At 43.8% G+C, this 112,627-nt stretch overlaps 1 protein-coding gene and 1 pseudogene across 3 annotated transcripts; both read left to right on the forward strand.

Annotated features, from left to right (window-relative positions):
* Positions 1–639: 639 nt before the first annotated feature.
* On the forward strand, positions 640–105,128 carry CRTC3 (CREB regulated transcription coactivator 3). 3 transcript variants are annotated; one of them, XR_009562868.2, is made up of 18 exons: positions 640–850; positions 8,336–8,434; positions 60,332–60,451; positions 67,963–68,024; positions 69,353–69,415; positions 71,527–71,627; positions 79,012–79,047; positions 81,953–82,038; positions 83,945–83,994; positions 89,425–89,642; positions 90,108–90,418; positions 94,347–94,547; positions 94,635–94,715; positions 96,155–96,257; positions 96,697–100,383; positions 101,524–101,846; positions 102,392–102,639; positions 103,479–105,128. XR_009562868.2 is itself a non-coding variant. In XM_030878565.3 (15 exons), exons 1-15 carry the CDS (start codon positions 719–721, stop codon positions 96,903–96,905), a joined length of 1,872 nt encoding a protein of 623 aa, XP_030734425.2. In that variant the 5' UTR covers positions 640–718; the 3' UTR covers positions 96,906–102,185. The 3 variants fall into 3 exon arrangements, 1 of the variants encoding a protein (XP_030734425.2); XR_009562869.2 differs by lacking the exons at positions 640–850; positions 102,392–102,639; positions 103,479–105,128 and adding an exon at positions 1,235–1,406 and having other exon boundaries at positions 101,524–102,182; XM_030878565.3 differs by lacking the exons at positions 102,392–102,639; positions 103,479–105,128 and having other exon boundaries at positions 96,697–102,185.
* On the forward strand, positions 50,174–50,570 carry LOC132596801 (cytochrome c oxidase subunit 7C, mitochondrial pseudogene; annotated as a pseudogene).
* Positions 105,129–112,627: the final 7,499 nt, after the last annotated feature.

Raw genomic sequence — 112,627 nt, forward strand, 5'->3', positions numbered from 1 at the left:
GGAGCGAGGAGGGTGCCCACGGCTCAAGTTCGGCCAACTCGGGAGATGGTTTTAGAAACTGAGATCCAGATTTAGTAACTTTTTTCTTGGGTGGGCCTGAGCGGACTGTCAACGACACAAATCGAGGGAGGAAGCGGGCTGGGAGGCGGAGGACGGAGGGCAGACGTTAGGCCCCAGAGTGTGGGAACTGAGGGAGAGGATTGCTCAAGCGTAGGTCGCCCCGTTTTCACCCCCTGAAGGAAATCAGCATAACTGGAGGGAAGCCGGGCGAGAAGGATGTTAAAACTGTTCTAAAGTTGTAACCTAAATCCAAAGGCCAGGACGTCCCTACGAGGGAGCGTTTTGGAAAAATGGTACCCTAGCTGCTCCCTCACGTCGGATGCGTTTTGCTCTGCTGACGGGGTTTCCTCAGTGTCTGCGTGGCGGGTCGCGAGCCCGGCTCGGGACGCCGGGGAAAGCCCTCCGGTGGCTGGCGCCGAGCCGGGTCGGGGCCGGGCGGCGGGCGGGCCGCGCCGAGGGCGGGGCCGGGCGCGCGGGGGCGGACCTCGGCGCGCTCCCGGCCGCTCGCTGGCGGTGGGGCAGCGGTGGCTCCTCTGCCGGGTCGCGCCGGAGGACGGGCTTCGGGCGGCGGCCGGGGCGGCCTGCGGACGGACGGGTGGGCCGAGGCGCAGGGCCCGCGCCCGCCGTCTCCCCCTCCTGCCGGCGCCGGGCCCGCGCCATGGCCGCCTCGCCGGGCTCGGGCAGCGCCAACCCGCGGAAGTTCAGTGAGAAGATCGCGCTGCACACGCAGCGGCAGGCCGAGGAGACGCGGGCCTTCGAGCAGCTCATGACCGACCTCACCCTGTCGCGGGTGAGGGCCCGGGCCGGCGCGGGCGGGCGGCCACGGCCGCGGGCGGGCCCCGCGCGGCGGGTGAGAGGTCGCGGGGCCGAGGCGATGGCGGGGCCGGGCGGGGTCGCGCCCGCGGAGTGGAACCCGGGAGCGGGACCGGCGCGGCCGCGGCCTCGGCGCTTGCCTGCCTTCCGACACCCGCTGGAGGTTTGCTGTCGCCGCGGAGGTGGGAGGGTCGCGGGGCAGTGTGTACTGGGAGATGGGAAGGGACCGAGCCCGGGAAGGCGGGCCGCCGAGTGAGGGCGGCCTAAGGGGGAGGGTGACCGGGAGCGCGGGGAGGAAATCACAAACAGCTCGGAGGCGGGCGGTGCGGCTTCTCACTGCTCCGAACATCCACCGCCCGCGAGTCCTCCCGGACTGCTCGGCGTGGAGGGCCCGAGGCACCCACCCGCTCCTTCGGGAGAGCTCCGCGCACCAGTGAATCCAGGGTCGGCCCCGGGCTGGTTTGGGGTCTGTCTGGGTATCGAGATGTGATTCCATGTCGAGTGTGGGACTTCGCTACTCTTCCTCCATGGAGGTGCTGTATCGGTCCGGTTTACTGACTTCAGCCCCGATGGTTCATGAGAACTGGGAAGGTGTACAGCGTTGCTGGTGACGGAGGAGGGTCCGGGAGGAATAAGGCGCCAGCCTGGACAAACACTCGGCGAGGTTAGGTAACTGTCGAGGGAGGCAGTGGAGGATGGAGAGCCAACAGGAGTGTCCGCGCAGAACTGCAGAGAACGAGGGTCAGCGTGAGCGGGGCAGGCAGGCCTTGAGGATCCTGAATGCTGACCTTGAAGGACCATCAGGAGGATGGGGGAGGATGTACAGAAGCGGGGGCGGGGTTGTGGGCAGCCTGAAGGAGAATTGAGAGCAGAGTCGCAAACTGGTGGTCCCTGGCTCGCTGAGCTGCAGACGCGGTATTTTTTGGCCTTTGGTGCTTGGGAAAACTTATGGAATCTGTCGCCAGAATTGGGAGATTTTTCATAGAAATCAAAGTTGGAGATTTTAATGTACAGTCAAATTTTCGTTCTTTCTCTCTATTTTAAATATATATATTTATATACATTTAAAATTGGGAGACCCGATAACACTCATCCTGATTTCCCATGTGACACCTAAGCTGGCTGGAGCTGGGTGATGGCTGCCCCCTCAAATGGAGCATGTATTCTCTGGTTGGCCACAGTTCACCCCACAGCCTGTCATGTCCCCCACTCCTGAGGCTAGGTGTCACTTGCCATTTATCATATTTTTGATGGTGTTTTCTTTTAGCGAGGTTAAGGAGAAAGTGAAATATCTCTTGTACTTACATTTCTATCATGATGAGAAGAAATATATATAGATAGTGCTAAACCCTGTAGCTCAGATTCTCTTGAGTTTAGCAAGCCTGACCAACTCTGCCCCATATGATAACTCAATTCAGCCACCACTTTTCTCTATTCTAATTGCTATAAAATTATGATGTCATTTTGTCCTTCACCTTGTACAGGGCATTATTTACATGTTAATTCTGCCTGTGTTCTTTTCTACTCTCTACCAATTGCAAGTAAAATAATAAATACTGCTTGGCTCCACTGTGTTCATACACACAAAGGCAAACGATAACACTGAATTTGCCTAGTAATCTTTGCTTATTTAAAATTTTAAGGGTAACTTTCATAATGAAATTATAAAACTGAAACACTTCTTGTAGAGAACTCGTAGATCCCCAAGCATATGTTCCAAGGGTCCAAAGATCTCAGATGGAGAAGAATCTATCCAGTTCATTATTGATAACCAGATGGCAGACATACTGATTTTCCATTACTAGCCCATGGTGGGCATGCTTATAAATGGAACAGACATCGCTAATCAATCTAGGTACTCTTTCCTTTCTGAGTCTGTTGGGCTTCGACTTTTTCTCCATATAATCAGAGTCAGTCCTTCAGAGTTGGAGTTAAATCCTATTTGTTTAGTTGGTGGGATAGATTAGATTATGGAGAATTTTTCACTCTAGCTTTAGGGGTGCAGCCTTACCTGGAAGCAATGGAAATTTTTTGAGAAGAGAATGCTAGGAGGATCAGTTCAATGGTGGTACCTGGGATGATAAGGAGAGGGAAAAAAATGGAGGCAGATATGCCTGGAAAGAGGCTGTTCCTTTGTTCATTCATTAATTTGTTGGTACTTGAGTCCCCAGTGAGGGTGTAGGGGTGGGGGGAGGTGAAGATGTGGTACCTTGCTTCAAAGATCTTATTAATTTGTTTAGCAAATACTTTTTGAGTCTCTAGTGCGTGCTGGGGGTTCGGATGGACACTGGGGATATAGTAGTGTCTCGTCGTAGATTTTAGGGTTTAATGGGGAAGACATTCATTTGACAAGTCAGGACATATTTTGATGACTAATACGAAAGGGAAACAGTTGGGAGTGTATGGTAGGGAATCCTCACCTCTTCTAGTGGCGTAAAGGGTTAGTAGGAGTGGGGAAGGCATGTGAGGGTATATGCTCGTGTGTTGAGGGAGGGGAGAGTGTTTTAGGCACAGGGGACAGAGGTTCAGCAAGGGGATGAGGAGGGTAATTTGAGATGAGGCATTCATGGGGATTTGGGACTTGATCCTAAGGACAATGGAAAGTCATTGAAGGGGTTGAACCAGGGGAGATTTGCATTTTGAAAGAATGCCTCTAGCTCCAGAAGGTAGGATAGATGGGAGGAAGAGGTAGCAGGGAAATGCTTTGGAGTCTAGGAGATGTGATGGTGGTGACATTGGCAAGGGTGGTAGCCACAGGGAGGCAGAGAGGTGAACAGATTGATACTTAGGAAGTAGAAAGGACCAGACTTGGTGAATGGATGAGGGAGGTGAGGGAGAGGGAGGACTCAAGGATGATCCGCAGCTTTCAGACTTGAGCCATTCCAGGGTATCCTCTGCTAAGAGAGGGAGCGCTGGCAGGAGCAAGGCGGGAGCTGACTCAGTGTCAGGAGATGCTGAGTTTGAGGTGCCTGTGAGGCATTTAAGTAGAGATGGGCCAGCAGATAGTTGTATATGTGGTCCTGGAGCTCAGGAGAGAAGTCTAGGCTAGTGGGAATCTTTGGTGTGTAGCAGCAGGAATAGATTCTGCTGCCTAGGAAGAATTTCTAGAAAAGATCTTAGAAATTGGTGGCCTAAATTCTAATTTGGCCCTCTGATTTTTTTTTTTCTTCAGTTAGGGCCAACAGTGAATATTGTGATTTTACATTAAAATCTGGACTCTGGCTTCTTTTGAAAAAAGAGATCATCTAACAACACTTACCCTACATTTCCGCATGGCAGCGATTGCCTGGAGTTGAATAGCTGCTGCCCCCCTTAGACAGGGCACGGTGTGTCCTTCAGTTTGCCACAGTCCCCGTCACTCCCTATGGTTTCCTCACAGTGATTCTAGGCTGCTTCGCTTACTTATCTTCCATACCTGGCACCCGTAGGCTTTTGAGTTTGTAACCCCTGCTATACATAGAGTGAAACATGGAAAGGGCCTAGGAGAAGCCCAAGGAGCTGTACCATTTAAAGGGGAGGTAGAGGAGGAGGAGCCAGCAAAGAAGACTGAAGAGCAACCAGAGAGGTAGGAGGAGAGCCAGGAGGATTATGGTTAAGAGAAGGGGATGTGGACCAGCAGCCGAACCCCGTGCTGCTGACTTGGTCTGATGTGATAAGGACTCGTTCTTTGGTCCAGTCATGTGGAGGTCATTGGTAACCTTGGTGGGAGCCACCACGTCCACAGTGTGCTGGGTGGAAGGGAGGTTGTGAGGCACTGAGGCCTTGAATGGAGGAAGTGGGACAGGGTTGGGAACTTGTTCAAGAAGTTTGGCTTTGAAGGACAACTGGTAGTGTGGAGAAACCACACGATCAATAGCACATCAACCTGGAGTGTTAATTTTGCTGGAATATTTGGGAAAAACTATTACTTTTATAGTAAAACAAACAATAGATATGTTATGGCATAGTGAGGCCTCAGAGAGGAATAGAGGAGACTAGAAAGATTAGATTTGGGCTGAATATGGAGCGTTCCCTCTTTGCCAGCCACTGTGCTGATCACTTTACGTTCATTATCTCATGTAGTTCTCACAGTAACCCTGTGGACTGTGTATCTGGAGCGATCCTCACTTTGCGGGAGAGCAAACAGACTTGAGACATAAGGTTGCGTGGCTGGTAAGAGGAAGAGCTGGGGTTTGATTATGGTTGTCACACTGAATGTCTATATGCTGAACTCCTTTTTCTCCCCCATTAGGATATCTAATTGTACCAGCGGCATTTGTTGAAAACGTTTTTCTTTCTCCATTGAATTGCTCTGACACTTTTGTCAAAAATCAACTGGCCATGTATACATCGGTCTATTTTTGGACTCTCTCCTGTTCTATTGATCTGTTCATCTCTCTTTTGAACAACAGCACATTGCCTGGATTACGATAGCTTTATAGTCAGTCTTGAAACAAGGTAACTTAAGTCTTCCACCTTTACCGTTCTTAAAAATTGCTTTGGCGACTCTAGGTCATTCGCACAGCTACAGATTTTAGAATTATCAATTTCTGTGAAAAGGGCTGCTGGGATTGTGTTGACTACTACAACACTTTTTCAAAAAGGAATTAGTGAGACTTAGATCTCATTTCATATAGACATTGGAGAAAATTCCACTAAAAGTGTGTGGCTATAGGCTAAAAGTTGCTAACTCAAGGTACTGGGTGAGGCAGGTCAGGAAAATGAGTGGAGGGGCGCGGAATGAGATGGTAAATGGTAGCTGATCTTGGGCCATAGTGGAGGAGTAACAGGATACAGTGAGGACACGGGCAAACTGGAGAACCCAAGCCCTATCTAAGGGGGCAGGCATTTCTCAGCTCCACGCACTTTTGCCATGAAGAATATGGGTTCAGTGTCATTAGATCTTTCAGTCAAGACAAGATGGAAATCCAGATGTTTGTGGCTTCTTGCAATTTAAAAATTTAAAACATTGAGTGGGTCAGACAGAACTCTGTAGGCTAACCATGTCCTGTCGCCTGCCAGTCCATGACCTCTGCCTCAGGCTAATCAGCCTTTTGTCCTCATTTTCCTCATCAGTAAGCATGACGGTATTGAAGACAGTCTCTAAGGTTCTTTCTAGCTCAATGGCTCTAAATTTCAAAAGAGAAAAGTGTCAGAATTACTCAAGGGTTTAGGAGGTAGTTGAGGTTATCAACAATAATGATAATATTTTGAGCAGTTGTCCAGACCTGTACACTTTACATGCCACTGTCATGTCTGTTCTCTGTTTTAATCCTTCCACCGTCTTTGTGAAGTAGGCAGCAGAATAATCTGTGCAACCACATGGGAGCTCCGGTTTACAAAGTCAGGTCTTCCTGTTCCAAATCCATTGCTCTTTTTACTGTAGCACAACCGTCTCTGAAGACTCTAGAAATGGGCAGTTTGGTAGGGACAGCAGATATGGACGACCGCTAAGAGAGCCTCAAGCTCAGTTGAAGGCAAATCTCTAGCTAGATTTAGAACTTAGCTTGGTTGAAGTGTCAAGGCTTTTGGGTAAGAGTTGAAGCCTTTGTGAGAACTCCCTGCAGGTAGGAACTTTGGCACGTATTCATCTTAGTAAGCTAGCGTCTGGCACAGTACCTGACACAGAGTTAAACGTTTTTATGTAAGTGACTGAGTGGATGGATTGATGCAAGAAGGAATCAAAGGCTTTAGATCAAGGGGGCTGAGAATTTTGTCGAGAGACTTTCAAGGATAGAGAGTCAAATGCTTCTGGTTGAGAATGTCAAGATCAAAAGCTGAGACTTTATAACTTAGCTGATAGATGGGAAAAGCTCATCATGGCTTCCGTCTCATATTTGGCTCTCAGATCTGGGTTTTGATTAATAGAGTTGTACTGTGCAGTATGTTTGAGAAATCAAGTACAGTGGATATAAGGAAGTTAAGGCTGCCAAAGGGTTTTATATGCCTTTAAAACTTCCAAACAGATACAAGTCCTTATCTTTGGAGATGCATATTGAAATATGGAATGCTAGGATGCCTGGATTTCTTTCAGTGGAGTGCAGTGGGTGATGGAGGAGGTAAAGATGAATCAAGATTGGATGTAAGTTGATCATTGTTGGAGCTGGAAGATGAAGAGATGGGGTTTCATTTTACTTGTCTCTATTTTGTACGTATTTGAAAATTTTCATAATAAATGTAAAAACAAAAAATCAGAGCACTTCATAGGTGCAGCGATGCTTTTGGTCAACCAAACTTCACTTTTCTCTGAGCTTGTGAATAGTATGATCATTGAGGGAGAAATGGAACAAAGGAAAGGTACATGGCAGAAATAAGAATGTGGGTTTTGAGTTAGCCATAGCTCAGCCTCCTCTAGCTGTGTGACCTTGGGCAGGTGTCTGAACTTCCCTGAGTCTGGGTCTCCACGTTCGTAAAAGCAGGATCATGTGGTCTCCCTTGGTGATTGCTGAGAGGGTTAGGGATAAAGTGGGCAGAGCGTCTGAGGACAGCATCTGGCTCATCTTAGGGGCTCATATCTGGTAGTTTTTATTATTATTAGACAAAGACAGAGAGTAATGAAAGGGTAAAAACCTGCCTCGGAGTTCCTATCTACCCTTTCTTCCCTACATGAATTACAAGTGCCAAGGGTTACATAACCACAGAGGTAATTTATTATTTTAGAAACAGAACTCTTAAAGACCAAATTGGACCACTCTGGGGTTTACAAGAACTGTAACCAGTTTACTGCCTTTTGAAAAATGAAGCAAGGAAGAACTTACAGAAGAAAAGCATATTAAAACAGTGGGATACCATTTTATACCTGTTCAGTTGACCTCCTTCTTTTCCCCAATTAATGATAATTTCCAGTGTTAGTGAGTTTTTGGTCAAACTGTTTTCTCATATATACATTGGTATACCCTCTGGGAAAACATCTTGGCAGTGTGTATGGAGAGCCATCAAAAGGCCCAAACCCAGAGACTTAGGAATCACTCTTTGCAGTGTGTTCTAAGGAAATAATTCAGAAGAAGAAATGTCATATAGCCATTAAAAATGCTTATGTAATATCATAGAAAAGAGTTATGATGTAAGCATGCAAGATTGTACCTATGTTGTGGTCACCACTGTGCAGTTATTACACATAAATGTAAAAGGAGACTGGAAAAGAGCATGGAGAAGGGAAGATAGTGTGTTAGAGTCATGGACAGTGGCTTAGTTTTTTTTAAGAAATTCTTTTGTTGCTGTGCCTCCACACACATACACTCAAAGACCGTGCAAGAGTACCTCACTGTCATGGCTGAGACATTTAGCACAGGGGTAAATTCTTTCCAAAAATAGACTAATCAAAACCCAGAAAGCACTGGAAACCTGAAGGTTTTAAGTAGAGAAGAAACTGAAGCCAAGACTTTCACTCTTGAACCATTTCGCTACACAACACCATACTTTGATGCTTCTTTCAGATCTTTGCTGTCATCTCTCAACAACTTTGAAATGTCTTTGTTCCCAGGTTCAATTTCAGAAGCTTCAGCAACTGCGCCTTACACAGTACCATGGAGGATCCTTACCCAATGTGAGCCAGCTGCGGAGCAGTGCCTCCGAGTTTCAGGTACCTGAGATACTTACTTTCTTTGAGCTGAGTGGAGTGTAAAAAGAGAAGCAAAAATTTTCCTTGAAAAGATTAGATCTTGGCTTCCCTGGTGGCGCAGTGGTCGGGAGTCCCCCTGCCAGTGCAGGGGACATGGGTTCGAGCCCTGGTCCGGGAGGATCCCGCATGCCACGGAGCAGCTGAGTCCATGCGCCACAGCTGCTGAGCCTGTGCTGTGGATCCCACGAGCCACAACTACTGAAGCCCGCGTGCTTAGAGCCTGTGCTCCGCGGCAAGAGAGACCAGCACCATGAGGGGCCCTTGCACTCGCCACAACTAGAGAAAAGCCTGCGTGTAGCAACGAAGACCCAACGCAGCCAAAAATAAAAGAAAAAGAAAAAAAGATTAGATCTTGAAGATAAACTGGGCTTAGATACAGTTCAGTGTTCTTCTGGGAAGTCCATTGTTATTCTTTTTCCTAGTTACTGCAGCATAAGATAGTGTTATTTCACAAATGATCTAAGGCCGCACTGTCCATTGGAAATATAATGTGAGTCACATATGTCATTTAAACATTTCTAGTAGCCACATTAAAGAAAAAGAAACCAGTATAATTAATTTTAATATTATTTAAATGATTTAAATAATTATTTGACCCAATCTATCCAAAATATTATTGTTTAAACATAGAATCAATATTAAAAAACATTAATGAGATATTTCACATTCTTTTTTTTCTTTTTTTTAAATTAAGTCTTTGAAATCTGGTGTGTATTTTGCACTTAAAGCACATCTTAATTTGTACCAGCCATGTTTCACTACCTTCATGTGGCTAGTTTCTACCATGCTGGACAGGACAAATCTACAGCATAGATAAGTGGTCTGTACTGCACTTATTTTTAAATTTTTTTTAATTTTTTTTTTGGCTGTGTTGGGTCTTCGTTGCTGCGCGTGGGCTTTCTCTAGCTGCGGTGAGCAGGGGCTGCTCTTTGTCGAGGTGCGTGGTCTTCTCATTGCAGCAGCTTCTCTTGTTGTGGAGCACAGGCTCTAGATGCATGACCTTCAGTAGTTGCAGTATGTGGGCTCAGTAGTTGTGGTGCGTGGGCTCAGTAGTTGTGGCTTGCAGGCTCTAGAGCACAGGGTCAGTAGTTGTGGCGCACGGGCTTAGTTGCTCCGTGGCGTGTGGGATCTTCCCAGACCAGGGATCCCTGTCCCCTACATTGGCAGGCAGATTCTTAACCATTGCACCACCAGGGAAGTCCCTATATTGCATTTAGATTAGTGCAGTGTCATAGGGTGCTTTAATCATTCATATTAGTGAAGAGCCTTGTTCAAAACAATGTGGAATTGGTGATTTAGACAGTGGTATATGGTACTGTTTTTAAGATCTGAATTAGATTTAGATATCCTAGTCTTTGAATAATTAGGAGGCTGACATTCTAATTATACAATTTAAGATTCAGTGTTAAATTTCTTTGTTGTGAAATCTGGTTCACTTGTTTGATGATGTCCCATAAAGCAGAAATATTATTTAAATGGATACTTCCATTTGGGAGTGCTAATAGGAACTCTTAAATGTAATGTGATTAGAAAAAGTACTATATGAACATATTTGTACCTTAGTACACTGGACTCTTATCTTTAATGAGTTTGGAATCTCACTATAATACTGCCTATATTAGAAACCTACCTCTATAGATCAAACTATCTTACATGTTGGCCATTGGGTCATTCAGTATCCAAATAAAGTAGATCTCTGCTTTATGCTGGATTTCATGCTTCAGAAGATAGAACTTTGTCAAGATATGCTGTGTTTGAAATCCCGATTTTGTGGTACTTTCCTGTCAACTTTAGAGGAATATAGAATGTATTGTAGTGTCCTTTTCCTTGTGTATTGGGGGATGGGATGAAGTGACAGACCCAGGGCTTCCCGGGATTCTTTCTCTGAGTAATTTTTAAACTTTGAAACAATCACAAACTTACAGAAAAGTTGGATGTACAGTAAAAATAACTGTATTTTTACCCTTGAGAATAAGTTGCTGACCTAATGCCCTATCAACCCAAAATACTTCACCGTGTATTTCCTACAAGCAAGGCCGTTGTTCTACATAACCTGAATAGAACCATCAAAGTCAGGAAATTAACAGTGATGCATTATTACCATTTGATCCTGAGACCCCATTCAGGTTTCACCAGATGTCCCATTACTGTCCTGTACAGCAAAAGGATCCAGTTCAGAGCACATACATTGTCTTTAGTCTCCTTCAGTCTAGAACAATTTTTCAATCTTTTATTTTTGACATTAAAGAAATTATTTTTGACTTTTGTGACCTTGCCACTTCTGAAGATCACAGGCCAGTTCTTTTTTAGAATATCTCTCTGTTGGGGTTTGTCTGATGTTTCTTCATGATTGGATTCAGATTACGCATCTTTGGCAGGAATAGCCAAAGGTGGTTCTGTTATTGTATCCCATTAAGTGGGTGATTTTTCATTTTCATGATGTTCACTTTTATCACGTAGTTAAGGTGGTGTCTGTCAGTCTTCTCCACTCTGAAGTTACTCTTCTCCTTTGTAATTAATAGGTATTTTGTGAGGAGATACTTTATCCTGATTCTCATCAAACTTTCAATTTATACATTTATTTATTTATTTCTATATTTGTGGTTTTGTGATTTCTTATTTTTTTCCATGGTTTATAATCTATAACTATTATTGTTATTTTGGTCCTCACATTATCCCTGATTAGGCCAATAGGAGCTCCTTCCCAGGATTCTTGTCAAACAGAAAAAAAGGGAATCCCAGAAGCATAAATTTTTTTTAAGCAAACATTTTTGAAGTGTAATTTATATGCAATACAATTGACCTTCTTTAGATTTACAGGTTATGTTGTATAATTACCACCACAATCAAGATACAGAACAGTTTCATCATCCCCCAGAAGTTCCCTTAATATCCCTTTGTAATCTATTCCCATCCCCTACCTCCAGCCTCTGGAACCACTGATATGTAGTTTTGCCTTTTCCAATGTATCCTATAAACAGAATCAGAAGTAGAGTTCTTCTTTCACTTAGCAATTGCATTTGAGACTCATCCATGTTGTGGCATGTATGAGTTTCCTAGAGCTGCCATAACAAAGTACCACAAACTGGGTGGTGTACATTTTGAACAGCAGAAATTTATTCTCTCACAGTTCTGAGGCTGGAATTGTGAAATCAAGGTGTCCGTAGGGCCATGCTCTCTGGGAAGAATCCTTCCTCGTCTCTTCCTAGCTTCTCTTGGTTGCCTCCAGTCCTTGGTGTCCCTTGGCTTGTAGCTCCATCATTCTGCTCTCTGCCTCCATTCCATATGACCTTCTTCCCTGTTTGTCTGTGTCCAAATCTCCCCCTTCCTTCTCTTATAAAGACGCCAGTCATTGGATTTAGGGCCCACCCTAATCCAGTATGACCTCATCTTAACTTGTTTACATCTGCAAAGATTCTCTTCCCAAATAAAGTCACATTCATGGGTACTTGGGGTTAGGACTTGAACAAATCTTTTTTGGGGAACATGATTCAACCCACTACGTTGCAGTTATCAGTAGTTGACTCTCTTTATTGCTGAGTAGTATTCCATTGTATGGAGGTACTATAATTGGTTTATTCATTCATCACTTGATGAGCATTTGGATTGTTTCCACCTTTTGACAATTGTGAGTAAAGATATTCACATTCAGTTTTTGTGTAAACACCTAGTAGTGGAACTGCTGGATCAAATGTAAGTGTATATTTAACTTTGTAAGAGACTGCCAAACTGTTTTACAAAGTGGCTATACCATTTCACATTCCAGCAATGTTCCAGTGACTCTGCATTCTCTCCAGCCCTTGGTATTTCATTTCTTTTTTTTAAAATTGTGGTTAAAAAAACACAACATAAAATTTATCATCTTAACCATTTTTTTGGACTTTTTATTTTATTTTGTTTTTTTCACACACACACACACTGTATTTTATTTTTATAAGAGATAAATAAACTGACACCAAGCATTGTAAATGGATGACCACAACAAAAACAACAATGATTGCAATTACCAAACACGAAACACACTCATACTATGTCATAATATTGACATTCAGTCCAGTAATCCTCCACTGTAACAGCGCCTTTACTTTGCAGTGAAAATTGATTTGTATATTTTTTGCCTCTGAGTCCTTGTGGGATTATTATTTTTTTTATTCAAACAGAAAGTCACAAATATTATAATCATCCTCATCAGTTCACTCAGTCCCATGTAATTAATTTTCTTTTTCATCTTGATCTTGTGTTAGCACTTTTATGAATTCATCAGTTTTCCATTAGAGTTCTGAAAATGCTTATTCATTCAGTTCAGCAATATAGTCAGTTACCAGAAACCTGTACTTGTCAGAGTCTTTTCCATGAATTCCTTGAAGATGAAACCCTTTTATAGAAACATTTTTGCGAAAGCTTCAGAGTACACCCAGAACTGTCTGTAAATGACAAAAGACTTAAAAATGACCACGGTTAAAGATTTGGTGAAAGTTCATAATAATGCAATTGACAAGGAAATTTAGTTATTTCTGAGATATACATTTTAAAGTAATAACTAGAATTATGACTTATTATACCAGAACATATAAGATTTTTAGAAAGTTCATGTAATGTCTGAAACATTTACATTAACATATTTCCATATAAATAACCCAAAGAAAGTTTAGCATTAGTTGTTTTTTTTGTTTGTTTTTTTATACTGCAGGTTCTTATTAGTCATCAATTTTATACACATCAGTGTATACATGTCAATCCCAATCGCCCAATTCAGCACACCACCATCCCCACCCCACTGCGGTTTTCCCCCCTTGGTGTGCATACGTTTGTTCTCTACATCTGTGTCTCAACTTCTGCCCTGCAAACCAGTTCATCCGTACCATTTTTCTAGGTTCCACATACATGCGTTAATATACGATATTTGTTTTTCTCTTTCTGACTTACTCCATATGACAGTCTCTAGATCCATCCACATCTCAACAAATGACTCAATTTCGTTCCTTTTTATGGCTGAGTGATATTCCATTGTGTATATGTACCACATATTCTTTATTCATTCATCTGTCGATGGGCATTTAGGTTGCTTCCATGACCTGGCTATTGTAAATAGTGCTGCAATGAACATTGGGGTGCATGTGTCTTTTTGAATTATGGTTTTCTCTGGGTATATGCCCAGTAGTGGGATTGCTGGGTCATGTGGTAATTCTATTTTTAGTTTTTTAAGGAACCTCCATACTGTTCTCCATAGTGGCTGTATCAATTTACATTCCCACCAACAGTGCAAGAGGGTTCCCTTTTCTTCACACCCTCTCCAGCATTTGTTGTTTGTAGATTTTCTGATGATGCCCATTCTAACTGGTGTGAGGTGATACCTCATTGTAGTTTTGATTTGAATTTCTCTAATAATTAGCGATGTTGAGCGTCTTTTCATGTGTTTGTTGGCAATCTGTATATCTTCTTTGGAGAAATGTCTATTTAGGTCTTCTGCCCATTTTTGGATTGGGTTGTTTGTTTCTTTAATATTGAACTACATGAGCTGTTTATATATTTTGGAGATTAATCCATTGTCCGTGGATTCATTTGTGAATATTTTCTCCCATTCTGAGGGTTGTCTTTTCGTCTTATTTATGGTTTCCTTTGCTTTGCAAAAGCTTTTAAGTTTCATTAGGTCCCATTTGTTTATTTTTGTTTTTATTTCCCTTACTCTAGGAGGTGGATCAAAAAAGATCGTGCTGTGATTTATGTCAAAGAGTGTTCTTCCTATGTTTTCCTCTAAGAGTTTTAGAGTGTCTGGTCTTACATTTAGGTCTCTAATCCATTTTGAGTTTATTTTTGTGTATGGTGTTAGGGAGTGTTCTAATTTCATTCTTTTACATGTAGCTGTCCAGTTTTCCCAGCACCACTTATTGAAGAGACTGTCTTTTCTCCATTGTATATCTTTGCCTCCTTTGTCATAGATTAGTTGACCATAGGTGTGTGGGTTTATCTCTGGGCTTTCAATCTTGTTCCATTCATCTATGTTTCTGTTTTTGTGCCAGTACCATATTGTCTTGATTACTGTAGCTCTGTAGTATAGTCCGAAGTCAGGGAGTCTGATTCCTCCTGCTCCGTTTTTTTCCCTCAAGACTGCTTTGGCTATTGGGGGTCTTTTGGGTCTCCATACAAATTTTAAGATGATTTGTTCTAGTTCCGTAAAAAATGCCATTGGTAATTTGATAGGGATTGCATTGAATCTGTAGATTGCTTTGGGTAGTATAGTCATTTTCACAATATTGAGTCTTCCAATCCAAGAACATGGTATATCTCTCCATCTGTTGGTATCATCTTTAATTTCTTTCATCAGTGTCTTATAGTTTTCTGCATACAGGTCTTTTGTTTCCCTAGGTAGGTTTATTCCTAGGTATTTTATTCTTTTTGTTGCAGTGGTAAATGGGAGTGTTTCCTTAATTTCTCTTCAGATTTTTCATCATTAGTGTGTAGGAATGCAAGAGATTTCTGTGCATTAATTTTGTATCCTGCAACTTTACCAAATTCATTGATTAGCTCTAGTAGTTTTCTGGTGGCATTTTTATGATTCTCTATGTATAGTATCATGTCATCTGCAAAAAGTGACAGTTTGACTTCTTCTTTTCCAATTTGTATTCCTTTTATTTCTTTTTCTTCTTTGATTGCTGTGGCTAGGACTTCCAAAACTATGTTGAATAATAGTGGTGAGAGTGGACATCCTTGTGTCGTTCCTGATCTTAGAGGAAATGCTTTCAGTTTTTCACCATTGAGAATGATGTTTGCTGTGGGTTGGGCGTATATGGCCTTTATTATGTTGAGGTAGATTCCCTCTATGCCCACTTTCTGGAGACCTTTTATCATAAATGGGTATTGAATTTTGTCAGATGCTTTTTCTGCATCGATTGAGATGATCATATGGTTTTTATTCTTCACTTTGTTAACATGGTGTATCACACTGATTGATTTGCATATATTGAAGAATCCTTGCATCCCTGGGATAAATCCCACTTGATCATGGTGTATGATCCTTTTAATGTTTTGCTGGATTCTATTTGCTAGTATTTTGTTGAGGATTTTTGCATCTATATTCATCAGTGATATTGGTCTGTAATTTTCTTTTTTTCTAGTATCTTTGTGTGGTTTTGGTATCAGGGTGATGGTGGCCTCATAGAATGAGTTTGGGAGTGTTCCTTCCTCTGCAATTTTTGGGGAGAGTTTGAGAAGGATGGATGTTAGCTCTTCTCTAAATGTTTGATAGAATTCACCTGTGAAGCCATCCGGTCCTGTGCTTTTGTTTGTTGGAAGATTTTTAATCACAGTTTCAGTTTCATTACTTGTGATTGGTCTGTCCATATTTTCTGTTTCTTCCTGGTTCAGTCTTGGAAGGTTATACCTTTCTAAGAATTTGTCCATTTCTTCCAGGCTGTCCATTTTATTGGCATAGAGTTACTTGTGGTAGCCTCTTAGGATGCTTTGTATTTCTGTGGTGTCTGTTGTAACTTCTCCTTTTTCATTTCTAATCTTATTGATTTTAGTCCTCTCCCTCTTTTTCTTGATGAGTCTGGCTAATGGTTTATCAATTTTGTTTATTTTCTCAAAGAACCAGCTTTTAGTTTTATTGATCTTTGCTATTGTTTTCTTTGTTTCTATTTCATTTATTTCTGCTCTGATCTTTATGATTTCTTTCCTTCTGCTAACTTTGGGTTTTGTTTCTTCTTCTTTCTGTAGTTCTTTTAGGTGTAAGGTTAGATTGTTTACTTGAGATTTTTCTTGTTTCTTGAGGTAGGCTTGTAAACCTCCCTCTTAGAACTGCTTTTGCTGCATCCCATAGGTTTTGTTTTTATTTTGTTTATTTATTTTTTTTTTGCGGTACGTGGGCGTCTCACTGTTGTGGCCTCTCCCGTTGCGGAGCACAGGCTCTGGACACGCAAGCTCAGTGGCCATGGCTTACGGGCCTAGCCACTCCGCGGCATGTGGGATCTTCCTGGACCGGGGCACGAACCCGTGTCCCCTGCATCGGCAGGCGGACTCTCAACCACTGCCCCACCAGGGAAGCCCAGAAGGCAGGTTCTTTACCACTGGACCACCAGGGAAGTCCCCTCCATAGATTTTTAGACTCAGCTTTTTGACTTCTACAAAAAGTCGTGTTGGGATTTTAAGTGGGATTTCACTGAATCTGTAATCAGGTTGGGGAGAACTGATGTTTTAATACTGAGTTTTCTAATCCATGAACATGGAACAGAAGCAGAGATTTTTGATTCAAGTTAAGTTGCTTATAATTAGTTATTTAAACACAGTCCACTTCCTTTTATGTTTATAGATCATTTTGGAGTTTACAGAATGTTTTCACAACTCTTATTCTACTTGATCCTTAATACATTAGTTGGTAAGCATAGCACTATATTAATATTGGTTAAAGACCAATTTTCTATCCTAATGGAGGATCTAAAAGTACATTCTTTTCACCTAACCCATTGGGCCCTTATTCAGAGAACACAAACTTACCAGATGAGTAAACCAAAGTAAGCTTTTTAGGCAAACTTCTGATAATCCTTAGCAACGGACAGGTCATTGGTCAGGGGTGGCTAAGGTTACAGCCCTCCTATTTCTAGGCAGGGCCTGGCCTGTGTACACTGAAGGCAGAGAGAGGAAGTGGCATTATCTTCTTCTCTGAGGGCTAGGGCTGTCTCTTCTGGTTAGGGGAGGGCCTGCTGTTCTCCAGTGCGTTGCAGCCTGCGTAACAGCGAGGGCGCCTGTTGGCTGTGCAGCCTGATTGTCAGGCAGCTACAGAGAGAGGGACAGAGGGCATCTCTTGTATAGTGCTGTCTGGGTACAGTTGTAGCCTTTCACATCCTTCACATAACCTTCCTAGTTCTTTCAAATTATATCACTAAAAACTAAACACACTTTTTTACATTTCTGACTACTACATTTTTTAAAAATTGGGTCATCTTGTTTATAACTGAGAGTTTATAATTTAGGGAGCAATCTGGGGGCCAAAGGGAGAAAGCCCTATTGCAAGCAGAAGGGCTTGGCCAGATGCAAAATGGTGATTTTTCTGAGACCCACCACCAATACAAGTGGGTATAGTGAGGCCCAGAGTTTGCATTGCAAGTATTGTTGGAGAAGCAGAACTTAAAAATCGAGTCTTTGACTCCTAGTTCAATTTTAGTGGCTTTCCTTTGCTGAATTTCCTTTAAAAGTTTTATAAGATTCTTTAAAAAATGACTGGCAGGGAATTCCCTGAGGTCCAGTGGTTAGGACTCCACGCTTTCACTGCCGAGGGTGCGGGTTCTATCTCTGGTCAGGGAACTAAGATCCCGCAAGCTTCACAGTGCAGCCAAAAAAAAAAAAAAGATTGGCAAGGTACATTGGTTAAATTCAAACAAATGGAAAACAGAAGTAGCAATATTAACCTCAAAATACTGCTGCTAATAATAGCCAACATTTGTTGAGTATGAGCTATGTGTCAGACACTGCATTAAGCTCACTACATAGATTATTTAATTTTCACAAAAACCCATTGGGTATATGTATTTGGTAATTGTCATAGCATTATTTGAGTTGTATGTGATATAATAACATAGCAACAAATTGCAAAAAGCAAAAACTAGTAAAATTAGGAGAATGTGACAGCACAATTGTAGATTTTTAATTCACTATAACAGTTGAGTCAGTACCCAAAATATAGAGTGATATCATTAGCAAATGAGGATTACTATATACAAAATGATTTTTGATAAAAGTCCCTTTTATTTTCTACTCAATATAAAATATGTAAAATCATATATCATTTCTTCAGCCTTCTGCCAGTGAAGCCCTGGTCCTTGAAATACTTTTTTATAATTTTTGTTGAAATATAGTTGATTTACAATGTTATGTTACTTTCAGGTATACAGCAAAGTGATTCATTTACCCATATATAAATAAATATAAATATATATATATATATATATATATTCTGTTTTTACATTCTCTTCCCTTATAGGTTATTACAAGATATTGAGTATAGTTCCCTGTGCTCAAAAATTTATTCCTATAATTTTTTTCTCTAAAAAGGTAAGATAACCTTTTTTACATATTCATAGACAAATTTTAAAAACAACATTTTTTTTCCTGATTGTAAAAGTGATGCTTATTATAGAAAACAGGTAACATTCCTGTTCACATTTTGGCTGTTTTCTTTCAGTAGTTTTGTTGTGACTGTAAATATTTTTAACAAAATCAACATCATACTGCATGTATAGTTTTGTATCTTTTTGACGTCATGAACACTTTCTTATGTTTAAATGGTCTTCAAAAACATTATTTCTAGTGATTTATGATATTCTATCACATGGATGCACCACAATTTATTGAACTGCTCCCTTGTTGTTGGACATTTGGGTTGTTTTCACTATTCATAGGATGTGTGTGTGTGTGTGTGTGTGTGTGTGTGTGTGTGTGCGTGTGTGTGTTGTATGTATAAATCGATCATAATACTAGGCCAAAGAATTTCTCAGTAAGTTAAAAAGTGTTCCACCGTGATAATCCCAAACTCCTCCAATTTCTGTAGTCGAAGTGCATCTCTCAGAGCTCCTCCAGGCCCTTGTCCTCCTCACTGTGGGCTATGGGGCCTGACAAGGGGGAAAGGGCAGCAGAAGCAGGTTTGGATGAAGGGTGGAGATCTGTGCACCCACCACACAGCACAGGGAACACTCTGAACTTCGAGGAACTGAATTCCACGGTGGTGAGAAACTTATGTAGTGAAACAAGAGAGGCTGATTCTCACTGAATATCCTTGCAGATTGTGCAGGGCAGAAAGATGAGATGACAGGGATCTGTCCATCTTGTACTTCTTTTTTTCTGAAGGAAGAGCTGAGGTTCCTGGATGCTACCTTGTCAGCTTGGAGTTAAATGACCGGCGGGCCTGCAGCCCATCCTCCTACTGAGCCTCCTCAGGCAAACCATGGAATTCTCTAAACCTCATCTGTGAATCATGATAATGACAGTCACTTGATGGGGTTGTTATGAGCATCTAGTGAATGCAGAATAAAATGCAGAAGAGCTTTGGAAACTGTCAAGTGTGAAACAACCATCAGTTATTAACACAAATAGTGCTCAGGAACAATTTTGAAGTCGGAAGTTTGTATTTATCACTTTCTACCTCTATTTTTCCTCTGCTCTTCCCATTCTCCCGACCCCACCGAAACCTGTGCTGTCCAGTATGGTAGTCATGAGCCAGATTTACATCTTTAATTAAGATGAAATAAAATTAGAGGTTCAGTTTCTCACTCACACTAGCCACACTTCAGGTCTCAGTAGGCGCCACGTGGTGGGTGGCTGCTCCTGCGGTTGGCCCTCTTTATGCTGTGCCCGAGTCCCCATTTCAGCCCTGGGTTAAGGCTTCACCTGGCCCTAAAAACCAGGTGCTTTCAGCTGATCCTTCCCCTCCTTTCCTTCATCAGTCAGTGAGATTTTTGTGTCTTGGCTAAAGTGCTTGTTTGGATTACAAGAACAGTTTTCTGGGGGAATTCCCTGGCAGTCCAGTGGTTAGGACTCGATGCTTTCACTGCTGAGGGCCCGGGTTCAATCCCTGGTCTGGGAACTAAGATCCTACGAGCCACGCAGTGCGGCCAAAAAAAAAAAAAGAAAGAAAAGTATTCTGATTAAATTTCATATAAAAAATTTAAGGATGGACCTAGAGATTATCATATTAAGTGAAGTAAGTCAGACGGAGAAAGAAAAATACCATATGATATCACTTACATGTAGAATCGAAACTATGATACAAATGAACTATTTACAAAACAGAAACAGACTCACAGACTTAGAAAACAAACTTATGGTTACCAAAGGGGAGAGGGAGTAGGGAGGGATAAATTAGGAGTTTGGGATTAGCAGATACAAACTACTATATATAAAATACATAGGGACTTCCCTGGTGGCGCAGTGGTTAAGAATCCGCCTGCCAATGCAGGGGACATGGGTTTGAGCCCTGGTCTGGGAAGGTCCCACATGCCTCGGAGCAACTAAGCCCGTGTACCACAACTCCTGAGCCTGTGCCCTAGAGCTTGTAAGCTACAACTACTGAGCCAATGTGCCACAACTAAGGAAGCCCGTGTGCCTAGAGCCCATGCTCCGCAACAAGAGAAGCTGCTGCAACTAGAGAAAGCCCATGCGCAGCAACAAAGACCCAACGCAGCCAAAAATAAAAAGATAAATAAATAAATTTATTTTAAAAATAATAAATAAAATAAAATAGATAAACAACAAGGTCCTACTGTATAGCACAGGGAACTATATTCAGTATCCTGTAATAACCATAATGGAAAAGAATATGAAAAAAATATATATGTGCACATATGTATAACTGAATCACTTTGCTGTATACCAGAAACTAACACAAAATTGTAAATCACTATATTTCAATAAAAAAAATAAAAAATTTTAGCTTCCACTTCACTACTCTGAAGCACATTTATCAATATTTCAAAAGAGGATGCCTGCAAAATCACATGTCTCCAGTTGGCAGAATTCCACACCATAAATGATGGAAGTTAATCTGAAAGGCTGTGAGGAAGGGCTTATCCTTAAATAACTGGATGCACACACACACCACACACACACACACACACACACACACACAAACACACGTGTGTGTGCACACGCAGGTGGACATCTGAATCAGCATACTGACCCTGGGAGGGCTTTGTGTTCTCCTGTTCCTTACTTCATCTAAGAGAGGATTAACTACTCTTCTTTTTCACTTCTCATTAATTGATAGATAATCAATAAATAAATTCAAAAATTTCTTGAGCACCTACTGTGGTGGCAGAAACATATTTCTGTGTGAAGCAGAAGAAAGATGGAAATGAGTAAGTTGGCCCCTCCACAGAAGAAGATTGTGGCCCGGTTAGTCCTTGTTGAACACCCCTCAGCTGTGGTCCTGAAGTCTGGGCAGACTGCATTTGGCCACTGCCCCCATGGAAGTAGGGCTGCTCTGCCTTAAGCCAAGAGTGATCATCATGAAGAAAAAGAAATAAAAGGAATACAAATTGGAAAAGAAGAAGTCAAACTGTCACTTTTTGCAGATGACATGATACTATACATAGAGAATCCTAAAAATGCCACCAGAAAACTACTAGAGCTAATCAGTGAATTTGGTAAAGTTGCAGGATACAAAATTAATGCACAGAAATCTCTTGCATTCCTATGCACTAACAATGGAAGATCAGAAAGAGAAATTAAGGAAACACTCCCATTCACTACTGCAACAAAAAGAATAAAATACCTAGGAATAAACCTACCTAAGGAGGTAAAAGACCTGTACTCAGAAAACTATGAGACACTGATGAAAGAAATTAAAGATGATACAAACAGTTGGAGCAATATACCATGTTCTTGGATTAGAAGAATCAGTATTGTGAAAATGACTATACTACCCAAAGCAATCTACAGATTCAATGCAATCCCTATCAAATTACCAGTGGCATTTTTTACAGAACTAGAACAAAAATTCTTAAAGTTTGTATGGAGACCCAAAAGACCCCAAATAGCCAAAGCAGTCTTGAGGGTAAAAAACAGCGCTGGAGGAATCAGACTCCCTGACTTCAGACTATCCTACAAAGCTACAGTAATCAAGACAATATGATACTGGCATGAAAACACAGATATAGATCAATGGAATAGGATAGAAAGCCCAGAGATAAACCCACGCACCTATGGTCAACTAATCTATGACAAAGGAGGCAAGGATATACAATGGAGAAAAGACAGTCTCTTCAATAAGTGGTGCTGGGAAAACTGGACAGCTACATGTAAAAGAATGAAATTAGAACACTTCCTAACACCATACACAAAAATAAACTCAAAATGGATTAGAGACCTAAATGTAAGACCAGACACTCTAAAACTCTTAGAGGAAAACATAAGAAGAACACTCTTTGACATAAATCACAGCAAGATCTTTTTTTGACTCACCTCCTAGAGTAAGGGAAATTAAAACAAAAATAAACAAATGGGACCTAATGAAACTTAAAAGCTTTTGCAAAGCAAAGGAAACTACAATCAAGATGAAAAGACAACCCTCAGAATGGGAGAAAATATTTGCAAATGAATCAATGGACAAAGGATTAATCTCCAAAATATATAAACAGCTCATACAGCTCAATATTAAAAAAACAAGCAACGCAATCCCAAAATGGGCAGAAGACCTAAATAGACATTTCTCCAAAGAAGACATACAGATGGCCAAGAAGCACATGAAAAGCTGCTCAACATCACTAATTATTGGAGAAATGCAAATCAAAACTACAATGAGGTATCACCTCACACCAGTTAGAACGGGCATCATCAGAAAATCTACAAACAACAAATGCTGGAGAGGGTGTGGAGGGAAGGGAAGCCTCTTGCACTGTTGGTGGGAATGTAAATTGATACAGCCACTATGGAGAACAGTATGGAGGTTCCTTAAAAAAACTAAAAATAGAATTACCATATGACCCAGCAATCCCACTACTGGGCATATACCCAGAGAAAACCATAATTCAGAAAGACACATGCACCCCAATGTTCATTGCAGCACTATTTACAATAGCCAGGTCATGGAAGCAACCTAAATGCCCATCGACAGATGAACGGATAAAGAATATGTGGTACATATACACAATGGAATATTACTCAGCCATAAAAATAGAATGAAATTGGGTCATTTGTTGAGATGTGGATGGATCTAGAGACTGTCATACAGAGTGAAGTAAGTCAGAAAGAGAAAAACAAATATTGTATATTAACGCATATATGTGGAACCTAGGAAAATGGTACAGATGAATCAGTTTGCAGGGGAGAAATGGACACACAGATGTAGAGAACAGACATATGGACACCAAGGAGGGAAAGTGGGGTGGTGGTGGTGATGGGGTGAATTGGGAGATTGGAATTGACCTATACACACTAATATGTATAAAATAGATAACTAATAAGAACCTGCTGTATAAAAAGTAAATAAAATTCCAAAAAAAAAAAAAGAGTGATCCTGGAATCTCAGAGACCATCCCAAAATGGTTATGGCTTGGGTCACAGTTGAAAGAGTCTCTGCAGAGACCTCAGAACAGCCTCTTGTGCCATCTGTTGGTCTTCAGAAATTCCATCTATCTCTACCTTCAGCTCCCTCCCAGCTCCTCATATTTCCTGACCATCTCTCCTCTAGTTCTCTCTCCTGGAATTTTGGCAGTGACTTGCAAGGTGAACTTGCCCTAAGCCTCTGCTTCCTCTGGGTACCACGCAGGAGGAGGCTGTGGTGTGATGAGGAGTATGGCTTGGGTGTCCGGCTGACCTAGGCTTGAGTCCTGGCTCTATCACTCTTTTGATCTGTGATCCTGGGCTTTCCCTCAACCTCTCTAAGCGTTTTTTTGTTTGTTTTTTTGGTATATAAAATAGGGATAATAATAATTATCCATAAGATAAACTGAGATAATGGGAGGTATGGAAGCACTGACCAAGGGATTTGGGAGCTGGAGTGAGTTAAGAGAACTAGGGTGTAAAGATAACTGACTCCTTCCCAAGCCACTAACTAAATTCTGTTTATGTATGCTCCTTCATCAGAGTTTGTGGCATAGTCATCTGCTCAAAACTTAAAAGTGAGAGGGAATTTTGTTCCCAAGGTCATAAATCTTAGCCAGCCCTGCTCTTTGATACAGCATGGTCTCTGTCAGCCCCAAAACAATACCCTTTTATCCAAATACTATTAGGTAAAATGAGATAGGGCCGTGACCTTGGGCTTCTGCGTGAGATGTAGAAGACCACATTTACTAGTTATTTTAGCGTACGTTATTTCCAGGAAAGATTTTCACTGATTACCAATATCTATTTTATGTTATGTCTTAGTTTCTTTTTCAGCGAATGTTATTTTTCTGAATTTGTCCCTAAACTCTATTTAGGAGTCTGTACCTCCCAAACTATGTGCACTTTACAACTGTGATTTTTTTTTTTTTTTTTTTACTATCTATCTCTGTGCTTGATTTGCTCCCTGGTTTACCTTTGGTTTTGACTTCCAATGAGATGTTCTTCTCTTCTGCCTAAGGAAACAGTGAGAAGCACAGAAAGTTAGGGGCTTACTTAATAGTTTTGGAATGTGCATCTGTCCCAAAATAGGAACTGTGACCAAGAATATGGTTGTCGTATTTTTAATACAGATTTGCGTAGTCCTTTTTTCCCCTTTTTATCTAACCATACGTGTTGAGTAGAAAACTTAAGAGTGAACGAGTAAAGTAGACAACTCATGAATCTCTAGTCATCTAGAATAAAGGCCTTTGATATTATATAAGGGGCAAGGGAACATTGGCTCCACACACTGAATTAGGAACATCTGCATCCATGAGAACTTGAACAAGAGACCTGGAATATTGCCACTTTCATTCTGCCTTTCACGTGCTCCTAAGTGTTCACGTAATGGAGGGTCAGAAATAGCGTGGATACTCCAAATAGTGCTTTAAAGACTGAACTGTATTACATCAATTTAAATTTTTTATGCCGGAAAAGTAGGAAAAGATGGGAATTTCTCCTGAGAAGTCCATCTATTGGATAAAATCAGAGGTCTGTTGGAAAAGAAATACCACGAGGACTGAAGTGCCAATGGACATTTTGCTTTAGAGTAAAAGCTTTAGCGCAACACAGAGGCTGCATGGTATGATGGCCGAAAGGTAGGACTCTGATTTCAAATCCAGCCTCTGCCACTTTCCAGCCTGGTGACCTGCGACAAGTCACTTACCATCTCAGCCTCAGTTTCCTCACCTGTAAAGTGAGGATGGCAGTAATGCTGATATCAGAGTTTTGTCGTGAGGAATAAGTGAGTTAATATATATAACACTCTTAGAGCAGTGTCTGGCACAAGGTGAGCACGTTGCACGTCTTTCCTCTTGTTATTGGTTTTGTTCCTACCCCACCCCCATCGGGCCGCTACCACCACTCTAATTACTTCTACCAACTCGTCTATGGCTACCTTACGGCCATACTACCTCTCGGGTTTTGGCATCGGCTTGGGTTGAGTTCTAGCTCTGACTATTTAAGTCTAAAAGTCTCCGTGTCTGTATTTGTAAAATAGCAGTGTTAATAGTGTGCTTCCCAGGGTCCTGGTGAAGGTGACACCAGGATAGTGCGTGTGGGGCACTGTGCCCGTGCCTGGAGCCATCGGTGCTTGTTGCTGTCTTATCGTTACTGCGGTGTCTCGCAGCCAAGGTGTCACCCACAGAGCACTGGGCTCCGTGGTGAGTTGTGTCAAAAGCAATTTGTTCTTATTAATAAGCTGTCAGTGCTTGAGTATTATTTTTAAAAGGTAATTGGAACTAAGTCAAGGTTATCCCGACATAGCGTTGCTGTTGGCTTCTGTATTGAGAAGTGGGCAAGCGCTTGGAGGGTGGGAACACCCCGGGTATAACTGCTGGAACACGGGTCCTGCATTTGAAAGTTGAGTGCTTTGTGTGAGGCAGAAAGCAAGCGTGAGAACCACTGGCCCGGGGGTGCTGGCCTTTCTGCCATAGAGGGTACTGTTCACAGTCTTCCATGTTCATGGCAAACTTCTGTTCCTGTGCTTGTCAGACCAAAGCGCCACCCTCCCCAAACCCAACCATTTTTATCCTGTCCAAGCATATGTAGGTACCAAAGAAATACTTGTTTTTACTCTTAAAATCACTTTCCTTATACATTAAACAGCTACTGTGACTTGCCCTGACTTTACCCATTAATAAATATCTACTGAGTGCCTGTTAAGAGAAAGCTATTATTGGGCTTATGAAGATAACTCAGAGAATGTCCGTTTAAGAAGATTATAATCAAGTTTGAGAGACAGGTTGTGTACACAGAACTGTAGCAGAAAAACATTGGTTCTAGTGTTCTTTTTCTTTTTTAGCTTCCATTTTTAAACTTTTACATTCAGGAAAAGTAATACATTGTTTATAGCTTGGTCCTTAATTCTTTGTTGTTCAGTGTAAAAGTAATACATACTCATTGTATAAAATTTAGAAAATATATAAAAATGAAAAAGGAACAGAAAACATTATCTATTCATCAACTAGAAATAACCATTTGAATGTTTTTAGTTATTTTTCATCTTTTATGTGGGTGAAATCATTATCTGTATTTATATCCTTTAAAAAAAATTTAGCCATTATATAATCATTATTTCCCTAAGTTAAGATACTTTATAAGTATAATTTTAATAGTTTAATAATATTTCTTCACATATGACTTATAATTCATAACCACTCTCACTATATGTTGGATATTTTGGTTGATTCTGATTTTTCTTTATTATACATAATATAGTAATAAAATCTTGGTGTGTGAGTCATCTGTATTTCTGAAACATAGATTCCCATAGGTAGAATTATTCAAAGAGTAGAAATATTTGTAATGTTATTAATACATGTGGCTTTGTTGCTTTTTGGCAAAGATATTTAACCTAACAAAGATTTTGACTCTGATTTGAATATTTATTGCCTTAGCCTGAATGTTTATTACCTTAGGTCCTTAGCCTTTGCAGATCTAACATCCCAAGTATTGACTATTCAAGAATGACTCCAAAGGAGAGGGGGGAAATATACACGTGTGTGTGTGTGTGTGTGTGTGTGTGTGTGTGTGTGTATCTGAATCACTTTGCTGTACACCAGAAACTAGCACAACATTGTAAATCAGCTATACTTTGGTTAAAAAAAAAACTAAAAAAAAAAAGAATGACTCCAAAGTTCATGACATAAGTAGTTTGCATATTTACTGAAGCACAAAATTTAATCACAGGGGCCTTGAGGCTGGTGTACACAGTTGAGTCCCTTGACTAGTGAGTGACCAAGGCTGCCTAGCACATTTCGCTGGGGCTTCATGGTTCTTTCTGCAATACCTCTCATATATTGCTTTAAAAATTAATTTTTTTAAACGTAGAGAACTTTTGTGAACACTGAAAAAGCCATTAATTTATAGTATACAAACATGCATAGAAAATCTGTGACTGTCAGAGAAATGTGACTCAAGAAAAAACAAGTGTGTACAGATATTTTCATATTAGAAAATTGAAGATTTACTATCTAATTGTTTGATAGCTTGTATTAACCTGTCACTTCTAGAAAATAAATACAATTTCATTTTTAGTGCCAGCTGAAGAAATTATTGTCTTTATAATAAGTCATGTGAGGGTTATATATATCTTTATAATAAAATATGAAAATAAGTACATTAATGAAGTCATCAGACAATGAGCTGCAACAGATATTTCCCCACTTGCATTAATTTTAAAAGAAGCTCTTTGTATTTTGGTGGGAATGTCTTACTCTAGCTAGGAAGGAAAGTGTGTGGAAAACAGTTTAACCAGTGTCTAGGAAGGAGTCAGAGAACACACGAGACATTGCTTAGACCACTCACAAGTTAGTCTCTGTTTCATCTTGTACTTCTAAGTGGAACCACCCACCCTGCCAGCCCCCAGCATCACAGTCTAGAGCAGCCTCCCGCCTACCCACTTTGTTTGAACTATTCCCCTTGAGGTTCCTTTTTCTTCTTTCGGTGACAGGGAGGTGGTGGTAGCTACAGTTGCTTCCTATCTGGCCCCCCAAATGTTTCTTGCTTTTATTTCACAGTCCCTTGGCAAACTGTCACCCCCAACTTTTCCGATCCTAGGACCTGCCTTTTCTTCCCTCCCCTGATAGGGTCTCAGACATATGTGAAATGGGGCCCCCTCTTTGTTGGGACTCATGTTTCTGCACCTTTCATATAGTGATCTGGCCTTGTGGCCCTGCACAGTATGTTAAAGGACTGGAATCAGTCTGTAACGTGCCGACATCTCCCTAATGATACAGCTGTGGACAGAGATGGAGTCACATCTGTCCGGTTTCTGGCTTCTGGTGTAGCCTTCTTCCCCAGGCTCTGGGGGCCACGTGACCTCTAGCTAGCCAGCCTCTTGCCGTCTCTAAGACACAGCCGGAGCTGAGCAGAGGGACTGAGGCTGCCTCACACTCTGTAATTTGGCTTCAAGTCACCATTGTTGGCCTTGTGCCTCGGTTCTGATAACTGGACTCTTGTCTGGTTCCTGAGTGCCAGAATCCCATGGTAACCTGCCTTGTATCCCTGTGCCTTGTTTTTATCAGCCTCTCTCCCAGGGACTGAAGTCCTGCCCTGAAACAGTGACCGATGCACTTTCCTGATGTCAGCCACCCATTCTGCCTTTCTGGTTGGATTCCAGAGCGCCCTAGATTTCTCACTGTTCTACAGTGCCTACAGTCAGGAAGCCTCTGTTCTGGACACTTATCTCAGCAAACGGCAACTGTGTTCTTCCAGTCACTCAGGCCAAAACCTTGGACTCATCCTTAGCTCCTCCCGTTCTCTCACATCCCACATCTGAACCATCAGCAAATTCTTGGTTCTACATTAAAAATATAGCCAGACTCTGACTGCCCTGGTCTGAACCAGTGTCTTCTCTGCCCTGCATTCTTACAAAGAGCCTCCTGACTGGTGTGCTGGCTTCTGCCTGATCCCCTTTCAGTTATTCTCAACACTGCCATCTGAGTGATCCTTTAAAAAGATGAGCCAGATTATATCACTTCTCTTTTCAGAATCCTCCCGTGGCTTCCCATCTCACAGTGTAAAACCAAAGTGCAAAGTGCAGTCACTGCCCCATAAGGCCCATTACCTCTCTGCTCTTACCTGCTGCACATCTGTCCAGCACCCTTTCTCGTTCGCTCTGCTCTGGCCTTTTCCTCTGCTCCTTGGACCCTCCCTAGCATCTCGCTGCCAGGAATGCTCTCCCCCCAGAAATCTGAATGGCTTACTTCCTCACTTCTCTTAGCTCTTTATTCAAATATCTCCCTTCAGTGAGGCCTTCCCTCTTTAAAATCATAACCCCTCACCCTCTTTCCTGTTTTATTTTTTTCTCCTTCTCATTATCCAACATACTGTATATTTCTATTTATTTATCTTACTTGTATTCTGTTTCCTCCATTGGAATGTAAGCTCCATGAGGTCAAGGGCACTTTGGTTCACTGCTGTAATTCTAAAGTCTGGAACAGTGCCTGGCCATGGTATGAGTTCATTAAATATTTACTGAATGAATGAATCAGGTAGTTGAATATTTGCCGTGTGTAAGCGCTGTTCCAAGCATTTTATAAGCAGTATCTCATTTAATTCTCACAATAACCTTATGTGATGGTACTTTTGTGAATCCCATTTTGCTGATGAGAGAAGTGAGTCTAATTAGAGAGGTTAAGTGACTTGACCAAGAGGATGTGAGCACACACAAATAATTGGATAGGGCAGCATGTTAGAACAAACATAGACTTTTTTTTACTTGACAAATCTGCATTCAAGTCCCAGCTCTGCCAATTATTGGTTGAGTTAAAACCTCTTCAAGCTTTTTTTCTCAGTTATAAAAAATGGACAATGATTCTACTTCTCAGGTAGAAGGACTGTATGAGATCATGGGTATGTTATTTTCAAACATATTTTCTTGATTGCTGGTAAGGTTGACACTTTTTTCATATATTTATTGGCCATTCAGATGTCTTCTGGGAATTTCCTGTTTATAACCTTTGCCCAGTTTTCCTTCTTTTCCCCTTATCAAGTTGCAGGAGTTCTTTGAATATTAGATATACACATTGTCCTATGTGTTACAAATAATTTTGCTCACACTGTCATTTGTCTTTTGATAATGTTTTTGGAATACTCTTTTATTCATATATAGGAATACGTCAGAGATATTGCAGGTTCAGTTCCAGACCACTGCAATAAAGCAAATATTAATAAAGCACTCACACAAATTGTTTGGTTTCCCAGTGCGTATACAAGTTATGTTTACACTATATTGTAGCCTATTAAGTATAATAGCGTTATGTCTAAAAAAACAATGTACATACCTTCGTTAAAAATACTTTATTGCTAAAAAATGCTAACCATCATCTGAGCCTTCAGCAAGTGGTGATCTTTTTGCTGGTGGAGGGTCTCCGTATTGATGGCTGCTGACTGATCAGGGTGGTGGCTGCTGAAGGCTGGGAGGCTGTGACAACTTCTAAGAGAAGACAGCAGTGAAGTTTGCTGCATCAGTTGACTATTCCTTTCCCGAATGATTTCTCTGTAGCAGGCAATGCTGTTTGATAGCGTTTTACCCACAGCAGAACTTTCAGAATTGGAGTCCATCCTCTCAAACTCTGCTGCTGTTTTATTAACTAAGTTTATGTAATATTCCAGATCCTTCATGGTTATTTCAATAATCTTCATAGCATCTTCACCAGGAGTAGATTCCACCTCAAGAAATCCCTTTCTTTGCACATCCATAAGAAGCAACTTATGTTAAAATTTTATCATGAGGTTGCAGCAATTCAGTTACATCTTCAAGCTCCACTTCTAATTCTGGTTCTCTTGCTATTTCCACCATATCTGCAGTTACTTCCTCCACTGAAGTCTTGAATCTCCCAAAGGCATCCATGAGGGTTGGAATCAACTTCTTTTAACATTGATATTTTGACCTCTTCCCATGAATCATGAATATTCTTAATGGCATCTAGAATAGTGAATCCTTTCCAAAAGGTTTTCAATTGACTTTTGTCCAGATCCATTAGAGGAATCACTATCTATGGCAGCTATAGCCTTATGAAGTGTATTTCTTTCTGTTTTTTTCTTTCTTTTGGCCGCACCATGTGCACCATGCGAGATCTTAGTTCCCCAACCAGGGATTGAACCTGTGCCCCCTGCAGTGGAAGCACGGAGTCTTAACCACTGGACCACCAGGGAAGTCCCTGAAGTGCATTTCTTTTTTTCTTTTTTTTTTTTTTTTTTTTGCGGTATGTGGGCCTCTCACTGTTGTGGCCTCTCCCGTTGCGGAGCACAGGCTCTGGACCCGCAGGCTCAACGGCCATGGCTCATGGGCCCAGCCGCTCTGCGGCACATGGGATCGTCCCGGACCGGGGCACAAACCCATGTCCCCTGCATCAGCACGCAGACTCTCATCCACTGTGCCACCAGGGAAGCCCTGAAGTGTATTTCTTAAATAATAAGACTTGAAAATTGAAATTCCTCCTTAATCTATGGGCTGCAGAATGGATGTTGTGTTAGCACGTTCATACCTGCAAACACAACATTAATCTCATTGTACATCTCCATCAAAGCTCTTGGGTGACCATTTACCTTGTCAATGAGCAGTAATATTTTGAATGGAATCTTTTATTTTTTTTTTTCTGAGTAGTAGGTCTCAACAGTGGGCTTAAAATATTCAGCAAACATGTTGCCAACAGATGTGATGTCATCCAGGCTTTGTTGTTCCATTTATAGACCACAGGCAGAGTAAATTTAGCATAATTCTTAAGGGCCCTAGGATTTCGAGAATGGTAAATGAACATTGGCTTCAACTTCAAGTCACCAGCAGCATTAGCCCCTAACAAGAAAGTCAGCCTGTCCTTTGAAGCCAAGCATTGATTTCTCTCTAGCTATGAAAGTCCTAGATGGCATCGTCTTCCGATAGAAGGCTGTCCCATCTACACTGAAGATCTGTTGTTTGGTGTAGCCACCTTCATTAATGATCTTAGCTTGATCTTCTGGGTAACCTGCTGCAGCTTCTCCATCAACACTTGCTGGCTGCTTCACCTTGCACTTTTATGTTATGGAGGTGGCTTCTTTCTTTAAATCTCATGAACTAACCTCGGCTGGCTTCAAAAGTTTCTTCTGCAGCTTCCTTACCTCTCTCAGCCTTCATAGAATTGAAGAGAGTTAGGGCCTTGCTCTGGTTTAGGCTTCGGCCTAAGGGAATGTTGGGAATGGTTTGATATTCTGTCTAGACCACTGAAACTTTCTCCATATCACATAAGGCTATTTCGTTTTTTATCATCCATGTGTTCACAGGAGTCGCACCTTTAATTTCCTTCAAGAACTTTTCTTTTGCAGTCACAACTTGGCTAACTGGTGCAAGAAACCAAGCTTTTTGCCTTTTCCGGCCTTCATCATGCGTTCCTCACTAAGCTTAAGCATTTCTAGCTCTTGATTTAAAGTGAGAGACATGAGACTCTTCCTTTCACTTGAACACTTAGAGGCCATTGTAGGGTTATTAATTGGCCTAATTTCAATGTTGCTGTGTATCAGGGAATGGGGAGGCTGAGGAGAGGGAGCGAGATGGGGGAACGGCTGGTCAGTGGAGCAGTCAGAACACGCACAACATTTACTGTTTAAGCTTACTGTCTTATATGTGCACGGTCCATGGTACCCCAAAATAATTACAATAGTGACGTCAAAGATCACTGATCACAGATCACTGCAACCCATATAATCATAATGAAAAAGTTTGAAATTGCGAGAATTACCAAAATGTAACACAAAGACACAAGCGAGCAAACGCTGTTGGAAAAATGGCACCAGTAGACTTGCTCAATGCAGGGTTGCCACAAACCTTCAATTTGTAAAAAATGCAATATCCGCGAAGCACAATAAAAGCACGGTGTACCTGTAGTTAGCGGTCAAGTGTTAGTGATTGATCAAGCTAACGAGAATACAGATTTATTCATTCAACAAGTGCTGACTGAGTGCTAGGACTTTGTGGGATTCAGTTAGGACGGCTCTAAATCCTGCCTTTCAATTTGTATCACTGGTGGTGGCTCTCAGCTTTGGTTTTAGCAGGTTCTTGAAAGAGAATGTGTTTTCTCAGAGTCAAGTAGACCCAAACATTTCCCAGACTTTGGCCACATAATCAGAAATTTCAAGAGTCTTGAAATTTGTGGGTGTGGCTCCAAATGATCAGGTCTACACTGTCTTCTCCGTGGGCAGAGTCTTCTTTCCCCCTGCAACTCCGCGGCATGAATAGAGCAGATAACGAGGACTTCAGACTTGCCCTGTGGGGTGAGCTCAGGGCAGCGTCAGAAACTAGATGCATAGTTCATATGGTCAAAACCTGGGAGGCTCTTCTGAAATCGTGTGACATAGTATCAGGCCGCCAGCTCTGCAGGTCCTCGAAGGTCAGCATGGTGCAGCAGTGGGGACTGAGGGCAGCAGCCACATACCGCCCACCCCAGCTGCAGGTCTAGGTACGTCTGAATAGTAAATGTCCCGTGAATGAGTCACCAATGCTCCTGGTTTCACCCTCTAGTCCAGGTTTAGTTTGTGGAGACGTCTCATACAAGAACTGTCTTGTGAGCCTCTTGAGGGTTAAACAAATGGGTCTCTCAGAAACCTTTAATAATACAAAAGTCCTTTTTTTGAAAAAAAGCATCTTCAGTAAATCTCTTCCATAAATCTCTACAACCTGCCATCCAGTGCATCAAAATAAACACAATTTTCACGCTCTGTCTTGGTATCTCAGCGTGCGGTCAAGAGTGCAGTCCTTGGAGTCAGTCTGGGAATCTGATTACCAGTTTCCCCACTAACTGTCACTGGGACTTTAGACAAGATCCCTAACCTCTCTGTGCCTCAGTTCACTAGTCTGTGATGTGGCTACTAAGTAGTACCTAAGGGACTTCCCTGGTAGCTCAGTGGTTCAGACTCCGCGCTCCCAGTGCAGGGGCCCGGGTTCGATCCCTGGTCAGGGAACTAGATCCCACGTGCATGCTGCAACTAAGGAGCTGGTGAGCCACAACTAAGGAGCACGGCTGCCGCAACTAAGGAGCCAGCCTGCCACAACCAAGACCTGGCACAACCAAATAAATAAAATAAATATTAAAAAATAACAATAAAATAAAAAAATAGTACCTACTATAACATCGTTGTGAGGATTAAATTAGTTAGTACACGGGTGTCTTTAGAACAATGCCCAACACATAGTTATTGCTCAAGAAATGTTGCAAAGTTCCTGGTACAAACTCTCCTGTTGAGTGAAATACTAGAAGCTAGGCATACCAGCCTTCTAATTTAACTTCAATAAATTGTTGGTATCATTTTTCCCTCTTTCATTGCAAGTACCCTTTCAAGGGCTAGAGAACTAAGAATTTTTGCTGTTTATATAAAGCTGCTTAAATTCTGGACAGGCTAGTTACGTCTTACTCGTTCTTCACTGACTAGATGAAAACACTTTTGTGGAAAGTCTTCATTGGCTTCTCGTGGGGTCAGCTAGGCTATGTGCTGATCCCCTGACCCAGTGCAGCTTCTAGGAAAGGTAGAGGGAATATCCACGTAAAGAAGACAGACTTGGGTGGTGTCAGAGCCAGCACCAGGACAGAGCCCAGGTCTCTGGATTTCCTTGCATTTTGATTTCATGTTAAGTTCATACCGTATTAATATGAAATAATCTTCTTACCTTTGTCCTTGTTCCAGCCTCTGACTGCTGAATCATAAAAGAGAGTGAGAAGAGGCACTACATTTAAAGCAGTGATTGTCTCTAACTAAACTTAAATTCTCACACTTTTTGGCAGTAGGAACAACCAAAGTTTTGTTCTGATTTCCTGCAAAGTTTCACAATAGTCAGGAGTCAGAATTGGTCCCTATGTTATGAAACAGCCAGTTTTTATACTTTAGACTTTAAAAATGAAGCTTTAGTTGTTTATGATTACTTTGGATGTTTTCCAGGAGTCAGGATAACATCTGTAGAAGATTCTACACAGGCCTTGATGTCAGGTACCAAGGTGGTTTTCCCATTCAAAGGCAATAGTCTGTGCTTCAAGGAACTCCCTGGGTATAGAAATTGGCTGCCTCAGCAACAGCTAGCTAACTAACAAATTAGCCCTCTTCTGTCTTTACCCCCAGCCTCTTGGGGACGTGACCTCAGAAAGCTCTCCCCTATCCATGTTCTCCTGGAACCTTGGCAGAGACAGTCACCGTGGTAACTACCTTCTTTTATGCTAGTTTGCCTGAGTACAAGGGAAAACACTTCCCCACAGGCGTTAATTAGATAGAAGTTTAGCGGTGGTGAGGAGAAGAGTACAGTTACTGAGTACCTGACTATGCTTTGTGAACCCCGTATCATTTAATCCTCTCATTAGCCCTCTGAGATAAGCATTATTATCCCCATCTTACTGACATTTAAACAGTAACCGTACCCAAGGTCACCAAAGTGTTAAGTGTTGGAGTCCGGACTCAAACCCAGGTTTATCTGTCCCAGGCTTTTGCTTTTATTTTGCAAATTAAACAAGTATGGACACACTAAATCAATTCATTTTCAGTTAGGAAAGTGGTTTTTTGTGGTTTTTTTTGCGGTACGCGGGCCTCTCATTGTTGTGGCCTCTCCCGTTGCGGAGCACAGGCTGAGCAGCCATGGCTCACGGGCCCAGCCGCTCCGCAGCATGTTGGATCTTCCTGGACCGGGTCACGAACCCGCATCCGCTGCATCGGCAGGCGGACCCTCAACCACTGCGCCACCAGGGAAGCCCAGGAAAGTGTTTTATTCTTTCTTTTTCTCATCTGGGTAGATGCCTTTTTCTAGTCCCCGGGGGCCAACAGACGCCCATTTCAATGTGACTTTTGCTTGGTTCCTTCTCTTAGGTTACATCTGTTTGTTCACCTGTCAGCCACCTGAGAAGTCTTTTGCCTAGTTTAATCCTACTTTCCGCCCTTCCCTTGACTATCTAGGAAATCTCTCATTGGGTTAGTCTTAAGTCTCCCCTGAACTGAGATTTTCATACTGGAACTTGGTCAGGAAAAGCTAAAACTGGGATGCTAGAGCCACAAAGAAAAAGGCGGCTCAGATAACAAAAAAAAAGCACAAGACCAAAGGCAAGCAGGGTCCGAAAGATCAGGGAGCTAGTGAGGAAGGGGGCAGGGGTGGTCAACAAAAGCAGATACGGCCACACAGGTCGTAACTCTTCCCCAGCTGCCGTGGCTGCCACATCTGCCAGGATGCCTATGACCTAAAGAGCTCAGGGACTTGCTGTTGCATTAGAGGCTGTGCTTATCTCTTCTCAGTATCTCTCACCCACCATCTTGTCGTTCATGAAATTGCTCGACATGCTTTCTACCAGTCTGTGCCTGTTGGTCTCTAAGTAGTTTTCAGGGTTAATTTAGAATTAATTAATTTAGAACTATCATTTGAAAGGTTTGAAGCGGCTTATAAATTAAAATGTAACTCAAAATAAAGCAGAGAGAAGGACATTAAAAGGGCAACATTTATGGGAAGCAAAGCATAGCCTTGACTGGGCTTCTGCCAATAAAGGACGGCTCTAATTTGGAACAGGGATCTTTCCATATTGACTGCTTGCCCTGGCAGATGAAGCAGAATTTTTAGAACCAGAACAGACCCTGTAGCTCTTTTGATGCAACACTCTTATGTTATAGGTCAGAAACTTGAAAGCAAGAAAAAGTAGATGATTAGCTTAATGTTTCTCATCTAGTAGGTAGCTGATACCAGAATCAAATTCTTCTTACTTTGTCTAGAGTTTTTTAGCCACTCCATACCATTTGACCAGCACATTTACCCTTTATTTCTGAGTGCAGTGGAAAAGGAAATTTACTCCTTACTTCCTCCCTCCTTCCCTCCCTGCCTTCCTTCCTTCCTTCCAAACAAGATTACTACTGTTAGTATTTTAGTGCTACCACTTCTACCACTGCCTCTCCTGGTGAAAATGTACCGAATTTGTACCAGGCATCAGGCACTATTGCTAAGTACTTTGCATACATTGTTTACTCTTCCCGATAACCCCGAAGGTAGGTTCTGTTACTGTCTCTATTTAAGCGGGGGACAGAGGAGGCTAAGAATTACGAAGCTTCCCTAGATCTCACAGCCATAAATGGTAGCACCGGATTTCAAGTCCTGGCTGTTTGATTGTGGAGTTTGTGCTTGTAGCTACTAGCAATCCTTCCGGCAGTTTTTTTATTCTTTTGTTGAATTACTAAAACAGAACTGTTTTCTCTAAATGCAGAAGTTGAAACCTGTTGAGGAAATTCAACCAGAGTATTTTTTGAAGAAAAAAGAAACCATTTCCTGATTTCTTCATTTGTTAACCCTGTGACATCATTAGGGCTGGTACTAGCCGCCCTCTTGCCTTCACACACCAGAATGGAGTGAGATAGTTCTTTAGGAACTTCTGAGGCTGTTTGGATGGCCAGAAGCTCGACAAGCTCGACCTGCCTCTTTGATTCTCTCTGCCCTACATCCGGCCCTTGAAGCCTTACCATCCCAGCCACTGAGGAAAGGCACATGGCAAAGGCCCCACATCCAGTCCCTGCAGTAACTGTAGACAGTCTTCTCTTGATTCCGATCTGCTTTACTACAGACCCTGTCCTGCCCATTGTCAAAACTTTGGCTCTGAAACCCTGACTTTTAAGCTCCCTCTGACCCTTTGGACTTGTTTGTATTTGCCATGGATAGAAAAATCAGGAAATAGGAAATTCACCCAGCAAAGAGATCTTTGGGAGTGTGTTTGTCACTATAAGCAATGATACATAGATTAAAACAGTAATGAGATACCATGGGCAGGAGTGGTTGGCATATGGACTCAGGCTTTAGACAGCTTCGGTTCAAAGCCTGCTTCCACCCTTGCTGAGCTTTGCACTCAAGAACATAAGCTTTCTAAGCCTCAGTTTCCTCATCCATAAGATGGGGATAACATTAGTACCATCTCAAAAGGTTGTTGTAAAATTAAATGAGATGATGTATATGAAGCATATAGCACTGTGCCTGGAACATTGTAAATGCCAATAAAGGTTAATTATTATCAAAGTAATAATTTAGCCTTTTTGTTCATTAAAGTAGGAAAAAATTTGAGTTAATACTCAATGTTGGTGAGGGGATAATAAAATTTGTTCTTGTATATGTTATTACAGACATTGTAAATCTGTATACATCATTTTAAAAAAAATTTTATTTATTTCTGGCTGTGTTGGGTCTTCGTTGATGCGTGCGGGCTTTCTCTACTTGTGGTGAGCAGGGGCTACTCTTCGTTGCGGTGTGCAGGCTTCTCATTGCGGTGGCTTCTCTTGTTGCAGAGCACAGGGTCTAGGCACGCGGGCTTCAGTAGTTGTGGCGCACGGGCTTAGTTGCTCCGTGGCATGTGGGATCTTCCCAGACCAGGGATCGAACCCTTGTCCCCTGCATTAGCAGGCAGATTCTTAACCACTGCACCACCAGGGAAGTCCCAGTATATATCTTTTTGAAAGCAGTTTAAGAATATGCATGAAGTGTTAAGATATTCATATTCTTTCATGAATTCTACTTTTGGGACTCTAGCCTAAGAAAGTAATCCAAGGTGTGAAAAGAAAACTTTAGGTCTGATAATGCTGCAGTATTATTTGTCATAGCGAATAACTGACTTGAATAAAATATGATACATCTGCTCAGTATTAAAATTATGAGTTAAAGACTCTGCAGCTACATGGAAAAATACTTGTATTACTATATTAAAGGAACAATTTAAAAGGAGGTACAAAATTGTATGCACTGATGGTTGGAGGAGTATATGAAGTTTCTACACAGCTGCTAGGACATAACTGGTTTTTCCCTAGGGACTTTTTGACACTCCCACTGAGACATTAGTTTTTCTTGTTTTTGTTTTTTTAATGTGGCAAAAAAAAAAAAAAAAAAGTCAAGTAATGACCAAAATACAGAACCGAATCTCGTGTCTGAGTCTTCTCCCTGTTGCCAACCTCTAATCTCAGGCTGAGGGTAAACGATGGAGGATAGTGAGGGTTGAGGCAGGGCTCAGAGATGCTCTGAGGAGTCACTTGTGTCTTACATGGGCTTCTTCTCAGATTCTCAAACTTCTCTTTATAGACCTGGGGAGGGAGGTGGGGAGAGGGATGTGTGGGCATTAGTGTGATTTCTTATTCTTGACCTCACCACTGTCAGGGACATCCTCAGTGAAGTTCTTAACAGTTTCTTCAGCCACACATACATTATATTGATGTTTTAACACTTCTTTATAGTGATTATTTGGGAGAAGGAGTACTAAATTTTAGAAGTTAACCAAGTAGGCTGTAAATAAATCATTGCCTTTTTTTTTAACTTTTATTTTTAATTTAATTTATTTATTTATTATATTTTTGGCTGCTCCGCAGCAGCAGCAGCAGCATGTGGGATCCCAGTTCCCCGACCAGGGATCGAACCCACGCCCCCTGCACTGGAAGGGCAGAGTCTCAACCACTGGACTGCCAGAGATCCCAAATCACTGCTTTTTAAAAACTTATAATAGTAATCCATCCTCATACAAGTTCAAACAATCCAGTAATTAATGGGGTACAAAGTAAAAGTCCTGGCAAATGAGAGGTAGGTTAGTGATTAGAAAGAGTCTGGGATGTCTGTGGTCTCTTGTGCACATTACTTGATTATAAAAACAGCAATCTTTACTTTGGCTGATAAAAGTCTCATGTTTCCACAGGATGTAGCAAAACGTTCCCTGACCAAAATGTCTCTGTCAGGAGGGTCTTGTCAAAATGTCCAGCTTGGGAATACAGCTATGAAAAAACATGCACAGGGAACAAAAACACTGAGTGGAAACAGTGCTTGTGTTTGGGTGGTAGGATTATAATTCTACCTCCCCTCTTCTGTGTTCCTAATTTGTCTATAAAGTGGTTATAGTTCTTTTGTAATGAAAGTCCAACTTGACAGATATGTATCAAACACTATCTGTGTGCCAGACATTGTGCTTGATGCCAGAGATAGGGCAGTGACCCAGACAGGCATGGTCACTGCTTGGAGAAACTTCAGTCCAGTGGGAAATTGCAAATGATTTTACAAGTCATTGTGAGACCATGTGATAAACCCAGGGCGGAGGGGTTTAGAGAGCGTCTGGAACACATCTGAGGGGTGCCTACCCCAGACTGGGGGTAGGGGGAGCTCCAGGGAAGATTTCCTGGAGGAAGAGATGTCTGAGCTGGGACTTGAGGGCCATGTGACTGAAGGTTGGAGTGGGGAGTGTTCCAAGCAAAAGAAACAGCATCTGGCAAAGCTTGGAGGCGAGAGAAAGCGTGTCCTGTTTGAGGAACTGGAGGTTGGTGAGACTGGAGCATAGATTGCATGTGAAGTGGGGGTGGTGAGAGGTGAGACTGGAGGGTAGAACAGGGACCAGATTGCGAAGGATTTTACTTTCTTTTTAAGGGATTTAGATTTTGTCCTAAGGGCAATGTAAAGATACTGGGGAAATATTTCTTTATTTGCTTGTCTGCTTGCTCACTTATTTATTCTTCCAAATTAATTTTTATGTAAAAGTAATACATGTTTGTTTAAAAAACTCAAATAAAATAGAAGTATATAAAATGAAAAGTAAAAGTCTCCCTTTCTCTCCTTGACACTCTCCCCCAGTCTAATCCCCAGAGGTACTTATTGCCAAGGGTTCCTTTTGCACCCTTCCAGGAGTTTTCTGTGTATATGCAAGCATGTGTTGTGTGTGTGTGTGTGTGTGTGTGTGTGTATATATATATACACTTTATCTTTACACAAATGGAACCATGCCATAATAAATAACTTCCACCTTGAAGGCAAAACTTGAATGTCTTGGACATCATATCCGTACATAAAGATATGTATTCTTTTCAATGGCTGCATGGTATACTTTCACATAGCTATCCCATCATTCACTTAACCAGTCTCTTATTGAGGTCTAGACACCTAGACTGTCTAGTTTTTCACTATTACAAAGCAAACTGCAGTGAACGTTCTTGTTATATGTATCTTTGGGTATTTATGTAAGGGTAATACCTGTAGGATATGTTCCTAGAAGTAAAATAGCTGGGTAAGAGGATGTGTACATTTACAATTAAGGTAGATATTACCGAAATAGTCTCTATAGAGGTAGTTACACTTTCTGCTCCCACCAGCATTTTGAGAGTGTCTGTTTCTTCATATTGTCTGCACCACAGAATATACCTACTTTAAAAAATTGTGGTAAAAAATTAAAAAAAACCATAACATAAAATTTACCATCTTTACCATTTTTAACCATAAGTTCAGTAATGTCAAGTATATTTGCACTGTTGCGCAATCAGTAGCCAGAACTGTTTCATCTTGCAAAATAGAAACTCTGTTCTCATTAAATAACTCCCCATTTTCCTCTCCTCCCAGCCCCTGGTAACCACCATTCTACTTTCTCTCTGTGTGAATTTGACCACTCGAGGTCAAATTAGTGAAGTCTTACAGTATTTGTCTTTTTGTGACTGGCTTATTTTATTTAGCATAATGTCCTCCAGGTTCATCCATGTTGTATCATGTGACAAGATCACCTCCTTTTTACAGGCTGAATAGTATTCCATTGTATGTATATAACACATTTTGTTTACCCATTCATGCAGGGAAGGACACTTGGGTTGCTTCCACATCTTGGCTATTGTGAATAATGCTGCTGTAAACGTAGATGTGCAAGTATCTCTTTGAAATCCTACTTTCAGTTCTTTCCAATATACTCTTAGAAGTGGGATTGCTGGATCTTTTGGCAATTCTGTTTTATATTTTGGGGAACAGCCATATGGTTTTCCATACTGTCTATACCATTTTATATTCCCACCAACAGTGTACAGAGTTCTAATTTCTCCATATCCTCTCCAACACTTGTTACATTCTGTGGATTTCATAGTAGCCATCCTAATGTGTGTGAGATGATATCTCATTGTAGTTGATTTGCATTTCTCTAATGAAAAGTGATGTTAAGCATCTTTTCATGTACTTACTGGCCACTTGTATATTATCTTTGGAGAAACATCTATTCAAATTATATCCATCTTTCTAATCTTGGCTAATCTATTGGGTAAGAAATAGCATCTCATTGTTTCAATTGACATTCCTTTAATTATGAGTGAAATTTATTCATTCATTCAACAAATAAATATTGAGCAGCCCCTACTTGTCTGGCACTGTTCTAAGGTGCTAAGGACAATAACACAAAAGACAGGTTGAGCATCTCTATGTTTCTTTGACGGTTTGTATATCCTGTTCTGTAGACTATGTTTTTAAGTCTTTTGCCTGTTTTTCTGTTGAGTACTCTATCCTTTCATTGGTTTTTAAGACTTCTTTATTATGTATTAAGGAAATTGGCTTTTTGTGTATTGGGTTTCTGTTACTGTGTAACAAATTACCATGAGCTTCTGGCTCAAAACCACATGCATTTTATTATCTGACAGTTTCTGTAGGTGGGAAGTCTGGTACGGGTTATCTCGTTTCTCTGCTTCAGCGTCTCACCAGTCTGCAGTGCAGATACTGGATGAGTCTGTGGGCTCATCATAGGCTGAACCAAGAATGCGCTTCCCAGCTCCCTTGGGCAGAGTGTATTTCCTTGTGGTTGCAGGACTGAGGCGCCAGTTTCTTGCCTGCGACTCCCCTCAGCTCCTACAGGCCACCCACACTTGCTTGGCACGTGGGCTTCTCCAGCATGGCCATTAATGTCATGGCAGCTTACTTTTTCCAGGCCAGTGAAGAGGAGTCTCTCCAACGCCTCTGCTAGCAAGACAGAGGCTTTCAAATATCAGAACGGAATCACTCCATTGCCATATCCTATTGGTGAGAAAAAAGTCACAGATCCTGCCCACACTTAAGGGCAGGGAATTACACAAAGGCATGAACCAGGAGGTGGCGATCATCAGGAGACACCTTAGAGTCTGTCCACCACAATCTGCCATATATATTCCAAATATTTTCTCCATTTAGTAATTTTTTTTGGTTTGGGAGTTTTCTGTTCTGATTTTTATGAGGCAAATGTATTGATCTTTTTGTGACTTCCGTGTTATAATCTGTATGTTTAGAATGGCCTTTATCATGTCAAGATTTCTCAAACACTCACCCAATTTTTTTAACCCATATTAATACTAATACTCTAATACTGTTATTACTTTGGGATTTATTTTGTCTTGAGCCTTGAGACAGAGATCCCACCCTTTTTCTTCTGTGTCCAACCTGTTGTCTCAGTTCTTGAATAATTCATTTGTTATATGATTCTTTCTGGTTTTTTAAATTAATTAATTTTATTTATTATTTATTTTTGGCTGCACTGGGTCTTCATTGCTGCGTGTGGGCTTTCTCTAGTTGCGGCGAGCGGGGGCTACCCTTCGTTGCGGTGCACGGGCTTCTCATTGTGGTGGCTTTTCTTGTTGCAAAGCATGGGCTCTAGGTGTGCAGGTTTCAGTAGTTCTGGTGCACGGACTTAGTTGCTCTGAGACATGTGGGATCTTCCCGGACCAGGGATTGAACCTGTGTTCCCTGTGTTGGCAGGCGGATTCTTAACCACTGCGCCACCAGGGAAGTCCCTTTCTGTTTGTTTGGTTACATTGATATGGCTGCCCATTTCCTCTGTCCATTTCCATATCAGTGTAGTTACTGTAGCTTTGTAATATGCTCTTCAATTTTAATTTTAATTTTAGTTGTGTTTTGAATATATATGTATTTATATTCATGTGGTTCAGAATTAAAAATAATCAAGAGTGTGCAGTGAAAATACCCCTTCCATCTCTGTCCTAGTCACCCAGTTCACTCCCTACAGGCAACCCCTGTTATCAAGTTTGTTTATTCTTTCAGGGATTTTTTATGCAGTATTAGGAAATGTGAATATATAATTCACTTCACCCCACCCTTTTACCCAGAAGGTAGCTAACCATACACATTCCTGTACATTGCATTTTTCACTAATATATCTTAAAGATCTTTCTATATCAGCTCCCCAAGAGCATCCTTATTCTTATTTTGTTTTGGTTGGTTTGTTTCTGAGTGCACAGTATTCTATTGTATGGATTTACCATAATTTGTTCAATTAGTTCTCCAATGATGAACATTTAAGTTACAGACTTTAAAAAAAAGTTACAAACTAAGTTTCAATGAACAACCTTATACACATATAATTTTATACACATGCAAATATAACTGCGAGAAAAATTTCTAGGAGTGGAATTGCTGGGGCAATGAGTATATGCATTTATAGCTTTGATAGGTGTGTCAGTTCACACTCCATAGAAGTTGCACCAGTTTACATCCCTACCTGCCATGTATGAAAGTGCCTGTTTGCCCACATCCTCCCCAGCTCAGTGTTTTATCAACTGATCTTTGTCAGTCTTATAGATGAAAAATCATGTCTCTGTGTTCTTTTAAGTTACATTTCTCTTACTATGAGTGAGGCACATTTTTTCTTATGTTTATGTATTATGTATTACCTTTACTGTGAACAAGCTGTTCATTTCTTTTGCTCTTAATTCTTTAGGGTGGTTGATCTTTTTCTTATTGACTTTTTAGGAGCTCTTTATATATTAAAAAAGTAGACATTTATCTGTGTTATAAGTTGTAAATATTTTCCCAGTTTGCCGTTTGTCTTTTTTTGTGATGGGATTTTGTTTTTCCATGCAGACATTTACATTTTTTTATGTATCAAACTTTAATGTTTTTCAGTGGCTTCTAGGGCTTTGTAAGAAGTCTTCTTCTCTTTGTTTCTTTTAATACTTTGTGCCTTCATCTTTAGATTTAAAATCTTTGATCCATCAGGAGCTTATGCTAACATAGGGTATGCAATGTGAATCTGACTTAATTTTTTTTCAGTTTGCTAGCCAGTTGTCCCAACACTGTTTATTGAATAATCATCTTTTCTCCACTAATTTGAAATGCCACTTTTATCATATACTAAATTCCCACATGTGTTTGCTTATATTTCAAGACTTCCCGTTCTCTTTTATTGATTTATGTGTCTATTCATACACCAGAATCACAATGTTTTAACTGATTACTGTAGCTTTATATTACATTTTAAAATTCTAGTGGGATTTATTCACTCTCAAGCTTCTTTTCAGTGATTTTTCCAAGCTATTCTTGCATAGTTATTTTTCCAGGTGAACTTTAAAAATCGGCTTGTTAGGATCTATTTTTAAAAATCCTGTCATTAATGGGTTTTATGTAGTTGAATGATGTGATCAGATTTGTGTTTTAGGAAGATTACTCTGACTGCATTGTGAAAGCTAGATTGGAGGAAACAAGATTAGAGACAAAAAGACCAATTATAAGGCTGTTGCAGTAATTCCGGGGAATGGGTAGATGGGAAATTGAGGATAGTAGTAGATTTGAGAAATGTTTGGAAGGTCAGAGTGACCAGACATGGAGATGCCTGGGATGGGGAGGGGCTGGGAGGAGGTGCTCAAGGAGGACCCCAAACTTCCAGGGCTTGGCTGTGGGGTGGTGCCATTCCCAGACATTTGAAATACACGAGATAGAGCTGGTATGGGAGGAAGATGGCAGATTCGTTTCTAAACATGCTGGGTTTGAAATGCCTGCCAGGTAGTCCTAGAAGAGTTGTCCAGTGGGCTGTTGAACTACAAGTCTGAAGCTTTGGTGAGAGGTCCCTGCTGAAGATAAAGAGTTATACGACAGAGTCCTGAAGAAGGCCAGCACTTAAAGGATGGTCGGGAAGTTCAGGAGTCAGCACAGAAGACTGGAAAGAAATACCACAGTGGTAGGAAGGAAACTGGAGAGCATGGAGTCGCAGAAGCCAGAAGAAGAACATTTTCAAAAGAGAGTGAATTGTCAGTAATTTCAGATGGTTCTGAGAGGTCAGGTAACTTAAGAGCTGAAAAACGTCCAGTTGCATTTAGTAACAAGGAAAGTCAATGGTTATCTTGGGGAGAGAAGTTTCAGTGTAGTAGAGGGGTCGGGGGCTGAGGGGTGAGTGGGAGTTGAGGAGGTAGTTGAGGCAACTCCTTCATCAGGAAACTTAGCTGTGGAGAAGGGAAGAGACACAGGGGTGAGAGGAGAAGAACAGAGCATTAAGTTCTATTTCAAACACCACCCCCACCCCCCAGGGGAGAGGCTTGGCTGTGGTTAAATGGAGATGAGAGGGAGGCAGTGAAAGGGAAGAGGGTAGTGATCGTAGGCTTTGAGGACCAGGTAATTCTGAGATAGATATAAGGGCTTAGAGAAATTGGCCAAGATGAACTGTCTAGAAGGGAGTGATCCAGTTATAGCCTTGGTATATGTTCTCTGATGGTTTTTACTTTTGTTGAGTTTTCTAATATTTTTGTTTGGCTATTTTTTAAAAATTAATTAATTAATTACTGTATTTATTTTTGGCTGCGTTGGGTCTTTGTTGCTGCGCGCGGACTTTCTCTAGTTGCGGCGAGCGGGGGCTACCCTTTGTTGCGGTGCGCAGGCTTCTCATTGCGGTGGCTTCTCATGTTGCAGAGCGCAGGCTCTAGGTGCATGGGCTGCAGTAGTTGTGACACACGGGCTCAGTAGTTGTGGCTCACGGGCTCTAGAGCGCAGGTCCAGTAGTTGTGGCCCACAGGATTAGTTACTCTGTGGCATGTGGGATCTCCCAGACCAGGGCTCGAACCCGTGTCCCCTGCATTGGCAGGTGGATTCTTAACCACTGCACCACCAGGGAAGTCCCTGTTTGGCTATTTTTATATCTTGAGAATTTAGAGAAAGAACTTCTAAGAAATTGGAATCAGGTTTAGAAATTTAATTGGCAATTAAGTTAAAAAGGTACAGAACAGTGTATTAGTGTGCTACCATTTGTGTAAAAAAGGGTGGGGGTAGAAATAATATGTATTTGCTGTACATGCATAATCAGTAGTTGGAAGGAGTCACAAGAAACTAATAATGTAATTACCCATTGGGAGGTGGGGACTGGAGAGAGGGGAACAAGGGGTGGAGGTTGTCTCTTCACTGTCCATCTTTTATTTAAGAATGTAAATATATTTCTTATTTAAATAATTTGATCTAAGCGGGTTGGTTGTCTTTAAAAGTAATGGTTCCAGCAGAGCCTGAATTTTCTTAGTTACTGATGGCTCTAAGTGGGGTCCATCTGTTCTTCCATATCTAAGAACCACCAAGAAGCAAGTTCTTGCTTTATGCCTGTGAGGTGTGGACCTTTGCCTTTTCTCTACTCTTCCCCACTGGAGAACAGCAGCGCTGGGGAAGTGGGCAGTCCTAGATTTTGGTTTAGGGAAAAAGACTGTGCCCTGGCCTGGCATGTCCTGGCCCTACTATCCATAGTTCGACTGAGTGGGCTATTAAGGGTTCTGCACCCAATTCCATCATGGGCAAAAGGGGGTTCCCGACACCAACAAGCAATTCTCCTACCATTCAACTCAATTCTGACACCATCTTCCCAGAGACAGCATCAGGTGACACAGGTTAAGGACTCAGTCCTATATAAGACTGCCCCGCCTCTACACTTCAGACACCAGTTACAAGTCTAGGTCCCCGAGTTACCTACAACTTCTGTCCAACTTGGCTGTAAATCGGAGGTTCCCATGACCTCCTCCTCCTCCTTTGGATTCAATTAATTTAATAGAACAGCTCATAGAATTCAGGGAAACATTTACTTACACTTACCAGTTTATTATAAAAGAATATGATAAAGGATACAGATGAACATCCAGATGTAAGAGATGTGTAGGGCAAGGTATGTGGGAAAGGGGCACAGAGCTTCTGTGTCCTCTCCAGGACACACCACTGTCTTCACATCTCCATGTGTTCACCAACCCAGAATTTCTGCAAACCCTGTCCTCTTGGGTTTTTATGGAGGCTTCATTACAGAAGCATGATTGATTACATCATTGGCCATTGGCGATTGCTTCAACTTCCAGTCCCTCTCCCCTCTCTGGTGGTGCTGAGGGGGACACTAAAAGTTTCGACCCTCTAATCACAGGGTTGGTTCTCCAGACAACCAGCCCCTACCGTTAGGTGTGTTCCAAAAGTCACCTGATTAACATAACAAAAAACACCTTTGCTGCTCTCATCACTTAGGAAATTCCAAAGGAGCTCTGTGCCAGAAATGAGGAGGAAGACCAAATATGTTTTCCTTATTAAAAGTCACAACCCCACAGCTGTAAAGCTGGTCTATAGGGAAGAGAAAGGAGAAAGTGGGCAGTCATCATCCTGACACAGGCAGAAGTCTCCCACTGGTTGTCCCCTTCCCAGCTGTGGCACATCCCACTGACAGTTAATCCTATGACTTGTCAGTCTCTCCATGACCACAAATTATTTCCAGAAACTCCAAAACTTTTCAAAACATATCAAAAATTCCCTAAACACAAACAAGTGAAATACACAGAAAATGAAAAAAAAAATTTTTTTTAGCATTTCTCAATAAGTTTCTTGGTGGCTTTAGAGGAAACATCTGAATTATGGCATTGATGAACCATTTTACTTTTAATCTCTGTTTTATACTCCATGCGGATTGCACACCTCCACCGTTGGAGCATCAGATGAAATACAGTCACCTCAAAACTTTGAAATCCCACAAAAATAACCAAGTTCACTGATGATAATTTTCCTTATCCATTTTTTAGGGTACCAGGTAAAGTAGTTAGTTAGGGCTGTGTTAATGGTGCCTAATCTGAGAAGCTGAACCATAACATTCTGGCAGTTGAAGCTGATTGATCGCCGTTCCCTTTTCTGGGTTCTCACTGGTGGGTAGATGACTCAGGGAGCCGATGGAGGATCAGATCATTAGCTTTATTACCTTTATTACTAGCTGCTGGGTAGCTCCCAGAGCCCTTTTGGGCGGGGCTCTGGGATCAAAATGGGACATCCCTCCTCACGCCTCCCTCTTCCTGGAAGTGAGGCCCCCTGCGTGCCTGCGTAGGCAGGGCTGACCAGGCTTACCTCACCAGTCACAGGCCAGAGCTGGAGAAAGGCCCACCTTCCTTGTAAGGGAGAGACCCTGCCCTACTGTTGGGAACCAAGAAGCTGTCGGTAGCACATTCACCCATCCAAAGGAGGGGCCCGGTTCAGGATGGCAGCTCTCACCAGCTCACGTCTGAGTGGTTGGATTTCTCTCCCCTGTCTGTAGGCAGAGGGGAGCACTTGCAGGTGAGAAGAAAAGACTCCCTCCTTATGAGCCCTGCCAGTTTTTGTATTAGGTGACAAAAGGAATGCCAAACCCACTTAACCTGGAGTCTCCAAACAAGCACCCAGACTCATTTGCAGTTTGAACTCAAATTAAATGGAGAACCTGGTCCCACAGACAAATCCTCCTACTTTTGGTAACTTGGTTCCTCATGGAGAAGAATGACCTTATAATGATGAATTTTTAGAAACCTCTCATCTGGGCAGATTCCCCCAAGAGATTCCCCCAAGGATACTTTACAGCTCAGCCTAAGGGAAGATATACCAGAAGCAGGGCTGTATGAAAAAGGAGTGGCCTGCCTGGGAAAGTCATCGGGTCCCATCTCCTGTGGGGTCTAGTAGAGGCTGGATGGCTGCGGCAAGGGTGCTGCATAGTGGGATTGATAGGCCTGTAAGGGCGTTCCTAACTCTTGTGACTGACTGTATGAATCCAGGAGGAACAGGACACTATGTGTGCCTCTTCATGAGCAAGTAGTCGGGTGAGGAAAAGTACCCAAGGCTCTTTTAAATCAAAAACAGGATGTACATTTCGTTGTCTTTTTTAAAACTCAATATGCTTTGTTTAGAATTGCCATGTGCTGTTATATCTAACTAAATATTCCAGATTATTTTATTCCCTCTAGAAACATTTTCTTTTATGATATACCTTCCTAGTTCCTTTGTGAAATTATACACTTATTTTGTCCTTTAAAGTCATGTGAAGAAAAGTATTTTAGTAATAATTTTTGCAGGCCATATGGTAAAACACTTAGCTTTCATCTCTTTTTTTGCATGTCTGTAAGTTATTGGGTTAAAGCTGAAAAAAAGACACCCTTAATTTACTATAGTGTCACAATTTTAATTTTAAAAAATTAAACTTTTTATTTGAAAATGTAAAATATACCCTAAAGTAGAGAATAGAATAATGAACCCCCTTATACTCATCACCAGTCTTAATATTTTCCAGTTTTATTGAGGTATAATTGACATATAACATTGTATTAGTTTAAGGTATACAACATAATGATTTGCTCTGTGTATATATTGCAAAAAAATGATTACCACAATACACAGGGGAACAAGGTCATGAGGAAAGGCGGGCTTGGTGTGCTGCTGCCATTTCTTCCACCTTCAGTCTCTGCGCCTTTCGCCGAGCTTCCAACAGCACCGTGTTGGGACAGAGCATTCGGAGGTTCACAGCCTCAGTGGTCCGTAGGAGCCGCTATGAGGAGGGTCCAGGGAAGAATTTAGCATTTTCAGTGGAAAACAAGTGGCGGATACTAGCTATGATGACTTTGTACTTTGCGTCTGGATTTACAGCACCTTTCTTTATAGTAAGACACCAACTGCTTAAAAAATAATCCATGAGACAGATATGAAGAGGAGCATTTTGAGATGTGCTGTCTCTTTGAAAAAAGGATCAAACTCTTGAACTCAGCATCCTAGATATGTTTGTAAATAAACTTATGGCATAAATCCTTAATATCTCTTCTCTGAAATATAGAACATGATAATTAAGCATGTGCTTACTTTTATTTGGGTAATATTGCATTATTAGTTTCTTAATTAAATATGTATGTGATTTTAAAAAAAAATGATTACCACAATAAGTCTAGTTAACGTCCATCACCACACACAGTTACACATTTTTTTTTTCATTGATGGGAACTTTTAAGATCTACTATCTTAGCAACTTTCAAATATGTATTATGGTATTATTAGCTCTAGTCACCATGCCATACATTACATCCTCAGAACTTGTTTATCTTAAAACTGGAAGTTTGTGCCTTTTGACTGCCTCCACCCATTTCCCTCAATAATTTTCAACACTTTGTCAATTTTGTTGCATTTATCGCCCTTACTTTTTTTTTTTTAATTCCAAATTACAGATCTCTTTTAAACTCAGTGAAGTATCTTACCAAGTTTAATCAGGGTGGTGTATCTGGCGTGATTCAGCATGCAGCGAGACTGAAAGGAGAGGGAAGAAGGGCAGTCCGTGCCTACACATGACTCTTCCTCACCTCTGTCTCATACGGCAGGAAGAGGCAGGTGATGGGGTAAAGCCACGTTCAGGTGCTTTGACTCCTTTCCTACCGGACCTAAAATACCTATCTGACCCCTCTGGCCTCTGAGGACACCATTGGCCTTACTCTACTGGCCAGTTGCTTTCCTGTTTAACCTGCCTCTAGGCCAGGCACCTGCTGCCCTGCCCTGTCACTGCTCAAGTCTTAGCTCACAAAAACCAGTTCCTCCCTTCCACAGTTCCTTTCCATCATTCCATCATCACATAAGAAGCAAATCAGCTTCTTCTGGAGGAAATAAATGGGCAGACCCAATTTACCCAGAACTGATTTCTCTAGTCATGATCATATTAGGAGCCAAAGGGGAGCTGCACTCAACAGAAGGCCTCTCTTTCCACTGAAGACATTGCACCAGGCAGGAAGGCGGGGATGGGAATGGACAGTTTAAAACTTCTACCTCTGTGGGTGCTTGTGTGGTATTTCCTGGAAAGACAGTATAATATGCCTGCAGGGGCCTGGGGTCTGCATTAACCTCTGCCATGCCCATGCCCATCCCTGAGGATTTGAAGTGGAAATTCTTTTTATTATGGAAAATTTTAGCTATCCCCCAAAGTAGAAAGAATAGAATACTAAGCTCCCATATAGCCATCACCAGTTTCAATAATTCTCAACATTTTGTCATTTAAACTTTTTGATCATGCATCCTAGTAGTAAAAAAGAGTTTTGTATCCCCAATCTGGTTACGTTTTTGTTTGTTAGTTATATATACATACCCCTGTACTGTTGTATTATTACACAAAAAAAATAGAAAACTGAGTGGTGGAAACAGGGCTTCTAATATCTTCTCTACACCCTATATACATCACACACTCTGCTTTGGATCCTAATTATTTAGAAACATAATAATAATTCATCAAACGTGTGTTGGAACCCACTGTCACAGACACCATGTGGGGGCCGAGAGGGAAGGTGCTGGGGCAGAATAACAGGTCTCACCGCTTGCAGTCCGCTAGGTCAGCAGAATGTCACCCACCAACCTCTCCAGGTGAGATGCCTGTGCGAGCCCCACTGGGATATTGACCTTCTCAACTGCCTCTTCCGGGAACAAGAGCCCCGCTATGAACCCTAAACCCTGCACTCTGGGCATGTTTTATGCTTTGTTGTTATTTCTTATTTTTACAGATTATTCCTCCTGGTCCTCTGAGATAATTTTGACTGCTTTGATTTTTTTTTTTTCTGTTTGGACCTTTGCTGCCTTAAAAAACAAACTGTTTTATCAGTCATATTTTAGAGTAATCTTTATCCTTAGTTTATCTTATTAACTTTTCTTCCCTTTTACTTTTCATTTAAAAATAAGGACTAGGAAGGGGCAACACATGAGATACAGATATGGTGACAGGCCATGTCACAGGTTAGAAGGTTTGGGTGCCAGCACCTTCTCTGCTCTGCTCTGCTCTTTGTAGCTTCTTTTCATCCTCACAGCAGGACTCATTTGGTCCTTGGGAGAAGATTGGATCCCAAATTCAGTTGGCAAAAAAGGCATGGTCTCAATGTTAAAAATAAAATAAAAACTACCCACTCAGGTGATTCAGGGGCTCTGAGAGTCAAAGTACCCTGTAAAACTGGACTAAGACCAGCCTGAAGATAGTGTAGCACTGGCCACCTGCTGGGAGAAAAGCCTTACCTTATTCCCAGAAGTTAGGAGCCTTACAGTTTTGTGAACTCAAGATCTAGCCCACTGGCGTGGCTGAGCACCAGCTGCTGCCCAATTTTAACACTGCAGAGGGCAAAGGAAGAGGCTGGGGAGCTGAGGTCAGGGAGGGCTGGCAGAGCGCTGGCACGTCTGATCCTGGAGATTTGTAAAGTATTTTGAATTATATTTTAAGGTTGTTTTGTTTTGTTTTGATGGTGATATAATAGAGTCTCTAACCAAGCTATGAAATCCTTTTTATTCTGCTCGTTTTGTAAGGCAGAATTAAAATGCTCCATTTAGCCCCCAGGGAATGAATTAATAGCCTCTTCTTTGCAGTGGGCAGGTCTTCCTGACTCCCTCCCTCCCTTCATCATGAGAACCAAAGGAAGCCCTGGCTGTGGCTGGAATGATCCTGGAATGTGGCTGGGTTCCCAAGAGAGGCACAGTTGTCCCTTTGTTAGACTCTTTTTTAAAAGAGGGGACCTATAACGTCGCCCATTAACTATAGCCTGCATATAAATAAGAAGCGCTGCAAACTCAGGGAATCTGCCTTCCTGCCCTTTTAAAGTCTCCAGTCTTCCCCCCAGAGAAATGTATTCAGAACCAGGGGTTAGTCTTTCATGATCAAAAGAAGAGCTAAACAGCATTGTGGGCCGGCTGGAGGTCCTGTAGAGCAAATTAGTGAGTGCGAGGGTTACCTCAGAGCCAAGCATTAACACACCATGTCTAGTAGTGCCTTTATGATCTGTTAAACTTCTACCCAGTCTCCTGTTCCACCTCTAGCTCTACTGGGGAGGAGGGAAACAGATGGGAGCTCAAATATATAGAGTTATTTAGAAGGATTGAGGTAGCATTTTAATTCTGTAGGAGGAAGCATGGGAAGGTCAATAAATAGCCTTGGGACTTGTAGCTAACCTTTATAAAATATTGTCGGACACTTACCCCAAATGAGACTGTTGGATCCAATATAAAAGGTAAGTATGCTGTTTATACTGCAAGATAGCCAGATACCCTAGCAGGGCTCTTACCCTTTAATTGAATCTTGGGTCGTCAGTAGATTTATGAGAACATAATAAAATTTTGTCTGGAACATTTCTGGAAAAATATTTTTTATTTTTTCTGTATATGTCAGCAAAAATCCACTTACAATCTCAAAAATAAATGATTTTGTGTGGGTGACTGAGCAAAGGAGGCAAAATGGTGAGGTGAAGAGAACCCTGAAGGAGACTCAGAATCCTGAGTTCAAGTTGCCAGGCTGTGTGACGGTGAGAAAAAATCACTTCATCTCTCTGGGTCCTGGTTTCTCATCTGTAGAAGGAAAGCACGGAGCTGGATTCCATTATGGTCAGCAGTCCTTTTGCTTATCACTCTGATAAGCCAGCAGCCCTGTTCCCTTGTGTTGCTCATCCCCACCTTATTTTCACCTGCTCTGGGCTGAAAAGCCAGGTGGTCCAGTTTATTAGGCTCAGGTAAGGTGTAATGGAGAACCTGAGGGGCTCCCTTCCAAGTGCTCTCCTGGAGGGTTCTGTTTTTGTTGCTTAGAGACTCTCTTTGCTTCCTGGTTTGCTGCTGAGGTGGGTGAAGTTGTCACATAAATGACCCCTGGTTCAGGCTAGCACATTGTCCTCATACCGTAAAATAACGGTATCATCACATCCAGTGCAACTCCTGTCAGTATGTATTTCTAGTATTGACAGTGGTATTCCAGAAAAATATCTGTTGCTCTGACAGGATTTTTTTTTTTCTTGCGCTTTAGTTATCATAATGTCTACAAATGAAGCTACTGAGAGTTGTCTTATGTGGAATTGTTTCTGTTTGAGATAGTGATTGGGCATCCCCTTGTAAAGATACTGAGGTTATGGTATTCTGGATCAAGACTTTTCAGAGGAACCATTAATATGCTTAATCTCTGTCTTCTCAAATGTTTTAAATATATTTTTAAAAACTCAGTAGAACTTCTTACAGTGCAGGAATGTACTTGGCCATCCTACTAGCATTTAGAAATCTATATTTCACTTGAGAGAAGTTGCAAATTACATTTCTCCTTTTTTTAATAACATCGTATAGAAATACAGCTGTAAGTGAGAATTGATTTTGCTGCAAGAAAGAAGTGTGGCTTGGTCATTCACGTATAAAGAATATGCTATAGCATATATACCTTTAATAATGACAGTCTCCTTGAGTTGGCAATAAGCAGCTCTCCAATTCTCAAACTTCAGCTCATTCCATGACTAAACATGGGCTTAGTAGTAGGAATCTGCTTGTGGTTTGTTAGTCATGTAAGAAAGATCTGGGGTTTCTAATTAGCCACAAACTTAATGATCTGCCAGTGATGGGGTACGTCTGCTAAAAGAATCAATGCAAATGTAGGTCACATTGATAGATCAATAGTGTCTAATTAGAGGAAGTAATCTTCCTCCCAGGAAAGGTAAGGAAATCCAGCTGCCACGTTCAGCCATTCACCCCAGGCTGCAGCTTTCACAGGTGATGTGAGGTGACTGCATATGGTGCTGCATGTAAAGACACCTGCGTGAGGTCTCGGTCCTTGGGGGGAGTGCTCTGGGAGTGTGGTCCTGTCTGCCGTTGCCCTGCAAATCCACAACGCTGCTTCTTTTGGAGGATTCACGTGTCCTGTTTCATCTCGGAAAGAGTTCCGCTATCAGCATTAGCCATGTCGCCCCCGCCCTATCAGCCACCCTAATACCTGGAAACCTGAACCAATTTGCCATCCATGTAGAGGTATTTTCAGAAGCAATCAGGAGCATGCAATTCTGCAAAACGGGGAGAGCCTGAAACGGGGGCTCTCTGCAAGTGGACATTCAATTCCCAGAAGTACCTTGAACTGCTTTGAATTCGCCTCCTCCCCCCAAAGCCCAGCCACAGAAACTAAGTAAGAATTGCCTATGGCTAGCTACTTGCCAACTCAGGAAGCACCTGTACCCTCCCACCCCGGCCTCATTGTCCTTCACTGTTGAGGTCCGTGGAACCTTGGTGTTTGGTCTGTGCTCCACCTAGTCTACCCTCTCTCAGATTTGGGGACCTAAGCCCAGAATCCACCTTTCCCCTGCCTTGGGTTACCACTCGGTCATTCCTCTCCATGCTCAGGCCCTGGCAATTCAGTCACAATGTGAAACAGAATTCTCTGGCCACCCCTTCACTGCTCAGTTTCCTACTGAGAGCCTCCTGGTGCTAACCCTCACCCCTGCATTACCTCAGGCAGCCAGCAAGGACACTGCCACTCCCCATGTGCGGTTCCCATCCGCTTTCTAGTGCCTGGGGCCCTGCAGTAAGACCAATGCTGGCCTGGGCCTTGAAGCGTTTATTGGACCTCCCATCCCTATGTATTTCAGAATAAAAACTGTTACGCCATCCAGAACAAACAAACAAAAAGATAAGGAAATCCAGCTAAATTCTGATTTTTCCCACACTGAATACTTTGAATGTTATTGGACAGTCTCTCAAATAGAGTCTTCCTCTTCTGTGTTGTCCTTTTCTTGCTTGTATCCTAAGAATGTGCTCGGTCTACCTATGGGTAGTCCAGCACCGGATCCCAGATATCAGTGTGGAGGAGCTTTTGTATACGGGTGTGCAGGAGTCCTGTCTTCTCTACTTAGTGTCTGGGTCCCACGTTTTCAGATCGGGTGGTGCTTGTCAGAACCTGAGCCTGAGGCCCTCCTTAAAACATGTAGGCACCAATTTGCAGGCTCTTTTGACTTTACACTTCCCTCGTTGCTCTTCGTGAAAAGCAGGACTCTCCATCTCACTGCAGTCTCTCTGCCATCACTGCCACATCCGTCAGCTTTGCTACAGTACCAACCAATTCAAAAACTTTCAGCAAACCTTTGTTTTTCACTCATATTCCCTGCTGTGCTCTCCTCCCTGTATCTTCCCCTTCTGCAACTGAGGTTGAAGCAGCATCCGCTCTTTGGGACATGGCATTCTCATGGCAGAAGGAAGGGTGTGAGAGTTTCTGTTTGGACAAAATGTATATCACGTGTGCTCATGATCCATTGATTAAAGCAAGTCACAAGGCCCTGCCAACATTCTTTTTAGGCATTCATCCCAGATTGCAGCTTTCAGAGGTGACATGGCATGGGCAGCAGATGGGTGTGGGAGGCTCAGAATGCTGGAGGATGCCCCTAACGATGATGTCACTCCTGCTGTCCACAGAAGGGCTCTGCAGGGTGGCCTCACCTTTCACAAGATGCTCTCCAGTGTCCCACCACCTGGATATCCATCCTCCTTCTGATGCCCAGTGTATTGGCCTGCTTGACCTTCCCTAATAGAATACCACAGACTGGGTGGCTTAAACAACAGAAATTTATTTTTTCATAGTTCTGGAGGCTGCAAAGTTCAAAATCAAGGTGTTGGTAGTTTGGTTTCTATTGAGGACTCTCTTCCTGGCTTGCAGATGGCTGCCTTCTTGCTTTGTCCTCACATGGCCTTTCATCTGTGTGCGTGTCCTCCTGGTGTCTCTTCCTCTTCTTAAAAGGACACCAGTCCTAAAAAAAAAAAAAAAGAAGAAGAAGACACCAGTCCTATGGATTAGATCCTACCTTATGACCTCATTTAACCTTAATTACTTCCTTAAAGACCCCATCTCCAAATACAGTCACATTGGGGATTAGGGCTTTAATGCACAAATTCTGGGGGACACAGTTCAGTCTGTAACACCCAGTTTCCTTGGGATCAAGCAGCTTTCACACACATAATCTAATTTCGTTTTCTCAACAAGCCTGTGAGGAAGTTATCAGATGATCATTTCCACTTTACAGATAAGGAAGACAAACGAAGTAACTTGTTAGTAAGTGGAAGATTCTGGACTGAGACTGTTTTCTTTGATTCCAAACCACAAGTTCTTTGAACTGTATAATGGAGTTTTGGCCTTATGAATGTTGGAAATGAAATACTGTATGCTTATTGAATTAATAACTGTAAGGATTACATAATATATGGAAGATTGTTTACAAAATGTTAAGTACGGAAAATAGATCACAAAAGTAAATGTGCTATGGGTACCACCATGTAAAAACTATGGATAAAACTTGAAAAGGAACAGAAAAAATGAAGTACTTGACCTTCAGGGTGGTAGGGTTTTATTTCTTTTTTGTATTAAAGTTAGCTTAAGAAATACATTTTTAAATAACAGAATTTTAGCTCTTATCAAGGACGAGATTGGAAGTTGGTGGGAACAGGAGAACTGTGTGTCTGTTTGTCCCTAGCTTTCTGGGATCCAGAGACTTAGGCCAACTGCCAAACACCATAGTGTTTAACAGACTCCTTCACTGTGAAACCTCCTCCAGTTCCAGCTTCCTGGGCTGAACTGCTCTAGTTCATTTGATGGGCAAGACCCTGTGAGTTGAGAGGGCTAAAGTCAAATATAGTGTGGAAGAAGATCAGCTACTACAGGGGCAGAGTTGAACTTGTGCCACGGTGAGGAAGAGAAGAAAATTTCAAATGTGGCCAGAGATTTCCCCCTCCACACACACACACACTGAGTCCAAGTAATAATAGAGGATCTGGGCCAGCAGGGGTTAAGGCAAAACAGGCAAGTGTAAATAGAAAATATATGTGTAGTAGGAAGTTCAGAAGACATTCCAAGAGCTTTCTGCTTTTTGGATCCCCCCCCTTTATTTTTAATTTTATTATTTTGGCCACGCCGTGCGGCATGCGGGATCTCAGTTACCCTGCAGTGGAAGCACAGAGTCTTAACCACTGCACCGCCGGGGAAGTCCCCTTGGATCCCCTTCTAAAGACCCTCGGTGCCCCTTCTGTAGGCTGGCCTCTGGGAGCTCAGTCTGGCAGTAGTTGTGCTCTACGACTCCTAGAGGAAAATGTTATTTTCAAGTACAGTTAACATTCGTGTGATTTTATTACCAGAGAGTCCTCCCTTTTCTTTTATCCTGGAACAAAGTAATCTGTCTCTTAAAAATTATGTCTGCTGTGTAAGCAGGTCCTGATAAAGTGTGCCTTGGGTATTCATCCTCTTGATTAACAAAGGTGTTTCAACTTATCACTCCCTAGATTAGTGTGCTGTCTTGTCTGAGATCAACATCCATCTTACCTATCACAATGGATGTTTTTCTTCCAGTACCAGAGGTTGTTCCTCAGTAAGATCTCTTTATTTTAGGAGTTAATAGATTTGGATTGTAAAACTAGAGAACTGAGACAGGCTGGGACCTGGGACCCTTTGCTGACAGAACTGTTCAACTAAACTAGTCCAGACATTTTATCAGTCCACTCGGGAGAAATAGGAGTCATTCCCAAATCCGATATAAGAAAATCTGTGTGTTTATAACAAAGAAAAATTAGCGACCAATTCTTAACTAAAAGAAGCTCCCCCAGAAAGACATACTCCGTCAGAGGATTCCTTTCATAGTAAGCTAGGTATTTGACATATGATTCAGTTTACATAAAAGAAAATCTGTTTTCATGTATTTCACAAACATCTCTGGCATAATATTGTATACACATTGCCCCATTATGTGAGGTAGAATGGTCCAGCCTAGGATTTGGTTTTTGCTTGTGACCACCTAGAGGGATGAGATAAAGAGGATGGGAGGGAGACACAAGAGGAAGGGGATATGGGGATATACGTATGCATATAGCTGATTCACTTTGTAATACAGCAGAAACTAACACAGCACTGTAAAGCAATTATACTCCAACAAAGATGTTAAAAAAAAAAAAAGGTTGCCTTTTATCATGCCAAACTCAAAAATGTTAAGAATGTCACCCAAGCCTCCATTAATAAAAGATTTTGTATTTATTGACCATGGATTTATCTTGAATCTGTTTGTATTTTCATTTGTACCATTTGGGGTATAAATGAGTTGATAATGAGTTGTGTGTTTCCCACTTGTATTCAGGTAGTATTCTTTTTTCTCGCCTTGACTCAGGGGTCACAAACTCAGATGTCTAACATAAGAAGTCAGCTACTCTCAATTTCAGTCCCCATTGCCAAGTGGGAATTTGGGACCAGTGTGGCCAAGATGTTCAGATTTTTCACTAGAAGCCCCAAACCTGAATTTTTAAACATTGTCGAGTCAATCAAAAATATAAAAAGACACCGTATAGAGCAAGTAGTCCCCAGTCCCCAGGAGGTATCCCATTTTATTTCTGGATGCCACATCTATGTTTCTGAACACTGCACGCTGTAGGTACTCAGTTCGCTTCTGTCTTAAGTATACCTCTTTTATATTTCATGCTTATCTCCTAATTCCTGGGATTTGATGTATGAGTCCATAGTCTCCAAATTGTGACAACTTTTAATATATCATTCTTTCAGCTTTCATCTTCACACACTAAAGACTATTTTAAATTATTCTGTAATGATGTAGAAACAGCTCCATGTGCTGCATTTTATTTACCTTGACTCAAGGCACAGTCATAGACACCAGTAAAATTATAAAGTCAGCCTTGTCATCTGTTGTTGTGATCAGTTGGTGTTCTTGAGGGTGAGTGGCAATGTCACGGTCACAGGCCAACTCTCTCCCTTCTCTCCACAGCCGGCGTTCCACCCAGCTGACAGCGTGCGCGGAACCCGCCACCATGGGCTGGTGGAGAGGCCGTCCCGGACCCGCTTCCACCCCCTCCACCGACGGTCTGGGGACAAGCCAGGACGACAAATATCCTTTTTCATTGTCTGAGGAGAGGACAAGTTTTGAAAGGTTTTCAGGATGTATCTTCCCTGTCATTCCCCTTTGGCCTCAAAATCTTCATTTTATCTGATGAACAGAGGCAAGAAAAATAAGTGAGTTGGAAACCAGAAACATCTCCGCAGGTAAAAATTGGAAGGATCATTGTAGATGTTTACTTTATGAAAGTGTCAATAAAGTTCAGTTTAATGAAGTAACTGAACATAAACAACATGTAATTCAGCCCCACTGCAAGGCCTTCTCAGCATTTTCTTCAGAAATCAGCAGTCAAAATTAAACGTGACTTTGAATCAGGTTAGATAGATTTAATCTGTCCAGCCAAAACAAACAGACAGATAGGTGATTTGTTTTTATTTCTGTTGACCCACTGACCTGCTGCTAGAACTTACAGAAGAAATTTTATATGATTTTCTATTTATGGAGTTTCAAACTCAATAGATGACAACTAAAATATAAAGCTGGTATTTAGGAAAATCTTACGTAGTGATATTCACTCACACCAAATCCTATGCTATTAAGTAGGAAGAAAAAAAGGAGATTGTGAATTCATCTGACAATTTTATTTTTGAGGCCAGAGTGGGGTGTGCTGCTCGGGGTCCAGCATTGTGCTCAGGGCTTTTGGAAACAGACCTGAGCTGGATTTTGTGGGAGGAGGGCCTGAGTTCTCACTTCACTCTTCTCACCCGCAGGGGTGGAGGAAGACGAGAAAGGCGGGGTAAGTCTTACTGCAGAGCTGGATTCCTGGCAGTGATGGTAGAGTTCGCTTCACCAGCCTAGAAACCAGGAAGTGGGGGGAGGACGCTTATGTTTACTGAGCACCTACCCATGCCAGACACTGTGCTGGGCAGTTCATATGTCATTTAGTCCTCAATACTTACTGAGCAGTTTACTTTTTTTAACCCCCATTTTCCAATGAGGAAACTGAGTGTCAGAGTAACTTGCCCAAAATTCCACTGCTGAGGTTGGAGGGGCCCAGATTCAGCCCAGGTCAAGCTGACCCCCCAGCCTGAGCCCCTCCCTCGCTACAGCACTCAGTGGTCCCCAGGACCACACTGAAGAGAGACCCCCTGGGAGGAGTTGCGGGGGGGGGAGGGTGGGGGCGGGGGTGGGGGGTGGGGTCGCACAGAGGAAACCACTGCTTCTCTTGCCCTTGGGCTTCTTGCAGTTTTCTGTCAATGTGAGGCGAGGGTAATGACCCCAATGAATGTTTACTTCTCCTCTCTTCCACCCCCAGGGACACACCACATTTGGTCCACTGAGATACCTTGACTTCTAATTTTGTGTATCATGTGACCATTATCTGGGAAAATGAAGTTGATAACTAATTTTTCCAATTTCTTTCTGGGAGGCGAGAATTCTACCATTTAACCACCAATACCCCTCAAATTCCTTTCTGGAATGTGTAGTAACTTTTACATAGAATGCAAAAGGAAAGGAGAATTCAGGCAGTACTTCAGCTAATTCACATGTGTGCGGGTGGAGTAGTACCTGGAACCATTGTCTAAATTGCTTGGAATTTTCAAGTAAAAGAGTGTTTCTTGATGTAACTAACATTGTATCTTTTTCTAATTTCTCAATTCCCTCTTTCCCTTGTAGGTGTTCTCTCTGAATATTATAATACATATAGATATATTTATAGCTATTTCAAATCCTTTTTGCAGCAAGTATAGTCTAAATATATGCATATACTCACAGCTTTTTAAACTAGAGGACTGTCTAGAAGAGGAGGAGATTGAAGAAAAGCAACGGAGAAAAATGTTCATTCACTTAACAGTTAGTGTTAGGCACCATTTAGACACTATAGGTATCATGGGAAACATAACGTAGTCCCTGCCCTCAAGTTGCTTGTAGTTCAGTGGGAGAGGCAGCTGGCCAAGCGAACGGTGTCAGCACAGTGTGGTGAGCTGCAGGTGATGCAGCTTAGGGGCTGTGCAAGCTCAGAGTAGCACAGCCTGCACCAGTCTGAAGGATAGGTAACAAGTGAGGGGATAGCATGTTTATTTATTTAACAGGTATTCACAGAGCCCCTTCTCTGTACAAGGTACTGTTCTAAGCACTGGGGACTCAGAGGTGTATGAGACAGACTTGTCCCTGCCTTCTTGAGTTTACAGTCCTGTGGGAGATGACAGACAACAAACAGGAGAAAAAAAAAAAAAGAAGAAATTATTAAAGGAAAATAACTTCAGGTGGTTGTGATATGCAGGGAGGAAGACAGCCGGGAGGAGATGTTTCAGATGGAGCGAACAGCTTGTGCAAAGTGCCGGAGGGAAGACTTCACTGTCTGTTCAGGTGACTCTATCTCTTTTCAGGTAATAAGTCATAGGTTAGAACTTGACTGTGTATACGGGTCAATTCATGAGAGCAGCAGCAAAGCAGATCAACTCCTAAGGGCAGGAGAAGCAAGAACCAAATAAATATACAGATGAATTAAAGTTGTTCATCAGACAGTGCAAGTCTGATTCACCGACCATGAGATGTCTCTCTGAAGCACCTAACGGGGGTCCTGGGACTGACATCTGCTGACTCAAAAGAGTTCTTTAGCGTAGGCCTGCCCATGAATAAACAGAGAGTCTCTTGAAGAATCAAGGGACCTTGAGCTCCTAGTAAAATATAAAAGTGGGATGATTTTATGTCGAAGATATGAATATATTCAGGAGAAGATGGGGAAGAGGGCTGCAATTCCATCTTTCCTTTCCTGGCCTGCATTCATTTGATTTTGCAATAATTTGCTTAAAATGGTTGCCTTTCTCACCGATCTATTACTTCCTTAATGAAGTTTTATTATTCGGAAGTATTAACACCGGTTTGAATCTTTGCTAGAACAAAGAGAAGAAATGTATTCAGAATTTTCTTCTTCCAGCTGTTTCTTGGCTTGGGTGTTATTTTAGAACGCGCACAGTGACTTAGAGAAGGGTTCAGTCCTATGATCTCAAATGAACATTGTTAACAGTGTGGGCACCACAAGCAGCGGAGATCTGGCACAAGGGCATTCCTCCCGCGGTGGGCAGTGGGCGGCCACCGTAGCAGGGAAGGCTGGCACAGTGGGCTCTGGGCTCTGCTGTTGGCATGGCGGCCGCCAGAAGCAGAGACCAGGGCACTGCCCACCTGAGATCTGGCCCAGGACTGTACTCAGGGCAGCAGAGAGGCGCTGCCTGGTCCCCAGCTGGGGGCCTGGGCCTGAGAACTCGGAGGAGAGGCTCTCCTACCTTCCTGCAGCTGCTCATGTCTTCAGCAGCCCTTCTCACTCCTCAAAGGCAGCAAACATGTATCCCAAACACCATCCTGTTGAATTTCTGAGCTATTAACATAAATTTACAGCAAATATAATATTATCTCAGACCTGTGGATAATACATTGAAGAAAAGGGGGACACACTGAAGAATCATAAGAAACGCCTTCCTCTAAAAGAGATGTGTTTTTAGGAAGAAAGAAAAACAAATGTTTAGAAATTTTCTGATTTACATTCCCAACAAGGTTTGAGAGTATATTGTGTCCAGAAAACTAGGGTGAACAGTCACGAAGAGATGCCTTAAGACCTGCCAAAGTTAGGAATGGCTTTCCTCTTTGGAATAGGCCTTGCTTTGATTCTTTTCATACAATGAGATGAAAATTTTAGGATGTCAGTTTATAGACCACTGTTTCTTTGAAATGCACGGCCTATTATATTTGAGAAATGTCGGGTTCTCTGTATCTTCTTGAAGCTTCACTTCAAGAAGTGAAGCTACAGCTTCTCTGTAGCTTCTTGAAGTTTATATTAGGGGTCTGAGAAGCCTGGCAGTTAAGAAACTTCTTGTCTTTAATCCAGGGTTTCCAAAACTTAGTTGATCACAAAATCCAGTTTTTACCTACCACCCATTAAGGATTTCCATCTTGGAGGATAAGGAAATGCTAGTTTTTAGAGTTTTAAGGGGAAAATAGTCAGACTTCAAAATCCCACATGCCGCCTATTTGTCACTCGCATGCTGAGGTAAACAGGAGGACATTTTCATACACACAGGGACTCAAAAAAGATCTCACTCATGTACCTCCCTTCATGTTTGACTTTTAGATGTATTCTGGCAGGACATAGTTGGAGGTAAAAGGACAAGAGGAAGTTGAGCGATGGTGAAGACATGGTTGAGAAATTAGGAAGGAACCAAATTGTGGTCAGTTTTATATGTTGAATCTGACCCTGGCACTTGTCTTGGTGGGTGGGTTCTATTAACCCACCAGACCTGGAGTTCACTTACCCCACCAGCTGCGTGGACCATCATGAACCTGCCCCACAAACTCTGCGCCTGGAGGAGCACGGAGTTGCAGAGGGCAGGAGAGAACATGGTCGCCCCTAGGCTGCTCAAGAAGGCAGTTCCTGAGCCCTGCCCCGGGTGCCCTTACCTCATGGGAACAGGAAGCCAAAAGAAGAACCCGGCTGTGCTCACCAGCCACGAGCAGGCAGCACAAGAAAGAGACAGGGTCGGACTTGTTTGGAGCTTCTGAGGCTCAGTGACCCCACCCATGGGGAAATGGGCCAGCAGGTGTCCTGTCATATCAGCAGAAGGGCTACTCCCCTTCCTTTGGGAAAGAGTGCGTGAGAACTTTCCCTCTGACCCTCCCCGAGCTGAGAAGGAGCAGGAGCCCCCTTGTCGATGGACTGAGGCAGGAGCACGAGGGGAAGGATTCTCCGCTACAGAACTGCAGGGACTTGGGGAGAGAGAGCAGCCCGGGATGACTGGCATTTCCACCTGGAGCACCTGGGTGGATGGCACCCTCCATTACATACGATGGACTCCTAGCAAGACGAGCAGGCGAGAGGCAAGATGATGAGTGGGGTTTTAGGTAGAATTTGAGGTACTTTTGGTGGAGAAGCTGAGTAGGCAGTTGGAAATTTGAGCCTGAAGTTCATGAGAACTGTTGGGAGCTGGAGGTATGGATTTATGAGTTACTGGACTGTGGATGATGGATGGAGCCAGAGGCATGGGTGGGACCAACCAAGGTGAGCATGGAAGGCAGGACACTCTTCCCAAAGTGGCTGTGCCCGGAGTCCCCAGCCTCTCGCCCTGCTCCCACTCTACATGGCACGCATGATACGGAGACCCCCCTCCCCATCCTGTAAGCAGATGTGGGCTGAGAGGCTGTGAGGTCACAGAAACTCTGGACCATCAGGGTTGAAGGCAGAAGAGGAGGAGCCAGAAGAGGAGTGCACAGGGGGATAAATAAAAAGGCCCATTATAATGTGGGATTGTTTGTTTTTGGATTTTTTTTTTTAATGTTGACCATTTATAAAGTCTTCATGGAATTTGCTACAATACTGCCTCCATTCCATGCCTTGGCTCCTTGGCCGGGAGGCATGTGGGATCCCGGCTCCCCAACCAGGGATCGAACCTGCACCCCCTGTGCCAGAAGGCAAAGTCTCAACCACTGGACCGCCAGGGAAGTCCCTGTGAGACTGTTTTTTGACTTAGGCTTAACTAATGTAGTGCTGGGTGAGGAGCTGATCTGGCTTGTTAAAAACCCTGTCACCTCTGCTGCTGTTCTGTTTGTTTGCTGGCAGCTAGCAAGCACTCTAGAAATGTTTGTTGAATTAAATGGTAAATTCAAGTTTGCAAATAAGGGTATTTTTTCTGTCTTTAGGATGTTCTTTAGGACATATTAGTGTTGTAGAGTAATTAAAGCCACCTGAACAAAATTTTCTGAAATCTTCAGAAGAACAAATAAACCTTTTGTAGGTTTTCTTCTGTTGAATTTAGCTGTAAGCTATTGACATTAGTGGTTACTAACATTAGTGGTTCTCTTGGTGCCAACAATTGTTGGGTTTTCGAATATCCATTAAGTGAGATGTGAATGGTGAGAACTGGGAGAGCTCAGAGGTCACATCTTTTAACTTTTGAAGCCTCAGCCTACTCATATTAAAATTTCAGGAATTTACTACATTTCCATGTTGTTAATACACATCAGAAAGGCTAAAATGCTGACTTACACCTCAACATTGAAATAATCGATGTTTGATCATTGCACTGCTATTACACCACTGCATTCTAATTTGTATTACAGGTTCCAGATAAGTGGACTTAAGGACTTTAAGGGTGACAGTGTCCTGAGGGAAGTGGTAAACTTCTGCTTCTGAAATTTATCTTTTCTGGACAGAGATTCATCAAACTCTGCAGGAAAGAGAAAGGCTCAATGCCTTCTCCCTAATGGCTCTGCCAACTGAGATACTGCTGTGCTTCCTCTCAGAGGGCCTTCTTATTTCTTTATCACCTTTTCCTCTTCTGTCTCCTTCTGCAGTCTGTTCTCATCTGTACTTTGCATACATTAAGCCTAATATTTGGTGTTGAAGAAATGTCTGCTCTCTTTTGAAAATAGCTCTGTTTTATTGCCTTGACTAAGATTCAGATTAAGAAAGAAGGTAACTAGACATGACAAAACTAATACACAGGAAGTGAACCTTGTGATCTTAATGCTTCTGGCAAAGGAAATATTTCATGAAGAGTTCATTAGCGCCCATGTTTTACTAATGCCAGATTCTGCCTGTAGGATAGGGTCCTTCTCCGTTGGTTCCCATTTCCTTCTGAGCCCTAGCTCAGAAGCCCTGGCTTCCTTTATACAGAATCATTGAAGATTTTTTAGCAGGAGAATAATATGATTTAAAACGTTTTAAGAAGGCTATTCTATATGTATAATTAACTAAATTAACCAAAATGGCTCTACTGTGCTCAGCATGTATAGTGTAGCATCACATTTGTTTTTCCGTATTTCCATTTCACCTGGAATATGTTCTAAGGCAGGCTAGACCCAGTGAAGAATACAGAAATTATAAAACGGGGCCCCTGACAACCCAAGGAAGTTCACATTTCTCCACAAACCTAATGCCGCTCTCTTTTAGTTATAAGAAACAGAAACCCTCAACTTGGAAAAAAGGAAATTTATTGGCTTATGTCACTAGAAGCCCAAGGGGCTAGATCCAGGGGTTTGTACAATAGCATCGAGATTCAGCATCTGTGAGGGGCTACCTCTGAATTGACTTCCAGGGAGGGAAACCCAGGTCCATGTGGTCCTCGGGCTCACCACGTCAGCTGGGGGCACTCCTTTTCCCCCTTGTTTGTATATGAGCCCATCCCTGAACCAGTCACAGGGGGATAAGTTACCTTGACTGGAAATATTGGGTCTGTGTACATTTTGTGGGGCAGGCAGGCCCACACAGAATGACAGCCTTACCAGGTTTCGGATCGGGGTGGAAGCAGTTCTTGAAAGTAAAAGATGTTGGGCAGGCAGAAAAAAAAAAAAAAGAAACACCCCATGTGAATCATGCAGAGATGGCACTGGTTAGAAGATAGAATAGATTTTTCCAGAGGAAGTTGATAAGACAAAGCATGGAGGAAGAGATGTCGGGTGTAGAGATAAAGATAAGAACCAAAAAAGTTGTTGAACTCCCCACGATTCCAGCCTCTTAGTTCTGCTTCAACTTTCCATTCATTATATTTTTCCTTTATTGAAAATTCTACTTTGATGGTAGTACATTTGGAGCTAATTACGCCTCGCAGCCCCTGGATGAGAGTTGGCCAAGGTAAGCAAGCCTTATTTTCAAAGATAGGGGGGGCATGTGCTATTTTTGGATGGTTTCGCTTTATTGTATCCACCTTGAATGTTGTTTTAGAAATTTCTAATCTAAAGCACAGGCTCTTGTTTTCTCTTATAAAACTTAAGTCTTTCCATGTATAATCATAGACTTATATGAAAGTCTAAAATTAAGTTATTTAAATCAATCTAGATCTTCATTTTAAAGACCAAATAGAAACACATTTGGAATACAATTACCAACATACTACTCTGATTTTTTATTCTTATATTTGAATATATAACGTGTCTTGGTAAGCTACTGAAAGAAACATAAGACTTTAGTAAGCTCCTAAAACTAATTTGCATAGTGGATTTGACCAAGGGTCTCTCTGAGTATTTTTGTATATAGAGAATATATACCAAAAAGTTGAGTGTTTTTGAATGCTGAGGGTGACAGAATATAAAATTAACTGAAAAGATTGTTACATCCGGTGGATGCATGGTATCATTTTCAGATCACCTAGTCAGATTTAAGAGGCATTTGAAATGTATGTATTGAGAAAATTTAGCTCTCTCGGTTGAGATCTATTCTCCGTCCATTCTCGGGGCAAACAGTGGCAGCACTTCCTGTGGATAATGTAGTCAGGACCTGGAAAAGATCGATATGAAGATGAATGACAGCTGGCCCCTACCTCAAGTAGGTTTTCAGCAGCGCTTAAGAATCTTGGGATCCACGGTTGTAGGATAAGCACAATATTTTGTTTTAAATCATAAAAAGATACCTCCAAATTGAGATTCTAAAAATTTGTATTCAAGAAAAATTGTCTTAGGCTTTCCAGAGCGGGAGGATTAGTCAAATTCATAGTTTCATAAACTGGGCTACTGTAACAGTTATATTCCTCTTCATGGGAGTCTGTGTGGGGTTGCAGCATTTCTGCTTCCAGTCCGGCCAGGCACCCGCATGCACACACTCCACGCACTCGGGGTATGTGACAAGGGGTAGTTTTTCACACATCTGGAGTAAGACCTCACATCCCCAGAGAGGAACTGGTCATAGATTTGAAACATTTCAAAAGGCATTCAAAGGTGCTTGTTGGACCTTTTAAAAAAAAACAAAAAAACCTTGTTATGTGCCCAGCTATCTCATTTGCTCCTGCTGTTCCCATGGATTTGTGATAGTTTTAATCATGGAAATCAGAAATCACAGGAACTGGAGAGGTCAGCCTTGCAGCTGGGTTAATAGAGGAGCCAGTTCTCAAACCCAGGCCGGAGGTTCTCCTTTGCTTCCCGTATATTGAACTTCTTTTTCTTTTTATGTTATTCTGGTTTTTAAAGGCAGCAGCCTCCTTGGAAGGAAGAGAAGCACCCTGGGTTCAGGCTAACATCTGCACTTAACAGGTACATGGCTTGTTTTCTAGTAGAAATAAACTTTAAGCCAGTCGCCTTGATTGTCCTGATGTTTTCTAATATATCATCCATTTGCCAGAGTACGTTTATATCAGTTGTGTTTATATGAAGTGTTTAAAAAAAAAAAAAGGAACCCAAATCTCCCACCAGGTCGTGAACGTCTGCTCAGGACACTGCAGCAGTGTGAGAACATGAGGTCTGAGTGGATAACAGGGTCTGCCTCTCTTAATCTGTGACCTTGAGCAAGTTATGTAGCTTCCCTATGCCTCAGTTTACTCATCTGGAAAAGGGAGATAACAGTGCCAATATCAAGGGGTGGTTGTGAGGATTAAATAAGATACATAAGGAACTTGGGAATCGTAAGTATTCAATATACATTAGCTATTAAATGATCACTTTGAGCTGGACCCCAGTGGTAAGTGTTCTACACAGGTCATTTTTTTTGATCCTGATAACATTCTACAAGAATGAGTAGTATTTTCTGTTCTAAGAGGTTATAAACGACTTTTCCAAGGCCACTTAGCTAATATGTGATGGAACTGGGATTTAAAAAAAAAAAAAAATTAGTGCAAAATTTTAACATATACAAAAAAGAGTTGGAAAGGAAAATAGTTATAAGAATTCCGTGTGCCCATCCTTCAGCTTCTATTTCTACCCCGCCGTCCCCCACACCCCCATCCCAGCACCGGCCAGATAAAGTATTTCACCTGTAAATATATCTAACAGTATAAGCCTGATAGGAACCTTTTTTAAAAAAAACATAACCACAATGCCATTATTACACTTAACAAAATTAACAGTAATTTCTAACATTATTTAATACCCAGTCGGTATTCAGATTTTCCCAGTTGTCTCTCTGCATTTGATTGATATTCTCCTGAGTCTTTTTGAATCTGTAAAGGAGCTAGAATCTGAACCCAGGGCTCTCTGATCCCAGAGTCCACACTCTTCCTGTTTTTCATGTAGGTTCTGAACCGCCTCTCCCTTTGTCTGAACACAACACAGCCATGGTGCACAGTCAAGCCACATGGCTTGGTGGCCACAGGAGGCCATCCCCTGGAACAGCCCACAAAGAAGCATTTTAGATTAATTTCAGGTCTCTCACAAGTTCTTTTTATGGCAGACAGTTTGACCCTTGGATGAGATAAGTAACTAATATCTCTTAGAGTCGAAGCTAAATATAAATTGGAGCTGTCTGGGAGAATTCTAGAAATTTGCTATAGTTCAACGGTTCCCAAAATGTTTGTCTTAAGACTCCTTTGCAATCTTAAAAGCCACTGAGGCCCTCAGTGTTTGTTTGTGTGAGTATATTTGTTTGTATTTCGCTATTGATATTGGAAATTAAATTGAGAGATTTATAGAAGATACTTATTAAATGCATTTAGAAATAAAATAACAATAATAAACTCATTGCATGTCGATAAATATCTTTTTTTAAGAAGCACAGTTATATTTTCTGAAACAAAAAAAATTTACTGAGAAGAGTGGCATTGTTGTACCTTTTACAAATCTCTTGAAGATAGCTCGATTCTCTGCTTGTGCATTCAGCCTGCGGTGACATCACAGGTCACAAGGCTGCTGGAAAACTACTGTGCTCATGAGAGAGCGAGAGTGAAAGGGCAAAGGACACATTAGGGTTATTTTGAAAGTTGTCTTGACCTTGCATTCTCCCTGGAAGGGTTTGAGAGTCACTGCTATCGGTGATCCTTCGTATAGGAGGAGTTATTCTCAGATGGGGAAAAGCTAGTGCAGCCACAGAGAATATACTGATCACAGCGATCTTCTGAGTTGTGAGGAAAACTGGGAAGTTTCTTAGAGGAAGCCGTGAATCCAGGGTCTGCCTTGTTGAACCAGATCATTATGCCATTAGCTTCAAAGGAAAAGATCATGCAAGTACAAATTACAGTCTTTTGGGTATGGGCCATCCTCAGAGGCTGTTACTGATCTAAGGGACTTCAGGTAGGTCCAGACCCCTCATTTTATGGATGATTGCAAATCTGTTATTCTTGCCTTCTTTCCTGTTGGTAATTTTCAGCAAAGAACATTGCATTTTCACTAAGGAAAAATGGATTTTCAGCCAGACTCTCTCCTCCCCCCATTAGGACCAATTCTGACTCTGCTCTTCACACGAGTGCTCTGAGCACCAAGCCCCAGGACCCCTATGGAGGAGGGGGCCAGTCGGCCTGGCCTGCCTCATACATGGGTAAGACATGCAGGCCCGATGCTAACAGCATCTGTGCCTTCTCATTCTGTCCTATGGGAACCGGGAGAGAGAAAAGCTTAAACCGCAAGTGCATTTCCCCGATTCGTGGTCCTCAGGGGAAAACTCCTGGCAGGGGAGATGTGTGTGTGCTCACGATGAAATAAGAATGGAGCTTCTCTCCTGCCTCTTCCTCTGCAAATTCTCTCTTCTTGGCATCTCTTGACCCTCCAGCTTCCTCTACTCCACACTCTTCCATTTTCAGGCCCTCATCATTTTTATAGGGACTCATAACAACTTGCTAACTGGTCTCCTTATTTCCAGTCTTATGTCCTCCCAATCCAGTTTTATGTTGGGTTCTCTGAAAGTCCTTTTTTCCCATCCAGAATCTGGACAAACTGAGAAATAAAAGTAGAAGTGATGGGTGGAGGTAAATACCACCTTTCTTCCTGACAAGAGGAAGTGACTTCTCTCTGTGGGTCTGTGGCTGTTAAGACTGAACCCCAGAGGGAGACTGACTCCCCCAGTGGCCAGCAGCACTGACCCAGGGCGCCCCCCGCAGGAGCATCGAGGTCAGACTGCAGGGCAGGGCCGGCAGGGAGGCTGCTCTCCGAGGGAAGGCACGCCCCTGGCCAGGAGGAGCGCGAGCCAGAGTGGAGCCGGCACCCCCCCACCCCCCCCCCACCCCCGCTCACTTGTTCCCCTCTTTGCTGCAGGTCATCATTCCACCTCCCTGGGGCCAGAGTGAGTAAAGGGGTGGAGAGAGGCCAGCGGGGACCAGGAGTGGGGAAAAGATTCATGCTGTCTGCTTCCAGAATGAACCCACATCTGATCATATTCCTCTCCTGCTTAAAATCTCAGTGCCACCCCCTCACCTCCCAGAGAGAGTCCAAATCTCTCAGTTTGGAATGACGCAGACTCCAGGATCTGGCCCTTGCCCACCTCTCTCCCTTCTCTCCTCACTCACCAGCCCCTCCCCACAAGTGGGTGAACTACTTCGGTTTCTATTAATGTTCCATCCTCTTCCCATCTCTTCCTCTCTTAACTTACTCCTGGCTCACCTGACCAGGGCCCTCAGCTTTGTCCCCACGTCTGTGGAGCCATCCTTGACCTTCCTCCCTTTGCCAGCCCAGAGCTCCCCATGTCCTTCTAACATCCCAAAGCTCCTACCTATAGATGGCCATCTCGGCACCTGTGTCACTTGACTGCCTTTCTCGTGAATGTGCTTCTCTCCTTCTGCTCCCTGGAGGTTTCTTACAGTCAGCGTCTTATGGTCTTACCTTCCGCACAGTGCCTGGCACAGAGGAGTCCTCAGTGAGGGAGAGTGTGGAGAAATTACTCAGTGGCTTATGTGTACAGAGCATACTCTAGTTGCTGAATCTAACCTGCATGTGAACCAAGTCTGGTTCACTAAGACAAAGACCAAGCCTGCCTTTCTGGAGTTTATAATCTAGTAGGAACAATGGTCCTGAACTATCCATTCCTTATGCACACTAACTCTTGTCCATAAATAGGGCTGTGTGTTTGGTCTTGAAATGGGATTAAATAAATCTTTGGCCAAGATAATGCTAGCTTTTCTAGTTTTCTTTACTTTTTAGGTAGTTTAAACCCTAAATAGTCTCTTTTCCTTCTGAGGAGAATATTCCAGGTCTTAAGTCCTTGCATATAGTAGGGATAGGATTTAATAATCCCTATATTGTTGTAATAATGCTGCATTTGTTCCCTTGGTGAAATTCAGAGATGCTACATTTACTCGAACAGTTTGTCAAGTATGAGCTCTTATAGAATTGGTTAGGACCGTCTAGCTGTTTCCACAAATGGGGATATGAGAGTAAAGCTGGCAGTTATGTTGGAATTGGATATGGGTCCACTGCTTACCACTTAGAGAGGTAGGATATATGGGAAGATGGAGTAGTTTAGCTTCCAGATAGGTAGGGTTATAGGTAGACTATAGGCATGTATAAGCCTAAACAAGGTGCAGCAAGCGCTTAGTCTCCCCGGATTGGGAGGGAACCAGACTGATAGTCTTTAACCTGGAACTCCCCAAAAAGAGCTGCATTTCTGCTTCTGACATTCCTTCATTCGTGTCACGCTCTGTTTAAAGTTTCCGCTTCTCTAGAAAGGGCCAAAGGCCTACAGAGAACAAGGTAACAAGATCTTGAGGCCTGCATGCAGAGAGAAAAAAAAAAAAAAAACACAAAACTATAAAGAAAGTGATTAATTGAGTGAAATATTTATGCCACGAGTGATGTAGCCTCTGAGGGAAGAGGTGAGAAATGTCAGAAGGTGTGAGTGAGGATGAATAAGAAAAGCAGAAGAATGTCAGTGTTGATCCTAGTAGACAGAGCAATACAAAAAGCAGAAAGAAAGAAATCCTGGAGCAGAATTCCTGGGTCACTCCTTTTCACATCAGCAGTTAGAAACCGTTGGGCCCCAATATCTCTCAACCGTGGAAGGTGGGCCGACCTCCAGCTTGGATGTCTGAACTGTGTGCCTCCTTCTGCAAAGTTGCCTTGCAAGTATAGCAGAACTCAGAAACACATCCAAATATGGATGTGTTTACATGGGAAAGCCAGTGTGTTTAAAATATTATTCAAGTCTCCAGGGATAGGAATTATTTCTGGAGAATTATATTTGTTGGTAGAAGCTGTTTTAAATAGTTTCATGTACTTTTCCCCCTGTCATTCATTAAAGTTTTTCATTTTCTTTCCTTTTGGACTTTAAAAATATCGGCTAGCTTTCCAAAAGGTATTTCTTATTATAGGACCAACCAAATAAAGTAAAGATTTAAAAAGTGATGGGAAAATATAATTGAAGCCCAGAATTAGGCTCCATAGCAGAAGCAATAACTGCTCTTTCCCTGGGAATCTTTCCTGAGCATAATGATGTAACCTCAGTTAATGTTCCCATTATTTATTTGCTTTTTTTTTATGAGCAGATGATAAGGGAGCATCTGCTCACAGCTTAACTACATAAACAATAAACTATGATACATTCATGAGCAGAGGTTTGTGTCCCAAGAAAACAAAGCCATTAGACTGATACGTAGTTAGTAATTTTCATAATGGTTATTGGGTTGCACGGCAATTAGGCATCCATGGTAAGCAGTTGATGTAAATTCTAGAAATAAACTTTTATACATCCAAACAAGATTTTTATAATTTCTCTCTTCTTGTTTAATTATCCAGAATTTATAAAGAGAAATATTGATCATTTCCCTGGCAGCATGTGCAGTTTAATTATCATTTCACAGGCGCACACACACACACACACACACACACAAACACACACACACACACACACCCAATGGGTAAGCATGAGGGCACTCTGTGACACTTGCCCCGTTTCCCTGTCCCATAGCCTAGGGACTGTCCCTATCTCCCCTCCACTCCTCACCAGCGAGTGGAGGAGGGGGCTGCGGTGGTCCCTGTCCTTTCAGGGGGCAGTCTAGAGCTACGGGCAGAAGAGGGCATGAGGGTTGTCGTCTTTGCACCCAGAGCGGTAGATGCTGAGTGTCACCAGCTTTGAGAACTATAGCCCTGAGCTCCTCCCCAGGAAAAGAGGCCTGCCTCCCACCTCAGTGACCTTGCCAGAGGCAACACCTTTGACCAGCGCAGTTAACTTTTTTTTTTTTAAAACATCTTTATTGGAGTAGAATTGCTTTACAATGGTGTGTTAGTTTCTGCTTTATAGCAAAGTGAATCAGTTATACATATACATATGTTACCATATCTCTTCCCTCTTGCATCTCTTTCCCTCCCACCCTCCCTATCCCACCCCTCTAGGTGGTCACAAAGCACTGAGCTGATCTCCCTGTGCTATGTGGCTGCTTCCCACTAGCTATCTATTTTACATTTGGTAGTGTATATATGTCCATGCCACTCTCTCACTTTGTCCCAGCTTACCCTTCCCCCTCCCCGTATCCTCAAGTCCATTCTCTAGTAGGTCTGTGTCTTGATTCCCATCTTACTGCTAGGTTCTTCGTGACCTTTTTTTTTTTCTCTTAGATTCCATATATATGTGTTAGCATACGGTATTTGTTTTTGTCTTTCTGACTTACTTCACTCTGTATGACAGACTCTAGGTCCATCCACCTCACTACAAATAACTCAATTTCATTTAACGTTTAAAATGCAAGTAACCCTGAAAGAAGCTTGACTGCACGGATAGGAGAAAGAGGGGGATGGCAAAAGCATCCCAGATCTAAAGCGGGGCAAGAGTGTCACCCGGATGACAGGAGGGCCCAGAATGGGGAGGCTGAAGCCAGAGGCTTCTTAAAGGACACACGCTGGTTAAGGGATCTACCCCCTGCCTCTGCCTCTATTCAGCAAATCAAGGCTGTGCTAGGAGTTATTTTAGATTCGTCAGGCATGGGAGTAGGGAGAGGGAACATGGTCTCCGTTACACTGGGTCAGCCCTCAGTGGCTCTGAGACTTCGAGGTTTCTTGGAACACAGATGCAGCCTTGGTCATGGCTGTTCCATCCCCTGTGGAACTGATATGAGTTTCCTCTGTTTCTAGATATCCAGTCACAACTCGTTCCTTTTTACTTTTATCCCTTTATTTATAGTTGTATCATATGATATTTTTTATCCAGTAGTGAAAATCCAGCCGTGGATATTTTGGTTATACGTTAGCTTGATGCTGACATATCAGTTATTGCCACCACCATCCTTCTAGTTACCTAAACTCTAAACCAGGAGTTAGTTGTCTTTAAATTACTCTCATTCCCATACCCCTCACACCCAGTCAGTAGCCCGGCCGTGTTCCTTCTCCCTGCAGGGTATCTCAGGTCTGCCGCCTCTTTTCTGTCCTCACTGGCAATAAATACCCTACTTCTTTCCTTCTTGCCTGGACTATTACAGTGGTTTTTCCACTTGGTCTCCCTGCCTTTAGGCTTTCTCCTTTCAATCCATCTTACACTGCTGCAAGAACAATCTCTCTAAAGCTTAGCTATAATCATGTCACTTCTCTAACCAAAACCTTCTATTCCCTGTATCAAGCCAGATTACTCACAGACACCTTCAGTCCAGCCTCATCTCCCCTTCCTCCCATCCTGAGCTCCAGCAAGACTACACCATTCTCTGCCCCTGCTGTACCCTCCCCCTCTTCCTTCTCCTCCTGTCTTTACACTGGGGCATCCCCTTCATCCTCATTCCTGAGTGTCTAAACTCCCAGGTGAAGCAAGTTGGACATTCTGAAGGCACACAGGCCGGAGTTCTGCTTCAGACTTCCTAGCGTGTGATCTTGGGGGTGATAATAGCCCCTGCCTCATGGGGTTGCTGTGGGGATGACCTGAGATCATCCATGTAAGTGCCTGGCACGTAATAAGAGAACAGTCACAGTGGCTCTTGTTATTATCATCCCCGTCATTGTCCTTCGTGGCTAACTCAGGTGCCACTTCCTCCACGAGGCTTTCTTTCTGTCCCAGTCTGAGAGGATATTATGTGGGGTGTCTGCTCCCCACTCAGGCAGTTCCACAAGGTAGCCATCAGTTGAGTGTGTTCCAGGGACAGGTCAGACTTACTACTTAAATGGAAAACTGGCCTTATTTATTAAACCCAGAGTGATTGGTGCCTTAATGATAAAGAGATGCTTCAACATACTATACCAGATTGCTGTGTCAAACTTCGTTTTTTATCTGTAATAGAATTGTCACTTTTTAAGTGATCTAAGTGGTTAAGTTCCCAATATGAGGGTCCCAGGGAAACCAAACCAGGAATCAGAAGCTTCTCCCCCTCCTTCTGATGTGCTGATCGTAGAGCCACACCTTCCGTCTCTCCGCACCTGTCTCCTAGTGTTCTGTTCACACTGCCTGTCTTTAGTAGGCGTGTTAGATCGTGACTAAGCTACAGCCTAGTCCAAGTCTCTCTAAGAGACCATCTGCAGTAAAGTCCTCTGAGCTGATTGTTTAAAATGTAGATTCCCGGGCCCATTCTCACAGCTTCTGAACCAAAATCTGTGCAGTTTGGGCCCACGAACTTGCATTTTAGCAAGCTTACCCAAATAGTCTTTATGTGCACTAAACAGAGTTTTAAATCACTAACTTGGATTCTGTTCTGTGGGCCTGAGAGAAATGCTGTCTTTATGAGTGTTCTTAATTTTTAATTTTAGTGCTTCTGGGGATTCTCAGTATTGTCCAGCCCGAGGGTGCCACTAAAATTTTATATCTTCTGCCTGTGTTATAGAATTTGCTTCCGTGTTCTATCTTCTCACCTACACTGTATCGTCTGGCCACACCTAGCAGTCAGTGCAGGAACTTAATTATGTTCAGTGTACAGTTATTAGACATTAGGCTTAAGTTTTATAGACTAATCAGGTTAACTTATAGGTTAAGCTTATTCAGAAACATATTTAAACCTGAAGTAAGTTATATTTAAAGGCTTAAAACTTAAAAATTTGTCCTGATCTTAACTGAAAACTCATATGGTATATTTGATTGCTCCACAGAGAATGCTAACGTATTACATTCTTGGCACGATTCTTTGGTTTTAGCTTAGAGCAATAGGATATACTCTACTTGTCATCTGCAATATATTTTATGGATCAGAATTCCTTACAAGTCAAATTTTTAAAACTTTGTGAATAGCTATCATATATACGATTTAAATTGACTGAGACTCCAGATAAGTTTCTTTTAAAAAAATATTTATTTATTTAATTTTTGGCTGCATTGGGGTGTCTTAGTTGTGGCATGCGGGATCTTCGTTGTGGCATGTGGGCTTCAGAGCACATGGGCCCTGTAGTTTGCAGCACACAGTCTCTAGTTCTGGCTCCCGTGCACAGTAGCTGCGGCGCTCGGGCTTAGCTGCCCCACGGCATGTGGGACCTTAGTTCCCCAACCAGGGATCAAACCTGCGTCCCCTACATTGGAAGGTGGATTCTTAACCACTGGACCACCAGGGAAGTCCCAAGTTTCTTTTTGTAAGAAATATAAATAACAGTACACAGCATGGAACTTCCAGTTTGTTTCTCTAGACACGCATGGTGAGTGTGAAACAGTGATGTAGACTTTTTTAGTTACTTCCCCTTCCCCCACAATAAAGCATTTGGAAGAGAGTTTCGATCTATATACTTCTTTTCTTTGTGATTTGGTTAGAGGTTCTCAGACTTTGTAAATTGTTCTTCTTTCAGGACAGAGGCAGTAAAAAATTTTAAGATGGAGATAATTTTAAATAAAAGTAGATAGGCACCAACTTTAGACTTAAATTAGCCATATCTATTTTAATTTTATTATAAATGCTAATGTACACTGATTTGACCATCAGTGTACCGAAATTGCCTTGGAATTTTCGAAATTCTATTTTGAATCAGAAAGACTTACTAATTCATGAATAAATAAAGGTGAAAGCACCACATAAAAGTGTTTTTTTTTTCTTTCCCACTAGGTTTCTGTGATGGTGAGAACGACGTACATGGGGAAGGTATGAACTGATTTCACCTACCTGTGCTGAGTGAGATACTGACTTTAGTATTCATAACCTTCTTTCAACATCTGAACTAGTTAATACTCATGTTTTCAGGACTTCCCAAAATGCTGACAACTGCTGAGGGGTTTAATTTTCTGAGATGCTCTATAAAATTAAGGCTAGCCATGATCAAGGCCACGAAAAAGGAAATGTGTGGTTAGATTACAAGGCTCCTCATCATCTGAGTCCCACAGTCCCACAGTCACAAGGTTGTGCAGGGAAGCAAAAGTTGTAATCACGTGAAAATATTAATAAATTGGTCACTTAAGCCATTAGTTGTTCCAATATCCTTCCTTCCTCAGCTGTCTTTCTCTGCCTGTTTAGAAAGTTTTGTGAGTCAGTAATTGACAGATATAAATAATGTGAGGAAAATGCAAACTGATTGCAGAATGAAATTGCAAATCTTGCAGAAGATAATGAGTTTCATAAAGCTGATTAAAGTAACGTTGGAGGGCTTCCCTGGTGCCGCAGTAGTTGGGAATCCGCCTGCCAATGCAGGGGACACGGGTTCAAGCCCTGGTCCGGGAAGATCCCACATGCCGCGGAGCAACTAAGCCTGTGCACCACAACTACTGAGCCTGCGCTCTAGAGCACGCAAGCCACAACTACTGAGCCCACGTGCCACAACTACTGAAGCCTGCGTGCCTAGAGCCTGTGCTGCGCGATGAGAGAGGCCACTGCAATGAGAAGCCCATGCATCGCAACAAAGAGTAGCCCCTGCTCGCCGCAGCTGGAGAAAGCCCACGTGCAGCAACGAAGACCCAATGCAGCCAAAAATAAATAAATAAAATAAATTTTTTTAAAAAAAGGTAATGTTGGAGATCTACTAAATGACTCTCGAAGCCATTGACAAATGAGGGTCTGACACAGTTCATTTATTCATTCGGTACCAGGCACTGTTTTCTTTTCCCTAAAATTTTATAATCTGGAATTTAGTTTTCATAATCTAGAAGTGAACAACTAAATTAGGTTTATGTATCGCAGCGGTCAGGACTCGTGGGGAATATGATAAATGAGGAGCATCTTGCACCAGAGGCACAATTCTCTTTCATCATCTTATATACTCGTTTCTGGGCAAGCCATTTTAGGCCATGAGTCAAACCATGAAAAGTTGAAACAGCAATAAATATCTAATCCACTAGGACAGAGATAAAGAAATGGCTTCAAGGTTGTTTGCATTCCCCCAATGACTTCTCTGAAGAATTCCCAACCAATCTTGGATATGAAGAGACTAAAAACAGTGAACTACTCTAAGGAAACAATCCCCTTTGCGGTGCTGGAATACACTCCAGCCATACTCCTGTGACCAAACTCTTACAAGAAGTAGCCTTGAGTCATGAAGCTACCTCACTCGGCCCTTGAAACTTTTCCTATCATCTAGCAGTACATTACAGAAACATTTTTTAATTCTTGAGTCATTGTATGGCTTTATAAAGGCTCTCAAACCTATTATTCCTGTCCTCCAGTTTGTTGAGAGAGGGCTGTAGGGCCAGTGTTTACCAGGTACTATTTTAAGCACTGCCCACCAGTGCACAAAATAAAGGCCCTGCCATCATGGAACTTACATTTCTGAAGCAGTTTACGTTGACAGTTAGACAAGTTAACAAGGAAGCCAAGAAAAGGAAGAAAACAAGAAGGTTGACAAAATAAGCTTTTCCAAAGAGAGTGGTTTGACGATCAGAATTAAGACACACCTGGGATCATTGATAAAGCCTGGAATATTTGAGCAGAAATGACTGCTGTTGTGATGGTGCTGAGTAGGTCACCTGTAAAGAGCATTGCCTCATTCTCAGAATCTACTCTGAAATTTCAGTCTGTTTGAAGTGGCTTCTCTCTGGGGTCTGTCATCCTGTGTGGGGCTAAGACAGGACAGTCATGACAGTCACCCTGGAGCTTACATGGTCACCAGAACCTAACAGCACTCGTAGTTCTGAGCGTCACCCGTCTCTCTAATGAATCCCCTTCCTAACATCAGATCCCTTAATTCCTGAGGGTTGGCCCTTTGTCTTCTTGTCTCTCTCTGAGAACAAGAAGTTTTCCCTTTTTTATGGCTCAGCACTCCTGTTTTACCTGGCAGAAAGCCCTGGATTGGTCCCTTGGTACAAAGCCAGGCTGTTTTACAGGCTTTAAGAGCCAGGAGAGGGCCCTTCAGCTGCCCAGCCTTAGTCCTCTGGGTTCTCAATTCCTCTTTATCCCCCACTCCCAGCTTATGACCAGGTAGCTTTACTGCCACCATGTCTTCCATGTAATATTCCTCTTCTCTCTTTGTTATCTTCCTCATTTCCTCTCTCCTGGATTTTTGTGGGTCTCTCCTCATCCCTTTTCTTCCATCCTCTCCTTGCCAAGTTTGAGGGCCCTTCCTGATCTGGCCTCGACCTTCCTACCCTTCTCCTTTACTTTCCCTACACTCCAGTTGAAAAGAGCAGCTCTGCTCAGTAGTCGTCCACCACTTCCTCTCTCTCTAGGCCTTTGTTCTTATTCCTCCCTCTCTGGGGATGTTCATTTCCTGTGTCCCTAAAGGGCTCGCCTCAGTGCCGAGCCCCAGAGGCCAGCGTGGGCTCTTCCTGGTCTACCCTTGAGCAGCACTGAGCCTTCGCTCTTGTGGGCCTCCCCCGGCTTCTCCTTCCGGACATGGGTATTCACATTTTGTCCTTTCCCCTGACTAGAGTATAAAGTCCTCAAGGGCTGAATCCATGTCTTACTCACCTATGCCACATCCATGGTAACGCTCAAAACACCTTCCCTAGTAGACAGGCAATAAATATGTGTTAAATCAATCATTTTTACAAAGATAATTGGTTCGGCCAAAGGTGGGATGGCTTCCTTCTAACACAGTGAATGTGCTTCTTCTCCCTTTTAGTTGTGTCTTTCCCCAGCCCACTGAAGGAAGAGAATCTGCTAAACATTCCCAAGCCACTGCCAAAACAGCTGTGGGAGACCAAGGAGGTGGGTGGACAGCTATGTTTGTTGTCACTGAATATTTGTACTTCAGAGGTCATCGTCAAATTCTGCTGAGGAGAAAACAAGAGGAATTGGGAAAAAAGGCAGAGCGGATGTCTGGGGACAGAGACAGGAAGAATGTACTAGGGAATGATGGTTCAAATAAAAATTATCATTGTTGATGAATTAGTACAGCGATCTCTTGCCTTCCTAATTTTCTGAATTTACTCATTCAGAAAAACCTGTTGGTCCTTCACATCTCATTTGTATTACAAGAAGCACTGAAACCTGGTTACAAGTCACAGGCAGATTTTTCTGTTTTGTAGCCAACACTGCCTTCCAGTCACCAGCTTCTGTCCAGAATTGCTGGTTTACCAGATACTACTTTCTTTAATCAAGGCCATTTGACCCGAGTCCTCCAGAAGTCAGAAAGGAAGTGCTCTGTTAAATGGTTTCTAAGAGCCTTTGAGTACTTGTCCCTGTCTCCACCATGGGTCTCTCTGTAAACTCACCTGCTGTGGAAGAGAGGGAGGTCCCAGCAGTACCTGAGTTGGCCTTTCTTCCCATAGAGAAGCTGTTGCCTTTGAAAGAAGACAGTGTGTCTGCCCTGGCCCTGAGATGTGCTGTTGCAGTTGCTTGTATTGTCTCGTGCTTGACCATCGCCACCTGTTCAGGCTTCCTTTAGTCAGTTCCAGTTTCTTCTGCCAAGTCTACCAAAGTCATCATTAGCATTAGGGTGGGCTTGAATGGTCTTTTGTAAAAGCAAGATGTTTTGATGTTTAGTCTTTTGGGGAATAAAAGAGATTTAAAATTCACATACTTAAACATAGGAGAAGCAGCCCACTGTCTTTGGCTATGGAGGCCCAGGTGGTTTTGGAGGCTTTTATCAGAGGACAACTGTATCTTCCCCACAAAGGGGGCAGTGGCATCCACTCTTCCCCAAATACCAGGGAAGATGTGCTCTCTCTGGGAAGAGGTGTTCGTCTCCTCTTTTAGTTCTTTTTTTGCCACACCACACGGCTTGCAGGATCTTAATTCCCTGACCAGGGGTTGAACCCAGGACGATGGTAGTGAAAGCGCCGAGTCCTGACCACTGGACTGCCAGGGAATTCCCCTCATCTCTCTTAGTTCTTATGGATTTGCAGTTCTCCATAAATCATTTCTGGGTGAAGAGTTGAGTCAATAGGTTCATTCATTTTATATATATATATATGTATAGCACCTGTTGCCAGGCATCCTGGGTGCAGGGATACAGCAATAAACAAAATGAAAATCGCCCCCATCCTGGAATTTAGATTCTAGTTGAAATATTTTTTTTCTTCTGACATTAATTTCCTCTTTCTTCATCCTGTTTTATTTTTCTCTTTTCTTCTTTTCCTCTCAGGCCAACTGGAAAATGAATGTTTATTTAAAAGCTCTGTATGAAAAACATTGGCCTTTTATAAGAAAATAATATTCATCTAGAAGATAAATTAAGAAAGCATCAAATTAAGAAAATTTGTTAATATTATGCCTCCGTTATGCCTGGAAAAGTCTAGTCAAAGCTTAAATGGCGGGCTTCCCTGGTGGCGCAGTGGTTGAGGGTCTGCCTGCCGATGCAGGGGACGCGGGTTCATGCCCCGGTCTGGGAAGAGCCCACATGCTGCGGAGCGGCTGGGCCCGTGAGCCATGGCCGCTGAGCCTGCGCATCCGGATCCTGTGCTCCGCAACGGGAGAGGCCACAACAGTGAGAGGCCCGCGTACCGGAAAAAAAAAAAAAAAAGCTTAAATGGGTGCCTTGTGGGGATGCTGTTTATATGTGCTGACTCTCATTTGCACTGACTAGAGTCCCAGGATACCTGCAAAGATGCTTTTTAAAAACTTGAATTTGGCTTGACAGTGAGTAAGCCCAGCTTTCTGTGTCTCTCCCCAGATCCAGTCCCTGTCAGGGCGCCCTCGATCCTGTGATGTCAGAGGTGGCAGGTAAGTAATGTTCTTTCAGTTCTTGGCTCGGAGGGCATCCTGAAGGTTTTCCCAAAAGGAAAGTCTTACTGCTTCATCAGAGAACTCTTGAGAAATTTCACTTGTTATACATAAGTTGAAAGTCAACTGAATTTTCACAAAACAACAGCTCCCTTTTGGTACTCATATATCATTTAAAGTAATTATATTACATAATTGCAATAACAAATAAAACCGCCATAAATACATTAGAGAATAACACAGCTGACTCTCAGTAAACACACAACTCCACGGGTAGAAGCAGAAGCATGCCCGCATTGAGAGGGGCCCACCAGCCTCGCACCTTTGGCAGCTGTGGGCCCCTGGCAACTTGCTGACACAGAAGTTAACTAAGGGAGTTTGTACAAATGTACTGAATGCCACAGAACCATACACTTAAAAGGGATAAATTTTATGTATGTATGTTTTACCACAATTTTTTTAAATTAATGGAAGATGCATAAATAGGAAAATTTGCAATATAAAAAGAATTTCTATGGAACAGTTAATTAACGTATTTAGGAGTATACAACTTTACTCCCTGAAAGATTTGAGACAGTTTTCAAAAATATGTGTAGTACTAAAAGATTAAGATGTTCTTGAGGAAATTGGGACCAAGGAAGAACACGGAGACGACAGTTAAGGAAGCCCACACGTTGACAGACACTGTGAAGACGCAAAGACAGAGCCCATCAGTGCCATCACTTGAGTGACACAGACGCTGGGCGATTCTCGCGCGGGTCTTCGCAGAGAGGACCGAGCCCTTGGGACACACAGCCGGTGTCCGGAGAGCACCAGGGCAGCCACCTGGGGCTGTTGACCACAGCATCCCTCAGGGCTGCCCCGCGGGCTTGGAACCAAAACCCGCTCAGAAGCGGCAGCTCTTTCCGGGGCCAAGATCATGTGGCTTGAAATCAGGACCCTTGCCTGATCTAGCTGAGTACAAGCACGCATTTCAGAGGGTCTGCAGAGGAACTAAATCTACATCAGGCCATCCTATTTATCATTCTCCCCAGTAAAGCCTTTTCTGGGTATCTAACTGCAGTGAGTTCAGGGCACTCCATACTCAGTAGCTGGAGTGCAGGCATTCTTTTTGGCTAGTTAAATATAAACGCATGTAATTAACAGCCCGCTGAGCCGAGATGATCAGAAATTCAAAAAGCCAGCCAGGACATGTGACTGGAGAGAAGACCAGCACCCCTAGAGGTGTAGGATGTCCCCACAGATAGGGCTGAGATTCTTCTCAAGGGCTCATTTTGGCTCAATCCTCAGACAAAGGAGTGATGGAGGCCCCAAAGGCCTACATTTCAGAAGGGGGCTACGGTACTTTAAACCCCTTGTCCCCACCCCCGAGAGTCTTGAAGGAGCTGTTTCTTAGATAAGGAAAGTTGCTTTCTTGTTCTTATGTTAGAGATAGAATTCTATTCAGTGATTCCTATTCATTCAGGTATTGATTGACCCCCTAATTCTAGGCACTGGGATACAGCAGTGAACAAAACAGATCAAGTCTCTGCTTTCAAGAAGCTAATGCTCTAGTGGAGCGAAATAGGCAAAAACAATTAAGCAAATAAATATATGTCATGCGTTGGTAAATGCAGTGAAGAAAAAGCACAGTAAGGAGAGAGGCAATGAAGGGTGTCTGGGATAAGATGATATGTCACCAGAACCTGGATGAAGAGGAGGGAAGGGCAGAGGGGACAGCAAGACCCTGAGTGCAAAGACCCTGAGGCGGGAGCATGCCTGCAGAGTATGGAGGCTGGTGTAGCCTGACTCAGAGTAAGGTCAGAATCATCAGAGGGTTTTGAACGAGGGAGAACATAATCTGCCTTATATCAGATCCAAGAGATGACTCCGGCAGGTCGCAACTATATTTGGAAAGTTACAACTTGTATTCCTCTCAATTGGAGAGAAATTGCTTTGAACGTCACTGACGACCTGGGTCGTGTTTGTCACAGTTACCTTCTCCATCCTTGCTCTGTGCCGCCAGACGCTGTTCAGCCTTCCCGCCCGCCTCCTTCTGCCTTCATTCCGACCTAAGCACCCATGGAGCTCTCTTCTCTCAATCAGAGAGCCCATCTGCCCTCATAGCAAGCAGCTCTGGGTTCTCAAGTTTATTTCCTAGTCCTTGGCCTTAACACTGCAACCAGCCATCCGAGAGACAAAGTATCACATTCAGTTTTTCTACAACCAAAATCATCCTTCTTCCTCATCCATCAAATCGGACACCTTTCCTGCTTCCCCATTTCTTTTCAAGCCTCCACAGTTATCCCAGTCCTACTTTACTAAGAAAAGAGAGACCATCAGGAATGAATGCTCAGCTTCCCTCCCGCCCCTACTTCCCCCCTCGCCATCCATTTTTATTTCTAGTCTTAGGGACACAGGTGTCCCTCTGTTCAAGACTGTTAGCCTCACCCATGTCCCTGACCCTTCCTGAGGCCTCTCTCTCCTGCTTATCCTTCCCTCTTCTATGTTTTCAGCCTTTCCCTCTCTACAAGGTTTTCTCTCTGCGTTTAAATATACTTAAGGATTCTGCACTAAAAAGTCCTTCCGTGACCCTGCATTCCCTTTTAGTTACTTCCTTCTCATTTCCAGAATTCTCAGCCACACTTTCTGAAAGAGTATTTACTCTTGAGGCCCCCTCACTGCTTGTCTATTCCTCAACCCACTGTGGCCGGGCTTCCACCCCCACTGTTCCGATGGAGCTGTCCTCAGGAGACATCCCATGACAGGTCCTCCCGTATTACAGAAACTCAGTGTCTAAAGCAGAATTCGTTGTCTGACCCCACCACCTACCCTTATCCCCAGTCTACTGGTGTGCCTCCGTGTTCCCTGTCCTGGTAGGGGTGGTTCCACCGGTCCCCATGGCAGAAAATCAGGAGTCATTCTTGAGTACTTGCTTAAATATCTCCAGAAGCCCTCGCTGTCTCTCCACCTCCATGCCCTCATTATGTCTAGTCTGATTTTCAGCAGCAGCATAACTCACCTCTCTGCCTCCAGGCTCTGCTTCTCACACCCTGTCCTCCCTCCCCCAAGTCTGTCCTAAGAATGATGATGTCTTCCCTGCTCTCAACCTTCCACTGGCTTCTTGTCATCAACGCATCAGTGTAAGCCTCATGTGCTTTCTGCCTCCTCCTCCAGGCCCATCTCCCATCATATCCACCCCTCCTAAACTTGACCTTCCTGCAGCAGCTAAGTTCCTAGGGCACACAATATAGTCACGTGCCTCTCTGCTTTGCCTGTGCTGGGAACTCTACCTGAAATGATTTCCCTGTTTAGAGTGTCTGAATTCTCGAGCCTTCCAACTCAGTTCAGACGTCCTCCAGGAAGCCCCCTCCAGCCTGCTGGTCATTCCCTCCATACCTTATACCATCAGGTTCTGTCACTGTACAGTAAGTCCCCTACACACGAACCTTCAAGTTGCAAACTCTCAAAGATGTGAACGTGCGTTCACATGTCCAGTCACGTAAGTTAGTTCACGTATCTGGTGTACATGGTCACGTGCGTGCATCCTCTACAAGTGGTTGTGCTTTTGTGCTCTTTACAGTACTGTTTAGAGTACAGTCCTACAGTGTCTTTACTTCAAGCCCAGCATGTCCGGAAGCAAGCGTAAAAGCAGTGGTATATAGCCAGTCGTGGTAGTTGGGTATCTAGGCTAACTTTGTTGGACTTACAAACAAATTGGACTTATGAACGCGCTCTCAGGATGGAACTCGTTCGTACGTAGGGGACTTACTGCACTACTGAATGGTATTATGTTGCAAGTTGTTTTCTTTATGGCTCTTTCTCTCTGCTCTGTCGGAGTCTCTTGAGGCCCTAATGCCAGTGGCTGGCACCCGGGAGGCACTCTGCTGGTGTATGCTGTATTGAGTCCAGTGTCCTCAATCGAATTCATAATCTCTCCCTGCCGCCCCATTCCTGGCTAACGGCACTTCCTCCAACCATTCTCCTCCTCTTCAGCCTCTTTGTTCTCTTCCTAGATCATACCTGAACCACACAGGCGCTTCTGACTGGTTCCCCGCCCCTCTCTTTCTGCCCCCTTAAGCCATCCTCCACGCTGCAACCACAGTGGCGTTTCTAAAATGTGATTCTGATGCTCCAGCTTAATCCTGGGCTCCCTGTCTCCTGCCTTCCCTGACCCAGACTCTTCAGAGCATCATGTCATCATGCCCTTGTTTTCTCCCTTACCTGCCTCCCCCACCTCATCTCCTGTCCCCTGTTCCCCACTCTGCCCCGACACCTTGGCCGTGCTGCGCTGCTTGCAGTTCCATGTGCACAGGGTCATGTGCTTGGTCAAGGCTTCCCTTCCCCACCCATCCTCACAACCCCAACTCCTGCTTCTGCGTTCCCAGCGTCACTTGTATCAGACCTGGCCCAGCGAGCTTCCTGCCGTACTGCAATCGCTTGCCTTACCGGTCTGTCTCTGGCCTGCCCGTGAGCTCTAAGAGCAGTGCCCCCTCAGCCTGGGCCACGCAGCCCCTCCCTGGGCCCACACTTCAGAGGTCTCTGCTCCCGTGGAGTAAGGAGTCCAAGGAGCCACAGGGGATGCGGAACTTGGCCAGAGCTGGCCCCTAGGCTGGGATATCCATAAGCATGCCCTGCGGTGCAGAACAGGGCTGGGGGGAGAGATGGTGGCATGGACTGAGGGTCGGGGCTGCCTCTCTGCACGTTCTAGTGTGGAGCTCCAAGGAGTCGGAGAATTCTGAACTTGAATCTGGCCTTCCAGGCTATTACAAAGGTACAATTTGTCAAGACAGAAACATAGAACATAATTCATTTAAAGATTTATTGATTTGATTTATAACTTTAAAAAATTTAAACTAGACGGTGTACTAGGCCTCCGTTTGTACTCTTGCTCCAGGCCTGCACACACCCTGCTCATTCATCATCCCACCTCCAGCAGTTAGCCCAGTGCCTGGGCACAGAGTGACCACCCAACAGATTCTGACAAAGGAATGGTCACATCTCTTTCTCACTTTAAAGTTTATGAAAACTGTAATTGAAAAAATACATCTTGGAAGGCATCTGGTTGATACAGAGATACTTTTTTTGGTAGGAAAGATAATTTAGCAATGTAGCAAAAGGAACGGAATAAATAGAAAGCAGTGCCTCACATTTTATATAGTGCTTTATAATGTTCAAAGTACTTTTGCATCAATAATCTACTCTTATCTCGGAAAATATTCCTGTAACGTGGGCATCCTTAGTCCAACATACCAGGTAAGCAAATCGCACTTCAGAGAGGTTAAGCCAAGGATGCAGGTTTTCGGGACAAGGAAGAGGCAGAGTCTACACAAGGACTTAGATCTTTGGCTCCAACTGTTTTTATTGAACAAGGAAAAGTATCATACATGTCCTATTCCCCAGAGCAGCGGAATGCATTTTAGAAAGTAATACTTATCTTTCTTTTTTCAGCGCTTTTCCACACAGTGGTCAAAACATGGGCCTCTCACCCTTTCTGGGAACCCTGAACACTGGGGGGTCGTTGCCAGATCTAACCAACCTCCACTACTCAGTGCCCCTGCCTGCCTCCCTGGACACCAGTGACCACCTCTTTGGTAGTATGAGTGTGGGGAACAGTGTGGGCAACCTTCCCGCTGCCATGACTCACCTGGGCATAAGAAGCTCTTCTGGTAAGTATTCCCCACTCCATAAGGACCTTGTCTGTGTCCCCTGGTGGCTTAACCATAGGTGGTACCTGGCCAGGTGGTACACTGGACAGAGGCTTCCAGGGGCCCTGCGCGGAACTGGTTGTCCAGCCCTGGGGTCTATTCCTTGGGTGGGAACAGAGTACACTGAACATTCACCTCTGCTGCCCCCACCCCGCTTACCTAGTCCTGCTCTCCCAGTGTGATTTACACAGTCTCCTTCCTGAGAAAAAGCCATTCTCATCTTGATGGCATCATCCCTCTCAGTCTGAGTGTACCTTTTCTTTGCCGTTGGTACCATTTTCAGTAGGAGAGTTGCCCAGAGCTCCTTCTCATACAGAATCATCATCAAATACAAATAGTAGGAAGTCGAGTTTTCTCTAATCTTTGGAAAACAGAAGATTTGGTCTGAAATTATGACAAGTAACTTGTGAATGTGTTGTCTTCTAGGTCTGCAGAGTTCTCGAAGCAACCCCTCCATCCAGGCCACGCTCAATAAGACAGCGCTTTCCTCTTCCCTAAACAGCCGCCCACAGGCATCTGCTCCCAACGCCTCTGCGCTTCACTCTTCGCTCCACTCTTCGCTCCGTCTCTTCTCCCTTAGCAACCCGTCTCTTTCCACCACAAACCTGAGTGGCCCCTCTCGGCGTAGGCAGCCTCCCGTCAGCCCTCTCACGCTTTCTCCTGGCCCCGAAGCGCATCAAAGTTTCAGCCGACAGCTCTCTTCAACCAGCCCACTGAAGCCGTATCCTGCCTCGCAGGTAAAAGCAAACGAACAGTGAAACAGACTGAAGCAGTTAGGAATTGGATTAGGTCCTCACACCGAGCGCTGTCTGTTGAGGTCTGAAATGCGGTCAGTTCTCACTTCTGTGCGAAATCAAATGATTCAGAACGCACTAATGATTTTCCAACAGCAGATTTGTTGTGTTGATTGCTCTTAAGCAAACGCTGAACAGTTTGCAGTACTCTGGTGAAGTTGGAGCTGGAGGGAAGGGTCGGGTGTAGAGGGCGCAATCCAGGCATGTCTGAAATAGCTAAGGGAAGCCAGGTTGGGATTTTAAATTTGGTATGGAAAATCAATAATTGACTCTATGAGCACTTTGAGCCACAGAGGAAAGCCATGGAAGACATTTAAATACCTTCCTGAAGCTTTGATATTGGATTAGACCTCTTCCCTAATTACAGCAACAGATTTCATCAACAATACTTCTATTGTTGATGAAATACTAGGTACAATAGGACCATATCTCTGTAAAAGGACCCAAATAAATCTGTTTAGAAAGAGGCACATTTTGAAGTCACAAGCCTGTGACAGAAATTTAGGGTGGGAAGGTCATATTTTGACTTGTTGACTTTGTTTCTATTCTAAGTTCTTAGGGTGGCTCTTACTACCATCATGAATGAATATGTTTTTAACCTGTTGGTCACTCTCTAGATACTAACATCACTTACCACTTCACTATAAATGAGTAATGATTTAGCAAGAAAGAGTTGACAGAGCACAGCAGAAGGAGTTAGCAGGTCCAGTTATTAGTCACTCTTTACCAATTAGTAGCTACGGGATTTTTATTATATGAGTAATCCCTTTCGGGAGAGGGTAAGAGGGTATTTCATAATTGTTTTTTTAGTGCTTATTTTCATGTTATTGGATTGCCTTTAGTTCTATTTTGCACGATTATTTTATAGGATATAAAAATATTACTCCTTCCTTCTAGTTACATTTTAAGGAGAGATAAAAAGCATCCTTTTAAAGATATTTTTGTTTGCTTAATATTTTAAAATATTTTTTTTAAAATCAGTGTTATTCGTGCACATAATTTAAAAAGTCAAATACTTCTAAAGGGCTTGTTGTGAAATTACAGTTGTCTTCCCCTCCCTCCCCGACTAGCCATATTTCTCACTGCCTGGAGATGGCTACTTTTGACCATTTTAGCTACTCTCTTTGGTATATCAGCATTATTTCATGCTTATTTTGTTCTAGATTTTTAGTGTTAGGTACTATCTAATGACATCCTACCATGGAAGATTAGGGGTTAGTTCTCTTTCAACTCCCCCAATCCCCTCACTCCCCACTCCCCACACGTATTTCCTACTCACCCTCCTCATCTTCACAATGTGGTTTATTATAGTTTTGTTTAGAGCAATACTCAGTGTTTAGTGTTTTCATGGTTATAATAATGCAATCAGAGTTGAACCATAGTTTACTGTGAAATAACAAAATGAACATCTTTTTCTCCTGGGAGTTAATAAATGTCTTACTTTTTTCTCTGTATGTATTACTTATTCAATCCCAAACTCTCAGGGTTGGGTAGATCTCCTCTCAATACAGTTAAAAATGAATCCTCTAGTAGCTTTACAAGAAAGAGTACATGTGACCTGGTGTGACTTCACCATGTCTTCATTCTGCCCACCATTTAACTAATAATTGGCTAAGCATAGAATTCAAAATTTAAATAATTTTCTCTTGAAATTTTGAAGATATTAATCCATTGCCTTTTAGTTTCTAGAGCTGCTATTGAGAATTCCAATGACATTCTGATTCTTTTCTTTTTTTTTTTTCCCATTCTGATTCTTAATACTTTCAATTAAATCTCCTTTTTTTTCCCCTCGAGAGGCTTGTGGGATCTTCTTTTTGTCCCTAGTGTTCTGAAACTTGAAGATAATGTGGCTTGATATGAGTCTGGCTCTTTGGTGAGTTTCTTCAATCTGGAAACTCATTGCCTTCATTTCTGGGAAATTTTCCTTAATTATTTCTTCAACGATTTCTTCTCTTCGGTTTTCTCTGTTTTCTCTTGAATGTATGAATGTTGGATGTCCTGTACTTTTCCTCTAACGTCTTATTTTTCTCTCCTCTTTTCTCTCTCTGTCTTTTTTCTCTTCTTTCTGAAAGAGTTTCTCACCATTATTTTCCATGCTTATGTTGAGGTTTTCATGTCTGCTCTCATACTTCTAAATTGCCAAGAATTTTTTTGTTCTTCTTCTCTGAATGTTCCTTTTTTATAGCGTCATACTTATTCCATGGACGCCATATCATCTTTGATCTCTTTGAGGTTTTTAGTGGTAATTTTTATTCCGGTTTCTTTTATTTTCATTTTTTGTAATACGAATTTTCCAAATTGCATAGAAGTAGAGAACATAATATAATGAATCCTCTATACCCATCATCTAGCCTCAACAATCATCAGCATTTTTATAATCTTGTTTTATCCGTATCCCTACTTTTTTTTATATGTATATATGTTTTGGCTGTGCCGCACGGCACGTGGAGTCTAAGTTCCCCAACCAGGGATCGAGCCCACGCCCCTTGCATTGGAAGTGTGGAGTCTTAACCACTGGACCACCAGGGAAGTCCTCCATATCCCTACTTTAAAAAAATGTATATGGAGGTACATATTACAAATAGTTTAATATGTATTTCTAACAGATAAGGATTTTTTAATAGCTCTAAATATTATAATGATAATGTTGTTTTTCATGACTCCTTCTTCCTACATAGACTTCTCCAAGTTTCTTTTCTCAGTTTGTCTGCTTGGGTCTCTGACTTTCATTCACATGCTTTCCTCATGGTCTGGTGATCCTTGGCACCCTGCTCGTGTTTATGAACAGGACAGACACACACAAAAACTGATTGGAAGCTCTGTGTAGGTGGGTGGGCTTGTTGAGTATGGTCTTCATGGTAGAGTGATCTAGCTCAGCCATTTCCTTAGGGAACCTCTGGTGTCATAAGTTGGATTTTCTCCCAGCCTGGTCAGATCCCCAAAGGATGCTATCCCGATCTTGCTCCTGGCATGTGCCTGGATCCCAGCACTCTGAGAGCTGAGTTGGGAAAGAGAGGTGGAGGACTCAAGATGCGATAGTGGGCTTTCTCATAAGCCCTGTGTTTTCAGGAGTGCCTCGCCTTCTAGGGTCTGGTGCACCCCAGCCAGAGACCCTGAGCTGTACTCTCTCCAGAGCACAGCCCTCAGTCTCCCGCCGTGCAAGGGTCCTGGAAACTAACTGCTGCCCACGAGCTCCTCCAGGTTTAGCTCCATCTTCACCCGCTGCTGCCTGCTGCCCCGGTTCCAGACCCCTTTAGGGATTCTGTGATGTAAACCAGAGTGTCTCTTGATTTTCCCCACTGCCAGCTTAGCATTTGGCTTTCTCAGCTCTGCTCAGCCTGCTACTACTTGTCCATCTGCTTTTCATTTTCCAAATTTTGTTGCCATTTTCTTCTTTCTCATTATCTTTGTCCTCGTGTTGTTACTTATCCTTTCATGTTGTTTATGTTTTAGTGTTGTTTATTAATGTTTATGGTTGTTTAATGTTGTTTTAGGGGTTTTAGGAGAGTTTTGGGAGACAGCAGAGCTAAATGCTTTTTTCAGTCTTCCATTTTTAACCAGAACTTTTGGCTGTGAAAAAACAAACATGATTTTCACTGAGAAAACTGAGATGAAACTGGTTAACTTGGCTGGGTTTTGTTTTGTTTGTTTTTTAAGACAATAGAAATTGTCGTTGAATGGAAAATGTTTTGTGGGGAAGTGAGATTTGAGATATACTTAGAAGGATACAGAACTGGGCTTCTCAGAGCATAGTATAGACTATCAGGGTGAGGAAAATCTCAGGGTTTTTCCTCACTTTGACATTTCCTAATCATAAAGGACTTACTGCTAGAAACTCAGAAGCTAAGTAGTTGGTGGCTTTGTTTTTCAGATGGTGTCCTCAGATCGAAGCCCGCTCTCCTTCCTGCCCACAGAAGCTCAAGCCCAAGTGTCACCCCCGCCTCCTTACCCCATGCCCCAGGACCTCCCCCAGCCTCTGCTGCAGCAGCCCCACACCCAGGAGCCCGCTGCTCAGCAGCCCCAGGCAGCCCCATCGCTGCCCCAGTCAGACTTCCAGCTCCTCGCGGCCCAGGTGAGTCCCACCGGGAACACCAGGAGGAGGGAACGCTTAGGTCGCCCCAAGTTCCAAGCTAAATGGTCCCCTCCTTCTTTCCTGAAGGGCTCATCTTTGACCAACTTCTTCCCAGATGTGAGCTTTGACCAGCCGTCCATGAGGCCAGGCCCAGCCTTTCCTCAGCAGGTGAGTGGTCGCCAGGGCCTGCCTCTTCCTCGGAGCAGGAACTGCCACAGTCAGGCCTCTTCCGTGCGTGGAACCCACACCAAACAGACTTGGTACTGCACTTCTCTGACCTCAGGTGTGCTCAGCGGCTAGGAGAGCCTGGCACCGCCCCGAGCCCTAGAGGCTGGTGCTGGCTGCCTTAGTTAATTGTCAGGCCTCAGCAGAGGACCTGTTTGAACAAGTGGTAGAAGACTTGTGATGACACTCTAGCCATAGAATTGTAGAGTCATTGATGCTGGAAGGAACCGTAGCAATTCACAGATCTATCTATCATGTTGAGGAGACTCAGACCCAGGGAGGGGCTTTGCCTCGGCCTGAGTTGCTGTGCCCTGCACAGTGTGTGGCCTCCTGGGAGCTCGTCCTGGCTGGGGCAGGGGTCAATCCTGAAGGTACTTTCATTCAGGCTTTTTCTTTTGCTTTTTAGTTTCTCCCTAACACAGACCATTTTTTAATATCCCTAGATTTTATAATATTCAATAATTATGGTTTGGGCTCCAGGATATATTATGGAGAGAAGGAAGAGCACTTTCCAGAACTTAATAATAATAACAGTAAAATAAATAAAGACAGATGTTTCCTGAATAGGCCATGGGGAAGCCTCGTGGTAAGAACCAATAGTCCCTGCCTCCCCAATTTCTAAAGAAGCCATTTGAGTCTAGGTGAGTCAATGTGTTTCTGAAAAAATGATGGAAACTCCTACTTTTGAAAGATTTTTTTAAATGGTTTAAAAATTAATTTCAGGAACGGCACCTAAAGTAGGCCCCAGAAACTGGGAACTTCATGGTGATCTGTACATATTGAAGTTTCTCTGGTACTCAAAGGTTATATAGTTAATAAATTTTCATTAACAAAAAAATAAAAATAAAAAAAATAAAGTAGGCGCCAGTTCTAACCCATCCTCATAGAGGCTTTCTCACAAAGAGGGGCTTGCCTGTGGTTCCTCCCTCTGAGTGAGAGAAGGAGAAGGTTCTGCTTTCTCATTTTTCTAGAAACCAGAGAGGAAAAGAGCCCATCACTTCCTTGGTTACAGACAGGGCCTTTGAAGGGCTCCACAGGTGGTAGTTTCCAGAGGCCTTTGTGTGCTGAGCAGGGGAGGTGGCTGAGACCAGAGGGCCCGCAGAAACCATGGCCAGTGGTGTCTCCTGGGATGGGATAGAGGGCCAGGCAGTGTGCAAACAGGGACAAGTGTGGCCCTCAGGGACCCCTCCTCTACCGCAGCATCCCCCTGCCTGAGCAGAATGTTCTGTGTAGGCTGTCACAGCGGCCAGGCACTCTGGGATCCTAGAGAGAAGGGACTGTAAGAGAGCGTTCACGTCTGGTTTTGCTCCGGGAGCACACTGCACTGTTCTGTCCTTGGAAACAGAGACCGTCCCTTACAACGTGACCTTTGTTGCTTCCAGGTGCCCCTGGTGCAACAGTGTCCCCGAGAACCACAGGACTCCTTTCATTTGAGACCAAACCTGTATTCCAACTGCGGGAATTTCCCAAACACCATCCTGACAGGTGAGTGCTGCTTCTTTTATTTCACTGTGTTTCTACAGATACCACTGTAAGATAGTTTAGACAACATAACATTATATGAAGCAGAAAATGAAACTTTACCTTTCTGAGATGCAGGTGTCCAGCCCCAGAGACTGTGAGGCAGTAGGGAAGGGGCCTGGTGACCCAAGTCTTTTCCGAACTACGTAACTTCCTGTGATTGACAACTGTTCCGAGGGAGAAAACCTGCCAAACTGGGAGTTGTGGGACTGACTGAAAAGAACATAGATTCCAGAGCAAAACCGTAGGCCCAGGAGTGGTTGGGACACAGGTGATGACTGTCCTGGTTGGGAAGATGACAGGAACGGCATTTTGGGGGTTGTCATCAGTTGTGTCCTCTTAGTGACCTGGGCCCTCACGCCTCCTAATCCGCATTGTTTTCCCCTCCCGCTGCCCTTTCCAGAGGACTCGAGCACCAGCCTGTTCAAAGACCTCGGCAGTGCTCTGGCAGGCATGCCCGAGGTCAACCTAAACGTGGACACTCCGTTTCCATTGGAAGAAGAGCTCCAGATCGAACCCCTGAGCCTGGACGGACTCAGCATGCTAAGTGATTCCAGCCTGGGCCTGCTCGACCCCTCTATTGAAGAGGCACTTCGAGCTGACCGACTGTGAACAGAAAGGAACGGGGCGGGAGGGCTTGTTTCTGAGACAGAACGGAATAGGACGGAGCCAGCTGCAGCCCTGGGCGTTAGTTATCACGGGCTCTGACACGGAAAGAACCAATTCCTTGGCTCCCAGCTCGCAGACAAGGTCCCATCTCAGACGCCGTGGCTCATTCTAGACCACAGAGCTGGGCGCCGCCCCTCAGGCCTGCGGCACAGGTCCTGTTGCTGCAGGCAGGCTGCTCTGGGGCTTCCGATGAATTGGTCGTCACCACAACCGTTACATCTTTTACTGGCCATCTAATGGGTCAATGTGTAAAAATATAGCGAGAGGCCTCAGTAGCCTTGTGTAGTGCTCAGAACCACTGATCTCAATCAACACTGAAGAAAGGACCCGGAGTGGGGGGCGGTTAGGGGCCACAGGCCTTCGGAAGTTCGCTCAGCATCCAGCAACGGTACCACAGCCCCACGATGCCTTCTCTGATCCAGCCATCGTGCCTCAGCGGCGGCAGGATGTTCCAGGGCAGAGCGGAGGGCCAGGGCTCTCTCAGAGGCCTCAATTCTAACATGAAGAAGGCTTTTTACCACAAGTCCAAGAACAGACTTGAGTTAAGCAAACTGAATTCTAATTTGTCCCCCCCCCCTCAGTTTGTAATCTCTTTTCTGCTGCTTCAGAACCCCTTTTCCTATGGACAAGAGGAAAAGGAAGACTATTTTATTCAGTCACTGAAAAAAAAAAAAAAAATCCCCTGGTGATAGATGAGCCTGAAGAGAACGGTGCTTCTTCTTAGAGGCTGGGGAAGAGAGAAAGGGGGCTGCAGTTATCTCAGAGACACACGAAGTCCTCCAGACAAGTTCTGGACCGTACAGGCCTCCCTCTCTACAGACCAGCTGGAGGGGGTGTCTGGAGGTCTGGATTGGGCCCACCCAGCAGCTGCGCAGCAGCAAAGGGAAGCTGTTTCTCTGTGGAATGGGAGTGGTTCATATAACCCCACTAGACCGTAAGCTCCTTGAGGGCAGGGACTGTGCCTTAGTCATCATCGAACCCCTAGCACCTAACAAGTGCCTGGCGCTGGGCAGGTGCTGCAGAACCGTGCGTTGAATGCACACGTGAGTGAGTGAATGAATGCATGAATGAATGAATCTGCTTTGCTGTGAGGCAGTCTAATCTTTCACTGTTTCTGTTCCTTACCAAATCTTCTCAGAGCTTCAGCTTTTCTAACACTTGTGCCTGTGGTTAAGTTAAGCACGCACTTTAATATGCTTTTAACACTAGGTGACCAAATCCACGGTTAGACTGCACGCCCTGTTCTCCTCCAGGGTATGCAGGTAGGTGGAAACTGTCTTCTGAGTGCATCCACAGTGGTTCAGCAAACTGAGGCCTCCCACCTGCCGGGACCTCGGGGGTCCTGGCCACCTCAAAAGATCTTCCCTCTCAGACCCAGGTTTTGCTCTTGATTGTGTTAGGAAGAGATTCATTCTCTGAGGTTGAAGAAATAGTCTATAGTAAAATGAAGGCCTAATTTATGAAACCATCATTAGTCATCAGTTTCTTAGCACAAAACAGTATTACTGTATTTCCACCACCACCTGCCCCCTCTGACTTAGTCCAGGCCAGCCCTTGACCAGAAACATGATGGGTGGGATTGGAAGCCATCTGGGGAGGAGGGTGGGCAACGGGGCCAAATGCGGGCATGGGTAGACAGCACAGAGAGGACAGACACACTGAAGGAGGGATGAAGATGCCGGAGCCTTTGCCCAGACGGTGTCCTTCCAGGAGACACCAGGGGTGTTGCTGAAGGGTCCAGACTGCTCCCACCCAAAGAAGCAAGGCTGCACCTTGTGGGTCTGAATCTGACACGTGTGCCTGGTGGCCGGAGGGGTCTGTCACAGCGTCCTGGGCTGTTAACCTCTCTAGACCTTGTCCCATTTCCTTCTGTCTTCAGGGGGATCCCTTCCCTCCAGTCTTTCCAGTAACCTCGATCGTGCACTGCTCCATCTTCACTGTGGAGCCCAAGTCTTCCCACCTCACGTTCATCCTGAACCCCTGCTACTGAATTAGGAAGTCAAACCAGAGTCCTCCCTGCCTGAGCTCTGGCTCAGGGAGAGGCAGTTGGCCTCCCCTTCGAAGCCATATTTCCAGTTAAACTTCCCAATCTCAGAGGGCAGTGACTTTTTGTTAAAGTAAAAGGGCCTTTCATCGTACCCAGCATCCCAGTGTGCCGTAAGAAGCCAGATCCTGGCTGCCTTCCTCTGTCAGAGCCCCCCAGATCCGATCTGGCCTTTCAGACAGGGAGGAGTGCTGATGTTCTCAGAGGTTTTTTTTGAACAATGGAGGTTCCAGGATAATCTGCTCTTTACACAGTGCCTTACCCACGGGGATCACTAGTGTCAGGGTCCCAACTCTCTTTGCACAGCAGCCCAGTCTTACAGCTGGAGACCCTGAGACCTACAGGACGAAGTGTGCTCCCCCTGGGCATTCGCCAGGGACTCGTGGAAATGGAGGCTCCTGGGAAAAGTGACTTGTTTGGGGTAGTATAATGATGACAGTGAGGTTTAGCACTGAATTCAATTTGTCCTGAGGTCCATCCATCCCATCTTTTCCTGTGAAAAGGTTTTGGGCATTATATAACCCACGTTGCTTACATGGTGTCAAGGACACCCATGGACAGGAGTCGCCCTGACCTTCTCACTGCTGCCTTCGCAACAAACCAGGCGTGGTCCTCGGCATCTGAAGTGGCTGCAGACTTCAGAGTAAACTATTTTTCAGTATTTAGTTTTTCACAAGAAATCGATGGTTGTACTACTCTCATTTACTAGCAGTTAAACAGCATAGCACTAAAAACCTATCTGTATTTTCTATTTTTCCCTTCTGTATGTTTGTGGTTTTCAGGACATACAGTGTCAGGAGAAACTTTGATGATGTCAAGATCAACATGAATTCTCCATTGTCCTGTTTCATTTCTCCTAAGTCTACTGTATATTACCCGAGCTGAAATCTATATTCCAGTCCATTTGCATATTTGAAGACATTTCCAACTCCGCCTCTCATCGCTCTTCTGATTCATGCACAGACGGTTCCGAGCGTGTGTCTTCCACTGCTTCGTGATGGAACCATCACAGCAACTAATCAGACTTCCCGCCAGTATCCTAGTTCCCAGGTTCCTTGTTAAACAATATTTAAAGATTGGAATTTGTACAAAGTAGCTTCCAAGTTTTATAATGCGTCATTTTACATCTTTCGTAATTAAAAGCAGCACAATAAGGTTGTTTGTGCATTTGGTGTTTTTCTTCAGCCTCGGGTGAGGTGAACTGGCGGAGAGCCCTCCTCGCTCAGCTCAGCCTGCAGTTAGAGATTTCTGGTCCGTGGCCCGCTTCTCACGTGTTCTTAATACTTGCTGTTGCGCCCAGTCCTGAGAGAAGTTCAGAAGGAAGTGGAGGCACGCTGTTCCTTTGAAGCCGCGTGGACCCAGGACAGAGACATCATTGTAGGGGCTCAGGATTCTGCTCCCCCTGCTGGCGCCCCTTCCAGACCCCCCGCCTGCCCTCCCCTAACACCCCTCCCCTTCTGAGGTTCAGGCCACTGATGCTACTCTGCCTCATGTACCGGGTCTTTAGCCCTTTCTCCCGTTTCACCAAAGACTTGGACTCTGTTTTCTACCCCCAGACCCCCTCCCCATGTCCCAGCAGGGCCCACAGCCCCAGCCTATCCAACAGCAAACAGCCTCGGCTGCCTTCAGAGACCCACTTCCCCAGCCACATGCAGGGCTTGTCATAAAGGTGACTCTTCTGAAATCCTAGAAATCCCTTCTCTGACCCCAGCTTCCTGAGCCACCATCTCTACTCTGGTCCACACACACCCTGTTATTTGACCCAACCGAGGATTCTGTTCCTTGTCCCTCCTCTCAGTCTGCCTGTCCTCTCCTGTCCCTTCCTTCCCCGGCCTAGCCCACGGGGTCAGAGGCCTTCATGACACCCTCACCAGCCCTCCTCTGCTCTGATCCTGAAAATTTCTCTGCCAGGAGTCCTGCCAGAACCAGCCACCACACACTGTCCCTTAACCCCGTCCCTCTCCTGCCATCCAGGGGCACTCCAGACCTCTCCTCTCCTCAAGGCCCTCATCAGGGCCCTGCTCTCCTCATGAGCAGGAACTCCAAGCCCTCAGGGGGCAGCTCCCTCCGCGTCCCAGCTGCTCCCACCTGCTCCCCACTCCATTCTTTTTCCTGGTAAACTTGCCCAAATCTATACCCATCCTTCCCACCTTCCCCTCTGCCTTACCTGGTTCTCCTTTTTCATGTGTGATTGATCTGTGCTCCCTCCAAGGATTCCCTGCCCTCCGCCAGGCCTCCTTCTCATCCTCTCCAGTGGCTCTTTCCCCTCAGCCTGTAGATGGTCTCCTCCTTGCTAAAAACAAACAATGAAACAACACTCTCCTCCAACCATGGCCCTGCCTCCCTCCCTCCCTTCCTGGAAGAGTCGCTCATGCTCAGCTCCCTTCTCAACTCCTCTGGCCTGTCCAGTCCCTCTCCTCCTTGGCCCTCCCCTGACATTTGAGCCCTGAGGCCGCTCCCTTTCCCCCCAGATCCTCTCTCCAGCCCTAGTAAATCCTTTTCCTCTTGTTCTCTCAGGGCATATCCATCTCCGATGTGTACCCTCCTCCCCTGCCATCTCCTCTCTCAGACCCACTGTCCCCAGGCCGTCACCTCCAAGCTGATGACTTCCCACATCCAGCCTCCTACCCCACGTGCCTGTCAGCGCAGGCCCACCCGCACTCCACCCCGTGCGGCCCGCTGCACCATCCTTCACGGGTCTGTGGACACCGGCAAGCGTTCATCATCACCTGGGACACCGGCCTTCCCCACGGGGCTCTCGACTCTGCAAGGACAGGGGCCGTGTCTTCTACCTGAATTCTACAGCCACGGTGCCTGGCATGTAGTAGGTGCTCAATACAGTAAGTCCCCTACATACGAGCAAGTTCCATTCCGAGAGCTCATTCGCAGTCCAACAAAGTTAGCCTAGGTACACAACAAACACAATCAGCTATATCGTACTGTACTGTAATAGGTTTATCATACTCTTCACACAAATAATACATAAAAAAACAAAAACAAACAATAGAACTTAAAAAAAATTTTATTTATTTTTGGCTGCCTTGGGTCTTTGTTGCTGCGCGCGGGCTTTCTCTAGTTGCGGCGAGTGGGGGCTACTCTTCATTGCGGTGCACAGGGTGCGCGGGCTTCTCACTGCGGTGGCTTCTCTTGTGGTGCACGGGCTCTAGGTGCATGGGCTCAGTAGTTGTGGTTCGCGGGCTCAGTAGTTGTGGCTCGCAGGCTCTAGAGCGCAGGCTTAGTAGTTGTGGCGCATGGGCTTAGTTGCTCCGCGGCCTGTGGGGTCTTCCCAGACAAGGGCTCGAACCTGTGCCCCCTGCATTGGCAGGCGGATTCTTAACCACTGCGCCACCAGGGAAGCCCAAAGAAAACATGTTTAATCTTACAGTACAGAACCTTGAGAAGTACAGTAGTACAGTACAACAGCTGGCATCCAGGGGCTGGCATCGAGTGAACAGGCAAGAAGAGTTACTGACTGGAGGAGGGAGAGGAGCTGGGAGACGGTAGAGCTGAAGGATCGTCAGCAATAGGAGTCGAAGGGCGAGCTGCAATTTCACTCACACCAGACGCTGATGGCACAGGTTCCTTGCTGCAACCAGATATATGTTTGCCTCTTTGAAAGTTCGCAATTTGCAGGTTTGTATGTAGGGGACTTACTGTAAATACGTTCGAACTGCTAACTACTGTCCGCCCTCTCGGATCACAGCCTCTAACTACCCTGATGCTCAAGCTGGAGAGCGAGCCCTTCCGCATAGCTCTCCTCCTCCCCTCAGATCCAGCCTGAGTCCCTAAGGGCTGCCTCAGCCCCCATTCTCCCTCTCCTGAGCCTGGCAGTAGCTTCCCATTTGGCTCCCTCCTCCTCCCTGGCCCACTAGGCAGCCTCTGCCTCCCCTCAGAAATTAGCAGAGTGACAGGTTTTACTTTTACCTTTGTGTGCCCCAGGGTTCTTATCTTAAAGCGAAACAATAAGTACCTCCAACCCCACCCTGGTTTCACAGCTTTGTAGAGGGTGCAGTGAACTCATAATGAAAGCACTTAGAATTGTGCCAAGCACATCGTAAACACTCAAGAAATGTCAATTATTATAAATATCACTTGTTGCACGAATTTGCTGTCCTTTCAAACAAAGGATGCGCACATCTTTGTAAGTGCTGAATTTGTATAATGCTTGCTTTGAAATACCAAACCTTTGTATGGGGAGGAGTGTTTTAAACTGGTCGTATTTAGGTCCTGTTTGCCTAATGAGCCCTTTACCATTTGCAAGTACGGAAATTTTACCCTAAGCCAGTTATATGGGCCTGTGTCCCCATGTGGACACTAGATGGCGCTGCAGCATAGAGTGGCTGTTGGGACCTGGAAAAAGCCGGCAGTGCCACCTGACCCTCTCCTCTCCAATTTAACCTTTAGCCTGGGGTGGCGGCACCGTGGCTTAGAATCGAATCCTATGATGGCAGAGTGTATTAATGTCTCTCTAGTGACCGCTCCACTGTGAACACTCAGACCCTGCACATCACACATCCCTCACAGCAGCCTGGACGTGAGGCAGGCCAAGGATGGCTTCTCGGGTTTCCGGATGAGGAAGCAGGCCCAGAGCAGCACAGAGTCACTCGGCGACACATGGAGCACAGACCCTGCACGCGGCCGGGTCCCCAAGGTTCAAACGTGCTGGTGGAGCTGGGGAAGCGGCGCCGCCGGGCCTCCGGTGCCCGGGCCACGCACCCACGCCTCCCAGAGGCTGGACTGACCCCCTCACCCACCCGGGAACCAGACGGTCCGGCAGCGCACGCAGGAAGCACGAGCCAGAAGGGAGCACCCGATTTTCTCTTTTCCAGAAATGTATTTTCAGTTTTTAAATAAAAGGCTTTGCTTCTACAATAATAGTGAACGCACATTATAAGAAATTCAAGGGACTTCCCTGGTGGTCCAGTGGTTAAGACTCCCAATGCAGGGGTCCTGGGTTCGATCCCTGGTGGGGGAACTAGATCCCACATGCTGCAACTAAAAGAGCCCTGCAACTAAAAGAGACCACATGCAGCAATTAAAAGATCCCGCTTGCTGCAACTAAGACCCAGCAGCAGCCAAATAAATAAATAAATAAAAAGAAAGAACTTCCAGTAACACTGAAGAGCACAAAAAAGAAAATTTTCAAGTGCTCTGGAAGGCCAGCACCCCCAGAAGCATCGAGGGAGACATCTGTCTATGCACCTATTCAGAGAAAAGGACAGGTAGATTGATGGAAATTTTTACCAAAAAGTGTTCACACAGTACGTGCTCTTTTTGGAAAAAGTGTTTAACAGAAAGGAGAAAAAAAAGAATAAGGAGAAAAAAAAGAAGGAGAAGAAGCCTAAATGTAACTAAAGAAATTGCCAAGCTGCAAATAATTAAAAGGAAAGAAAAATACCCAGGGACTGAATTCATTCTTGAAATATGCTTCAACTGTAGATGGCATCTCTTGACAGCCTGCGGATTTAGGATGAGGAAATGAGCTCACCCACTTCCTATCTCTTCCCCCCTCCCAAATGTTGTGAGTTCTTATTTTTACATTGTCAAGGTTTGTAACTACCTGCATCCTGTCCTGTAACCATCCTTCCCACCATTGTTTGGCCCCTGTTCTGTGCGTGCGCGGGTCCCCTGCTCGCTGCCAGTCCTTTTAGAGTGGGTTTCCCAGCCCTCCATTCTTGAGTTCTTGACTTTGATTCACCTCATGTTTGACTTGACTTGTCCCCAAGAAGTCTGTTCAGGGAGGGCTTTGGTGGTCACAGCCAAGAGGGGTGGCTGCTAGGAGCAAGGTTGGAGGCCTCAATTCTGAAAAGGGGGTGGGCGGGCTATAAAATCGGCTGATTTATGCCAGTGAAACTGGCATAAATCCCCAATGTAGGAATGAGCACTAATACTTTCCAGTGTGACTCCTTGCTGAAAAGAGTCTTCAACTTGTATTTGGTGGCACATAGTTGAAGCCTTAGAATTTGGAAATAAAGAAAATGACTAGGGTGGGGAACCCAGAGAGTATTGTTTTCTTTTTTTTGGCCGCACCATGCAGCATGTAGGATCTTAGTTCCCCAACCAGGGATCCAACCCATGCCCCCTGCATTGGGAGCACAGAGTCTTAACCACTGGACCACCGGGGAAGTGCCTTGTTTTCAAAGAAAGGACATGCCAGATTTCTGGCTCAGGGGGCCTCTGTGACCAGGCCACCACCACTACCCTAACAGCACCCGCCCCCCAACACACACACACACACACACACACACACACACACACACACACACACACACACACACTTCATACCTTTGACAGCAGTGCCTAATCCCATATTCACCTGGAAAAACCCAACTTCTCCTTCAAGACCAAGGTCAAATGACACCTCCTCTGTGAAGCCTTTTATATGTTCTGGATTATTGCTTGGCAAATATTTACTTCTCTGCCTTCCCACTTTGGCAGTGGTATACCTCCAGGCCCCTTTGCTCTTGGGCTCTGCTATGTGACTTGCTTTGGCCAATGAGATATTTGGAGACAAAACGTGGAGTACAGCCTTGGCATGAGCTGGTGGCAGAGCCCACCCACTCGTGTTTCTGCCATTGCCACAAGCACACCTTTCCCTGCATGGCCTAGTGGTTCCAGGAGAATGAGAGGCAGGGTAGACCTCCATGTAATCCATGCCCAGGAGCCAGTCTAACCAGGCCCAGCTGAAATTGTCAGGGCTGCCCCAGTCAGTGTGCAGACACATGAGCTGGAAATAAATGCTTGTAACAGTAAGTTATTGAATTATGGGGTCATTTGTTATGCAGCATTGTTGTGACAATAGTTGACTGATACATGTTCTCTGTTCATTTCCTCTTTTGTGCTTGAGATGCACTTTGTGCCCACAGCTTTACTTATTAACTGTAGGGCTGATTTTGTAGCAGAGTCTGCCCTCCCTCTGGCCTGTGAACAGTTTGAAGAAAGGACTGCATCTCATTCAATTCTGACTCCCCAGTACCCAGCTAGATGGCACCCAATATCATTCTTTCCATCAGCACTCTGTCCAGGATAGCCAAGTCCAAGTGGAGAGCCCAGGCCTCTGCTTCCAGGACTCACCTGCAAGTATGGACAAGAAGGTTCCAAAGCCCTAATCTTCGGTACCCACTGCTGGGGAAAACACTCAGGGCATAGCTGCTCTTACCTGGGAGCACCAGGGACCACAGTGGCTGCTTTCCTAGCCAGGTGGTATATGAAAACAGGGAGAAGACCCTGGTAAGTAGATGTAGGGGGGTGGGAGAAAACTAAGCTCTTTGTCCAAATAGAAACAAAGAGCCTTGGGGTATGGAAATCCTGGAAGCCTTCCTTACAAAGTGCCTGAGTATCCAGGGGCAGTGAAGGCCATGTCACTAATATAATACAGACCCACCCTGGGAGAATGAGTACTGAGAGCCAGGGTTCTGGCACAAGGAGAGCAGCTGTGGACTGGGTTTTCCAAACTCTGCCCATCAGCATCTTGCGATGCTAATCCTGGTTCCACCTACCCTACTTTCCTTAAAATTGGTCATCCAAACCAGAACACATTGGTGAGTGAAAGGAGACACTGTTAATAATTGTGCCAGGACAACCAGCATAAGCAGGGACATATGGTCAGCCTGTGTATCGGACCAAGACCTAGACGCAGTACTGCTCAGGGGCCAAGGGTGTAGGCTCCAGAGTTAAGGGACCTGGGTTCAAATGTGCCTCTTTGTGGCTCTGAAGCCAGGGCAAGCGAGTGGCCTCTGTGTGATTCAGTTTCCTGATTTATAAAACAGAGATGATGGGGTTGTGCCTGCTCCTGGTAAGCACTTCCTAAATGTTAGCTATCCTTTTAACTGTTACTCTTTTCACTAAATGGGTCCTTTATTGCTAGATCTCAGAAACACAACAAAAGGATTTCTTGAGAAGAACAAGCCCACGTTCTGAAAGGAGCCCTGAATAGTTTTCGCCACGCAGAGGGCTCCTGTGGTACCTCCACCCTCCTCTCTAAGGAGCTGGTGTGACTGACACTGACCAGTCTGGCCAGGGCACCTGCAGCCAAACTTGGATCTTCTGGACGCACCAGCTTTCCTGATTCAGGAGCCTCAGGACTAACCTCAGATGATGCTTATTCCTCACTTGCTCAAAACCTGGCCTTGTAAGTACTGGATCTTCCTCAACTGCTTTCTGCAGGGCCTTGGTTTCCCTCCAACAAGCCTGGCACACTGCCAGGGGCCCATTTACTGGTTGCAGGAGGAGCCAGGCAAACTGGAGGCTGCTGGGCCCTCCCCTCCCAGAAGCCAGGCCAGCGCACACAGGGCCCCCTGGCATGTTTGCTTGATCCACTTGGCCAATCAGATGTTCCCTCCCAGGACTTTGAAGCTTGAATGGGAGATCCGGGTGGGGGTGGGGTGTCAGTGCAATTGAGCCACATTAATGGCAGTGCCTTGGAGAGAAGGTTCCCCAGGCCCCTGCGTGGCCATTATTCTGCCATCAGGAGGCCTGGTTGTTCAGCAGTTCTCCCAGGCTGTGTGCTGCCCCACTAACTTTCTCATAAGTCCCCTGGAGCGAAGAGTTGCTTCAGTTCACCAGCTTGTGAGGCTGAACTTCCCAAGAAGCAGCCTGAGAATCTCTGCAGCTCTGTGTCTTCCCCAGCCCGGGGGGCTGGTCTGCCATCTGGGCTCCTGCTTCTGACTCTGCCTTCTCTTTCAGATCAGCCGGTAGCAGTGGGAGTTGGTAAAACGTGTCACTTCTGGCTCTGGGTTCTTTCTGAAGAAAGAACTCCCTGGGCATCCATGGTTACACCAGCACACACCTCTAGCCACTGCAAATAGCGCTGTTTAATCACTTCCCACCCGGGGGGCCTGAGAACCAGCGCTCCCCATGGCAAGGCCTGGCAAATGCTAGTTCTGCAGAATGCTGATAAGGGGTGCACAGAGCAGTGCTCCTGCAGGCCTGGGGTACTGGCTGCTTAAGCACAGTGAAAAGCTGTCTTCACTGAAGGACTTCGCAAGGGGCCCTCACGTGCCAACCCACCTCCGAGAGGTTGACTAAGTCGGCATTGCTCAAATGTGTTCAACCCCTGGGTCCTTTTTGTCAGGACCATCTTGTGAATCTGATGTTCTGTGGAACACACTGGGAAAGGCATGGAGACAGGTAGAGATGGATGAGAGCAGGAGAATCAAACTTTGAGAGGACCAAAGAAGGAGAAGGGAAAGGATGGAGCACAGAAACGAGCACAAGAAAAGGATGAGAGGGCACCCAGAGTTTCCAACATGGAAGATCCAGTGGGCCCAGGCTCCAGGAAGCCTGAGAGTTGCCTCTGACCAATTCAGGGATATTATTATTACATCTATTGATGGCCAATATTAATACAAATAAATGACTGCCCAAGAAGCCACACCTGAGACTTTAGTATTAACTGGAGAAGGGGCTGTGGCCTGTAAAGAGCGCCCCCTGGCATTCTTCCACCTCCTTGTGGTCAGGGTTACCGGGCGCCCAGCCCAGGACGGGTTGATTGGCAGCCTCTGGTCTAGAAGCTGATTTCATTCATTCATTCATTCATTCACTCATTTATCAATTCAAAAACGTCTCCGTGGTCATCTGGTTTGTGTGAATGAGAGTGTGGCTTGACAATGCAAGCTTGTTAAAATGTCTTGGGTAAAATAAACATTTTACCAAATGATTTTAGACCTGAAATCTTGGAGAAAATATAGTTTAAAACCCGAAGAAACAGACTTCCCTGGTGGTGCAGTGGTTAAGAATCCGCCTGCCAATGCAGGGGACATGGGTTTGATCCCTGGTCCAGGAAGATCCCACATGCCGCGGAGCAACTAAGCCCATGTTCCACAATTACTGAGTCTGCGCTCTAGAGCCCGCGAGCCACAACTACTGAAGCCCACGCGCCTAGAGCCTGTGATAAATAAATAAATAAATAAAACCAGAAGAAACAACAGGAGAAATCAGTTATGTGATTAGGTAAGAATTAATGGTGGAGAGATTGAATCAAGATAGCAGCCTGAGCACCTGTTTCAACCCGATCGAAAAAATATGTATTTTTAAAAAATCTATCAGGACTTCCCTGGTGGCGCGTTGGTTAAGAATCCACCTGCCAATGCAGGGGACACGTGTTCGATCCCACGGGAAGATCCCACATGCCATGGAGCAACTAAGCCCGTGCACCACAAGTACTGAGCCTGCGGTCTAGAGCCCGCAAGCCATAACTACTGAGCCTGCGCACCACAACTACTGAAGCCCATGCTCCTAGAGCCCGTGCTCCACAAGAGAAGCCAACGCAATGAGAAGCCTAAGCACCGCAACGAAGAGTAGCCTGCACTCACTGCAACTAGAGAAAGCCCGCGCGCAGCAACGAAGACCCAACACAGCCAAAAATTAATTAATTAATTAATTTTAAATATATATATATTTTTAAAATCTATCATGGGCTAGAAACTACAAAGGGATATCCTCATTATCAGAAACTATGAGGAGTAAAGGATGCTGAAGAGTGAAAGGCAAATAGCTGGAATTGAGTTGAAGGTGAAAGTCCAGCCATAAATGTTCAGAAGAGGATTCTGTAAAGGGAGGGGCTGGCCTTTGGGGTGCACCAAGGGCAGGGCAGGCGGGCACAGGAAGCAGGAGAGGCCCAGGCGGCTGACAAGGTGACCGGGGGCGTGTGGCTCCTCCCCCACCCCACTGCACCAAGCAGCTGGCAACGGATGCTGCTAGCAGACAGCAGAGATATAAGGACAAACCAGGGGGACTTATTTAACACACGGGGCCGGACTGTTTCCTTAAGAAACAGTGAGCCCTTTATCAAAAGATAAAGACTGACAGCCAACAGAAAAACCAGGGTGAAGATGCCATCAGGCAGGTCACAGAAAAAGAAATACAAATAACTAATACTCATATGAAAAGATTCTGGATCTCACTGATAATTAAAGAAATGCTAATTAAAACAACAAGATACAAATTGTTCACCCCTGGCAAGGATTTGGAAAGATTGCGGATGCTCAGGGCTGGTGAGGGTGTGGGGAAGGGCTCGTACACACGGCTGATGGGATGTAAACTGGTAAACCTTTCTGGAGGACAATTTGACATCAGCCATCAAACAGAATTATTAAGGCACTGGAAAAAAAATATGATAAAATATTTTTTATATTCTTGGAGTGGGGAAAACTTTCCTAAGCAAGACAACATCTAGAAGCCCTAAAGGGAAAAGTGGACAGATTTGACCTCATAAAAATGTAAAACTTCTGTAGGGCTAGAGACCATATCAAAGACAAAAGGCAAATGATAGACATTAGGTACAACATGCATAATAACCTGAAATATGCAGAGTCCCTTCATATCAAAGGATGAAGCTTTATTTTCCAAGATATAAATGGTCAAAGGACAAGAACAGGCAATTTGCAAGAGAAGAAATTCAAATGGCCACTAGTTGAGAAATGACGTTTATGCTCACTAGGGATCAGAGAAATGCAAATTTTTAAAGTGATAATATCTAACGTGGGGAAGCAGAAAGGCGTGCTCCTGTATAGTGTGGGCTTTTGGGCTGGTACAGTCTTTTGAAGGACAATGGGGAGAACCCATCAGCATATGTAAAATGTGCAGATAAACTTCTATGAATCTATTCCTTAGAAATACTTGCTCAACGGTTCGTGGAAATGTGAACAAGTATGTGCATCACAGAACTATTTGTATTAGAGAAAAACCAAAGATAATCTAAATAATCAGAGAGTGGGAAGAGTAAGGGGAGTTCACTTTTTATATTTTTGTATTGTTTGAACTTTTTCTATTTAGTGTTTTTTAAATTAATGCCATGTGTCTGACTTTCAAGAAATTATTTAGAGTGAGCTGAAATTCCAGCACCTCCCATCCCTAAATCCCATTTAAATGTCCTTGAAATCAACCCCAACAGGAGCCCGAGTGCCACAACTAAGGAGCCGGCGAGCCACAGCCAAGAAACCCGCCTGCTGCAACTAAGACCGCGCGCAACCAAATAAACAAATTTTTTTTTTCTTTTTTTAAAGAGGAGCATAGCTCAGAATCTGAGTCCATATAATCCAGCCCCTCCTAATGGGAAGAGATGAAGAAATGGAATCCCTTCACACAGCCCCTCTCCCACCTGGCTGGGGAGGCTGACGTGCAGTGAGTATGCGGTCATAACTGCGTGGAGGAAGCTGGCCGGTGCCCATATCTGGACTGAGCGCTCTACTCGGCCCAAGAGAGGGAACCAGGACAACAGCCCCATCCTCCAGCCTCAGGTCTGAAATTGCTCGGAGTGGAATAAGGAAGAGAGCTCACCCGTCTCACCCAAAGTCGTGGGGTATTTACAGTGAGGACACAGACTTGGGAACCCAGGAGAACAACCTGGATGCAGGTCTTTGCTCTGTCCTCCCCCAAGTAGCACGAGTGACCCAGCCCTCCCCAGGGTGCTGCCCTTCTCTCTGCCTCCACCGTTTGGTCTCCTCTCACTCATGACTCTACCTCCTCTCTGTGTCATTACTCCTACTCAGGGCTAATAGTCAAGATACCTAACAACTACTAAAGCATGGGCATCTACCAAGCAGAACAGACACCAGCCGTAAGAATGGGTAGAGGTAGCAAATTATCCCAGAACTCAGTGGCCTAGAACAACAAATATTTATGATCACACACACGTATGGGTCAAGAATTTGGAGCTGCTTACCTGGGTGGTTCTGGCTCGGGGTCTCTCGTGAAGTTGTGGTCAAGATGTCGGTTGAAGTTGTAGTCATTTGAAGGCTTGACCGGGCCTGGAGGATCTGCTTCCTAGGTGTCTCACTCACAAGGCTGTAGGCAGGAGGTCTCAGTGCATCACCAGTGGGCCTCTCCATCGGGCTGCTTGAGCATCCTCACAACGCGGCAGCTGGCTTCCCCAGAGGGAGTGACTCAGGGAGCAAGACAAAGTCACAATGTCTTTTTTTTTTTTTTTTTTTTTTAGTATTTATTTGGCTGCACCGGTCTTAGTTGCGGCACGAGGGATCTTCACTGCAGTGTGCAGGCTCCTTTAGTTGTGGCATGTGGGATATTTGGTTGCAGCATGCAGGCTCTTAGTTGCGGCATGCAGGATCTAGTTCCCTGGCCAGGGATCAAACCCAGGCCCTCTGCACTGGGAGTGCAGAGTCTTAACCTCTGGACCACCAGGGAAGTCCCAAAGTCACAATGTCTTTTATGACCTAGCCTTGAAAGTCACATGCTCATTTCTGCAGTATTCTAGGGTTACACTCATCAGCTATATTCTGTGTGGGAGGGACTACACAAGCGTGTAAATACCAGGAGGTGAGGATCAATGGGAGCATTTTGGAGACTGGTTACCACAGTACCCTATCACTCCCTGCTTAAAGCCTCTGATGGCTTCCCACCACCCTTAGAATCAAACACAAATGCCTGGCCATGGCCTGCAAAGCCTGGCATGAACTGGCCCCTACCTACTGTCCAATCTCATCATGTCCTTCTTTTCTTTTGGCTGTGCCACTCGGCCTGTGGCATCTTAGTTCCCCAACCAGGGATCAAACCTGTGCCCCCTGCAGTGGAAGCTCGAGTCTTAATGACTGGACCATCAGGGAAGTCCCTCATCGTGTTCTTTACCCACTAAACACACCAACCTTCCATATATCCCTCAGCT

This window comes from Globicephala melas, chromosome 2 (assembly GCF_963455315.2).
Source record: "Globicephala melas chromosome 2, mGloMel1.2, whole genome shotgun sequence".
Lineage (NCBI taxonomy): Eukaryota > Metazoa > Chordata > Mammalia > Artiodactyla > Delphinidae > Globicephala > Globicephala melas.

Coding starts and splice junctions, on each gene's coding strand:
- CRTC3 (XM_030878565.3), top strand. CDS start 719: ATGGCCGCCTCGCCGGGCTCGGGCAGCGCCAACCCGCGGAAGTTCAGT. Junction 851..8,335: donor CCGACCTCACCCTGTCGCGG/GTGAGGGCCCGG, acceptor CTTTGTTCCCAG/GTTCAATTTCAGAAGCTTCA. Junction 96,258..96,696: donor CCCAAACACCATCCTGACAG/GTGAGTGCTGCT, acceptor TGCCCTTTCCAG/AGGACTCGAGCACCAGCCTG.